The sequence below is a fragment of the Emys orbicularis genome, chromosome 6 (genome assembly GCF_028017835.1).
Source record: "Emys orbicularis isolate rEmyOrb1 chromosome 6, rEmyOrb1.hap1, whole genome shotgun sequence".
NCBI classification, from domain to species: domain Eukaryota; kingdom Metazoa; phylum Chordata; order Testudines; family Emydidae; genus Emys; species Emys orbicularis.
In genome coordinates this window covers 83,177,305-83,321,483 of record NC_088688.1, presented here as the reverse complement: position 1 = coordinate 83,321,483, position 144,179 = coordinate 83,177,305, and the positions used below count along the sequence as shown (strand labels likewise).

The following is a 144,179-nucleotide window of genomic DNA, read 5'->3' as shown; positions in this document are numbered from 1 at the left end:
CTATGGGTACTCGCATGGCCCCACAGTATGCCAACGGTTTTATGGCTGACTTAGAACAACGCTTTCTTAGCTCTCCTCCCCTAACACCCCTACTCTACTTGCGCTACATTGATGACATCTTCATCATCTGAACCCCTGGAAAAGAAGCCCTTGAGGAATTCCACCATGATTTCAACAATTTCCATCTTACCATCAACCTCAGCCTAGACCAATCCACACAAGCGGTCCATTTCCTGGACACTACTGTGCTAATAAGTGATGGTCACATAAATACCACCCTATACCGGAAACCTACTGACCGCTATACTTACCTACATGCCTCCAGCTTCCATCCAGGACACACCACACGATCCATTGTCTACAGCCAAGCCCTAAGATACAACCGAATTTGCTCCAATCCCTCAGACAGAGACAAGCATCTATAAGATCTCTATCAAGCATGCTTATAACTACAGTACCCACCTGCTGAAGTGAAAAAACAGATTGCCAGAGCCAGAAGAGTACCCAGAAGTCACCTACTACAGGACAGGACCAACAAAGAAAATAACAGACCACCACTAGCCATCACCTTCAGCCCCCAACTAAAACCTCTCCAGCGTATCCAAGATCTACAACCTATCCTGAAAGATGATCCCTCACTCTCACCGATCTTGGGAGACAGACCTGTCCTCGCTTACAGACAGCCCCCCAACCTGAAGCAAATACTCACCAGCAACCACACACCATACAACAAAAACACTGACCCAGGAACCTATCCTTGCAACAAAGCCCGATGCCAACTCTGTCCACATATCTATTCAAGTGACATCATCATAGGACCTAATCACATCAGCCACGCCATCAGGGGCTCGTTCACCTGCACATCTACCAATGTGATATATACCATCATGTGCCAGCAATGCCCCTCTGCCATGTACATTGGCCAAACCGGACAGTCTCTACGTAAAAGAATAAATGGACACAAATCTGACATCAGGAATCATAACATTCAAAACCCAGTAGGAGAACACTTCAACCTCTCTGGTCACTCAGTTACAGACTTAAAGGTGGCAATTTTGCAACAGAAAAGCGTCAAAACAGACTCCAACGAGAAACTGCTGAACTTGAATTAATATGCAAACTAGATACCATCAATTTAGGCTTGAATACAGACTGGGAATGGCTGAGCCATTACACACATTGAATCTATTTCCCCATGTTAAGTATCCTCACACCTTCTTGTCAAACTGTCTGAAATGGGCCATCTTGATTATCACTATAGAAGTGTTTTTTCTCCTGCTGATAATTGCTCATCTTAATTAATTAGCCTCTTAGAGTTGGTAGGGCAACACCCAACTTTCCATGTTCTCTGTATGTGTATATATACTCCTTACTATATGTTCCAGTCTATGCATCCGATGAAGTGGGCTGTAGCCCACGAAAGCTTATGCTCAAATAAATTTGTTAGTCTCTAAGGTGCCACAAGTACTCCTGTTCAGAGTTCTGTGTAGATCTGAATTATGTCTCACTAAACCACACAATGAAAAATCTGTTTGTCTATTCAACAAACTAGATACTTTTCATTATAATACACTCAAAAATATTTTTCTTGATTATTCCCATTTTACCTGAGTCATACCTTTTTGTACGCTCTCTGAATGGTTCAGAGAATTAGTTGTTTAGCTCTAATTTGAACCATTGTCCTTGTTACAAACTATTTTTGATCTTCCTCTTTGTTAACTTACTGGAAAACTTATTGTACATATTTTTCCCATTATGCAACAGCGATTTATTTATTTGAGCTACTAGTCAGAATCAAGTGACACTTTTCAGAGCAACAGAAATCGTTAATTCTTACAATACAGGTTCAGTAATTGCTTAATTATACTTATGAAATGAAAAAAAATTACTAAAGCCAGCAGGACATTAGACAGTAGCATTTTGCAAGAGGTTATGGTCATCTTTCCATTCTAAATCCATTTTCAGTCACTCAGAATTCATAACAGAGTTCTTTTCTGTTCTGTCCCCTTTAACCAGCTGTAAGCAAACTAAACTAAATCCCGTATCTCTAATCTATAGGCAATCACTAAGCTATATTCATGTAAGGATACAAATGATAAGCGCTCAGAAACCACAAAGAGAGCATTGTAGAAAAACAGCAAGAGGTAAGTTTTCAAAGCAATGCTTGAGGGATTTAATTGTGCAGCTCTTTTTAGCATGAATGTGAGTCAAGAAACTTAATCTTCATGTTCCTCTTTGAAAATATATCTGAGAGTTGGAATGATTTTCCCTTTTTTATGGTTATCCGTATATAATATATCACAACGTGTGAACAACATCAAACGACAAAATGATTGGAAGCTCTCTGAAATATCTACTCGCCGCAAGGCAAATAAGACCAAGTTTCACAAGCACAATCTAACCAGGCAAAAACTACATAAACTTTTCCCTACAGTTTTGACATCCTCGCACCTTAATTCAGATGTGAAACTTCCTTACTATCCCATTTCTGGGCTCTCTAGAGTAGAGCCTTCAATCATATAAATTATAAAAAATATATGGTGGTTCATCAAATATCCTCTAAGAACTAGTTTGAGACCAAAAAACTCATTTTCTTTTATGACTTATAGATGATTTAAATAGAGTGTCTTGACATAACAAGCAAATGCAATAACGCACGGCATCACATAGCTGCTCCAAACTGTACTATTGTAAATTAATTCCTCTGATCTTGCAAATACCTTTCTTTGTTCTCTACTGTAGCAGGAGCTTTTTTCAGTTAAGCTTACTGAACCTGCCTGCAGGGATGTGAATGCTTGTGGAGAATAGAGGATATTCTTTGATTGCGTCAGTCTCTAATCATATGAGGGTCAATCAAGATAGGTAAAACATCAAGGCATCTATGGCTTGTGGTAAAACGATAGCTCTGACAGGTTCCTTGCTACAGTTCCATCATTGCATTAGTGCTCTGAGTGCTGAATCAGTGATAAAGAAGTCCTTCCCTCACAGTCTTTCTTGCCCTCTGATCATTACTAAACCTGCCAGAAGACACACAAAACAAGAAAACGAAAATTACCCCAATTTCCTAAACTAGAACTGTAGATCCATCACTTTTATAAGGGCTTGTCCACACAGAGGAAGTGAAGAAACAGATTGACAGAGCCAGAAGGGTACCAAGAAGTCACCTACTACAAGACAGGCCCAACAAAGAAAGTAACAGAACGCCACTAGCCATCACCTACAGCCCCTAACTAAAACCTCTCCAGCGCATCATCAAGGATCTACAACCTATCCTGAAGGATGATCCCTCACTCTCACAGACTTTGGGAGACAGGCCAGTCCTCACCTACAGACAGCCCCCCAACCTGAAGGAAATACTCACCAGCAACCACACACCACACAACAAAATACCAACCCAGGAACCATCTGCTACCAACTCTGTCCACATATCTATTCAAGGGACACCATCATAGGACCTAACCACATCAGCCACACCATCTGGGGCTCGTTCACCTGCACATCTACCAATGTGATATATGCCATCATGTGCGAGCAATGCCCCACTGCCATGTACATTGGCCAGACTGGACAGTCTATACGCAAAAGAATAAATGGACACAAATCTGACATCAGGAATCATAACATTCAAAACCCAGTAGGAGAACACTTCAATCTCTCTGGTCACTCAATAACAGATCTAAAAGTGGCAATTCTTCAACAAAAAAACTTCAAAAACAGACTCCAATGTGAAGCTGCAGAACTGGAATTAATTTGCAAACTGGACACCATCAGATTAGGCCTGAATAAAGACTGGGAGTGGTTGGGTCATTAAAAAACCTAAACCTAATTTCCCCAATACTAATTTCCCCTACTGTATTTTTCACTTCATGCATGTGATAAAGTGGGTTCTAGCCCACGAAAGCTTATGCCCAAATAAATTTGTTAGTCTCTAAGGTGCCACAAGGACTCCTCGTTGTTTTTACTGCATAAAAGCTATTCTGCACTAGCTCTCCATGTGGGCACTCTTATTCAGGGATGCTGGAACAATTTGTATAGTGGGGGTGCTGAGAGCCATTGAACCAAACTGTAAACCCTGTATATGAAACCACTTCAAGCCAGAGGGTGTGGCAGCTCCCCCAGCACTCCTAGTTCCAGCACCTATGCTCTTATTATGCAATAAGTCTCCATACAGGGAGTTAGTGCAGAATGGCTTTTGCACCTTAAATGTACACCCTAGCTTATCCTTGCATAATTCAAGCCTGGTTTCCAGATTCAAGCCTGCAGTGTAAAATCCCTATATAGCAGGACATCATACAAGTGCTGATGTTCTTTGTGATCCCTTCTCTGCCCACTACCTCTGATACACATCCATATTTCCATCTGTTTTTAGAACCTGAATACCAACCTCGCTGTGCAATATCCCCAAGGTGGAATAAGAATTCTGGTTATTGGTGCAATCCATTCCAAATTGCTTCTAACATTCCCATATCCAGATAATTGTACTGCCAAATACACTGGAACTCCTTATACTGAAGCCGAATTTATCCACTCTGTACTTTACAATTTAACACGTTGAAGGTTTCACTCCAATGTTATCCTTCATATCTGCTATGTTCAAAACAAAAAGTATTTACAGTGCTGAGTTATAGTTTTAAAAAAAGAGGAGCACATCTACACTTACATATTTAGTCACATTTCAACAAGTGTCAATTAACAGGATTGTAAAATTCTAGTGCTGACAGGGTGCAAATCTTGTCTGAATTAGAATTTATTTTGTTTGTACCATGATGAACAATTCAAGCATAGCAGTTCCCTCCAATTTAGTTTTGCTGCTGCTATTCACCTACAGCAAAGTAGTCTGCGCCATGAATCTAAGTTATTTCTCCATTTTGTAAATGCTAAAATATTACAAGTGGACTTGTGCATTAGTTACCAATTCTGCAGTCAAAACTTTCCATTGTGTTACTCTCAATTTATGCTAATGTAACTGAGAGCAGAATTTGATCCTTTGTCTCGCTCTGGAACACTTCCCATTCTTCCCTCATTGACCCAGATCCTCCTCCTCAGATCTCCATGTGGTGAGGACCTCTGGCACCATTTCCCACCTCTATCCCCCTGCTTTAGATGGAGCAGGACAGATCACAGACTGGATAGACCACGTTGAATGCTCCAGTATTGCCACCCTCAAGCATTCAAAGAAGCATGAGTCACACTCCCCCGCCCCAAAAAAATCATCAGATTGACGTAAAAAATCATTATTAAAAGAAAACCAATAGAATTATATTTGCCTTCCGGCTTTTGAGCCTCTATGGTTTACTCAGGTCATATTTTCCAGGTTCTCTCTGCAGCCATGAAGGGCCAGAATTCTTTTAAAAAAGAAAGCTAAAATAGTCATGTCATCACATGACTCCAAGAGCTGGGGCTTTAAGAAAAAATAAAATATCATGGACTATTGTGATAAAATCATGAGAGTTGGTAACACTGCATCCTCTTTTAGCCTAATGAAGATTCCCCTGAAAAGAATAATGCTGTTTGAAGCAAAGTACTGCACAATGGGTTCTGATATTTGCCATGGTCATAGGAGGTCCTTTGTAGCCATGCTTCTAGATCTGAGACATATTATCACCAGTAATAAAGGTTCTGCAGCTCAAATTAGGCATTTGGTAACACCTGTGCAAACTCAGAGTCTTCTGATTATCCATTGCCTTCAGCAGGATTGCAACTGACTGGAACTTGGCAAACAATTATGTTGATGAGGCATAAAAGGAATAAAATCCATTTCCCTCCTTCTCAGCTGTGTTGGCTCTGCAGGATTAATTGGAGTAAAATGTGGTAAGAATTTATTTTGTCACTACAGTGAGCAACCGAGGTGTAGGGAGTAGATACGAGAAGTATAAAAACCTGCCATTTTTCCATAATGACTTTTCAGAGAAGAACTTCACTTTTTCCTTTTTTTCCCTTTCACTCATTGTGAGACACTCCCTCCTCAATATTCCCTTTAATTGCTGTTTTAGAAGCCTTGTTCTGCCTCATATCACCTTCCTGAGCACAAGGTCTGTTGCAGTAGAGGGCATACTTATTAACCTCCCGTGTTAGAGATTCTTGTTAATGTCAGTTTGTATACCCAAGAACCATAATGCATATTTACAAAATGTTTTGTGATTCTTTGACATACTGTTGTAAATGATTTCTTAGAAAAGAGCTTTTTTACAGTTGATGAATAGTTGTTGATTGTCTTACTTTACTGCTTCATTTTAAATTAATTTGAAGTATAATTCACCAACTATAAAGTGTTCCGAGACTACTGAGAAATGAGTCACATTAAATGAACTTCATTATAAATCATCTTCTTTACATGATATTCAAATGTGTGTTAGGAGAAAAGTGGAAGGTAGAAATTAATGCATCAAAGCACGATTCCCAATGTTTCACTTAAACAGAAAATTTGTTTCCGAATTAATTAAAATGAACAGCACTAGGTGAGTATTTAAGTTGTTTGTGGGAAGTTGCTATCCCAGAGTTGGGAAACTAAGCTTGCATCTAGTAATTATTGATAAATCTGTAAACTTTTGGTGATTACTACTAAGGGGAAAATTTTCTGCTACATTTTACACTCACTAACCAGCAGATTTTTCAACTGTTTCACGTCATTCAGAAAGCAAAAGATTCAAAACTACTATACAGGATCTGAAGAAGAAACAATGGCCAATGGAATTACACCAGGGATGAGTTTGGCCTTGTATATTTAAGAACAATAAAATCTATTACAACAATAAGGAGAATATAAAATCCTTGTACTATATTTTCAAAATAAATCCAAGATATCCTTATATCAACATTCAAATAAAGGCTTCAAACTATTAATAAGATCAACTATTTACAAAGTAATTCAAAGAGAGTCACTGAGAGAGATAGTCCTGGATGAATAATGATCCAAATGCTGGAACCTGCATTTTTGTAAGAGCACAGATTGTTCCATTGTCTCAACATTGGTCCCTTGGTGACACTTGCTTGTTTGGAACAAGAAAGGAAAACACAGAGGTAGACTGAACCAGTTTGAAAATTACCATGTAATTCTACACATGTGTGTGTTTGAAGGCCTAAAGTGCATGCACATAGGCAACTAGATCAGATACTCAAACAATTAGTCTGAACTAGCCATAAAAGATATTTACAATGGAACAAAACACTTCTCTGATGAAGAAAACATAGCACTGAACATTGCAAATGGATTTAAAAAGTTTTTTTTAATCATTTACGTAAGAGGGATTTGAATTCTTATAGGAAGTTAATTGTGTGTGTTTGTGCACTGCCTAATGACATGCCAGTTTGATGCATTGTATTTAACCTTTTAATGGCACACTACACAGTTAACAACCACCAGCTGGCTACCAAGACCACTGTTATGGTTAATTTATGAATACACATCAGCTTTGACTCCCATTTCTTGTTCCAAGACCAAGCATGTGGAAAAATTCAGCCTGAATGGTTAAAGTTTGGCAAAATCATGAGCAACTGCTGAGAATGGGAAGCGTAGGGACCTTACATTTAGGTGTTGCTACCCACTCCACCTGTAATTATAAGGATTTTTTTTTTTAAGGCAGACACTTGAATCTGCATAGTGAAAGTTGAGTTTGTAGCCATAATATTGAATTTCTTGATTTTTGAATGCTTGATATTTTAATATACATTACATTCTCCTCTCCAGTGGCAACACATGGAGGGGCATGCAGGGTCATGTGCCCCCCTCCCCCGATTTGCTGCTTGGCTTGGCAGGCACAGGTCATCTCCGCGCCTCTCTACTGCTATCTAAAATAGATACATAAAATATTGAAAGAAGAGAAAAGAGGAAATGAGAATTAGAACATTGGAGCCACAGTAGGAAGTTTATCAGAGATTCAAACTTGATACAGAGGCCTTTTCAAAATTGCAAACTAGCTCTTAAGCTTGGATGGAATACGAGTGAAGAGTTTAAAACCATGCAACTGGTCCAACAAATTCCAGGAAAATTTCAAGCAGAGTTGCTGCAATCATAAACTAATGACTACTCCAAATGGAATCATGGAGTCATAACCTCACTCTAGCTAGCATTCCACTTTTTTAGTCTATGTATGAGCAGACACTTGAGTATCAAAAACTGAGAGCCAGAGGGAATACGGACAGAATCCAGACAGAACACTTTTAAATGGCCTATTTTTCTTACCCATTTTATGGTGACTAGGCAAAGGTCTACAAATCAAACTCTTTATAATCATAGGACAAACCCCCCTAAAAATTGTGGCACAGGGAGGAAGGGATGCGTGTGTGTGTGTGTGTGTGTGTGCGCGCGCACGCGCGTGTGGTGTGTGTGTGCGCGCGCGCGAGTGAGAGCAACACAAGAGATCTATTTTACTTGTTTTTAAGTATCTGATGCCAATGGGCAAGGGAAAGAGAAACTAGGTTAAGGGAGCCTAAAACAAAACTAAACTAGTGTGTTAAGTGCTTAAATATGTTCTTCCTTGGAGATTTTTCTTGGTTTAAAATCAGAGGTCAGCCATGGAGAATGGAAAAATTAAAAGCTTTGTGAATGTATGCATGAAAAATAGTATCTTGTAAAAACTACAGTAACTAGTGATGAGCAAACCTCCAAAGATTTGAAAACTGAGTATATTATGAGAAATGCAGGTCTTCTCCCAAATCTGAATCTTTGGAAGTTAACTCTCCTACCTCCATGTTTTCCCACCTGCAACTGGCTCCCGGAACTCTGCACCCCTATGTAGGAGTGAAACTCTGTACTGAAAACTAAAAGATACAAAAGTCATTCTGGAGCATTGGGAAAATTCTTCTCAGTTCAATACTGATCATTAGATACATTCCATACATACCATTCACATTTAAATAAAATGTACATTGGAAACATTCAAGAATAATACAGAATTGTTAGTGACTTTTTTCTTAAACTGAAATGGGCATGAATGTGATGGACCAAATTCACTAGCACACTCCACATGTTCTATCTACTGGTGAGTCTGACCCTATAATTACAAATGTGTGTTGTAATTTGTAGTTACTGGACATTATAACGGTGTCGTGTGTGTATATAGGTATCCCTTTTTCTGTTTCCTCTTTGGATTTGGTTTGCTTTTCCTCAATTATATTTGCCATTTTGTTAAATCTAAAAAAAACCCCAACTTTTTTTGTATTTAAATGAATAGTCCTTTGTATCAGCTGAAAAAGTCACTACTGCACAGTGTGTGTGTGTGTGTGTGTGTGCGTGCACGCATGCACACGCGCGCACACACACAAAACCTCTCTTCCTCAATAAATCAAAAGCAGTAGGAGGTAATGGTGGAGAAGCCACACCTTACATAATACACCTGCAGGGTGTACAAAAAAATCTGCAAATGTCAAATGCACAAAAAAGTAACAGAATTCAGAAGGAAACATGGAATAATTGTAAGATAAACCCAGGGGGGAATAACACAAAGGCAGAAAAACCTATGATCCTAAGGTGTCATCTGCAGTAGAAGCAGCACTACACTAACATATGAGAGAGGATGCAAAGGAGAAAACTCAGGAGACTACTATATCAGTAATGAAGTGACTGCCAGGACAATGTATTACCCAAGCAAAGAGTTCTGTTTTAAGGGAGACTTACTAGACAGCTAACTACCCGCACAATTATCCAGTTTCCCATAAGATTGTCAATGCCAAGATATTTTTCTGCATAACAAAGCATTCAAATAAATTAATGGCTATAGCAGTATCCTGGGGAACACATCTTGATCATATTTTGCTACTGAAATGCTGCATTCATACAATACTTTAACCAAATCAATAAAAAGCTTCGAGAAAGCATGAACAAACATTCATAATACTATCATAGGACTAAAACTGCCTGCATGTCACGCCACTCTGGGTTATTCCAAAAAGCATCCGACTCATTCAATAGCCATGACTTTAAAAAACACACTCCACTTTGTGCCTCTAGGTTTAACCAAGTTTGCAGAACTTATCAGTCAATACTTGCATGTCTTTCTCCAGGTTTAATATCACTGAGAACAGAGTCAGTATTGTAAGAACAATGTAAAATTTCACATATGCCACATTCTACACAAAGTCTGGATATACTTTCTGGGGTGCATGATTTCCTAACAGTGACCATCTAATATAACTGAACATGTTCTGACAGACCTTTGTAGTTCTCAATTCTGTGGATGCAGATCTGTGGCTGTTCTCAAAATATCTCATCTATATTTCTGTGGAAAAGCATTTTCTGTGAAGTGACAATTATTTTTACCTACAACCTCATGTTCTAGGAAGGTCCATTTAAATAGACACACATTGATTTGATTTGATAGGGAAAATGCAATTTTCCAAACACACGTATTCAAGTTCCACTTCGGAAAGTAAAAATCTGGTTCACGTTCCACTGGAGAGATCCCAAAACAAAGGTGAAATGTTGGTAATATGGAAAGTTCTGATTAAACATTTTTGTATCTAGTCTGCTTATGTGACTAATGCCAATATAGGGTCTGATGGAAGCCACTGGAGTTTGGCCATTAGCTTTAAAGACCCATATTTTCTGCCACTGACAGTAATAATAAGCAGTAAAGAAGGTGGGTTCAATGTGGGTAATAGGTTAAGAAAGAAAATAAATCACAAACATGAATCTGATGACATCCTTGTGTCACATGACAACCCATTCGATTATTTAGGCCTTGATTCAGCAAAACATTTAAATACGTGCTTAAAATTAAGCACATGAGAAGTCCCACAGAAGTTAATGGGATTATTTTTGTACTTAATGTCAAGCACATACTTAGATGCTTTACTAGATCAGGTCTTACACAGAGACTGAATAGCAAAGAGTCAGTGTCAAACTCCTAAAAGGTATCCCTTTCCTCCACACTCATGCAAAATAAAAAATACACTATACAGTCATGTCCACTTAATATCTATTCATTTAATGGAAAATCCCACTCACTGGAAACATTTCTCCATACATCAAACCTTTTAGCTTTAGTATAGCCCTTATGTGCTCATATAATACCAATTGCTATCAAATTATTTCCTGTTTAATGTCAATTGAAAGTCACTGGCTTCCTGATCCAAACAGCACTTGTATGTGAGGGCACCAAATGCAAAATGTCTTAAGACTTACTTAAAAGCTTATGATCGTATTTAAAGATCTGAAGCTCATTTTTATTAAAGTTTTTTCTATTAACTATGATTATTGAAAATGAGCAATGAGAGCTCACCAAATTCAGAAACTGACAGTGCACCAGTTATGGCGATTTGATTTTCAGCTGGAGGAAGATTAGATAGTTTATTGGAACATAAATTACAGTAAAGTGAAGTTAGTTAAGTATGCTTGTCTGCACTTTGTTCTAGTGCAGCAGCAGTCAAAAAAGCTAACGGAATGTTAGGAACCATTAGGAAAGAGGTAGATAAGACAGAAAATATCATATTGACTCTGTGTAAATCCATGGTATGCCCACATCTTGAATACTGTGTTCAGATTTGGTCGCACCATCTCAAAAAAGATATATTGGAGTTGGAAAAGGTGCAGAGAAGAGCAACAAAAATGATTAGGGGTATGGAACAGCTTATATTGAGGAGAGAATAAAAAGACTGGGACTCTTCAGCTTGGAAAAGAGATGACTAAGGAGGGATATGATAGAGGTCTATAAAATCATGAGTGGTGTGGAGAAAGTGAATAAGGAAAAGTTATTTACTTCTTCTCATAATACAAGAACTAGGGGTCACCAAATGAAGTTAATAGGCAAAAAAAAAAATTAAAACTAACAAAAGGAAGTACTTCTTCAAACAACACAGAGTCAATCTGTGGAAATCTTTGCCAGGGGATGTTGTGAAGGCCAAAATTATAACAGGGTTCAAAAAGAACTAGATACGTTCATGGAGGATAGGCCCATCAATGGCTATTAGTCAGGATGAGCAGGGATGCAACACCATGCTCTGAGTGTCCCTAGCCTCTGTTTGCCAGAAGCTGGGAGTGGACAACAGGGTATGGATCACTTGATGATTGCCTGTTCTGTTCATTCCCTTGAAGCACCTGGCATTGGCCACTATTGGAAGACAGGATACTGGGCTAGATGGATCATTAGTCTGACCCACTATGGCCATTCTTATGTTCTAGTTAGGATGACCAGATAGCAAGTATGAAAAATTGGGATGGGGGGTGTGGGGGGGTAATAGGTACTTATATAAGAAAAAGCCCCCAAAATTGGGACTGTCCCTATAAAATCGGGACATCTGGTCACCCTAGTTCTAGTCTAAGGGAAAGACAGTTGTGAGTAGAGGAAAACTTTTAAATTATGTCTACAACAGGCAAATAGTGTAATATAGTGTGGGGTAACTTCATAAGGGCTGATCCTGCAATGAGCTCTGTAGGGGCAGATGCCTATGCCCACATTAAGCCCCACTGAAATCAACAGGGATTCAGCCATATGGAGCTAATTCTAAAGGATGGGCACTATTCTGCAAAGGGTTGCAGGATACAGCACACAGAAACAAGAGACCAAGCTCTCCCTTTATAACTTGTATACCCTGCTCCTACAGAATGCAAGGTTGATACTCACACTAATTCCCAAGATATATGAAATTCCTTTTCATTGGCTTACCGCATCCCAACCTTTGAAGCAGTGATACGTTATCACTCACTTTTCTTGGACTGGTTTCAAGATCTAGTACTTTAAGTTTATTCCTAAGAGCCTTAGATTTTTTTTTCCATTTTAAATTCCTATTGACTTTAAATGACCTTTCCCCAGACTTCTGCAAATGTTTTAAAAAGCAATCTCACCATTGCTGCCTTTTCTCCAGTTTTACCTACACAAAACTACCTCCGATTGCACTAGATAAATGGCTTAAACTAAGATTTTTATACACAGAGAAATAATGGCCCAGTCCCATCAGTGGGACAACTCCCATGTGTAAAGTTAAGCACATACATGTTTGAAGGACCTGAACCTAATAAATAAAATTCTGTTACTGTGTGGAATCCAGTTAGAACCCAAACCTGAAAGCATTCTGCAAGAGAAACTGCTACTAGCTTCAGTGGGAATTCTGAGAGAGAAGAACTTGAAGAGTCAGGCCCATCATTTCCTCAGAGGAATGATCACTAAAAATTTTCATATGACAATATCAGACCATAATTACTTTAATATTGCAGTACAATTTTTCATAAAAAAAAGTTTTACTTTCTTTCAACGCCAAGCCTGAAAAGTAATTTAATGTGTGCAGCCCTACATTCACAGGAAAATGATTCAAGGAGAAATACAGGAAACAAAAAATAAAATAAGAATGTAGGAAAATACTGATTACAAAGACTTGAAGAATGCCAAATTAATGCAAAGCAAATATGTAAAAATGTGATATATACACTGTTAACACTTAATGCATCTATTTGGTATCACAATAAAACCTAAGTATTAAATCTCTATGAAGGATGGGCAAAATTTCTCTTTAAAAAAGAGCTTAATCTAAAACATGAACTAGAGCTGAATGCAATTTTTTCTGATATTCGAAACAGTTTCTCCTTAATTATATTTTCATGCATCTCCACATTTTTGGGGGTCCAGACAAAACTGGAAGTGCTGAAATAGCACAGGACAGGATGCTGTATTTCTACCCTAAGTAGAAGTAAGTAGTACTGGAAATCTTGTTTGAAAGTCTGTTTTCCACTCCACTTTTGCTGACACAGGAAGCTCTGACAAGGTTGAGATAAATATCTAATTCTAGGTGCTTATTCTGAACTGCAAGTATTTTAACTTCTCCTTTTCACTAATATTAGTTGGAAGTTTAAAACAAACTCTGAACCCAACACTATGCAACTCTTGTTTGCTTAATGCTTATTATTATTATTTGTATCACAGTAGTCCTCAGAAGCCACAATTAGGATTGGGGCCTTCCTGTGCTCAGAGCTGTACAGCTGAACAAAAGACAACTCCTGCCCCAAAGATTAAGCTCATGGAGAAAAAAAAAATCAGCGACAATGCAAATGGACAGTTATAGAAACAAAAATCCCATCAGGATGAGCACTAAAGTATTCTGCGTATTCTACCCTAGGGCTTAAGGTGGCATGGAGAGAACATACACAGCATGACCGCCAGCATGGCTATAAATAGTGTAGACAGTGTGACACTGCTTAGGCTAGTAGATTACAGATATGCCAGAACCCTAAGGTATGTATCCTACAGATCTCTCTACACACCCAAGCAGTGCCTCCCATAGCTACACTGCCATTTGTAGCAATGTCGTGTCCCTGCTGCCAGAGCCTTTCATTGCTGCATGTAGCTACACACTGCAGTGTGGACGCAGACTGACTTTCACATGGCTGCTACTCTGAAACCTTTCACTGTGGTCTGAGCTACCTATATTCTACATGCCAACGCCAGTGTAGGCAATGCCTGAGATACAGTCTTAATTGGCCACAACTTTAAGACTGTGCCTTAGATCCCGGTCTTTAGTACTATGCCCCAGCACTATGCCTCATGGCATGGTGATGGCAAACCTGGCAGCTGCAAGGAGAGTCTGGTGCAATAGTGCTAGAAGGGCCAAGCAGAAGGGACTGTATGGAGACTCTTTTCAGCCAGTCAAGCCAGAAGGCTGCAATGGCTCCATCCTGTACAAGTAGGATTTGGGGTGTGCTCATGTGTGGAACCTGCCCCAGGGGCTGGCCCCTTGGTGGTTGTGGGGGAGCTGCAGGAGGATGGGTGCACATGTGTTGGTGGGTTCTCTCTGCCCTAAGGGATGCGTAGACTAGAGTTTGGTGTCCATTAACGAGTTAATTGATTGCCAAATAACCAGCGTTAACCAAGCAACCTTAGATCAGGGTTAGATAATGTCACAGCCACGGGGCCCTCTCTGAGTCCTTAAGTACAGACCAGACCACTTTGGTAGGGTGACCAGATGTCCCGATTTTATAGGGACAGTCCCGATATTTGGGGCTTTGTCTTACGTAGGCGCCTATTACTCTCCATCCCCGTCTCGATTTTTCACACTTGCTGTGTGATCACCCTACACTTCGGTCTCCTTCATCACCACCATGTTTTAGTATATTCTTTCAATAGGCCTCTGCCTGTAGTGCTATTTGCATATATTTACAAATGCCAGTGAGCTCCCGCACATGCTTCAGGCTGTCTACCTCTGCCTTCCTTCAGGCTCCCACTTCTCCCTCCTTCCAGGGCTTCCCCCTCTAGTTACCCCCTCAGCTGTAGCGCCACTTGTTAATTGAACTTCCAGTTAGTCCCAGTTAAACTATATTGGTGGGAATTTAAGTGACAGGGTGCTGAGTCAACTCCTGCCTCAACACACCCTATTACATTCACCTTGCCAGGACTGCTTCCAAGTCCCCCTTCTGCCCTTCCCTATACAGTTCATTATTAGGATTTTAATCTCTACTACTGGACAGATTTTCACTTGTACTGCATTTCTGCTGTTGTGAGCAGACTTCATTGGCCCACCCAAGTGACCCTCAGAACATTCTCTCACACTGGCCCAATGACTATTTAAATATTTTTGTAAAATAAGTGAAACAGCTTCAACAGGAGAGACAGCAGTTCCTCAGAGCCCCATAGCAAAGTGGTCCAGGCTCCCATCTGGAAGATCGGAGACCTGTGTTCAAGTCCCTGCTCTGAGTCAGGCAGGTGAGTGCTCTAACCATTAGGCTATGGGGTAAAGGGGGGCACCACCACCTTCTTGTTTTTTGGTGAGAAAGGGCTGGCCTGGCTTAGTCCAGGTAACTCCAGGAGAGTCACAGTGGCTGTGAATCCTAAGCAGAGGAAAACACCACCTTCAAGCCCAGAATTCGGTGCCTAACTTCCTTTAAAAGACAGGGCTTAAGCCACCTCGCTCTCCTCAACATTTCCTACTGGCTAGTTTAGGTGGCTCCTTGCTCAGAGTGCTGGCTTTCATAAATCCCATTCCTAGCTCTCCCCGTGCGTTGTATAAGGAGCCTGGATGCCTAAGTCAGGGCCAATGATTCCAATGGGTGGCCGGGCACCTAAAGATAGTTCTTGCAATACCGAGTTTAAGTCCCTTCTGTGGATCTAACCCTGACTGACTTCACTAGAGGACTGAGACAGCCAGTTCCAGTGTAGGATACCAGTATGATCCTTTGGACCATATTTGTAAATCATTGCCTCTTGTTTATCCCAACCCTTTAGCAACTCTGGAACCTGTATACGAGCACTGAGTGCCTCAGGCTCCTTGTTTTGTGTAAGTACCTGTGACACTTGATCAAATAACACTAACTCTGTGGTTGGTTGCTTTCAAAATACCGCACTGAAAAAACAAAGTTTTGCTCCCACCTGTTATTGTCGCTCTGTCCTCTTGGCTCAGGATCAAACACTGGTACGTCATCCGAAAGGAGTAGTGAGACCTTTTTCAGGGCACTTTGGTGTAACCACAAATGCCTTTAACAAAAACATAGCCAATCTCATCAAATATGTGATCAGTTTTAGACTATATATATTCAACAATTTCCAGAACCAGGAAGTTATAAATCTTTGTAAGAATATAATGTTTCACTCACAATTAAATTTATAACTGTATTTTCAAAATAAATGTATTAACTGCTGTTTATTAAAAGCAGACCCTTGCTAATATATGCATGCTAGTTTCCATGCACAAACCAAGAGATTAGGTTTTCCTGCTAGGTTATTTTGGCAAAAATCATGCTCATGGGCATAATCAAGTTAATGAAAGCCATTAAAGAAAATACAGTATGTTCTATGAATATATATGGTATCCACAGAACAAATTAAGGTGTTAGTATGGCACATTACCACGTAAAATAAACGTTTGGAAGTGCTTTCTGGAGAAAGGAAATGTAACATTTGGTTTATGTTAATAGCATATATGCTGGAAACTATTTTAAGAAACCAGAATTCTACACCATAATTTTAATAGTACAATGATTACAACATAGTGAGAACTTATCTAACAAAACAAAAATGGTGGTTCATTATGGCCTTGATCCAAAGTCCATTGAAGTCTATGGAAATCTTTTCATTGACTTCAGAGGGCTTTGGTTCATGCCCCATAAGAACATTTGTCTTTATAAGATGCATCTTTTTACTTCAGACCATTTTTCAGAAGTAAAGTGCCCTTTGTCCATTCAATGGTGTCTATGTAGGTGGGTGCTTGCACATCATAGTAGTAACTAAAAGTACCTCATAGCCAACTTAAACTATAAGCATCTGGAGGCAGGGATTGGCTTTGTTATGTGCTTATACAGTGCCTAGCATGATGGGGGTCTATAACTGGGGTTAGTAGGTGCTATATATAAAAATGATTAATGAATTTACCCCCATGATACCCATGTAAGTTAGGGAAATATTACCTCCATTTTACAGATGGGGAAATGAGACCAATTGTAAGTGACTACCCAGAGTCACACAAGACAACTGTGGCTATACTGAAAATTGAAAGCAGCACCCACGTCCCAATCCAGTCTCTTGTATAATGTATTTTAATTTTTGATGGGAATTATGTGCATATTAGGAAAAGTCTAGATGTCCCCAAGACTACCAGGGGGGAATAAGAAGTTAAAAGGACAATCTCCATTTTGTGCATAATTTTGTCCATGCAGACAGTTAAATGGACAGTTTGAACACTCACTTATGTATGCAACTGAGAGCATTTACCCAGACCAAATCATCACTTAGGAGGAGAACTATGCACATGGAACTATGAGAGAAGGTGCAGGGGGACCCCACTACATCTCTTGTACAGAGCAGCCTCTCTGGCTGAAATGGAGCTATCGGTACGGGAAATGTAGGTGTTGTTTTCATTAGGACACATGACCCAGCTGTCGTGCCATCACCCAGGAAAGAGTGTGCCTGAGAGGCCTGTGATGCTTCTACAAAAATGCATCCACAAATACATTGCTAGTCACATTAGCATTGTTACAGATTCCAGCATATTGTTGGATTCGACATGTGACAATTCATGGTTCACATTACACATTTGATCCTGGAGTTATAAAACAAAAACGTTGCTAAGAGCTGAAGAAAAGACAGCATTCATGTTTTACAAGGTTTACATGTAGAGGCCATAACAAGATTAGAGATGAGCTCAAACTGCAAAATAAGGATCTGGGTTTCAGATAGACACCCTAAGGTTGTTTGGATGTGGGTAGGATCCATCAATAAACCACAAAATGAAAGACATTTATTTTGTGCTTTTGTTATTGTTGGTGCGTGTTTTTCAGCATTCAGAGATCTTTTATATCTGTAAGTATATATTTGAAATAGAAAGAGTCTTGTAGGTTGTCTCTAGTGAACACTATTCCAAGTTGTAGAAAATACATTAATGAATGCTGTTGCTCTCCTTTGAGAAATGTGTCAGGGAGTAAAGGTCAGGAATAGGTTATAGGATGGGGAAATAGAGGGAGGAAAGGTAGAATGCAAGTTACCTACTCCACAACAAGAAATGAACTTGTAGTCCCAAGTATTAAACAGTTAATTGTGAGGAGTCTAAATTATTCCACCATTACTTTATAGAGAAATAATCATTCAGCTGTGGTGGGACTTAAGCAAGGCGAGCAGAGATACATGAAGGAGAGGCATACCCTGGCTGGGGAAATGAGACACATTGTGGGAACAGACACAATGTGCGAAGCCTGTAGCCAAATCTACTTTACAAGCCTTTTCTCTAACCTTTTCAGGTGGCATCTCAAATACATATTTAATTAAAATTTGATATGACAGTAATGGAATGGTAAACAGACAATATCAGATTCATAACTATGTCTTTCATAGTATTAACAGTTTTGTAAGATATTTATCTTTATCATAATTGTAAAACCTCAGAATATGTTTGGGAATAACCAGACCCTATTTAATGTAAGTCATATTAAAACTAAATTAAATTCACGTCTGACACTGAAAGTCTTACCATTTTTAAGGCCCCGGAGACTACCTCAGCTTAGTCAGCTGCTGCTCTAGCCTGCGATCAAGTTTCTTAGATATGCTCCATAAATTAGTAAAACAGTTTGTGATTCTGAAAGGAATTCATTTAATTTGTTAATGATAGTTCATGTCCAGTTCACACAAAGTGGTAAGTAACAGGGTTAAAAATTCCTATAATTTTACAAACCTAGTTTCATTCCAGTAACCTCCCAATAAACAGCCAGGAGAGATTTTGGCAGCTGTTATTGCTTGAAAATTAATTTTGATTCTGGACAGTCAATAGTTCCAGTCTCATAAAGTACTTCAAAACTACTTCCCTGGACTATTTTAGAAGTAATTGTTTTCAAATTTAATTTGAAATTAGACTATGAGGCAGAGCGTCTAACTGAGCAAATATATCTTTCAGCCACAGAAACACAGTATGCAGCAACCAAAGCACATTTATATCATCAAACCCTCTGGTGATTAATGCTTATTCAGTGCACAGGGACAAACATATGATTTCATTAAAAGGTGGTAAATTCAATCCTTAAGTCTTTCCTAATTATTCTGTATTTAGAGTTAACAAAAAACCCAGTGAGCAGATGTATTATTTCCCATTTTAGTCTCAGGTCTTAAAAAGGACAGTTAAACCATCAGGTCCGCTGTATTTGAGATAAAGTAAAGTTCCTCTTTCAGATCAATGGAAATGAGAAGTAACTATATCTGACCACGAGTTCCTTTAATATTGTATTATTTTAAATTCTGACTCTCCTGGAGATTTATAACCTGTGAACTCCATACAAGTTCCAGTTCCTGCCATAACCTCAGTTATATTACTTCCCTCTGCTTGTGCAATGTGCCACTGCTCTGCTAAGATTTAAAGTTATGTTTTCAATGTGTTCCATTTAAAGAAAAAGTGACTTAGTTCTTCTTCTCTAGTTAATGTTTTGCATATACCCTGTTCTACCTCACATGCGTATCTTGTGTTAGGACAAAAAGTTAAAGTTAAGTTGCTTGTGTATTGAAGAAATGACGGGGGGGGGGGGGAAGCATGAGGGAGATACTAACATACATAGAATCATCTACAAGGATTTACTCACAAATAAAACAAAGACTAAAATAGTCTATGCCAGTTGCAGCAGATATTAGGTGAATGAGAGTCACAATTACTTAGGCCTAGAGTTTGACAGATGCTTATACAGATCTGCACAAGAAAGGCCTTTCACAGGGAGTTAGATTGTAAACTCTTCAGGGCAGAGACCATTTCTTTTTATGCTTTTGCAGCACCTAGCACAATGGGGCCCTTATTAGAGCATCTTGGTGCTACTGTAATAGAAATATCATAAAAATAATAATTGGCCTTCATTATCTCAAAGATTGGATGTTTTTCTAAAAGATCCACTCTAGGAATTATTTTGGGGGTAGCTCTCTGACCTGTGTTATACAGGAGATCAGATGAGATGATCACAATGGTCACTTCTGGCCTTGGAATCTATGAATCTCCTTGTGTCTCACATGAAAGGGCCCTCAGAATTGAAGTGCCTGCACTATGAGTTGCACAGGAATTGCTTCCTCAGTGTACCCTAAAGTTGGTTGGGGCCATAGTCCACCCCCTCCCACTCAGCACTAGCCCACATAGAGGCAATATGCTGTACCCCATGACTGCATGAGGGATGATCTAGAAGAAATTCTGCCACCTTGTGCCAGAATCCCCCCTGGAGCTTATTGTGAAGTGGTGTAGCTGTTCCCAAAGTGCACCTAAATCATTAAAGGAAATAGAAGTTTGCTTACTACTGCTAGCAGAAACTCTTTGGTTTCAGACTTGCAAAATGTCTCACCTGACACTCATGCCTAGAATCAGACCTGGTGCCCCCTTGGCTTGTTCACATAAGACATCACTGTGGAGTTGTCAGTGAGTAGCTGGACAATCCTGCCCTGAATGTGAGGCAGGAACTGCTGAGCTAGTGTGCGCAACTTGAGTATGTTTATGTGAAGCCCAGCCTCGTTGACAGTCCACAAACCCTGAGCCTGAAGGGTGCCCAGATGTTCCCTCCCAGTCCCACCCCATGGCTAAGACATCCCTTATCCGAATCATGGGTGGGGATGTGGGGAGAGACAGGAACTCCCTACAAGTCTTGGCTCTTCCATCAGTCCAGCAAGGACAATATCCTGTCTGGGATACATACCAGCCTGTCTAGATGGTGAAACTGAGGATGATAGACTGCCTTGAGCCATGCCTGTAGAGCCCCAAGATGCATCCTGACATAAGAGATCAAATATGTACATGCAGCCATGTGACTTAAAACTTGAGGCAATTGCTGACAGTGGTCTGAGGATGGCCTTGAGGAGGGACGCAAAGAGATCCCATTGAGTTTGAAACCTGGAAAGAGGCAGGAATGCTTTGGCAGATATTGAATCCAAAACCGCACCAATGAATTCTATTCTTTGCAGAGTGATCTCAACTTCTCTTTGCTTATTTTCAGGCCCAGGATGTTGAACAGACACATTGTTTGATGGACTGTGGCCTGTACATTTCTGTATTGAGAAGCAGAGCTCAAAAATCAGATCACTAGTGAGAATGGGAGTGACTGCTACAGTGAAGCAAATTTTCCTTAGAGTATTAGAACTATAATGTGCCCAACCCTTGCAGATCCAGGAAGCTCAGTACAAATGTTCTCAGGGAGGGGTGTACATGTGACCACTTAGAATTGTGGGTCAGGCTTTATGCCCATTATTAGTGTCAAATATTAAACAGTGTGATTTAAGTGATGCTCAAAGCTCAGAAAAATAGGATACATCTGTATTTATAAATTTGTGTTATTTATGAAATTGTATCTCTGCTTTCAAATTAGTTGTTTTTCCCCACATGAGTCACAGCCTGCAATGCTCTGGGAGTGGTATGGTAGAGTGACTTTTGAGGGACTGTTTTAAATCCACATGAACTGAGGCACTGAATTCATTGGCTGGGAAACTCTTACCTCTTACAGATGTATCACAGAATCATAGAAGGGCTGGAAGGGACCTTGAGAGATTATCAAGTCCAGCCCCCGATGCTGAGGCAGGACCAAGTAAACCTAGACCATCCCTGACAGGTGTTTGGCTAACCTGTTCTTAAAAACTTCCAATGACAGGGATTCCACAACCTCCCTTGGAAGCCTATTCCAGAGTTTAACCACACTTATAGTTAGAAAGCTTTTCCTAATATCTAACCTAAATCTACCAGATTAAGCGCATTACTTCTTGTCCACTGGAGATGGTACATGAAGAACAACTGATCAGTCCTCTTTATAACAGCTCTTAACATATTTGAAGACTTGTCAGTTTTCCTTCCATCTTCTTTTTCCAAGGCTAAACATGCCCAGTTTTTTAACCTTTCTTCATAACTCAGGTTTTCTAGACCTTTTATCATTTTTGTTGCTCTCCTCTGCACTCTCCCCAATTTGTCCACATCTTTCCTAAAGACTGGCAGCTGTAATTTGACACAGTACTACAGCTGAGGCCTCACCAGTGCCAAGTAAAGCCAGACAATGACCTCCCATGTCTTACATACTACACTCCTCGTACTACACTAGAGTGATATTAGCTTTTTGCAACTGCATCACGTTGTTGTTGTATTCAATTTGTGATCCACTATAGCCCCCAGATCTTTTTCAGCAGTACTACCACTTAGCCAGTTACTTCCATTTTGTAGTTGTGCTTTTGATTTTTCCTTCCTAAGTGCAGTACTTTGCACTTGTCTTTATTGAATTTTATCATGGTGATTTCAGACTAATGCTCCAATTTGTCAAGGTCATTTTGAATTCTAATCGTGTCCTCCAAAGTGCATGCAACCCCTCCCTGCTTGGTGTCATCTGCAAATTTTATAAGCATGCTCTCCACTCCATTACCCAAGTCAATAACGAAAATATTGAATATTACCGGATCCACGACTGACCTTACGTACAGTTTTTCAACAAGTTGAGCACCCCTTATTTACAGAATCTTCATCTAGACAACATTTCCCTGGCTTGTTTATGATTATCATGGTTTCTCAAAAGCCCAGGGGTATATTTTGTACTACCCTCTTTCTTCTGCTCCGTAGTAAAAGCAACTAAAGTAGCTGGAAAAACTTGAAGCAACATCCCACCACTATGTAATGGGAACTCTGATTTTATATGCTTCCTTTAGTTGAGAGCAGCATTTTGCAATTCAGATAATTGAAGTATTTATATTTTTCCATGTCTCACCTGATTTTACAATGTTTAGAATATTCAAAGGCCTGGAAATTAGCAGAGCACAAATGGGATAAATGGGGAAACAAATGCCTAAAAAATTCCCTTACATTTGCCCTCTTCCACCATCAGTTGGGTCAAGAGATCATTTAGGCTTCATATAAGGAGCAAACGAAAACTGATAATAAAACGCTGGATTTTTTTTCTCATTGTACTGATACACTAAATTTATGAGGCGTGAGGATGCAGATTAGGAAAATTTATAAAACCAAAAATTGTAAAGATGTTGGACTGTATTAACTGCGGTAAACATTAGGATATATTGTTCAGAAGTGGTTCCACTGTGCATCAATAATTAATATTTGATTTCTCTTACTGGAGAATTTTGGACATCACTTGGCCAGTCTTGCCTCTAATTCTTTGTCAGTAAATAAAAAAGTAAGCAAAAGAGCACATGACAAGTGGAATATGCTGTTACATGTCAAAGCCAAAATAATTTAAAAAAAGACAAAAGTAGTAACTTCAAAAATATTTATAATGTTTTATTAATAGCATCCAAAGCCGCCTTACATTAACAAAAAGCAATAGAGCTTTTTCATTGTTTTCCTACCAGTGCATTTCCAAGTCCAGGTGAAAAGCGAGAAACCAGTAAAGCTGCCACACCAGTGACATAGGCTATCGGTTACAATGATGCACACCTTGTAAGTAAATCCAAATTGAGTATAATAGTAGTTCATAATTAAGTGTAGTAGTTCATACAAAAGCTGTAACCATGAGGAACTTTGGCCATTTCCACTTCTACAGTGTACTTCATTTCACAAAGTGTTATAACAAAAATAACTTCTGTAGGAACTGTAATGATAACTTACTTAATCAAACGTTTTGCATCACTTTATTGGATATTCCATGTTGAATTTACAATTTATTACTATACTGTGTGTTGGCTATTACAATACTACAGTGTGTGTGTGTGTGTGTGTGTGTGTGTGTGTGTATTACAGAAACAGTCATGAAATGTATGGACCTGCTTATATATTTTACAAAATGAACAAAAAAAAAAATACAATAAAACTGCATCCCAAGTGGATAATGTAAACGATTAAATTATAAAGCCTTTTCTTCAAAGATCAAAATACTTAAATGAAAAAGGTATATAAAATGTAATAAAACATAAATTACATTTAAAGATCTGTACATGATTCATCTTGCAAGAAGAAGCACAAAAACAGCATCCTGTACAATACTGCTTATTTTGGTCTTCTAAAATTCAAAAATCCATTTTCACTAAGAAGGCAGGAAACTAACAAGGTTTTACATGCAATCTAGCACTATCCTCACTAAAATCAGGTGAGTTCATAACCCTGCAAAAAACTTTTTAAATGTAGAAATGTGTATCTTAAGCCCTTTTCTGTACTTGACAACCAACATGCAACATAAGTTGGATTGTTAAGTTAGTGCACAGCCTCCCATGTGTCTGCTTTTGGTTAACAATGTATTACGGCTAGTTGCTGCTAAAAATATGCAGCAGTGAAGGAACTCATTCACAGAGGAAATCAACTGATCTCATTGGAAGTTTCTGCCATAGTCATGGGAGTAATGTAAGAAAGACATTCTCTCTTTTCTCACGTTATGTCCCGTTTCCCTAATTTTCTGCCTATTGTAATACAAACATGGAACAATATTCTTAACTTTTTTTTCCGATTTAAAAAATAAACATACAATCTCTTGTTCATTATATCAAAGAGATAAATACTATATGCTCAGCTGTCCATCACATCCAGGGCACTTCTTCACACTCAGAGCAATCCTGCGTGCTACTGCAGTTTGATTCCTTTTTCTGTTATTGACTTAAGCATAATTCACTAAAATTACAATCACAGATCATGATATACATGATGTGCAATGCTACTCCGCAATATGTTGCACAGCAACAGTACATTATAGTAAAGCAGCCTCCCTCAAGAACGGTAGTCAATAAAAAAATTAGAAACAGCAATTCTATACCATCATGTTTGTTGCCATCAGATTTTTGCAACCATCAATAAACTTGGTATATCATTACTGCTGCATTTTATTTTATTTTTAAGTTTGGTCAATTGTGGCTAAAAAGTCAGATCAAAATGACTGATCTTAAGTCAAAGGGACTACAGTCTCCAACTGCACTGAAGTGATGTGAAACTTTCTCTTAGTAGTGAGTCCAATTTCATTAGGCTTCTGATTGAATCTCTGCTTCATCCATCTGAAGAGTGTCATTATCCCCCAGTAATTCTGTTTCTGGTACAGAACCCTCCTCCTCCTCTTCTTCCTGGACAGGTTTCTGGGCTATATCTTCTGCTCCATTATGTGTATCATCTGTACCCTCTGAGAGCAGAGCAGCCCTGTCTGCCACAGATGCATTGGAGGGTGCTGTTGTTACATAGCCTGTGCTGGTAGAACCACTCCCACTGTGATGGGAGCCCGGTTTTGGAATCATCTGTGGAGGCATTTGCTGTGGAGCCATTTGCATTGGGATTTGGACCGGGTAAAAATTTGGCAAGTAGGCGCCATACGCTGGCATTGGTTGATAACCATTGACAGGAATGTAGAGCTGAGGAGGTGGGACCATTGGTCTGATCTGCCCTTTCATTGGTATGAACTGTGGTTGAGGGAACGCTTGAGTTTTCTGCTTTGGTCCAATGTACCTAGCATTGCTGATATTACTAACGGGACTTGTGCTGAGAGAACTTGTTTGTGTGGTGTTGCTTGCCCCAGAGGTTTGTGCTGAGCTGTTGTAATTAGAAATGTTTCCCCATGTTCTTAGTCTATTGTGAATATCTTTAAATCTTGGTCTTCTGTTGGGGAATTCATTCCAACATTCCAACATCAAAGTGTATATCCATGTGGGGCAGTCGTCTGGACATGGCAAAACCTGTCGATTCCTTATCATTTCAATGACATCCTGGTTAGAATAACCACAGTAAGGCTGCAGGCCATAGCTGAAAATTTCCCACAGCACAACTCCATAGGACCAAATATCTGAATCAACAGAAAATTTGCCATACATGATAGCCTCAGGGGACATCCATCGGATAGGAAGAAGGGAATTTCCCATGAGTTTATAGTAATCAGCAGAGTAAACTTCCCTGAAAAGGCCTAAATCAGATATTTTCACATTAAGCTTATCAAATACCAATATATTTCTGGTGGCTAAGTCCTTGTGAACGATATGATGACTTGAGAGGTATTCCATTCCCGCAGCTACCTGAGTCACAATGTGAAAAAAATCTGCTGGTTCCAGAGCTGATTTTACTGTCTTGTCATCATCAGTGCTGCCAACATCAGAATGGGGAGATCTCATAACTAAAAACTCATGGAGATCACTGTGGGAACAATAACTAAAAATCATGCTGATGGGCTGTTCTTTTGTCACTATTCCCAGCAAGCAGACAATATTTGGGTGCTGTAAACGTGATCTCATCATTGCTTCATGTTTGAATTCTTCCCGAAGAGCCAATTCTGCTTTGTCTTTGAGTGTTTTGATGGCAATAGCTTGTGTCTGTTCACCGGGCGTTGTACCAAAGAGATGCCCCTTGTAGACTTTTCCAAACCTCTCTTCCCCTAGCTCTTCCATAAACCTCACAGTAGACAGATTGATCTCTTTAAGTTTAGTCTGGAAAAAAAAAATCAAGGTAATTCCTAGTGTTTTATAACACTACAATTCTCTATTAAAAGACAAAACTAATGATTACATGCTACCACAGGATGATGGTTTTGTCAAAATTAATTTTCCATTTATATCGTTGTATATTCAACTAGATCTTAATTTTACTCATAGCCCTGAAATGGATGATACCATTATCAGAAGTCCAAATTTAATTGTGTTGGAAGGTAAGCATGATTATTTCAATCGATAGATACAAAAGAGCAACCATATTTCTGCAAGTTGAAAAGATTATCAATTCTGGGCAAAATTGGCAGCTTTAGAAACAAGGGAGTACTTGTTTAACCATAGGACAATCAGACACTGTGTAGACTCCCCATACAGCTCTGCCATTAAACCTCATTCATTAATGGATTCATAAAATTAATACACAGTTTGGTTCAACTGGCAATGTCTATTCTTTCAGCTGACAGTTTTCTGAACAGGTGTTGCCAACTGTACCAAATTGTGTATTGTCTTTTTGAACTAACATCAAGTAAATACTAGGATAAAAATTCTACTTTAGATCTGAACAGAATTCTAACATGGAGACCTTTTAATTAGCCAGAAAATCATTCATATTCTGGAGGTTAAACTATAGACATTTATCAAAAATTTTAAAAAGTCATTTTGATTGTACTGTCTTCTGAGTTACCCAGGCTTAGAAGAATATTGTACATAGACTCTTCCATATCCTCTTCCCCCAGTCCAATGAAGACTTCAGCATATTGGAAACCAAAGTAGAGTAATTTGGAAGGAAAATTGTTGCATGTACTGCTTAAAACAAGCAAAACTACAAGCCATTACCAGGGCAAAATTAAGAATGAATCAGAAATATCAAGATTTCTAGTCACCGAAGTAAGAAGTCAAAGCAAAGAATGACTAGGAGTACCAGTTACACACACAAATACAAATTACATAGAAATATTTTGGTATTGAAAGCTGTATTGACTGTTGATTTGGGTGCTCAACTTTGAGAGATACCCCAAAGGACCTGATTTTCATAAGTTGGGTGCTTTGTAAACACTCTGAAAATCAGGCCTTTTACAGATGCCTCAATTTGGCCAAAATGTGAGGCATTCAAAACCATGACATTTTTCACAATCTTGGCCTTTAAAAAGTCTGCAAAAAATACCTGTTTGTGCTGATTAATAAGTGGCATTTCCATGTCCTGGCTAGGAGATGCCATCAACTGGCGACGTTGGGGTGTAGCAGCAGATGCCTTTTGTTTGTTCCTACACATGCAGACCAAGAAGAAAAGGCAGGCAATAACCAAAGGAATGGCTATGCTGGGAACCAGAATGTAGAGGATCCCCATTTTGCTGTTGTCACGTGGACCTGTCGGGATTTAAATATTTATTGTTTTCAGGTGATGTTTTTTAAAGTATTCAAAAACAAAGTAAATTAAAAACACTAGTGTGAATATTGAGACTAATCTTTAAACAAAAGAAGCAAATCACATGATTTTAAAACAGAAGTTACATTCTAAGTACAGGCTTTTAATTCCATCAGCCACAAACTAATTTTCTGTCAAATATTTCTGAGAATTAATGTTGAGTGGACATGGCAACTAGTGGGTTCAAGGATACGTTATGAAACCACTGGATCAATTTCATTTATAGTTTATTTTACATCTGAAACACTATTATTGAACTTTCCCAGTACAGAAACTGCAGAATACAGACTGTTGTGCAATTGCATTAACTTGCTTACTGGATGAAGTACAGTGATTAGTCTTCATCATTATACATGCAGGCATGCACGCACGAGTGATCTGAATGTGATAAACTGCAGAGCCATATGACAAACAGTCCTTATCATCCAACTTTAACCCTTTCATCAGCACTTTGCCCACTAATTTAACTCTGCCAACACTACTGTGTTGGCCCATAAAATGTGGAATTCTCTCCTCACCTCCAAATTATTTAGATACCATTGAACATTTTGGTATCAAGGCAGTCTCATTTCTCAGGCAGACGAAGATGAAAAATAGTGTCAATATATTTAATAAAGGCTCTCTAAAGCATTTCTAAAATATTTTTCTGTAAGATGTGTGGCATATACAGAGTACAGGACAGCATGGTATGGTACAAAAGGTTTTATTGGCACTCCTTTGGGATGCCTTATGAAATTTGTGACTATGCCATTTCTGAGTGCTTCCCTCCCAAACTCATACCAATAAAATCTTGATAACACATCATGTAATATACATTTTTTTCTTTTTAAGTCAAATCAAGAAAAAGTATTAAAGTGAGGTAAACCAGAATTTTTACATTTTACTGTTTTAATTTTTTAAGTACTGCCTGTCTGTACTGAAGCAACGTTTGTAAGGCTTATACTTCACACCTGTTGCAGCAGGGATTGCGCCTTTCTCCTTGTTCTGCACAGTACTGAGCTCACCTTTGGCACTCAAACGAACAGTAATGGCTCTAGACTGAATTCTATGCTAATGCGGTGAAGCTAAAGGGACTGTACTAATGTGTCATAGGCAGGACTCCATTGGGTTAACTAGGATGGCTTCTTGCTAATACTAATGCAATACTGATTCATGAGCATTTTCACTACTTGGTATTTAGTCTAGATGATTTATTTTAAAATCATGATCTGTATGGTGCCTTTGATTCTATGCTTTTGATTTTGTTTCCTATAACCAAGTATAATGCTTTATCTCCCTCTACAGGATATGTGAATTATCATCTCTATTTTCCAATGCCAAAGTTGGGTAAAGCCGACTTTTGTTGGTTTCTTGGCTTAGTACATAGATTGCCATCCACCTCAAGACCAGATTGAGAATCTATGTTCTCCAAACTAAGATGCCTTAGATAGAAACAGTGGCATAATGCTGAATGGTGTTACATAAAACCAAAATATTTCTTAATGTATATTCAGAGCAATCTCAACTATATTAACCAAATCAGAAACCAAACTGTATACGGAAATATGATATACTAAATGCATGTAATATCGTTAATTGTCTCTGTTTTTTGCTCCAGAAATACAATAAATAGACAGTACAGGGGTCCAGGCAACAAACTTTGGTCTGAAAACAACATTACAAACGTGTAACAAGAAACAATGGTGCCACACTAGAAGCAATGAAAACCTTAGAATTGTAATTTTCTCAATGAGTAATACTCTAACAATAAGCAATATTTAAAACTGTTAAACCTTTAGGACAGTAGTAAGGGGGAAAAAAGAGAATACATACTACAAGACGGTACTTCACACAGTTCCATGCGTACGTTTTTATTCTGTGTAAAACACCAGGGACCATCCATCTGACTTCCAGGATTTCGGCAATATGCATGTCCACCTCCTAGCTCTGGAAACTGTGTGCTTGTCAGATCATGGTTATGAGGATGCTGGGAATTCCAATGCTGACAGTTGTGGCCTGATTTGGTGACACTAATGGTCCCTCTATAATCAGCTCCAGAGCCATTGTAACACTGGTGATCTGTAACAAGGGATTTCACATAAAATTAAAATAAATGAAGAGAACACTTTATTGCTGCTGCTCTCACATGCAGAACTTCACCCATTAGAGGGAGTGCCATGGACCCTAAGAAGCATGGGAAATTATGCTTGCTATTAGCCCCTGGAGCCAGATTTGATTGGCTGACTTCTTCCCTTGCTTGGTTACTCTCTTTCCCCTGATCCCAGTTGCTTTTGTTTTCTCCATGCCCTCTGGCTGGTATCTTTTCCAACTCCCTGGCTGATTTTGTCTCCCTCTTCCCCCACAAACACACCTCTTTGACTGATTCTGCTTCTCAGCTCCCTTGGACTAATCAGCTCCTAAGTACCTCTGTATTGCAATTCAAATGGTTACATTTCATCCTAATTGACCCCAACCAGCTCTACTCCACTGCCCCTGCTGCTCAATTCTGCTGATTGCTAGAAGAGGAGGCTGTACTGAGAGGATGGGAATTCAGAGTAAGCTTAGCCGACTGTGAATCTTGCCAGCTATCTACATATAGTCATGTTAGTCTAATGTAGCTGAGAGGTAAAACAGCATGTGAGTATGGTGATCAGTTACAGAGGAATGGAGTAGGTAGAGAAAAATAGCAGTATATAATAATAACAACGAATCTAACCCTTGGATGCAAATATAACACCCACAGATGCATGCATCCAGTATAGCAAGGATAATTACACTCCCAGCTTGATTTGCAGGATTAATAGTCCATATAAAAAGAATGAAAGTAAATTATCCTCAAATGTATCATTTCTTAACAGCCATTTCAAGTGAAGCTTTTGTGACCTACTTAAAGATTACTGAAATTCAAACAAAACCTACACATAGATGGATACAGAGTCTCAGCCAAGAGGCCGAGGACTGAACAGGACAGGTGAGTGAACTCCACTCTCCCGACACAGGGATCCTACAGAACAGAGTTGTGGTATACTGACAGTGGAGTGGGGAAACTTTCACTTGTTTCTGGTGTACTTCTTGTGTGGATACAGGCCTTTAGCTTCCAGAGTTGTAATTCAGCAGCTTTCATGATCATTCAATTCCTCTAAGCTTCCCATCTAGCTCTATATTTTGCAACACTGCAGGTTATGATCAATATTATGTATTACAAAAGGCAATCAGTTCTCCTTATGAAAACATTCAGTATGACAATAAGTTTATGTAGCTAGAGTCACTGAAGACCATCTCATTTCAAAATATTGTCAGTGACAAGAGAAATAAAAAAAGCTCAAAGCTTGAAAGATTAAACCTTACATCTGTTGAGCCGTTCTATAGGGATCCCAATTCTTATACAGTTGGCAGCCTCCAGAGTTTCAGGCAGTGGCAGGTCCTCACACTTGGGCAGTTGTAGTTGCATCAGAATGAGGGGATTGGACCTAGCAATGTTATATTCCTGCCTACAGAGGTCATTCTCCAGAACTTCACATTCATCCCGACACAGCTCCCTTGGCTTGGGGGTCCGAGAGCGCTCATCACACAGTGGAAACACAAAGTGGCAGAATGATGGGATGGCAAACTGCGAGCACTGATCAGATAAATGGGTAGAAGTGCCAATCATGGTAAATGCGGCTGGAAATAAACAAAAATTACTGGATGAGCACTAGTACATAATAAACTAAACAAAACAAATAAAATAGTTTTTATGTTAAGACAGCACCTTGTGTCTTGAAGGATCTCAAAGCCTATCTACATTCAGTATCGGTGAGGTGGAGTGTGGGAGCTGGGCAGACAAACAATGCACAGAACAATAGTGGAAACGAAATATTGGCTAGACTTAATGGGGCAAACCCAAGTGCTGTTGTATCTTTAATGTCCATGCAGAGTGCACAGGACCTCAGTTTCTATGGTGTGAGTCAAGACACCCTTACAGAGTAAACAGAGTACTTTATTTATTTGTCTTAGAAGACTGAAGGACTGAGCCAACCCTGTCAGGACTTGAATCTGTAGCGTCAAGGTTTCTAGTTAGGTCAAACCTGAGTTTAGATCACTAAGTCTCCTGCTTTCTCCAGACATTTTCATCAATAAACCAGACAATATCTATTTTCAATCCTTGCTAGACAAAAGGAAGGACTTTGTTAACATTTGATGAGATTTTGCAATGAGAAGCCCGATTGCAGGTGCTGAGGAGAACTGCATATTGATAATCCCAAAGCACCAATCCTATTAAGACACGTTTCATAACTCACTAAGGACTTGATCCTCCCCTCAGGCACTGAACGCCTACACACTGCTATTTATCTGGGAGTTTTCTTCAACATTTTAAAGAAGAGATAAATAATGATGTGCATCATGTATCCGAGGGATGAATCAAGCCCTAAATATAGAAATATTCCCCCACAAAAAAATTAACTTTGAGTTAGGGTTGTCAGACTGCTTATTCCACCAACGCAAGCCATAAAAAGCAAGGAAATAAGCCGTTAAATCATTCAACGCCCCGTCTATGATCCACTTATTAGTTCCTCTCTTCAGCTTCACTACCATCCTTCCACCACCTATGCCAACATATCTCTTCCTGAACAGACAATGTGCTGCTGCTTCAACGTGAACCCTGTTTACTGGTTACATGTTCAGGTGCTTTGATTATTAACATAGGCTTTCATCAGTTCTATTGTAAGTAGTTCTGTAAGTGTCTTTGTACTGGAGTGTGCAAGTAAGCGAGGTATTGTTTTCAGACTGCAAAACAGCTGTAAGATTGTCTGTAAATTTTAGAAGAAAATGTCAATGTAAATGGGTGATCTAACTGTTAGTGACTGTTCAAAATTTGGTAGAGACAAGGTGGGAGAAGGAATATCTTTTACTGCACAACTTCAGTAACAGGTATTACCTCAGTCACCTTGTCTCTCTAATATCCTGGGACGAACACAGCTAAAATTCTGCGAACAACTACATTTGGTAGTCATTTTTATGTAGATATTACAGATTTCAGCTCTGCATACATGAGTGATAGGTGTATTATGATCAGGACTTGGTATTGTTGGGGTGCTTGAAGAGAACAGGGTTGGGGGTGGAGACAGCAGGGGGTGAAGTATACCTCACAGATGTGCAGGAACATCAGGAACGTGAGGGAGGCATGTGCTTAATGGTGCACCAGAGAGCCAAGGCAGCAGTGCTGGGGAGCAGAGTATCTGCACAGAGGTCTTGGCTCTTGAAGGACTTTCTTATCAGCACTGCTGCCTTGGTGAACTGGGGCAACCTTCCAGGCCTAATGCCTTGGCACAGAGACACTGGTGCTCCTCCACTCCAGGCCTACTGCACAAAAAGGCTCTTCCCTCTATCCTAGTGGTTTTCAAACTGTGGGTCGCGACCCAGTACTGGGACACAGAATGTAAGGCGCTGGGTCACGGCGCCTCTGGTCAGCATCACTGAGTGGGCCGTTAAAAGTCCCGTCAGCGCTGCTGGCTGGCTAAGGCAGGCTAGTCCCTACCTGTCCCGGCTCCGTGCTGCGCCCCGGAAGCAGCCAGCAGCAGGTCCGGCTCCTAAGTGGGGGGCCACAGAGCTCTGCGTGCTACCCCCAACCCGAGCACTGGCTCCGCACTTCCATTGGCCAGGAACCAGCCAATGGGAGCTGGGGGATAGGGGCGCGGTGACTGTGGGTGAGAGCAGCGCACCTCCGCCTAGGAGCCAGACCTGCTGCTGGCCGCTTCCGGGGCACAGCACGGTCCGCAGTGCCAGGAGAGGCAGGAAGCCTGTCTTAGCACCCCTGCTGTGCCACTAACCGGGAGCCACCTGAAGTAAGCCCAGGCCCCAATCCCCTGCCCCAGCCCTGAGCCCTCCCCCCCAAACTGGAGCCCTCTCCTGCACCCCAAACCCCTCATCCCCAGCCCCACTCCAGAGCCCGCACCCCTAGCTCAGATCCCTGGCCCCCTACCGCACCCCAACCTCCTGCCCAGAGCCTCCTCCCACACTCCAAACCACTCATCCCCAGCTCCATTGGGTCGTGGACATCCATTTTCTTCAACTGAGTCGCCAGAAAAAAAGTTTGAAAACCACTGATCTATCCCCTGCACATCCCTGATAAACCCTCATCTCCCCAAAGACCCACTCAACCCTTCATGTTTCTCAATCTGCCTACTCCCACAAAGTCTCCCTAAAAGCCATCCTCATATCCCCTAGCCTCTAGCCTACTTCCCTTATTCACCAGGTATACTTATCTAATTCTTTTTTGAACCCAGTTATACTTTTGGCCTTCACAACATCCCCTGGCAACGAGTTCCACAGCTTGACTATGTGTTGTGTGAAGTACTTCCTTATGTTTATTTTACACCAGCTGCCTATTAATTTCATTGGGCCATCCCCAGTTCTTGTGTTATGTGAAGGGATAAATAACACTTCCCTATTCACTTTCTGCACACCATTCATGATTTTATAGACTATTATATCCCCTCCTTCATCGTCTCTCTTTTCTACAATGAGCCAGTCTTTGTAATCTCACCTCATATAGAAGCTGGCCCAAACCCCAAATCATTTCTGTTGCCCTTCTCCGTACTTTTTCCAATTCTAATATATCTTTTTGAAATGGGGTGACCAGAACTGCATGCAGTATTCAAGGTGAGGGCATACCATTGTGACATTATGATATTTTCTATCTGATTATCTATCCCTTTCCTAATGGCTGCTAACATTCTGTTAGCTTTTTTGGCTGTTGCTGCATATTGAGCAGATGTTTGCAGAGAATTATCTAAGAAGACTCCAAGATCTCTTTCTTGAGTGGTAACAGCTAATTTAGACTCCCATCATTTTGTATGTATCATGGCATTATGTTTTCCAATGTGCATTACTTTGCATTTAACAACACTGAATTTTCATTGGCCATTTTTTTGCCCAGTCACCCAGTTTAGTGAGACCACATTGTGACTCTTCACAGTCAGCTTTGGACTTAATTAACTGGAGTAATTTTGTATGATCAGCAAATTTCGCCACCTCACTGTTTACCCTCTTTTCTAGATCATTTATGAAAATATGTTGAACAGCACTGGTCCCAGTACAGATCCCTGGTGGGCTACCTCTCTCCATTGTGAAACTGACCATTTATTCCTACTCTTTGTTGCCTATTTTTTAACTATTTAGTGATCCAGGAGAGGTCTTTCCCTCTTATCCCATGACTGCCTACTATGCTTAAGAGACTTTGGTTAGGGATCTTGTCAAAGGCTTTCTGAAAGTTCAAGTGCACTGTATCGACTGGATCACCCTTGTCCACCTACTTGCAGACCCCCCTGCCAAAGAATTCTAATAGATTGGTGAGGCATGATTTCCCTTTACAAAAGCTCTTCCCCAACATATTGTGTTTCTCTAGATGTCTGATAATTCTGTTCTTTACTATAGTTGCAACCAATTTGCCTGGTACTGAAGTTAGGCTTACCAGCCTGTAACTGCCAGGATCGCCTCTGGAGGCTTTAAAAAAAATTGGTGTTACCTGAGCTACCCTCCAGTCATCTGGTACAGAGGGTGATTTACTGTGACAGAGAGCTGAGGCCTAGCTCTTGAGACAGCACTCTGGTCACCGTTAGTACTAATTACTATGGCTGTCGATTAATCGCAGTTAACTCACACGATTAACTCAAAGAAATTAATCGTGATTAATCACAGCTTTAATTGCGCTGTTAAACAATAGAATACCAATTGAAATTTATTAACTATTTTGGATGTTTTTCTACATTTTCATATATATTGTATTCTGTGTTGCTATTGAAATCAAAGTCTATATTATTTTTTATGATAGATATTTGCACTGTAAAAATGATAAAAAGAAACTGTATTTTTCAGTTCACCTCAGACAAGAACTGTAGTGCAATCTCTTTGTCGTGAAAGTGCAACTTACAAATGTAGATTTCTTTTTGTTATATAACTGCACTCAAAAACAGTGTAAAACTTCAGAGCCTACAAGTCTAGTATGGGACTAGATCTGGGGAGAAGGATTGGAACACCTACAGCCAGAAAGGGCCCCAAGAAGATGAAGGAGGAGCCCGACAGAACTCTGGCAGGAGCTTGGGCCACAGTGTATTTCCAATGTGGATGTGACAGACATATACATGGACTGTGGGTTTTCATGGTTTTGTGGGTAGGCTGAGACCCCCAGGCAGGGAAGAAAAAAGAAAGTACTGTGCCTACCATCTTAGTAATGGTAAGAAGGAGGCACCAAGATAGAAAGGAGGCGCCAAATGGATCTAGTGGACATGGCTTCATTCCTTTTGCTAATAAGGTGGGAGTTAATGAAACCACAGAGGATACTTCCTGGAGGTAGGGTCAAAACTGAATGTGTACATGGAGACATGAAATTCTGCCCTATGGCACAGTTGTCCCTGGAAGTCAAGGGGACATGAAGGTGGAAACATATAGAGGTAGTAGATGGATTGCCCCACTACCTTGTAGTGGGCTCAGAGGCCCAGGAGGGAAGAAATACAACCCGCAGAGCAAGGAAAAAATGTAGAGGAAATAAATGAAATTATAAGCCACAGACAAGGTGCGAACAGAGAAGTCCCCCCATTGAGGTCAAACAGTTATCAGACTCCTTATCCCCAGAATTTTGGGAGGAGGCATCCCTAAAACACTTTGAAGGGATGTGGGAAACAGAGGCCCAGGATAACCAGGAGACTGAGGAGCAAGAATGGACCCCACCAGTGTTCCCTCTAATTTTTCCCACACAAGTGCAGAATGAATTTTGTTATGTGCACCAATATGGAGGTGATTGGTGACATCACCTTCATATTGCTGCACATAACAAAATTCATGGGGTGGGGGCAGGGCCAAGAGGTTCAGAGTGTGGGAGGGGGCTCAGGGCTGGGGCAGAGAGTTGGAGTGCAGGGATATGAGGGCTCTGGCTGGGGGTGCGGGCTCCGGGCCAGCGATGAGGGGCTCAGGGCTGGGGCAGAGGGTTGGGGTGCAGGGGGAGAGGGCTCTGTATGGGGGTGCAGGCTCTGGGTTGGGGCCAGGGATGAGGGGTTGGGGTGCAGGCTGCCTCGGGACTACGGCAGGGAGAGAGGACTCCCCCCAGCAGCACCTGGGCAGGGGGGAGAGAGGTTCCTCTCCCCGCTGTGGCAGCTCCAGGGCTGGGGCCATGGGATAGGACCGCTACCCCAGGGCTGGGCCAGGGCTGGGTTTGGGCTCCCCATCCCCTGGCTGCGGCAGTGCCAGGGCTGGTTGGGGCCAGGGGAAGGGCGCCCCGGCCACAGCAGGTCTGGGCCGGGGCTGGGCTGCCCCTCCCCGGGCCGTGGCAGGTTGGGGGCCGGGCTGGGTTGGGGCCAGGGAAGGGACGCAGGTTCCCTGAGCGTCTGTGTGGCACTTAATAGGCTGCTGCACGGCCGCGCAGTTTACATGGAACTTAGGACCCCCCCTCCATTAACAAAGAGGGCACAGGTAGGGAGAACAGCTCAACAGGCTGCCCTTGGTATGATGACAGATGGGCAGAGACATAATTATGAGGACAACCTTCATCCACCAAATGCAATTTTTGTGGGTGGAGAATGGATGGACCCTATAATAGGACCCAAAATGAACAACCTGAGGGCTAGGAGGGGCAGAAGCCTGATAGATCCTCCTGTAAAAGAGGAAGAGTATGGGGGAAGAAACTCCTAAGAACATAAGAACAGCCATACTGGGTCAGACCAAAGGTCCATCTAGCCCAGTATCCTGTCTTCTGACAGTGGTCAATATGAGCTGCTTCAGAGGGAATGAATGGAACAGGTAAACTCCATTCTGTTGGGAAAGGGGAGGAGGTACGTGGCAGAGTACTGAGGGCTAGCACTTGAGCAATCACTCTAGTCACTATTAGTACTAATTAGGTTTCCCCAGGGAAGGTTTCACTGGACAGTGGTGTGTATCTGGTTACCATGCTAGATTGGCACTAGTGAGCTAATGAGCTGATTAACAGGGAAGCTGTATAAAAGGGCACAAGAAGGCGTGCTCAAGGGGAAGAGAAGAAGAGAAACAAAAAGCTAGGATAACCTGACAAACGGAATCCTCTGAGTAGAGACGCCTTATCCTCCACCCCCTCCTTTTGGAGAAGGGGTTAGAAAGTTGAGCTACTGTGTAAAAGCGTGGAAAGGATTAAAACACTGTAAATAAAATACATGATGGAGTTTACAAGCCAGAAGGTCTCAGAACACTCTGTGTTCATGGAAGAGGCGGGAGAGCAGCACGCCACCCCATCATCACACTGCATACCACGGTTAGTAGTTCTGCAGTTTGGTATTTGAGTTCCTTTGGAACTCTTGGGCAAATATCATCTGGTCCTGAGGACTTATTACTGTTTAATGTATTAATTTGTTCCAAAAGATCCTCTGTTGACACCTCAATCTGGGACAGTTCCTCAGATTTGTCACCTAAAAAGAATGAGCAAGAATGCATGTGAATGCACACGCACAAAAGAAGTTTGGAGTTCTTGGGGACTGGAGTTGTTTAGCTAGAGAAACCCAAAGAAAGGTGAAGAAAATGGCAACTGTCAAGAAGGGTAAATTAAAAAAAAAAAAAAAAAAAAAAGCACAGCACATCAGCTGTATTTTCTTTAAATTACAAGAGTTGGCAACACTGTGAATAACTGAATACTTCACACCACCACAAAATGTCAGACCACCACAGGTAAAATTTGCTCTTCAGTCCCTGAACAAGAGTATTTTATTCTTCAGTGAAGTAAAAATGCCTGCAAAGACCACATTGTTTACTTCAGTGAAAAAACAAAAACTTATTTTTCAGTGTTAAATGATACAACAATATTGCTAATCCTGAGCATTCAAAAATCATGAGTCAGATCTCCAAAAATCATGAGATTGGCATAAAATCATAAAAATTATAAATTTGGGGCTCTGTTTATTTGCCTTCTGACTTTTGAGTCTCTAGAGGTCATGTTTACAAGCTTTTCTCCAGAGCCATAAAGGCTGGAAAAAATTTTTTTTAATGAAAGCTGAGATTCTCAGATAATCACATGACTTTAGGAGATAAGATTTTAATTAAAAATACCAAATATCAGCTGGCTTTTGTTTAAAGTACAAGAGTTGGCAACCCTGAGCTAAATACTTCACAACACCACAAAATGTCAGACCACCATAGGTAAATTTTACTCTTCAGTCCCTGAACAAAAATTTCATGTAGGTATGGTTTTAATTGTCAGTTTTAGCTTTTGACAGTAGGTGTCCCTACTACCCACTCACAAAGGGCCACAGTCTTCGCTATACACTATACACCTCTATGCAAGTACAAATGGAGAGGTTTGGTTTTTTTTAAAAAAGAGATTGCTTATTAGTTGAGAAACAGCTAACTAGCTCAATCCCCAAAATACTAAGATATTTGCTTAAAGGCTTTCCATATACACTGAATCTTCACAACAACTGAGCACATTGCAAAATCTATAGCAATTAGTCCACAGGGCATTTGGTAAACGTTTCTCAAAATTCATATACTTTAAAAATACTATTTGGTCATGCCTTCTCATTACCACCTATATATGCACTAAGGCCCCAATCCTGCAGTTGTCTCTGCACGGTGGATCCCTGCTCCTGCACACAGCCACATGGAAATCAGTGGCACTCCGGGCAGGCACAGGGCTAACGCCTGCACTGATCTATTTGCAGGATCTGGGTGTAAGTGCTGTATCAAACTTACTAATAAATAAAACTGACATCAACTCCCCAAAAAACATAATTCCAACCCCAGGCCTGCATACAAAACACTCTCCCCCCACCCCCTCCAACACCAATATTACTCAATCAGCATGCGGAAGGCTACATATATATGGGAACAAATTTAACTTGATCAAAAAGTAATTTTCTGGAAAACCTCACTGCAGCAAACATGTTAATCCTTTTCTTAAGAGATCAAATATACAGTGATGATGGTGAGCTAAATGGTAATAACTAGAATTATGTCTGGTTTGCTTTGCTCCTTAGAGATGTATGGATTTATCTGACTGCTCTAGCAAAGGGGCATTAGAATTAACTGCTGCTAATATCACTGATCACTCTGGTGTGGTTCTGTGAAGAAACTGAATGTTCATCTACTGTGCCGGAAAAGTAATTAAACTTTTGAACACCAAATGTTGCTGAGCGTGTACCAAAATGGTGTTCAGAGAAAGAATTAGCAGGGGCAGAGCATGGAAATTACTTAATTTATATAAATCAATGTTAAATCAGAACTCTACTGGGATTTTGCAGTAAAAGGGAGGAAGCCCAAGGACAAAGTCACCACAACAGTTTTTCATTACATTAGAATGCACTTGGACTTTTAAAAATGTACTTCCATTTCAATCTATCATTTAAAACGCTCCAATATAAATTACAAGCTGTTAAAGAGTCAAGCCTTTGACACTTCACTTAAGGTGAAAAATGTTTTTAACATGATAGCAGATTTTTGGCCTGTAAAACAATGTTTTCTGAATACAAGAGAGAGAAAAGGGATTGCTTGTTCAAACCTTATTATAAGGGTAACTTGGCCATTACACTTATCAATTATGTGGTAATAAAACTAGTACTGTTGGCACTTGAAAGGGATACTGGAACAAATTATTATTGTCCTACTAGAGGCATATAATCCTACCAGTAATTCGGTTTTCAATTTCTCCTTGCATCTGGAGGGAGTCCACGTAAATGGTCCTGTTTCCAATGATTCGTGCACATGCAATTCCCCTGTAAGGCTGACAGAACCCGTCTTCATGGTAATCTTCTCTGCAAAAGACAAGGGGATTCTATAAGTGCATCTGCAGATGTCCAGCTGTCCCCAATGAATTTTTAAGAAATATATTCTTAAAATGACTTAAATCTGAAACTCTTCAATACTCCAGGTGCTACTGCCTCCACTCTGCCTACCTTCACACCACTTTGAAAGTATTTATGGGGGCACCACTGCAAACATCTAATTCAAGAAAGAAAGTAAAAACCAAGAATAATCTCAAAGTTATATGCTAATGGTAATAGGATTTGACATATGAACCTATTAAAAAGCTGTTAGACTGAGACAGTAATATAGATCATGTTACACATCCTCATGCATTTCTGGCATCTGACTGCACTGAATACAATTAGGCAAGCAGTTGGTTCTCGTCTCCCACCTCCTTCTACAATTCTTTATTTCCTTAAGCAAATAGCAAAATAGGACTTGCTCAAAATTCATTTAAAATACGGCATAATTCTGAACCAAGAGTTGGATAAACAGAATGAAAAGTAATCAGTGGTTAACTTCTTTTCTCCTCCCTTTGTTTACATTCAGTGTTAAATTCCCCCCTCCACTCTTCAGCCAAATTCTGATCTTCCTTACACTAATATATCATTATTATTAATTATTTGTATTATTGTAGCACCTAGACTAAATATATTAACTTGAATGTAGTTGCTCTAGATTAACACTGGTATAATCAAAAGCATAAATTGGTTCTTTTAACTAAGAACACTTTAAAAACATGGGATACACCTATATTTCCCCTGTTCCCCCATTTTTTAAAAGTGATACTTCAAAGCTCTCCACAATTTAGCCCTGCCCTGTCAATCTGTCTCATTTATTATCTTATTGTGAGGTCACCAGCTGTTTTTGCTCTGCCAGTAATGCCAGCCTAGATCACCCACCTGTTTGCTTCTTCCACAAACATCTTCCCTCTTTTTCCCATGCCGCCTTCTTATAGGTGGAAGAAATTCCCAGTCAAAATATGTAATGCCACAAACTTATCTTCCTTAAAACTCATTCCTGTCATAATATGTTCAGAAAGCTGCCATCTAATAATGGCTAGGTGTGGTGAGCTGTGACCATTACTCTGATTGGCTAAGAACTGCACACAGAGCTACTCTGTGCCAAAAACAGTCCATTGTTTTTGTTACCCAATCCTACAGATAATGAGTCAGGAGGGGAGGTGAGAGCTACCTGAGAACAGAGGAGAGGCAGAAAGCTCAGCAGAGACTTCCCTGAGCTCCTCACGTTCCTCATCACAGTCCACAGATTCCTCATGGTAAAAACAGTACATCTCAAAACCCCAAAGTCAAACAGTGTCACAACAGAGCAGATATTCAGTCCCTTAGGAATGAGGGGAAGAACCAGTATGATAAGTATAAGTTAGGCTCAGAAGCAAGGGCTTGACTAGAGGGAGGTAGCCATGAGCTAGGGTAGGACTCTGAGGGAAGCAGGCCTGGTTGAATGATATTCTGCAGAGAGCCCTTTTGTGGGAGACCTGACTTGGGGCTATGGAAGAAGACTCATGGGAGATAAGCAGATATCTTGGAACTCTCAGGCAGATGGCCTGGAAAGTGGGAACCTGGAACAGAGACTAATGGTACTGGGACAGAGTGGTTAATGAGAGTTGGTAACCTGTGAACGGTGACATGTGAATGGGACTGAAGAGCTTCTTCATTGTAAACTTGTTTTACTTTAGGGTTTTGAGACTAGTAGAAAAAATTCCAATGGCCTGGGATGGGGCACTAGATGGGGAGGGCTCTGACTTGCTACAGAAAATTCTTTCCCAGATGTCTGGCTAGTGGATCTTGCCAACATGCTCAGAGTTCAAACTCATTGCCATATGGGGTTGGAAGGAATTTTCTCCCAGGTCAGACTGGCAGAGACTCTGGATTTTATTTTTATTTTGCCTTCCTCTGCAACATGGGGTATGGGTCACTTGCTGTCTCAAACTAGAGTAAATGATGGATTCTCTATAACTTTTAAGTTTTTAAATCTTTTAGTTTTTAAATCATGATTTGAGGACTTCAGTAACCCTGCCAAAGGTTATGGGTCTTTTACAGGAGTGGGTGGGTGAGGTTCTGTGGCCTGCGATGTGCAGGAAGTCAGATTAGATTATCACAATGGTCCCTTTTGGCCTTAAAGTCTCTGAGTTTAACTGTTTTTACCATATGGAATCTGTGGACTGTGGTACCTTATGTGAATAAAAGGATTTGAACTTGCTCCTGAGACAGACACTCCTTTGCATGGGTGAATAAAGGGGAAATTTAGGGAAGCAAACCTGTCGCACTGTGGTCTCCCACAGGAGGGGCCACCTTATTATAGGCTGCCATTTATTACATATTTGCCAAGTGCCTAACATAATGGAGCTCTGACCTGGTTGAAGCTGCTAAGCCCTACCACAGTATACATGTTAAACATTAATAAAATAATAATTCATCCACAAATGCTGAATGAAGATTAACTACCACAAAGACATTTTACTTTTCTCCAATGGGAACAAACGACAGGTGGAGTCAGAAGCTTTCAGGACAAGTTAATTGCTACAATGAACAGCTTTCAGCTGTACACTCATTATCGTATTAAAACCTCATTTTCTAACAATTCCTAAATATTCCGAGAGTCCAAAAAAATCAAAGTGTTGCACAAGCTGCACAGTCAGTCAGCCCAGACCACCCCAATAGGAAGTCAATGATCTCCATAATGAGCTGCATGAATATGAAACACCTGTTTGACCTCTTTCACTCAGGCAAAGTTCAAACACTGATCATGAGGAACAAAGTCAGTTAAAAGAGCTATGTGTAACCATATCTCACCCTCCTGCTCTACCTCTCTGCCAGCATAAAGAATCTGAAAAAATAAGTAATCTAATTAACAAGGTTTTGGTGACAAGAGCAGTATGATCACTCAGGTTCAGTTTATTTATTTCTGTCAGAACTTGCAAATACAGTTCAGATATGGTGTATATACACATGCTAATACAGATTTTCTCTGTGGAATGTTATAGTCAACTACTGATTAAACTGAAATATGGTCATTATCTTGGATGGGCACAAAAATTAACAGCAATCTGATGTCAGAGGTTCTGACAGAAGCAAGACTCTTGTTATTCAAATGCCATGTTCCACATGAATCCTTTATAACTCGCTAATATAGTCCAGGCAGAGCACTAAAATGAGTCTGGCTAGTCTGGCTGACAACTTCAAAGAAAACGATCTCAAATGCTTATGGGTCAATATACTAAGAGATAAAGTGCAAGATGGACTATTAGCTGGTGTCTGCTACACACCACCAAATAAAACTAGGGAAAAGGATGACCGGCTCCTTACGCACCTACCTATAAGGTGTAGGGGAAAAAGCTGCATGATCACAGGGGACTTCAGTTTGAGTGACACATGCTTGAGGTATCATGTTGCCAGTGCTAAAATATTATTGGAATTTCTATATATTATACCTGACATTTTCCTAACTCAAAACATGTTGCAATCAACACAGGAGAATTGTATATTAGACCTAATCTTGACATATAAAGAGGTACTGATCACAGAATTAAAAATTAGTGGTAGATTAGGTACAAGTGCTCATGACTTGATATTTATAATATGCAAACAGAATAAAGTCCAAACCAGTAATATTAATATATATATATATATATATATATATATATACATATATATATATATATATATATATAAAATACACACACACACACACACACACACACACACACACAGTGCTTTAAAAAGGCCAATTTCACAAAGCTGAAAACAATTCTGAGCCAAATCAGCTGCAAGGAAGAATTTAATCAGAAAAATGTGGAAGATAATTGGGAATAGTTTAAGAACATTTTACTACTCTCTCTCACATATACACACACAAAATAAATAAAAGAATGGGGAAGTTGAATGTAATGAATATAAATCAGAAGCTAGGAATTATAGAAAATTGATAAGGCAAGCAAAGAGACGCAAGGAGAACTCTATGGCCAGCAGAGTTAAGGACAATAAAAAAGCATTTTTAAAAGTATATTGGGAACAAAAAGAATCCTAACAATGGTATTGGTCCATTGCTAGACGGAAAAGATAGAATTATCAATAATAATGCAGAAAAGAAAGAATTGTTCAATAAATATTTATGTTCTGTACTTGGGAAAAACAGATGATATAGTCTTATCATATGATGATGATAACAATTTCCGTTTCACTGGTGTCTCAGGAGGATGTTAAACAGCAGCTACTAAAGTTCGACATTTTTAAATCATCAGGTCCAGATAACTTGCATCCAACAGTTTTAAAAGAGCTGGCTGAGGAGCTTACTTGACTGCTAACATTGACTTTCAATAAGCCTTGGAACAATGGGAAGTTCCAGAAGACTGGAAGCAAGCTAATATGTGCCCATATTTAAAAAGGATAAAAACAGGATGACCTGGGTAATTATAGGCCTGTCATCTAGCACTGATCCAGGGCAAGACAATGAGGTGGCTGATATGGGACTTGATTAATAAAGAATTAAAGGAGGTGTAATATAATTAATACCAATCAATGTGGATTTATGGAAAATAGATCCTGTTAAACTAGTTTATCTTTGGTAGACGAGATTACTAGTATAGTTCATAAAGGTAACAGTGTTGATGTATATACTTAGATTTCTGTAAGACATTCTGTAAGACTTGATACTGCACAACTTTTTGACTAAAAAACTACGATATAGAAATTAACATGGCACATTAAATGGACTAAAAGCTGGCTGACATCAAATGGGTGTGTTTCTAGTACAGTTCTGGCAGGAATTGGTCCTTGTCCCTATAGTATTTAACGTTTTTATCAATGCCCTGAAAGAAAATATAAAATCTTCACTGATAAAGTTTGCAGACGACACAAAAATTGGGGGAGTGGTAAATAATGAAGACAAGTCACAGAGTGATCTGGATTGCTTAGTAAACTGGGCACAAGCAAACAATATGCGTTTTAATACATTTAAACATAAATGTATATTCATCTAGGAACAAAGAATGTAGGCCACACTTATAGGACGGGGACTCTGGGAAGCAGTGATTCTGAAAAAAGATTTGGAGCTCATGCGGGATAATCAGCTGAACATGAGCTTCCACTGTGATGCTGTAGCCAGAGAGCTAATGCAATCCTGGGAGGCATAAACAGGGGAATCTTGAGCAGCAGAAGTTATTTTACCTCTGATTTTGACACTGGTTTGACTGGTGCTGGAGTACAGTGTCCAGTTCAGGTGTCCACAATTCAAGAAGGATGTTGATACATTGGAGAGGGTTTAGAGAAGAGCCAAAAGAATGATTAAAGGATTAGAAAACATGCCTTATAGACTCAAGCAAAATCTATTTAGCTTAACAAAGAGAAGGTTAAGGGTGATTTGATCAGTCTATAAGTACATACACAGAGAAAATCTACATTAATAATGAGCTTTTCAGTCTAGCAGAGAAAGCTGTAACATGATCAAATGGCTGGAAGTTGAAGCTAGACAAATTCAGACTGGATATAAGACATACATTTTTAATAGTGAGTAATTAACCACTGGAACAATTTATCAAGGGTTGTGGTGGATTTTCCATCACTGACAATCTTTAAATCAAAACTGGATGTTTTTTCTAAAAGATCTGCGCTAGGAATTATTTTGGGGAAGTTCTCTGGCCTGTGTTACACCGGAAGTCAGAGTTGATCATCACAATGGTCCTTTCTGGCCTTGGAATCTATGAATCTATGTAGTAGTGACTTCAAGTACTATGCTACATTTAATCCTTTTGACAAAGGTAGTCATGTTCAACAAAGTTACAGAAATGGCAGCACAAATAGCCTCCTCCATGACTAATATTCAATTAATTTCACCCATCTGCGCATATACGCAGCATGAGGCATAACACATGGAGCAAAAGTACAGGGGGAATTGTTGAAAGAAAACAAGAGGGGCTTCATTCTCCATTCAAGCAGAAAGAACAGGAATACTTGTGGCACCTTACAGACTAACAAATTTATTTGAGCATAAGCTTTCGTGGGCTACAGCCCACTTCATCGGATGCATGCAGTGGAAAATACAGTAGGAAGATAGATATATACACAGAGAACATGAAACAATGGGTGTTACCATACACACTATAACGAGAGTGATCAGTTAAGGTGAGCTATTATCAGCAGGAGAGAAAAAGAACTGTTTGTAGTGGTAATGAAAATGGCCCATTTCCAGCAATTGACAAGCAGAGTTCTTTGGAGTCGCATGAAGCTTTTGATATTTGTCCCAAACCAGTTGCCAGTAACTGAATTTCTGAATGAAGCAGAAGTTAGAGTGGCTGAAAATAGGCAGAAACACAGCCTTTTCAATTTTCTGCTGCTTGAGCTGAAAAGGTTGCTCTGATCAGTGTTACAAGAGCAAATCTTAAACTTAACTCAACAGTACATGACAGCTCAGTTTGTCCCAGGCTACTGAGGTCCTAAAGATGAACTGCAAACAAAAAACTTTTTTGCTTTTGTCTTTTACTAATTCTTTATGTATGTTTAAAGATTACCTCACTTTTCCCAGGTTGTTACTGTTGGGGTTATGTTATTGTTGCTCTTTTTTGCTTTCTACTTGTTTTTAACAGAGAGGTATCAAGAAGACTAAAAGTCTTTACTTCCTGCTTTGTATGACTTTTTTGCTTAAAAAACTCTCTCAAAGTCTGCAGACCTGGAGCAGGAATTTCTTAGTCCTGGTCTACACTACACTGTTAGGTCGACATATGCTGCCTTGCATTGACCTAGCTGTGGAAGAGTTTTCATTTGTATTTGGTTCCCATCGACATTAAGTGCCTCTCTACACCAATTTAGTAATGCCACTGCCATGAGGTACATAGAGTCATGGTCGATGTAATAAGATCATCGTGCTGTCAGTGTAGATGCTGCTTTGCTTACGTCGACTCCTGAATGCCAGCAACAGTCATCCCACAATGCCTGACACTGACAATACAATTGATACAAGCGCTCCTGGTGAAGACACGCACTGCCAACACAAGGAGCCAAGTGTGCACACATACAAGCAATTTAATAACTGCAGTGGCTGTACGCCAACATAAGTTCAGTCGACACAGTTTTGTAGTGCAGACATGGCCTTAGTGTTTCATCAAAGTGGAGATGCAATGCAATTTTTCTTCAAAGAGAATTATTCTCCCAAGTGTTTGTCACTAGTTTTAAACAAACAATCTGACTGAACATTCCCATTTCTCTTAACACCCAATTTCAGTCTCTGGTGATGAGGGAGGACAACCTTTTGTGGGGAAAAGGTGGGGGGTGGGAAATAAAAACCAAGAAACACCAAGGTTTGTCTTTATGCATCGTAAGAAAAGAAAATGGCCTTTTTAACTTTTTCAGCTGATGTTCAACTCATGCCAGGCTCACAGGGCCTGTCAGAGAGTAAAGAGGGCTCAGCACTGATAAGGGAGTGCGGGGGGTGGAGTTAGCTCCTTATCACACATACATTACAACCTGGTTAAACACAATCTCTCTTCCAACTGCTATCCTACAACTTTGAATCTGTGAAAGGAAGGAAACATATATGCAATATGGGGAAAGCAAAACAATAAACAAAGCCCTAGATTCCTTTTCTCTATAATGCAAAACACACTAGAGTGCCATCTTCCCACTGGGGTGGCATGTCAGGCCCCAAAAAACCTTTTGTGTTCTATGGAAACAGGAATTTTATAAGAGATCTTTTGAAATAATTTGTTATCCAGAACTGAAAATATCCTCAATTACTGTTGTTTTGTTAAACATTTATTACTTCCATATAAATAATCACATTGCAATCACGTAATATCAACTGTACTTAAAAGGTTATAGAACCATATAGCTTCATGCAAACATACACCTAATTTGAAATATTTACAATATATAAAATCCTGTATGTACTACAGGCATTGCATAAATATATTGAACCCACTATTACATACTATTTCCACTATTATTAATATTAATCATGTTTATTATGTAGTGCCTAAGGATCAAATCAAGAACAGGGCCTATTGCGCTAGGGACTGTACAAACACAGAGTAGCAGAGCCCTGATGAGCTCACAATCTAACTAGACAAGACAGGCAGGGCGGAGGAAGGGGAATAACACACTGTGATGGCAACAAGCAGCAGGTTAGTGCCACAATTCCTTTTTTGGGAGGGAGAAAGGGGTTTAGTAAAGAGGGGATCAGCTAAACAGGCAGAAAAGGGAAGGGAGAGGGGACACTGAAGGGAAGGGGAGTGAGGGAACAGGGCAGGGGAGAAGGGAGCCTGAGCAACAGGTGTGGAGTGAAGAGACTGCGAGAAGGGGAAGGAGAAGGTTGCAGCAAACAGCCAATCAGCATAGTGCGGTGGCGGTGTTTTCCTCATGGTGGCCCCCTGCAAAGCTCAATTCTGGGGCCCCTACCAGTGTTGCTGCCAGACATGCTGGGTGGGGTGTGTGTCCCTGCATCATCATGCTGGGCAGTGTTTGTGATTCACTTTGGCTTTCATTTTGTCACCAGGGACAAGTAACTGAGTCACCTTAGCGGGAGCCAACTCACTGCCTCAGACCCCCTGCGATTCCATGGGTTGCAGGTGCCTAATGCTGCCACTGAGCATAGAGCAGAGACAATCCAGTCAAAACTGCAGCAAGTTCTCTGAATGTCCAAAGATCCCTGCTTTGGCTGCAGCTGCTCCTCTGGGCTGGAGTCTCTGGCTGGCTCCTCTTCAGTTTTTCTGAAGCCAGGAGCAGGAGAGGCAGCAGGAGAGGGGAGGCAACACCTGGGTTCTAGTGCCCCCAAAGTGCTGCACTGTTCTGGAGCCAGAGGTGCTGAGGGGAGGGGTAGCGCCACCTGGGCCCCATTTTACCCTCTTCCCCCAGTGCAGCAGTCCCTGCTTCTAGAACTGTTCTTACCGTCTAGAGTCTCTAAATATTACTTTAACTGTATAGATGATATACCACCACTAGACAAAGACATCAAAGAAAAGACCTACAAAACAAAGGGGCCTTTCTTAATGGAAAAGCTGAAATGGTGACAAGAATAAATATGGACAGAATGCAACACATGATAACTGTAACACAATCTATTGTACACAACTGTCACAGCTGAACAGGCTGGAGGGCATATTAGAGGAAAATGTCCTAACAACTGAAGAGTGACTCATGGAAACCTCATTCTACATTAAATTCCTTTCCTGGAGGTAAATAGGAATAGAGAAACCAATTAGAGCCTAAAGTAGGCATGCACTTGGTGTTCCTGACAATAAAGAGGATCAGACTCAGTGGCTGTTGTTGAAAAATGTAGAATATTCCTGGTTTAAATTTGGATGTTAAAGACATTTCATATGTTAATACATGTTACAAAATCCCAGCCAGAACTTCAGGCAACAGGAACACACATAATGGCAAACAGGTTTTACATAGATGTTTCACAGAATCATGATGATTTAGAGATTTTTAACTATCAAACAGAAGGGTTCATTGAACGCATTTTGAAAGCAGGCACTGCTAAGTGGGACCTAATATTTGCTAATGAGAGCTTTTCTTCTTTCTGTCTTGGTCCCACAAACTCAAGCTAGAATAGAAGGAAAACTTATACGTTAAAATTACTTTCTTTAAGAAAGATACCATACTCTTTCCTGCAAAGCTGTGTGTCAGCAATAAACAGGAATTCTCCTATCTTGAACATTTATCAATTGACTAACAAATTGTTAGCTAAGGCAAACTAAGAATATGAATTGTTATCCATTAGGTATGTATCCAGAACTCCTGTTTATATCCTGTTCAACTGCTATCAGTAACTCATGTCATTTATGTATTGTTCATGAATAATCTAGTATTTTACTTTAAATCAAAGATGTCTGTGACAGTAGGAGAGAGAGAATCTTCATTGTTATAGGAGCAGAGAAATGAATCAACATTATTACTAAGAACACGTAACAGATTGAACTTTAAGTAACTAGGAGCCCAATCCTGCCAGAGGAGTGAACTGGAGTTAAGGGAACTCAGCAACTTGCAGGATCTTAAACCTTAATGGAAAAAAGCATTTAAGAATGTGCGTAAATCCATGCCGATTTAGGAAAACACAGAGGCACAAGCTCATGTGTTTTCCTGAATCAGAGCCTAAGAGATTAAATAGTAAAGAGCCTGATGGAGTTTGCATTTCTCCTGATTTATACACAAAATAAAAATGTAATTGTACAAATATTTGGTCTACAGGATTGTTAGATCGGGTCTGGTTTAAGTTTTAAAAATAAATATCCCATTAACCTATTGTACCATATGTAAGTAACACAAAAGGATTATTTAAAATAATTTGAGGGGGATTTCTCTTATAATGTAATAAATGGATAAATAGATTCAGGGCCCCATATGATTATCAAATTAGTAGAAAGAACCCTCAAATTATCTAACAATCATTTAAAGCAACCTATAGAACATAATAGATATCTATAGTTAGTTTAAAAATTCTGTAGAAAGGATATCATTAAAGAAACTGGTCAGTGCCTTTAAAGATTTCCATCCATATGTCCACAATAAGTATGTCTACCTCAACTTCTGACTCTCTCCCTACCTTACTGACCTCACCTACTCCCAGATAAGAAATATTATTTAATTAAAAAATATTTAATGTGGGAAGAGGAGATTTAAGCCATCCCTAAGGACAAGTAGGAGTGGAGTTGCAAAGATATTGAGAAGACTAGAGTTGGCTAGTGCAACAGGCTCAGTAGAGTGCCTAAACCTAAACAGATGGGACCAGATCTTCAACTTGTATAAACAGTCACAGTTCAAGCAAAGTCAATGGTGCTATGACAATTTATATAAGCTGAGGATATGGCCCATGAATTTTGGCAGCACACACTCATTCAGTATTGGAGCACCCCAGAATATAGTTGTTACAATATTTAATATTTCAGTCCTTTAATCTAAATAAAGTGAAATGGGATGTTATCAGGCTTTCACTGGCATTTTATTGGTTGACGATTAACATTTATTTAATTTTGTTAAGAAAAAATTAATTAGAAAGAATTCCCTGAAAAAAAAAAGGGACTTCAACTAATAAAATGCCCCTTGCTTGAAGCTCCAGAATCAATGTCTAAAAATATCTAAAAAAACAAAGACTGTCCTTTACCCCTCCAAAACAGCATCAGGCATGTTTAATTTGTTACTGTTAATTAGATCATGTGATGTAATGTATTAAACCAAGTATTCAGTATGCATCCAAACATGCTCATGGTATTCCTATTTGTTGAAATGGTCATACTGAAATTTTATTGGCTCAGCTTGCGAAGGCCTTACGCTTAATTCGACCGCATTTCTCTGTTTCTACGTCTGTAACATGATAACGTGCTGCATCCAATCAATTCTGAAATTTCAGGGAATGTTCTACAGAAGGTGGGTGAGGTATTATCTTTTATTGGACCAACTTTGGTTAGTGAGAGAGACAAGCTTTCAAGCTTACCCAGAGCTCCTCAGGTACACAGCCGCTGGGAGATGTGATTCCCTCCTAGGGTAGACATTTACAGGCTAGCTCTGCTCGACCTAGTGCCTAAAAATAGCAGCGTGGCTGTGGTGGCTGGACAGCTGGGGATTGTACTTGGGCATCTAGTCCTAGCGACCACCTCTGCTGCTGCAGCCACACTGCTACTTTTAGGTGCTAGCTTGATGAGAGCTAGCATGCATCTGTGCTTAAATTTCCCTTAAATTTTCTCTTTGCCTTAAGATGATGATTTTTTTGAAAGTTTCAGCAACGGTGGCTCAGTCATTTCTAAGAACGAGGTTAGGATAAAATACATGTTTTGCTCATGATAAAAAAAATTACAACCATTTTATTGAGAAGCTTTGGCACCTTCGTCCTTCATGAAATTAGCCGGGGAATCAGCTTGGTGTCAGGAACGTGCCTTTTGCTGTTCCCATGAAAAACTGCCCAAATTTGGCCAAATTATAAGCCTTTTTAAAATCTCAGTTCACACACAGAGTAGAGACTTGACAGAATTTGCCAGTCAGTTCTCCAAAGAGTCTTCCTGCAGCTACTGCTTCTGGCTACTGCAAGCTGCTGGGGTGCTGGGACCTAGAATTGAGGGCAGGGAGACTCTCTCCTGCACTCTCAATGACTGCCCCTGCCGGCACCCAGGGAGTATGGAGGAGAAAGCCACCTGACAGAAATTCAGAAGGGACAAGAACCGGACTTGTGTGGTGGTGGAAGGAGCAGACTGGGACAAGGAACCTGGCTGCGGGAGGAGTAGGAGAGACTAGGACTGAGAATAGATGAGGAACCTTGGACAGGGAGCCTGGGAGTGATGGGGAAGCAGGGCCGGCTCTAGGCACCAGCTAAACAAGCTGGTGCTTGGGGCGGCACATTTTTAGGGGCGGCATGGCCGGCGCCAGAATGCCGCCCCTAAAAATGTGCCCTGGCCGCCCTAGCTCACCTCCGCTGCTGCTGCCGCTCGCGCACCGCTGCTCCCCCTCCCTCCCAGACTTGAGAGCCTGGGAGGGAGGGAGGGGGAGAAGCGGCGCCCGCGCCGTGGCCACTCGGAGTCTCCCCCTCCCTCCCAGGCTCTCAAACCTGGGAGGGAGGGGGAGATCCCGAGCGGCCGTTTCGCGTGCCGCTGCTCTCCCTCCCAGGCTTGAGAGCCTGGGGGGAGGAGGCAGGGCTGGGGATTTGGGGAAGGGGCGGAGTTGAGGCGGGGCCGGGGGTGGGGGTAATTAAAAAACGGGGGGGCGGCCAAAATTGTTTTTGCCTTGGGCGGCAAAAATCCTAGAGTCGGCCCTGGGGGGAAGACTGAGACTGCAACAAGGAGTTTGGTGGGAGTGGAAAAGGACAGACTGGGACAAGAAGCTGGAGGATGGGGAAGAGATACGGTACTTGGACAGAGGTAGAAGGATCTAACTACTAGAGAACACTCCCCTCCAGAGCCTGGAATGGAAACCAAGTTCCTGAATCTCACCATTCCTCTTCTGTCAGCAAATATCTGTGACAGATTGGCAAATTGCATCTCTCATCCCCTCTAGTGCTGGTCCACACAGAGGATGAAAACCTGCTATGGCTATCAGTTACTCAGTTAAGTTCAAGAGGCAGAGATCTGTGTAGTGGAGCTAAAGTTTCCAACCCTGATGAGCCATGCAGATGTCAATATAATTCCACATGTTTGCTATTTTTTCAGTTTGCTATTTTAAAAAGCTCAGAATGACACACCAATCTCAACCAATGCCTCTGGAATTCAAGGGAAGTTTAGATCAAACAGCTCCCAACTACTACATTTACTGAAAGGGTGCAATATGCGTAATCCTAAATGATCATTTTCTTCTAGTTTTTGTTCCTTTCGATTCAAAACCAATTTCTGGGCATCAATTATCATTTATTTCTAAAGCATTCTGTTTTTTTCCAACCTCCTTAGAATTCATACTTCAATGCAACATCTATTCATATCAACTCCGCTACTATATTATAAAAATTAGTGGAAACTATCGTACAAAGCTCTGGTAAAGCAAAATGGCTTATGTTCAAAAGTTGCTAACTTATTGGTTATAAGCAATGGTACATGGCAGCTGCATAAATTCAACTAATCATATGTAAAGTTAATAATCAATCAATAAAAATACTTAGAAATTCAATTAAGAAAACAAATATTGTTCCTAAACTTAGTACGGAAGCACTTAGCTCTTCATGCCTCACACTAATGTCCTGCGTGCATTGAGATTTCTGTCAGCTTGGGTAATGGAGATATGAATGTACAATGACCATTGTTTTGCTCCCTTCCCCCCCAAAAAACAACAACAACAACTAATAATGGAAGAAAAACACATTATTTTAATAGCAGCACCTGGTAACCTCCTAAAGCTTTTACACACTAATATCAAACATGCTGCTGACAGCAATCGGCGAGATTGTGAGAGGGTGAGAGCCACTGGGCTGTAAACGGTCAACTGAGCATACCACAACCACTTCAGACTATCTCGGATCATATTTAAAAAGCAGCTACAGTATTTCAACCCTGCAAGAACAGAATACAACCTCCAAAGAATGTTTTCTTCTCTAATTTCAGATTTCTGTTTAATTTAACAGATTTGGCAGTTATAATTATGCTTTAGTGTAACATGTAATAAACCGTAGTACGTTGCAACAGGGGAGAGAATGGAAAGATAGACTCTGATCTTAAAAAAAACCCAGGAGTTACCTTCATATTAAACAATTTCCTAATACCATTGACAGCTCAGCCAGGTTTTTCCCACTTGCTGGGAAACCTGCTGTAGTAACATTACACACACTTCATGCACTTCTTTTAGCCTTTTGAGTATTGCAAAACAATGAGCCATTCTATTGACACTTAGGGTATGTCTACACTACGAAATTAGGTCGAATTTATAGAAGCCGGTTTTATAGATATCGGTTTTATACAGTCGATTGTGTGTGTCCCCACATAAAATGCTCTAAGTGCATTAAGTCGGCGGATCGCATCCACAGTACCGAGGCTAGCGTCGACTTCCGGAGCGTTGCACTGTGGGTAGCTATCCCACAGTTCCCGCAGTCTCCGCCGCCCATTGGAATTCTGGGTTGAGATCCCAATGCCTGATGAAGCAAAAACAGTGTCGCGGGGGGTTCTGGGTACATGTCGTCAGGCCCCTCCCCCTCCGTCAGAGCAACGGCAGACAATCGATTCGCGCCTTTTTACCTGGGTTACCTGTGCAGACGATGTACCATGGCAAGCTTGGAGCCCGCTCAGCTCAGCTCACCGTCACCATATGTCATCTGGGTGCCGGCAGACATGGTACTGCATTGCTACACAGCAGCAGCTAATTGCCTTTTGGCAGTAGACGGTGCAGTATGACTGGTAGCCGTCATCGGCTATCTGGGTGCTGGCAGATGTGGGGCTGCGTTGCTATACAGCAGCAGCTCCTTGCCTTTTGGCAGTAGATGGTGTATTACGATTGGTATCCATCGTCGTCGTACTCCTTTGTGAGTTCGGTCAGAGGCACCTGGGCAGACATGTTTTGTCTCCTGGAGACTCAGTCCTGCCGGCAGTCCTATTGAACCATTTTGACGATGATGGCTAGCAATCGTAATGCAGCATCTTCTGCCAAGCACCCAGAAGATGCCGATGGCTATCAGTCATGCTGCACCGTCTGCTGCCAGCCTAAGATGTACAAGATAGATGGACCAGATTTGTTCTGTATTCATGTGCTTCCCCCTCCCTCCGTGAAATCAACGGCCTGCTAAACCCAGGGTTTTGAGTTCAATCTCTGGGGGCGCCATTCTGTGTGACAGTTGTTTGTGTTTCTCCCTGATGCACAGCCACCTTTGTTGATTTTAATTCCCTGGAAGCCATGTCGTCACTCGCCCCTCCCTCCCTCCGTCAGACAATAGTTTCGCACCTTTTTTCAGCCCAGACGCCATAGCACTGGGATCATGGAGCCCGCTCAGATCACCGCGGCAATTATGAGCACTATGAACACCACGCGCATCGTTCTGGAGTATATGCAGAGCCAGAACATGCCAAAGCAAAACCAGGCGAGGAGGCGATTGCAGCGCGGCGACGAGTGATGAAGAAATTGACATGGACATAGACCTCTCACTAAGTATGGGTCCCAGCAATGTGCAAATCATGGTGTTACTGGGGCAGGTTCATGCCGTGGAACACCGATTCTGGGCCCAGGAAACAAGCCCAGACTGGTGGGACCGCATCGTGTTGCAGGTGTGGGACGATTCCCAGTGGCTGCGAAACTTTCGCATGCGTAAGGGCACTTTCATGAAACTTTGTGAATGCTTTCCCCTGCCCTGAAGCGCCAGAATACCAGGATGAGAGCAGCCCTCACAGTTGAGAAGCGAGTGGCGATACCCCTGTGGAAGCTTGCAACGCCAGACAGCTACCGGTCAGTCGGGAATCAATTTGGAGTGGGCAAATCTACTGTGGGGGCTGCTGTGATCCAAGTAGCCAACGCAACCAAAGACCTGCTGATATCAAGGGTAGTGACTCTGGGAAACGTGCAGGTCATACTGGATGGCTTTGCTGCAATGGGATTCCCAAACTGTGGTGGGGTGATAGACGGAACCCATATCCCTATCTTGTCACCGGAGCACCAAGCCACCGAGTACATAAACCGCAAGGGGTACTTTTCAATGCTGCTGCAAGCCCTGGTGGATCACAAGAGATGTTTTACTAACATCAACGTGGGATGGCCGGGAAAGGTACATGATGCTCGTGTCTTCAGGAACTCTGGTCTGTTTCAAAAGCTGGAGGAAGGGACTTTCTTCCCGGACCAGAATATAACCATTGGGGATGTTGAAATGCCTATAGTTATCCTTGGGGACCCAGCCTACCCCTTAATGCCATGGCTCATGAAGCCATACACAGGTAGCCTGGACAGTAGTCAGGACCTGTTCAACTATAGGCTAAGCAAGTGCAGAATGGTGGTAGAATGTGCATTTGGACGTTTAAAAGCGCGCTGGCGCAGTTTACTGACTCGGATAGACCTCAGCGAAACCAATGCTTGCTGTGCGCTCCACAATATCTGTGAGAGTAAGGGGGAGACATTTATGGCCGGGTGGGAGGTTGAGGCAAATCGCCTGGCCGCTGATTACGCGCAGCCAGACACCAGGGAGGTTAGAAGAGTACAGCAGGGCGCGGTGCGCATCAGAGAAGCTTTGAAAACCAGTTTTGTGACTGGCCAGGCTACGGTGTGAAACTTCTGTTTGTTTCTCCTTGATGAACCCCCCCACCCCCCGGTTCACTCTATTTCCCTGTAAGCTAACCACCCTCCCCTCCCCCCTTCAAGCACTGCTTGCAGAGGCAATAAAGTCATTGTTACTTCACATTCAAGCATTCTTTATTAATTCATCACACAACTAGGGGGATAACTGCCAAGGTAGCCCGGGAGGGGTGGGGGAGGAGTGAAGGACAAGGACACACTGCAGTTTAAAACTTTGAAACTTTAACTCTTATTGAAGGCCAGCCTTCTGATGCTTGGGCAATCATCTGGGGTGGAGTGGCTGGGTGGCCGGAGGCCACCCCATCACGTTCTTGGGCGTCTGGGTGAGGAGACTATAGAACTTGGGGAGGAGGACTGTTGGTTACACAGGGGCTGTAGCGGCAGTCTCTGCTCCTGCTGCCTTTCCTGCAGCTCAGCCATATGCTGGAGCATATCAGTTTGATGCTCCAGCAGCCGGAGCATCGACTCTTGCCTTCTGTCAGCAAGCTGACGCCACCTATCCTCTTCAGCCCGCCACTTGCTCTCTTCAGCCCACGATTCAGCCCGCCACCTCTCCTCTCGTTCATATTGTGCTTTTCTGCACTCTGACACTGACTGCCTCCATGCATTATGCTGTGCTCTGTCAGCGTGGGAGGACATCTGGAGCTCCGAGAACATATCATCCCGAGTCCGCCATTTTCTCCTTCTAATCTTCACTAGCCTCTGCGAAGGAGAAACATTTGCAGCTGGTGGAGGAGAAGGGAGAGGTGGTTAAAAAAGACACTTTTTAGAGAACAATGGGTACATGCTTTCACGTTAAATTTTGTTGTTCACATTACACAGCACATGTGCTTTCGTTACAAGGTCGCATTTTTCCTCTTATATTGAGGGCCTGCCGGTTTGGTGTGAGAGATCACTCATGCAGTGCCAGGCAACAGAATTCGGCTTGCAGGCAGCCATGGTAAGCCACAGTCTTTTGGCTTTTTTAACCTTCATAACATGTGGGAATGGTTTCAAACAGCAGCACCCTCATTTCCCATACCAAGCACCCGTTGGGTTGGCCATTTAAAATGGGTTTTCAATGTAAAAGGAGGGCCTGCGGTTTCCGGGTTAACATGCAGCACAAACCCAACTAACCCTCCTCCCCCTCCCACACCCAATTCCCTGGGATGATCACTTCACCCCTCCCCCCCACCGTGTGGCTAACAGTGGGGAATATTTCTGTTCAGCCGAGTAGGAACGGGCACCTCTGAATGTCCCCTTAATAAAATCACCCCATTTCAACCAGGTGACCGTGAATGATATCACTCTCCTGAGGATAACAAAGAGAGATAAGGAATGGATGTTGTCTGCATGCCAGCAAACACCGGGACCATACGCTGCCATGCTTTGTTATGCAATGATTCCAGACTACGTGCTACTGGCCTGGCATGGCCAAGTGTCCTACCATGGCAGACGGGATAAGGCAGCCCTCCCCAGAAACCTTTTGCAAAGGCTTTGGGAGTACATCAAGGAGAGCTTTCTGGAGATGTCCCTGGAGGATTTCCGCTCCATCCCCATACATGTTAACAGACTTTTCCAGTAGCTGTACTGGCCGCGATTGCCAGGGCAAATTAATCATTAATCATTCAACACGCTTGCTTTTAAATCATGTATAATATTTACAAAGGTACACTCACCAGAGGTCCCTTGTGTGCCCTCAGGGTCTGGGAGCACGCCTTGGGTGAGTTCGGGGGTTACTGGTTCCAGGTCCAGGGTGATATCCTGGCTGTTGGGGAAACCGGTTTCTCCGTTTCCTTGCTGTGAGTTATCTTCATTGTCTTCATCATCATCTTCCTCGTACCCCGAACCTGCTTCCCTGTTGCGTGATTCTCCATTGATGGAGTCAAAGCACAGGGTTGGGGTAGTGGTGGCTGCACCCCCTAACATGGCATGCAGCTCTGCGTAGAAGCGGCATGTCTGTGGCTTTGCCCCGGACCTTCCGTTTGCCTCTCTGGCTTTGTGGTAGGCTTGCCTTAGCTCCTTAATTTTCACGCGGCGCTGCTGTGCGTCCCTGTCATGGCCTTTGAGACCTTTTCTAATATTTTGCCATTTCGTTTACTGCTACGGAGTTCAGCTAGCACTGATTCGTCTCCCCACATGGTGAGCAGATCCCGTACCTCCCGTTCGGTCCATGCTGGAGCTCTTTTGCGATCCTGGGACTCCACCATGGTTACCTGTGCTGATGAGCTCTGCGTGGTCACCTGAGCTCTCCACGCTGGGCAAACAGGAAATGAAATTCAAAAGTTCGCGGGGCTTTTCCTGTCTACCTGGTCAGTGCATCTGAGTTGAGAGTGCTGTCCAGAGCGGTCACAATGAAGCACTCTGGGATAGCTCCCGGAGGCCAATACCGTCAAATTCTGACCACACTACCCCAAATCCGACCCGGAAAGGCCGATTTCAGCGCTAATCCCCTCATCGGAGGTGGAGTAAAGAAATCGGTTTAAAGGGCCCTTTAAGTCGAAAAAAAGGGCTTCGTCGTGTGGACGTGTCCAGGCTTAATTCGATTTAACACTGCTAAATTCGACCTAAACTCGTAGTGTAGACCAGGCCTCAGTGTGTCAAAAGGGGAACTTTTCAAAGCTGATTTTGTAGAATAATGTAGGCTGAAAGTGTCAAAATTTCGGTAGTTCAACATATCGAGAGAACAGTTTCACAAATATACAGAAGGGCTGTGAATGCAGCAGGAGAAAGTTTACCTCCCATTCTGAATTTGGAAGATACTGATTTTCCAACTCTAAAGTGGGGGAGATATATCTCAGGCTTGTGAATTTCACTTGTAAACCAAAAATTTAACCAAAACGAAGTTTGAAACTACTTCTTTGATGCTTGCAGCTATATAAACCAAAACTGACAAAAATGTGGCTCTGAAATAACTAACCCTTTGTTTCATATTTCTATCAGACGTAATAAAATGTCAAAAAAGACACTGGTTAGTAATCTTTTTTTTGGGGGGCTGATAAATGTTTTACATTATTTAATTTTTAGAGATATATTTCCTATGTCACCTCATATTTTAGACTTAAGAGAGAATTAGAAACTTTAAAAAAAAAATCACACTTCTGTTGGAATTTTTAACCTATTTTTGTTACAAACACCAACTAAGATAATTTAGTTTAATTAAAAAGTAAATAGTCGTCTTTTTTCAGTTTGTTTACTTTGTACTGTCTTTCACTTTTTCTCAAATAACAGTCAATTAGATGAGTGTCACATATTGTTTGTGTGGTTCTATCCAAGAGCAAAAGGGGAGAAAAAAGCGTTTAAAAATAGGAAAGCGTGATTATGAAACCATAAAAATTGGCACGATGCCTTACGGGCAGATGCAATACCTGAAATTACTTTTAACTCATTTTTTTTAAATTGACTAGATTTTATAACAGTGTCCCCTCTATCTTCTTGCCTTCCCCCACCCATGCATACCTTTCACCCACTTTAAGGCCAGTATGCATCCTAAGGCACTCTAATTAAACTCAATGTGGCATAAAAAGCTGCACAGGAAGTCACAGGAACAAACAACTACCCTTTTGTAGGGGACACAATAAATACTTTTAAAGCCATTTAAGTTACTGAACAGTTGGGGTTAAAAGTAAATTCAAAACAAACTAAAGATCACCAGGGATGTCCAACAGCTGCGGTAGTGGAATAAGCCCAAGAGCTGTCACTAATTCGCATATCAATTTACATATACACATTGTTTAAAAATAACAAATGCACAAACAAGCTCTACTTGTAACTTCTTTGACAGAATAATTCAAATTGTTTCTTTGATCTTACCAAAAATAAGTACCTGCTGCTGATCAGCTCTCTTACCAGCCTGTGTTCACTGGGAGAGGGCATCTGGGAGTCAAATTTTATGAGGTCAGAGCTGCATTTGGCCTTTAGCTGTATGCTGTGCACCCTGAGTTACTGCTTCCCACTTGACCAATGTGATAGCATGCTGACTGTACTAAAAAACTGCAGCTCTCTAACCAAAAAGATACATTCTGACCTCTACTGCATATGAGGGAGGCGCCTGTGGAACACTCATACAAGTTGTGTGTCAAACCTCCCACATGGTGACATTAGACAGTGCGTTTATATCTGTTGGCAAGTTACATTTTAAACTTTAAATATGGGATTTATAGGAAAACAAACATTTATCACATTTTTATACTTTTATCTTTCATCGAATATGTTACAGGACTGTATGCTGTAGCCTATGTGAAGCAGGGTTGCAAGTAATACGTCCAAACCCTTCAGACAATCTTAAATATTCTGAAGTATTTTCTAGAAACAGATGGCAGTTTTCCCACTTAGCTATGCTTATAGCAATAAAAACAGATACATACTTCACAAGATGTGACAAAAGAGATTAAACTTTTAAGGATAAATAAACTAGAGACAGATGCTCTATCTCCTGACCAAAGTCAACAAATAGATTTAGAAGAGTCATGTTACAGGAAAGAACAATGGCCCAGATCTTCAGTTGTGGACAATGAGAACACAGCACAATTAAGGAAGAGGAGGAGAGGCACCCTTTGCATTTCCCCCAACCCTGGATTAGCTATGTGTCAGCTATATCCACCATAACATGAATTTAGTACAGCTTGAAGTATGCTTTAAATTATGCCAGCTACCCATGTCCAGTAGGGGCCAATCTGACAGCTGGAGCTCTGCAGAGCATAGGGAAGCTCTGACCACAGACCCTTCTTTCTATGTCAACAGCAGGGTGCAGGAGCATAGGAGCCCCGATGTTACTGTAAGATTTGTCTCACAATAAATGACCCTCCTATAGCTGATATTCCTGTTTTGGGGCCAGGATCTGCCAGTGGTGCAATGCAAAGCAGCTGCACTGTACCCAAGATCTGGGGTATCATGTTTAGACAATGGTATGGAAGAAGGTAAAGTCCCATTATACGACTTCATTTTTATATTTGGGTATTTGTTTTAAGAATCCAAACCGCGTGTATTAATAGCAACAACCTCTATTAGCCTATTTTTCAACTTTTCCCATCCAACCCTTTCTTTATGAAGTCCAAGGCCATTTTTTATAGGAAGGGAAAAATCCAGCCAGTTACAGTCCTGCTACCAATGCCACTCATATGATCAAATTGTATGCGTAGTAACTAACATTTATTGAAACTAGTATATGTAGCATTAACTCTGAGCATTTTTTAAAAGGAACTCTGAATGAAACCAGAAAGGATCAGACACCCCAAAGAACCTAAAATTGTTACTGCCTATGACCCTGTCTCCTTGGCCTTGACCTCCCCATTCCCCAAACAAGGGGCGAGGGACATGGTGGAAGAATCTGTTCTGGGGGACAAATGGGTCATCTCCTGAGCAGGGTTTGGGGGCCAGACACATGCTGGTCTTCAGGCACAGACTCAGGCTCATTGTTCCCCTCCTGCATGGTCACAGGGCTCCCCAGGAGGGATTTTGGGTGCCAGTCCATGATGTCGTGCAAGAAGTCCTGTGGCTACTCCACCGTCATGGGGTAGGTGGTTGGGTCCTATGTCTCAGTATTGATACTTTTCAGCATTTCAGGAATGCAATTGTTCAGCATCCTTCAGTATCACAGACAATTTCTGCACACACACACCCCCACTCCCACAAGGGAGTTGAAAATGGAAGGGAGCATGAACTAATGGTTTTAAAATTGTAATGTATTGATGTGTATGTATTTCTTCTTTGAAGGCTGGTCATCGATTGGAGAATATAGCAATTTTGAAAGTACCAGACTGGAAAAGGGCATGATGTGGGGATCCGGCAGTCTATGCCAGAGAGATGTTTGTGCTACTTGTCACCCCTCTACATATTGCTGAATGGAGGGGTCTGGAGAGCTATGAAGGTGGACCAAGCAAATTGGCACTGCCGTTGAACCTTAAGAACCAGCTTGAGTTTCTGCTGTACCAGAAATTTGCTGACATGTGCTTACAGGACTGGCAGGCAATTTGCATGGAAAGAGACTGTATTCCAAGCTAGCAGATGGAGCCTGCATGGAGAGGGAGATGCAAACCACTGCAAATGCCCACCCATCCCCAAGCCTCCCCCTGCAGCGTCAGGAAACCCGGTCCCTTCATCCAGCAAAGACTGGAGAAAGGAACAGGGGGGAATAAAGAGTTGCATTCCGTGAACTTTCCAATCAAGACCGCAAACCGCTCGCCTCCCCATTGCAAAGAGACACCGCAGGGTGTCTGTGCAGCTGCGGGAGCGGATCCCTCACCCACCCTCCTTTCTCCTGACTTGTGCGGCCTGGCTCCAAGCGGGGAGATGCTGGACACTAGGGACTGGCAATGCTTGAGAACATTCATACTGTGACAGAGGGCCGCTGTCACATTCCTCTGAGAAACAAAGGTTCCCCTTCTCTGTCCCGACCCTGATACTAAACCGACCCTTCCTTTTGCATAGCTCCCATTTGTAGAGCTGTGGGGGGATTACTGTACTGAAAGTCTGTGATCTTGAAAGGAGCAGAAAACAGCTGTAACTTTGGAGAACCATTAATCACATACAAATGTCCTGTCCCCGAACCTGACCTTTCCCCCCCTTCCCTCTCCTGCTGTCAGACTGTTGGCCAACAAATGCACAGACCCATGAGCAACATGGTAGTTCGCTGATAATCTGTTCTATAACTTCTGCCAAAAGCTTCATAGTGGTTCATGGTAATTCAATAAAATGTTGAATTTAAGTTGTGTCTTGGTTGGGGACCATTGTATGTGTTGACAGAAGGGGTGGATGGCCTTCCAGTCCTTCATGCAGACCCGGAGAATGAGGGAGGGGATGGTGGTGGGGAGAGTAGAGTTTTAGCTTACTTGTCTTGGGTTCTGGTTCTTGCGGAGTCTCAGGGCCTCCCTCCTTGTCAGAAGGGAGACAAGGGTCTGTTTGCAGAACCAGCTCCTCCAAGCAGAGGTGCAGGATAACATGCTCCTCTTCCTCTGGGTCTTCTGGGGCCTCCTCCTCCCCAGTCCCTCCTGCTTCCACACCCTGGTCTTCTTCAGCACCCTGTCAGACAATTAGGCTGGCGGGTTTGAGGAGAGGGGTCATGTGTCCCTCAGGCTCAGTACTGGGAGCACTGGAGAGTACCCAGTCCAGCTCCTTGAGAATGGTCATGTTGGAGGCCCCTCCCAGAGCAACTGCTGGAGTCCTTTTAACCTGCGGAACTGGAACCTTAGGTGCTTTATCTGTCCCTGGCACTGGGCTGGAGTACAGTGAATGAGACCGGCGCCAGCCTCTCCCAAACTTCCCAGTACAAGTGTAAGTTCCTTGTGCTGCGGGAGAAGTCGTGGAGTACAGTGAACTCAGACCACACACTGATGAGCACCCAGGTGTGCTCAGCTGATCAGATGGCTGCTCTCGGAGCATGTTCATGTGTGCTGGTGCAGTGAAAACTGTTGTGAAGTGGTCAGTGCAGCTTGCTATTATGGGTGAGAATGATGGGACAGGGACCTTTATAGGTTTCGGTAAGGGTCAAACAGGAAAGGGTTTGGCGCATTGTGAGAACAGGGCTGGAGGACTTTTGAACGTGGGACTCAGGACATGCCCCTTGCCCCTGTCCACACTACAAACTGGCACTAGTAGAGGGCTATGTCATTGCCCAAGGCATGTTCATACCCACACCGCTCAGGTGTGCTAGTGCTCTTGCCCTACATATGCCTTGAAACCCATATTTCTGGATGGGTATGTCTACACTGAAGCTGGAGATATAATTTCCAGATTGGGTAGACATACCCAGTGCCAGCTCTGATCCAGCTGTCACACTAAAAATAGAATGTAGCCACGGTGATGTGAGCAGCAGAACATGCTAGCCACTCCAAGTACAATCCCACCCAGAACCCTACGTATTCTCAGCCTGTCCCACCACTTGGGCTGTTGCAACTACACTTCTATTTTTAGTGCACAGCTATGTCTACCCAAGCTGAAAATTACACTTCCAGCAACAGTGTAGACATATCTTAAGTCTGGTGCTTCTGCATGGGAGCTCAGGAAGGAACCTTTTGTGTCCTGAAGTCCCTGGGGGATGGGATCAATGTCCTTTACAAATAAGTAAGGTCCGACTAGTGGATCATTGCCTATTCTCCCAGGCTACACTTTGTAATGGCTTAATTTACCATCTACATGTCCCTCCTGGCACTAGCTGCTGTGCCCTCCCCCCACTTTCTACTCACTATCGAGGCCCTAACAACTTTCCACAAGCCCCAGAGCCAGCAGACATCTGGAAAAATACCCTCCACCCCAAGTCCCTACTAGCTGCAGCATTGATGTGAGGTTGAGAGAAATGCTCCTTTCCCACAAAAGCAAGTCCTGTTAGAGAACTCTGGCCACTGCCTCAATCAGAAACCCGAGCCATAGGCTGGGATTTCAAATTTCCATCTAAATAATTAACTTTAAAAAAAATTAAATGAACCCCCCCCCCCACACACACACACAATTTTGATTAAAGAATATGTAGTCTTTAAAACAATTATTTTTTGCATGAACCACATTTTAAAAAGGGGAAGAGAGCAGTTTTCAGCCATCACTTTAGGACTGAGAGACTGAAATCTATCATTTTATAAGTACCTAAATGGGAACAAATATTTAATAAATGGGCTCCTCATTCTAGCAGAGAAAGGTTTAACATGATCCAATGGCTGGAAGCTGAAGCTAGACAAATTCAGACCGGAAATAAGCTGCACGTTTTTAACAGTGAGAGTAATTAACCATTGGAACAATTTACCAAGGGTCATGGCGGATTATCCATCATTGACAATTTTTAAATCAAAATTGGATGTTTCTTCTAAAAGATCTGCTCTACGAATTATTCTCAGGAAGTTCTATGTCGTATGCTATACAGGAGGTCAGAGTTGAGGATCACAATGGTCACTTCTGGCCTTGGAATCTATTAATTTGACTTTAAGTTTTGCTAAAATTGCATTTTCTAAGGTTTGTCTGATATTTGCTTCCTGTCTACTTTAAAACATAAATAGTAACTAACAAACCTGTGTTTTTCTGAATGGCAGAAATATCGCCTCTTCTGAGAGAAGGGCAAATTGCAATTCCTTTTCAGAAGTGGGTAACATTTATTGTACAAGATAACAAGCTTACACAGTAAAACAGAAAGGAATGAGTTTGTGTCAAACCATTCCTCTACTGCTGTATTATGAAATGGAAAATGTGACAACCTTCATACGACAGCGAAGGATGGTCAGACACTTTTTAAAACAAACAAACAAAAAACCAACGTTCCATTACAGATCTGAAAGTGTGCTTTTACCGTGGCCATCAGCCAGGGAATTAAAAGGTAATGGTTGGATAAGACAAATCACCAAACTAGAATTGATTTACAAACCAAATGTGGTAATTTTGATAAATCTGTATTTTTACACCTTTCTAGAAACATCCTCCAGAATTTTACAGATAATGAATAAACCTTTATGGAAAATTTTTAGACCAGCCTCTCTAGAAACAACTTTAAAGGAAAATTAAAATCTGTATGTCTACAGTGTAATTGTTATACAACCTTACTTAGGTTTTTATGAAACCCTATTGACTTAATCCTTATTGAAGTCTAGAGTCCTTTTTTATATGGCAAATCTGACTCTTAATGTGTATGACAATCCTTGATTGTTACACAGTCTTCTAGAAGCCCCGTTTAGCACATGGCCTCAACATAAGCATATGGATTAAATGAAAATGTACATGATAGATGATATCAAACAGATAAAGGTTGATATTCTTTAAGAATTAGGCATTGTTTTAAACTGAGGTACAATTGACTTCAGTGTTCTCACTGAAGTGTACCTTTTTGAAAAACATTAATGCCAAGAGGCACGGAACTTTGTGCTTCAGAGGGAAACTGGACTGGATGGCTAATGAATAAAATGAGCCCTTTGTTCCACACCAATTCCTTCTGTACTCTATAGTCCTGCTGGCAGTTCAGAAGGCCATCTCTCTCCTCCTCTTCCCTCGTTCTCCGCTCCCTCCCGCCCACCCATGCATACATGCTTGGTTGCATAATTTTTTTTAAAAAAATCACTGGCAGCGAAAACAAAAATAAATTCTTGACAAAATACAAGACCCCAAAATACAATGAAAAAGACATGCGTACTGACTGGATATACCTGGAAAAAACAGATATTTTCAACCAGAAGACAAGCAAATAAGGAGCACCAAGATTCTGGGCTGTGTCAAAGTTACATTCAGCAAGCCTCAGAGAGGGGCAAAAGTGGTGAAATGCAACTGGATTCTCCAGCTAGCAAGGCTACTTTAACCTACGCCTAGCAGCTTATGTCCTTGATGGACTGTTCTGACTGCTAGGAATAGTTGGATCACCCCAGTCGCATCCCATTTTTCCCAGCCATGTCCACTATGCAAAGCTTCTGGAATGGGAGCCTGAATCTGGCTCAAATACTTCTTAAATACACATATTAATTCCTGAAAACAAAAAATTAATTCGAAGCCATTTAAAGATTGCTAAAGTGATAATACTACCACCAAACATAAAAAGCCAAGAAATCATTAAAGTGCTCACCCAACCATTGCAACTTCTTCCTCCATATCCACCAGCCAAAGCGCACAAGTCTTCCCATTTTCACACAAAATGTGCAGTCTTCAGTTCGGACACTAGAGTCATCAGGGATGGATGCTTTCTAATTGTTTGGGATGACAATCTTATATTGTGTTGAAGGAGAAGGCTAGTGTGTATAGTCAGGTGAGGATTGAGTTGATGGTGACATTTAAGACTGGTGTGCTAGATTATTTTTCATGGAATGTTTAGCACTTTGGGAAGTTATTGTTTGTAACATTCCCAGGAATGTTATTTAGGTGATGTAATGAGGATGTACAATGCTGTGCACTGTTTTTCAATAGTTGATATTTGGTAATGAAGTTAAAGTTCCTCCTTTTGTGTGAAGATGAAGAGAGGAGGCGTGTGGCTCTGGGTGGTGGATGTAGTCAAGTTACAGTAATGCTGAGAAACCAAAATCATAGTTGTAAGTTGCAACTGTGGTGATTTCCTTGCTCTTTTATGCTTATTTTCGTGGTATATGCACTTGAACGAGCACCTATGTAGAAGGAATTTCTGAGCTTTCTAATGAAGTCTGTATCAGTGGAGTTTAGTCTAATAGTTATCAACATTGTTAGCTATCAGTGGTGACATGTATTCTCCTCCCTATGTCTCCCCATATCCCCACTCCTCAACATCTCTCTCCATACCCACATCCATTATTCCCTACCCACATCCCAGGTCCCCCTATTTCCCTACCACATTCAGATTTTAAACATTGACTGTAGGTGGTATATGCAAAGAAATCTGTATTTCAAGTTGCCCAATAATTTCCATGATAAGATCCTGTTGCCAACTGCTAAATTTAAACCATTCATGCTGAAATTTTCCATGTTAGGTGTCTGCCAATGGCCACTTTTTTGTGTAGAACATTTCAGGTCAAATGATTCAGCCATTTCCAGAAATAAGGTTAGGGGAAAATATGTTGTTTTGCCCATGTTAAAAAAAAAAAAATCTTACAACTGTTTCTCTGAAAAGCTCTAGTGCCTCCATGCTTTGGAGAAAGGACTTAAATTTGGCAAGGGACTGGAGGGGGAGGAGCTGGGGCAAGTCATCCTGGTGTCAGGGCTTTTGCCATACCTGTGAAAATGTGCCTAAACTGGCCCAGTTATAAGACTCTGAACAATCTAAGTTTGCGCAAATTCAGTAGAAACTTGTTAGACTTTGGCAGACAAATTCTCTGAGTATTTCATCTGCACTGAACATGCCCCATGCTTTCAGTTCCTATCAGCTGATTGGACTGCACATATACCATTTCCACACAGTGACTAAATGTGCTCCAAACAGAGGCTGCACCGGCTGAGCAGTTGCTCCTACTGACTGCCCAGAGCCGCTGTGGTATGTGCAGGTGGAGAAACAAACCACCTAACAGGAATACAGAGGAGTGGGGGAGTGGGGAAAGATATGCAGGGCATGGGTACAGGGGCAGAAACCTGGGAGGAGGAAGGATAAGAGTCTTGGGGGAAATGGGCTAGGAGCAGGGGGGTGATAAGGGCAGGAGCAGAGGAATGAGGGAGGATAAGAGCAACGGGGGGGGGGTCATGTGGGCAGGAGCGAGGGGTGGGACATGGGCCAGAGGCAAAAGCTAGGGAGGTAGGGAAGGACAGAAGATGGGAGGGGACAGGCAGGAGCTAGGTAGGAATGGGGAACAGGGGCAGAAGAATCACTAGAATTCCTGGATTGCACTTGCAGGGTCCCAGAACACTCCCCTACTGAACCTAGAATTGAACCTATTATTCCTGAGTCTCAGCATTCCTCTGCAGTCCAGCAAATAGCTGTGATACCCACTGGCAAAGTGTGTCTCATCCCCCCTGCAGTGGCGGGTCCGCATAGAAGACAGCCTCTACTGCTATTAGATATTCCATTAGCTCAAGTGGTAGAGGACTTTGCCATGGATCTAAATATCCCTGCTCTGCTGACAATCTACATGGGAGGAGGTCACTATGGTTCTACAATGATGGAATTATTTTTAAATTTTTAATTTTTTTTAATTTAGGAAATTATAGTAAAAATATACATTAAAATAAAGTTAAGGTTGCAACATCAAGAACTCAAAAGTTAGGAAATACCAGGTTTAAGGTTGCTTGTGTAACCTTAATTTGGCCCTCTGTATATATGTATTATGATACAGTATTTAGTATGTGACCACAATTATTTTTTCCCACTTACAACACTTAGAATTTTTCACTTTCCAAACATCAATTTAACTAATCATTACAAGGCCCTTATGAGATTGGGAAATATTACAGAATGAGGGAGAGAGAGACTGAATGACTTGCTCACCATTATAAAGGGAATCAGTGTAAAAATGGAATTGGAAGTTCCTGGCTCTTTGTTCTGTGCTCAGATCAAACCCACATCTATGTAAGTCATAAGAATGTATGCTTTGAAATCAAATCAGTGCTTCACTGTTCATTTCTTAATTTCCTGTCTCCCATGCTATTCCCTCCCAGAACTCTATTCTGACCTCCTTTGCTAGTTAGAAATTCATATCCTTCAGAAACCTGCATATTATTGAATTGGCAGAACAGATTCATAGTGTTCTTCTGATGTAAAATGAAGTACACACAGCATGTATGTAGGGTTCAGAATGGTTACTAAAATGCACATTTCTTCATATACAGTCCTGTGAACATCCATGTGTCACCCTTAATGGACATAGCCCAATTTTATTTAGGAGAGATATACTTATGAAATTTAAACTGGTTTAACAACAAAGTACCCTTTGAAGGCTCAAGTCTCATCTTTCAGTTTGTAAAATTATGAAAATCCTTTCCTTCATGTACATGTTCTGAGCATATAAAAAGAAGAGAATTGGAGTGTCTCTTCTGCTACTCTTTTTTCCTAGGGATTTTATATTTGTATGCATATAAGTAACAGTATCAGGATTGCTGTGTGAAAGAACATACAAGGAGGATGCAGGACTTGTGGTTAGTGCATTTCCGTTATTTAAAATGTTCAAAGTTTTAATACAAGTGTAAAATTACTGGGTGGGATTTTCAAAATCACTCAGCATTGGTCTAATTCTACTCCCATTGAAGTTAATGAGAGTTTTAGCACTGACTTCAATGGAAGCAGATTTAGGCCAAGGCTTGTGAATACTTTTGAAAATCCCACCCTGTGTATACAAGTTTGTCCTTGGTAGACTATGACATTTGTCCTCCCACCACACACCCTTATTATCTTAATATATGAGAACACACACGTCCCAAAATGTACTAATTCCACTACTGAACACCAGCGTCACAGAATTTACATGAACAAATGATACAATAAAGCTTACTTAAATTTATGCAAACAAATGCAACAGTAATGGCAAAACAAAGCCAATCTTCTTTCTTTCTTTTTTTGTAATTTGGTTAGCCCACCAACTCCAGGCAGCTGACAGAAATAAGGAAGCCATCATGAAACATTCATGTCTAAATTACATTACATTACAGAACAGAGGTTTCCTAATTGCTCAGAGACAAATACCTGAACTAATTTTACTTGATTTTTCAAGTTACAGTAATATAACATGCATAAAGTTACAACCGCAGTGACCTAAAATTTGACCTGTTCATTTCTGACCACCAGTGTTGCTCATACTTGTCCTGTAAATGATTACTGTCCAAACATCACAGTTTTGCGGTATTTTGCTTCTCTAAAATATGAAATATGCACGCAGAAGTTGCTTAAGAAAATTCTGTCAAACCAAAACTAACTGTAATACAATGCTATCGTTGTTTGAAAAGACTTAAGCCATTCTGAGGGTTTTCAATCAAGCTAAATATTTTTAGCAAAGACATGTGGTGACTGCCAACAGTGTTTGCAGGATTTATGACCCAAATTCTTTCACAGCAAAATCATTAAGGATGCAGTAAATTATTTCCAAAAAATACTTACTGAAAATTGTGATTCGGGCTGTTTGTTGGGCCTATAAACATAAAACAAATAAAAATTATTGACAAATTCAGCTCATGACTGTAGCATTAAAAAGCTAGTAGCAGGCTAAATAGAACTCCATAGATTTCTTTAAGGAAGGCTTGCAAAGCATCAAACAAAAGGCTTTGCGTTCTTGCACATAAATACGGTTATTTTCAAAACCACAAATAAAAATCACATGAATCTTCTGTCTACTCAGGCAGAAACCTGAGCGGACTTCATTTTTGTTAGAATGCATCTCATGATATAGAAACATACAACCTCAAAAATACAAAGCATTATCTTGGCACATCACTTATCTCTTACTAAGCCCAATTAAATTCATTTGAGGCTTAATATCAGAGCTGTTAGGATGTGTCAGAGGCATGCCTGTAACCTGTGTCACAATAGGAACAGGATATGAAACCCTAGTATTTAATACATCTCTCCAAGGCAAATAGTGGAGTTAGACATTACCATAACAATATTAAACAGTATCTAGGAAATGGAGTGTCCCTAGAATTTTGTGCCACCACCTCAGGGACTTTTAAAAACCACCCAAATAAAAGTTCTGGTTGCAGACTAAGTGACAAATCCCTCAAAAGGGATGAGCACCTCCTGCCAGGTGCTGTGTGCCCTCAACTTCCATTAATTTCACCCATTTAAGGGCATTCGGTATCTCACAAGGATTGGGCTCCAAACTATGAACACCAGTGAACACTATGAACTGTTATTCATTCCCCTTTTCCTTTCAAAAGCTCTTTTTTACAGAATGAGTTCAGCAATATTGTGATAATTTGACGCAATTAAACTTACCATTTTTGTACCTTGCACTGGGCCTTATTTAACATTTGTGATTTTCTTTGAGATGTATATTTACAGACCATTCCATCTGTATTTGCTTTCTTTTATTACAAATAAATGGGTATCAGGTTTCGCTAAGAGCTCTTGTGCGAAAAGAGAGGCCTCAGGCAACAACTTTTATTTATTTCTTTTAATGTTTGGGGGGGAGGGGTTAAACAGCAAATTAATTTCTCATTTTGCTATTGTGAAAACTAAGAACTAGTCTATAAACCAATTAAAGTAGTCATAAAAGCCACATTTTAACGCAAAATGACTCACCAAGCCTTACAAAAAGAACTCCTGTCGCAGTTATTGTCTTCATTCCATTAGTAGCTACACACTGATAGTACCCAGTGTCAGTAGTGTCGAGATCTTGGATTCTTAACCGTGAACCATAATCTGTTTTTCTTATGATGATCCTTCTTGGCTCCTGAACCACTGGTGCATCGTTTTTTAACCATCTGACGTTGGGGGAAGGATTTCCTGCTACCTTGCAATGGAGAATTGCTGTCTGGCCCTGGACGATGGTGATATTGTTGACTGGTTCCAGAAAGGTCAGAAAGTAACCTGTAAAGGTGGAAGTTCAGAAAAGATCAAACTTCAGTGGGATTTGGATAAGAGACTGCCCAAGGGCACATTTTTATTAACAGCTCTTTAAAATGGTTTCAGTTTTCTTTCAAATATATGCTATGCAGAAACACAATTCTCAGCACCCTGGATTTGGAACAGTATCATCCTTCCAATTTCTGTCTCATGAAGCAGGGCTTACCTACACAGCAAGTTACACAGAGATAAGGCAAGATGTAAATTTATACAGCTATAACTGCCTGTGTGGAATTCTGGAATAAGATTTCCCCCCCTCTATTTAGCTTGTTTCATAAGAATGGCCATACTGGGTCAGACCAATGGTCCATTTAGCCAAGTATCCTGTCTGCCAGTGATGGCCAATGCCAGATACTTCAGAGGGAATGAACAGAACCGGACAATTTTTAAGTGATCCATCTCCAATTTTTGACAATCAGAGGTTTAAGGACACCCAGAGCATGGGGTTGCATCCCTGACCTTCTTGGATAATAGCCACTAGTGGACCTATCCTCTTTGAATGTATCTAATTATTTTGTGAACACAGTTATATTTTTGGCTTTCACAACATCCCCTGGCAACGAGTTCCACACCTTGACTGTGCATTGTGTGAAAAGCTTCCTTATGTTTGTTTTAAACCTGCTGCCTATTAATTTCATTGGGTGACCCCAGGTTCTTGTGTTATGTGGAAGAGTAAAGAACATTTCCTTATTCACTTTCTCCACACCATTCATAATTTCATAGATGTCTACCATGTCCTCCCTTAGTAATCTCTTTTCCAAGCTGAGCAGTTCCAGGCTTTTTATTCTCTCCTCACAGGGAAGCTGTTCCATATGCCTAATCATTTCTGTTGCCATTTCTGTATTTTTTCCAATTCTAAAATACCAGTGAGACCTACTCTCTTCTAGGGAAGTTGTGGAAGCCTCATGACTTGGGACTAGAGTGGACAAAAGCACTAGAAAATGTACTGTATTTGTAGAAAGATGGACCAATTTATTTATTTTAATACTAACTTCTGATTAGTGAGTCACTACTATATTATTTAGAAGTCTACACACTTGGATGGCACAAGCCTCTTCAAATGGTTTGCAAAATGGAGTGAATATGTATTCAATGTGTTGTTGAAAAGCATCTCACCAATGAAGCAAGGTATAACTTAGATGAGTTGGTGTTATCACTGAACTAAACAGTATTTAATAAATAAAGACAAGCTGTTTAACATTCATGTCAGTATCAGCAGTTTTGGGCTGAAGAATGGCTGTTGTATATGTAGAAGCAGCAGCACCAGTAGGACCTGAAGTAAGGTCAGAGATCTGGGAGAACCTTAGGGGAATGAAAAGAAACCAAGTGGGAAGAGGAGGAGGAGAAATACAGGTGGGGACAGAAGGAGAAGGAAAACAAGGGGAAGAAAATGAAAGAAGAAAAGAGAAAAACTTAAGGGAAAGATGAAGGGAGGAGATAAAAGAGAAATGTAAAAGACAAACTAAGACAAAGGAGAGAAGACTGACAAAACATGGATATGGGAGAAGCTATGCTGTTGGCTCACTGGCAGTTTTGTCGCTAGGCCACAAAGGGTAGAAGCACTGCACAAATAGGATATTCAGCCATGGTTTTGGTCAGGTGGGCAGAGATAGGGAAGACAGAGAAAACAGGCTACGAGAAATCAATGAGGCACTCTCCTGGAAGGAGGAGCATTAAGAAGGAAACATGTCCAGACTCTTCAAAAGAAGTGGAAGTATCACCTTGATGTGGGGCCTTTTTGAGGGAAGCAGTCAAAGATGGTAAATAAGAGATCCTGAAAAACCTCTTCAAAAATTAAATTTTTCAAAAAATAAGAGAGGAAGGGAAAGGAGGGAAGCAAAGAGCAATACAAAAGGGAAAGAGCATAGAAATGAGGGAGACAATGAGAAAATGGAGCATGGGAGAATAACAAAAAATACAAGCAAAAACAAAACAAAACAAAAAAAATTAGGAGTCCTTGTGGCACCTTAGAGACTAACAAATTTATTTGGGCATAAACTTTCGTGGGCTAGAACTCACCTCATCAGATGTATGAAGTAAAAAATACAGGAGCAGGTATAAATACATGAAAGGATGGGGGTTGCTTTACCAAGTGTTAGGTCAGTCTAATGAGATAAATCAATTAACAGCAGGATACCAAGGGAGGAAAAATAACTTCTGAAGTGCTAAGAAAGTGGCCCATTACAGACAGTTAAATAATAATATATGGAGATATACCTATCTCATAGAACTGGAAGGGACCCTGAGAGGTCATTGAGTCTAGCCCCCTGCCTTCATTAGCAGAACCAAGTACTGATTTTGCCCCAGATCCCTAAGTGGACCCCCTCAAGGATTGAACTCATAACCCTAGGTTTAGCAAGCCAATACTCAAACCTCTGAGCTATCCCTCCCCTCCCAAGAAGAGGTGTGAGTAATAGTATGGAGAAATTAGTATTGGGAAAATTAAGTTTAGGTTTTGTAATGACCCAACCACTCCCAGTCTCTATTCAGGCCTAATCTGATGGTATCTAGTTTGCAAATTAATTCCAGTTCTGCAGCTTCACGTTGGAGTCTGTTTTTGAAGTTTTTTTGTTGAAGAATTGCCACTTTGAGGTCTGTTATTGAGTGACCAGAGAGATTGAAGTGTTCTCCTACTGGTTTTTGAACGTTAGGATTCCTGATGTCAGATTTGTGTCCATTCGTTCTTTTGCGTAGAGACTGTCCGGTTTGGCCAATGTACGTGGCAGAGGGGCATTGCTGGCACATGATGGCATATATCACATTGGTAGATGTGCAGGTGAACGAGCCCCGGATGGTGTGGCTGATGTGGTTAGGTCCTATGATGGCATCCCTTAAATAGATATGCGGACCGAGTTGGCACCGGGGTTTGTAACAGGGTTTGGTTCCTGGGTTGGTGTTTTTGTTGTGTGGTGTGTAGTTGCTGGTGAGTATTTGCTTCAGGTTGGGGGGCTGTCTGTAAGCGAGGACTGGCCTGTCTCCCAAGGTCTGTGAGAGTGAGGGATCATCCTTCAGGATAAGTTGTAGATCCTTGATGATGCGCTGGAGAGGTTTTAGTTGGAAGCTGTAGGTGACGGCTAGTGGCGTTCTGTTACTTTCTTTGTTGGGCCTGTCTTGTAGCAGGTGACTTCTCGGTACCCTTCTGGCTCTGTCAATCTGTTTCTTCACTTCCCCAGGTGGGTATTGCAGTTTTAAGAACGCTTGACAGAGATTCTGTCGGTGTTTGTCTCTGTCTGAAGGATCGGAACCAAACCCTGCTACAAACCCCGGTGCCAACTCTGTCTGTATATCTATTCAATGGAGGATTTGATCATTAGAAATATATACAATTGGGTTTGTGATGACCAGGAGAACCTCATGGAGAATTGCGTGTCAGATGCAAAGGTTGCAGACCTCTCGAGTCACCTAGACAGACTTATGTGCAGTACTGGGGAGGCATTGGTGGTCGTGGTACATGTAGGTACCAATGACATAGGGAAAGATAGGAGAGAATCCTGGAGGCCAAATTTAGGCTGCTAGGTCAAAGATTAAACTCTAGGACCTCCATGATAACATTCTCTGAAATGCTTCCAGTTCCATGTGCAGGGCCATTTAGGCAGGCAGAACTGCAAGGCCTCAAGGTGTAGATGAGCCTATCGTGTTTGAAGGAGGGATTTTGGTTTATTAGGAACTGGGGAACCTTGTGGGAAAGGAGCAAGCTATACAGGAAGGATGGGCTGCACCTAAACCAAAATGGAACCAGACTGCTTGCATGTAAAATTGAAAAGGTTGAAGAGGAGTTTTTAAACTAAGGGAAAGCTGACAAGTGCAGAGGAGCACAAGGTTCAGACACAGACATCCTTTAGGGAAGGATTTATTAAAAGGGATACCCCATATCCTAATAAAGAGGAGAGGATAGAAGTTGAAAAGTACAGGTAGGAACTAAAGAAAAACAATCAAATGAAAAAGAGGCCCATTCAGTTACATTACATGAAGACAGACAAATATTGACAACTTTTATAAGTACTTCTATATAAATTCTAGGTCTAAATGCTAAGATGGGTTAACTTGAGTACCTGGTATTAAACGAGGATACTGATATAATAGGCATCATAGAAACTTGGTGGAATGATGATAATTGATGGGGCATGGTAATAAGAGTACAAAATACATAGGAATGGCAGAGTAGGTCACAGTGGTGGTGAAGTGGCACTGTATGTGAAAGAAACCATACAGTGAAATATAGTAAAAATCTTAAATGAATCAAACTGTACCATAGAATAGCTATGGATAGAATTCCATGCTTGAATAATAACAATATACCAGTAGGAACATACTACTGACCACCTCACCAGGATGGTGGCAGGGATTGTACAATACTCAGATTGAGATTAGAGAGGCTACAAAAATAGAACACCCAATAACAATGGGAGATTTCAACTATCCCCGTATTGACTGGGAACATGTCACCTCAGAACAGGACACAGAGGTAAAATTTCTAGACACCATTAATGCCTGCTTCTTGAAGCAGCTAGTTCTGTAACCTACGAGGGGAGAGGCAATTCTTGATTTAGTGCTAAATTGCGCACAGGATCTGGTCCAAGAGATTAATATAGCTGAACCACTCGGTAACAGCAACCACAATGTAATTAAATTTAACATCCTGGTGTGTGTGTGTGTGTGTGTGTGGGAGAATACTAAAAAAACCCACCACAATAGCATTTAACTTCAAAAAGGGGAATTACACAAAAATGAGGAGGCTATTTAACCAGAAATTAAAAGGAACAATCACAAGAGTGAAATGCCAGCAAGTTGCATGGAATCTTCTAAAAACCACCAAAATATAAGCTCAAATTAAATGTATAACCCAAATTAAAAAAACAAAACAAAAAACCAATTAAGAGGATGAAAAAAATAACACCATGGCTAAATAGAGTAAAAGAGGTGGTTAGAGACAAAAAGACATCATTTAAAAATTGGAAGTCAAATCCTGCTTAGGAAAATAGAAAGGAGCATAAACTCTGGCAAGTCAAGTGTAAAAGTATAGTTAAGCAGGCCAAAAAAGATTTTGAAGAGCACGTAGCAAAAGGCAAAAACTAACAGCAAAAAAAATTTTTTAAGTACATCAGAAGCCCTGGACAATAGTGGTGCTAAAGGAGCACTCAAGGAAAACAAGGCTATTGTGGAGAAGCTAAATTAATTCTTTGCATTAGTCTTCACTGCAGAGGATTTGAGGGTGATTCCCACACCTGAGCTATTCTTTTTAGGTGACAAATCTGAGGGACTGTACCTGACTGAGGTGTCAACAGAGAAAATTTGGGAACAAACTGATAAATTAAACAGTAATAAGTCACCAGATGGTATTCACTCAAGTTCTGAAGGAACTCAGATATGAAATTAAAGAATTTCTAACTGTGGTACGTAATCTATCACTTAAATCACATTCTGTAACAGATGACTGGAGGATAGCTAATGTGATGCCAATTTTTTTTAAAAGGTTCCAGAGGTGATCCTGGCAATTACAGGCTGGTAAGCCTAACTTCAGTACTAGGCAAATTGGTTGCAACTATAGTAAAGAACAGAGTTATCAGACACACAGATGAAGATGATATGTTGGGGAAGAGTCAACACAACTTTTGTAAAGGGAAATCATACCTATCAATGTATTAGAATTTTTTGGAGGGGTCAACAAACATGTGGACATGGGTGATCCTGTTGATTAGGGTGACCAGATGAGAGGAAGAAAATATCGGGACACATTTGGGGGGGGGGGGGTGTCTGCCGGCGGAGGGGGGTGGGGGGAAAGCCAAGTGCTGCCGGCGGAGCGAAATATCGGGACAAACACCTAAATATCGGGACAGTCCTGATTTTATCAGGACGTCTGGTCACCCTAATGTTGATACAGTGTACCTGGACTTTTGGACAGGGTCCCTTAAAAAAGGCTCCTAAGCAAAGTAGGCACACATGGGATAAGGTGGAAGGTCTTATCATGTATCAGTAACTGGTTAAAAGATAGGAAACACAGGGTAGAAATCAATGTTCAGTTGTCCCAGTGGAGAGAGATAAATAGCAGGATCCCCCAAAGATCGGTACAAGGATCTGTGCTATTCAGCATAGTCAAAGATCTGGAAAAAGGGGTAAACAGTGAGGTGGGAAAGTTTGGAGAGGATACAAAATTACTCAATAAATTAATAGGCAGCAAGTTTAAAACAAACATAAGGAAGTACTTCTTCACACAACGTACAGTGAAGCTGTGGAACTAATTGCCAGGGGAAGTTGTGAAGGCCCAAATTATAATTGGTTCAAAAAAGAATTAGATAAGTTCTTGGAGAATAGGTCCATCAATGGTCAGGGATGCAACCCCATGCTCTGGGTGTCCCTAAACTTCTGTCAGAAGTTGGGACAGGAGGACAGGGGATAGATCACTCGATAAATTACCCTGTTCTGTTTATGGCCTCTGAATCATCTGGCACTGGACACTTTTGGAAGACAAGATACTGGGCTAGATGGACCACTGGTCTGACGCAGTATGCCCATTGTTATATTCTTAAGTTCTTAGAAAATCACCAATTGACTTTTCTGTATCTTTTGATACCTTCTTTATTGGAAGGGGTACAAGTAACTAATTTCTAACTATTATTTGAATTTAACATTTCTGAAGAACACACACACACACACACCAGTATTTCAATTAGCAACAGAGAACACACATTCATCCCACCACAAATTAGAATAGCAATTTCCAAGATGAACATCCTTAACTTAGTATTTAAAAATTCCAAAACTGGTATTGCCACTTTTGCAGAGACAGTAATAACAACGTAGTTTACTTTCACTTTGGGTTGTCAAGACAGAGATGGGAGGAGGAAGATGAATAGATTGCAATAATTCAATATATTTGTCAAAGTATGGGTTTCCAATGATACACCTTATGTCAGAAAAAATATTTCATGAAAAGAAACAAAAATAAAGTTCTGCTCTCCAATTCTGACAAAATCATCAAGCCCTAACTTTTTGAGGCCCAGTGTAAAGACATACAGTAGACAGCTGTAGTGTGGTAGCTATCTAAATGGAAGAGGAGTGGAACCATAATTCTTGTGACTACTCGTGGGGGCACAAGTTTAAACAGGCAGTTTAGCACTGATTGGGCCAGGCTTAATACGTTAATCACAGGAGATGGGGCAGGAAGGTTTGGCAGAAAAGATGTGGATGAGATTGAGGTCTATATCATCGTGTGTGTTTGTGTGGGGGGTGGTTTTGGCCGCCAGAGAATGTTTTGCACACAAGAGGGAGAGAAACTAGGATGCAGCAGCACCTTGTGTATTTTGCCAGTTTTACCCCACAATGGGATCCTCAAAAGCAGAGGCGCTTGCAAACGGGGTGAGCAATGGAGGCAGTAAGGGAACAGCTGAGTCTCTGTTAAAGGGCACCTGATACAAAACTATTAAAAGTTTGGAACTCAGTTTCAGAGACTGCTCACATTATTTATTCATCCTTAATGTCATCAGTGAGAATGCTCTTTGAATTTGTTGCTGTTTCATGGCAGCGTCTTTACCTGAGGACAGTGAAAGCCTGGGAGTGATAATTACAGCACATAGTTCTATCACGTACATAGGGCAGGCTCTAACATAGTGGTACCCAACCTTTTCAATCCCAGGACCCAACTTTATTCCAAAAGGGTTAAGGGGCAACAATTGATAGCTTGGGTCATTTCTTCTCATTTCCTCCACTACAGTTGTGCCACCCAAACAGCAATCAGGGAGAAGAAGCCACCCACAAGTCCCTTGTCTGGATTCCTCAGGAATAGGGGATTTTCGAGGGGCCAGCATATTTGGCTATTATATTCTCTCTCTGCTACCTCTGGCTGTTCCCAGGCTGTTATGACCTGAACCAGGTCAGAGAGTCAGGGAGCTGTAACTGGTTGCTGGTGCTTTTCCCTTTCCCTCCTCTCCTGGGCATTGTGCATGGCTGTATGGAGGAGAGGAGCTATCCTTTACTAGGTCCTTCCGTAGGCTCAGGCAGAACCAGTTGAATTCCCATCCTTGAACTACCCAGAGTTACTCTCTTCTCTCTTTCCTGTGATATAGCAGATGGCCAGATGAGAAGCTACTCCACAGCTGTAGCCGGGAAACAACAGCTGCTACTCAGAGCATTCCCAGGTCATATCAGAACTTTTTCTGGTTCTGCCAGGCAAGTGGCAGAAGGCAATTGGGATCACTGTGCTCCATACCACCTCTCTGCAGTGAAGGGGCTGCTTTAAGCACTTCTGTTTGAAAACCACAGGGTGCAGTCAGGAAGCACTCTTTCAATTCATAATTAAAAACTTTTTCTTCTTAATATGGTTACCCTTGAGAGCCGTAAATTGGCCTCCAGCTCACAGGCTGTACACCACCTGCTTCAATACTTTTTACTATTGGCTATTTAAAATCTTGACTTGGAGTGAATTTGGCTAAATCAGCCCAGTCACAGACATTCCCTTGTAAATTAAAATTTATTCAACTGCAGAATGGTATTTAATTCAGCAAGATAGGATGCATGAGAGGTAATTATTACAGATCAAAACCTCAACCACAAAGGATTACCAGACAAATTGGCTCAAATTCATTTCTGCTGTAATCTCAGTGAAACCAGTTACTCTAAGAATGAATTTGCTCCACAGCTTTTAAGTGATCCAGAATATGTGATCTGAACTTAAGACCAGATACCAAAAGTGACAGGAACAAAACTGCTATCAGAGAAAGAAACACCAATATTCTATGGCCAAATTCAGATATGGTGTGACCAGATGCCATTTCCCTGAAGTCAATGAAATGGAATCCACTTTCAGAAACTCTGACTTTGGCTCAAGTTCATTTTTTTCTCCTGCCATTTTTACAAACATGTTGAATAATATTTTAAGTTACTTTGTTACTACAAATCAAGTAATAACTACCCTGGCACCAATGTTTTCCTACCAACATCCTACAGAAAAAGTTAGAATCATAAGCGCAATGCACTACAGCTACCCCATTTCTGTATCACCCCTGAAGCACTCATTCTTTATTTGGTAGTTTCATTTCTTCTGAGAAATGATACATAGAATTATAGAATCATAGAATAACAGGGTTGGAAGGGACCTCAGAAGGTCATCTAGTCCAACCCCCTGCTCAAAGCAGGACCAATCCCCAACTAAATCATCCCAGCCAGGGCTTTGTCAAGCCTGACCTTAAAAACCTCTAAGGAAGGAGATTCCACCACCTCCCTAGGTAACCCATTCCAGTGCTTCACCACCCTCCTAGTGAAAAAGTTCTTCTCCAATATCCAACCTAAACCTCCCCCACTGCAACTTGAGATCATTACTCCGTGTTCTGTCATCTGGTACCACTGGGAACAGTCTAGATCCATCTTATTTGGAACCCCCTTTCAGGTAGTTGAAAGCAGCTATCAAATCCCCCCTCATTCTTCTCTTCTGGAGACTAAACAATCCCAGTTCCCTCAGCCTCTCCTCATAAGTCATGTGCTCCAGCCCCCTAATCATTTTTGTTGCCCTCCGCTGGACTCTTTCCAATTTTTCCACATCCTTCTTGTAGTGTGGGGCCCAAAACTGGACACAGTACTCCAGATGAGGCCTCACCAATGTCAAATAGAGGGGGAAGCCTGCTGTTTACAGAACTTACTAAATCTGAAGTAATTGTATGACAGTGCAGCCAGCCATTTGTTATGCTGCCCTGTTATTTGAAGTTCTTTTCAGATAACCTATAATTGCAAATCTTCCAAACAAAGTGGAAAATTTAACCAGCTATATTGTTAAGAATGTTTTCTTTATTTAATTTCTGTGGTGATAATGAACAGTTACTTTTTATGGTGCATGGTATGCCACAAATATTGTGTGGATTCCACTTAGATGCAATGATTTGGGGTAAGAAACTGCTCTCTTTCATTAATTGTGCATCTCATGATTCCCCAAAAATGTGGTGCTCTCTCCTTACAAATATTCTATTTCCCATAAATGTATGAAAAAGTGAAATGCAATGTAACAGAACTTGAATTATGTTTATGTATTTAAATTGTGTTTTGTGAGCAATACTTCAAATACTGTGCCTGCCAACTGAGACTTTGTTAACTCAAACAGATTTAGTAATCTGGTATAGCAGTGGCATATTTTATGAAACAAGGAAAGAAAACCCCCTACAAAAATGGCTAAGGTTCACTATGTTCAAATAGTATTACTGCAGTTATAAATATATGTTATGTTCCGACAATTACATTTGCTTTGGGATACATATATTCAAATAGAAAACTTTTATTTTTAAAAGTCCTGTTATATTGCAAACTAATTTGCTCCATTATATACAAGTTATTGTTAGGGAATCTTTGCTTTACTCTGACTTTGATCCAAAGCCCATTGAAATCAAAGATAAAACTCCCATTGCCTTCAATAGGCTTTGGATCTGCTGTCTGAATGCCAAGGATTCAGACAGAAAAATCTATCTGCTAGATATTTCTGTATTTGCCATAGGCACAGTAGTTTTAAATTAAACTTCTCACTTGTTATGATTTATAAAATGTCTTACAATCAATTCTAATATTCCATCTTGCCTGGACAAATGCAAAACTGTTCTGTCAAGAGTTTAGAGGTTAGCAAAATTTAGTCTACATATCAAATTATGATGGCCCTGGCATCCCACATATACACTAGGCTACAGAAACAACTAACACTGCAATATAGTCAGAACTCTTTTGTATATTGAATTGCCTCTGTTGGATTGCCAGTTCCTCATCTTTTAAGATGGAATGAAAATAATATAAAATATAGCAAAGAGAATCTCACAGTAAACAGATTAAGATGGAGCAGTGATTCTTGTGAGTGTTGGAAAGATGGTAGAAATAAGGAAACTTCTTTCACGGATTATGGGAATATCAACTGCTACCAAATTCTCAAGAACAGTTATTAAACAGGTTAAAAAACAAAGGATACAACTACTACTAGATTGATAATACTTTTGGGCTTCCCAATGAAGAAAACATGTATTGTTTAAATAATATCCATCTTGGAATACTGACTGCAGCAAGGAGTGAAATCACTGCTACATGCAAAACTTAACCTAAAATGTCTTCCTTTGTGAGTGAAGATCTCAAAACAACATTTTGGAAAGAGGCCCTACCCAGGTCAATGATAAAAAATGCATGTGCAATGCCATAGCCTGAATGTGTGCATGTAATCACCATGAAAGCATATTTGTATACACACATAGGGTAGTTGCTTCATGTAAGTGTAGGCACACAATTGTGGGAGCATTTGTCAGGTTAGATGTTCAGGCACACACATAGGCCTGGTCCACACTAACCCCCCACTTCGAACTAAGGTACGCAAATTCAGCTACGTTAATAACGTAGCTGAATTCGAAGTACCTTAGTTCGAACTTACCGCGGGTCCAGACGCTGCAGGCAGGCTCCCCCGTCGATGCCGCATACTCCTCTCGCTGAGCTGGAGTACCGGCGTCGACGGCAAGCACTTCCGGGATCGATCCGGGATCGATTTATCGCGTCTAGACAAGACGCGATAAATCGATCCCAGAAGATCGATCGCTTACATCCGGACCAGGAAGTAAGTATAGACGTACCCTTTGATGGCCCAATTTTCAAAAGCACTGAGCTCCCAGAAACTCATGGGTGCTAGTTGGCCAGAAATTTCAAAGGCATCTAAGAGAGTTACTTCAAATTCCAAAGAATTTCATTGGGTCTTGGACAACTAACTCCCTTAGGGTGGAATTTTCAGAAGAACCCAAGTGTCTAAATATTTATTTGGAGCCAAACTTTAGGCTTCTATTTTTTTTAAATCTTGGCTGTCATTCTTCCATTTTTTCCAGCTTTTCTGTTTGCTGAATATTTCCCAAAAATTTGTTTTTAGTTTGACCTGAAATGAATTATATTTTCCAATTTTTCAGAGTTGCCAGCAAACCAAAATATAAAACAGTTACTAACCTTTCATAACTCTTGTTCTTCGAGATGTGTTGCTCATGTCCATTCCATGATAGATGTGTGCACGCCGCATGCATAGTTACTGGAAATTTTTCCCTCAGTGGTATCAGTAGGGCCGACTCTAGCACCCTCTGGAGTCACACACGTATGTGCCTGTATAAGGGTGCCACCGTCCCCATACACACTGAGTTCCTTCTTGCCAGTAACTTCGACAGAGGGGTAGGAGGGTGGGTCATGGAATGGATATGAGCAACACATCTCGAAAAAGAACAGTTATGAAAGGTTAGTAACCGTTTTTGACTTCTTCGAGTGCTTGCTCATGTCCATTTCATGCTAGGTGACTCACAAGCAATAACCCCAGAGGTCAGCTCATGGATGTGGTCTCCCAAAACTGGCATCGTCCTGGGCCTATTGGCTGATGGCATAGTGGGACGCAAAGGTATGAACAGATGACCATGTGGCAGCTCTGCAGATATCCTGGATTAGTACCTGTGTGAGAAAGCCTGCTGATGAAGCCTGGACTCTCATTGAATGTGCAGTCATGATGGCCAGAGGTGGAACCTTCGCCTGCTCGTAGCAAGCTCGGATACAGGCGGTTATCCAGGACGAGATTCTTTGGGATGACACAGGTAGTTCGCTCATCCTTTCCGTTACTGCTACAAAGAGTTGTGTGGACTTGTGGAAGAGCTTGGTACTCTCAATATATAAGGCGAGGGCACGCCTAGCATCCAGTGTACAAAACTGATGTTCCTCCACGGTCTTGTGAGGATTTGGAAAGAAGAAAGGAAGAAAAAGGTCCTAGTTGTTGTGGAACTGCGACACCACCTTTGGTAGGAAGGTCAGATGGGGGCACAGCTAGACCTTGTCCTTGAAGAACACCATATAAGGGGGTTCTGACATCAGGACTTTGATCTCAGAGACCCTCTGGCCAAGGTGATGGCCATCAGGAAGGCGACCTTCCAAGAGAGAAGCAGTATGGGGCATGATGCTAATGGCTCAAAGGGAGACCCAGTGAGCCTCAACAGGACCAAGTTTAAGTCCCATGAGGCGATCGGATCACGAACCTGAGGCTAGAGACTTTTGGAACAGAGCAGAGGCAGGAACAAAGGGGGCCTTGCTACGCTCTGTTACATGAACCAATGCTGGCGTGACCACACAGGAGCTATTGGGGAGGAGGGATAGCTCAGTGGTTTGAGCATTGGCCTGCTAAACCCAGCGTTGTGAGTTCAATCCTTGAGGAGGCCACTTAGGGATCTGGGGCAAAATCAGTACTTGGTCCTGCTAGTGAAGGCAGGGGGCTGGACTTGATGACCTTTCAAGGTCCCTTCCAGTTCTAGGAGATAGGATATCTCCATTAATTTAATTTTTTAATTTTAATTTTTGATAACCTTCGCATTGTCCCGTTTGATCTTTAGGAAAACCTTGTGAACCAAGGGAATAGGTGGGAAGGCATATAGTAGGCAATCTGGCCACAAGAGCAGGAAGACATTGGAGGGGGAGCCCATGCTGTACCTATGCAGTGAACAGAACTGATGGCATCTCCTGTTCTGTCTGGTGATGAACAGGTCCACCTGGGGGATCCCCACTTCTCGAAGATGACACTGACTAGCACTGGGTAAAGACACCATTCGTGGTGAGAGGAAAAGGATCTGCTGAGGCTATCCGCCAGCATGTTTCAGACTCCTGGGAGATGTGACGCCTCAAGATAAATAGCGTGTTTCACAATGAAGCCCCACAGCCTGAGGGCCTCCTTGCACAGGGCTGAAGATTGAGTCCCTCCCTGCTTGTTGATGTAAAACAGCGGTCTCCAACCTTTTTATGCACAAGATCACTTTTTGAAGCCCCGCCCTGCTCACTCCATTCCCCCTCTCCCTCTGTCGCTCACTCTCCCTCACTCACTTTCACCGGGTTGAGGGTGTGGGCTCTGGGCTGGGGCCAAGGGGTTTGGCGTGTGGGAGGGGGCTCTGGACTGATCCTGGGGCAGGGGGTTGGGATGCAGGAGGGGATGAGGGGTGCAAGCTCTGGGAGGGAGTTTGGATGCAGGAGGGGGCTCCGGGCTGGGGCAGAGTGTTGGGGTGCAGGAGGGGATATGGGGCTCAGGGCTGGAGATTGGGGTGCGGGCTCCCACCGGGCGGCACTTACCTCAAGTGGCTCCCGGTGGCAGCGCAGCAAGGCTAAGGCAGGCTCCCTGCCTGCCCCAGCCCCATGCCGCTCCTGGAAGGGGCCAACGCACCCCTGCAGCCCCGGGGGTGCATTTCCCTGTTCCTGGCCAATGGGAGCTGCAGGAGTGGTGCTTGCAGGCAGGAGCAGCATTTGGCGACCATTGATGTAAAACATTGATGCCGTGTTGTCTGTCAAGACCTGCACCACTTTGCCTGAGATCTGGGGAAAGAACACCTGCCAAGCCAAACGTACCGCAGAGTTCCCTGACATTTAGATGCAGGGAGAGTTCTTCCTGGGACTAGAGGCCCTGGGTCCTGAGACTGCCAAGGTGGGCTCCACACCCCAGATCTGACGCATCTGAGACCAAGGTTACTGATGGATGAGAGGCAGCAAAAGGCACCCTTTCATTACAGATCCTGAGTCTCTCCACCAGGTCAGTGAAGCGAGGACCGGAGGTGAAATCATAAGTATCGAGTCCAGAAGGTGTCTGCTAGGGGAGTAAACTGACGCCAGCCACATCTGAAGGTGTCCGAGGCACAGCCTTGCGTGCTGCACCATGTAGGTGCATGCCGCCATGTGACCCAACAGCTTGAGGCAGACCCGAGTTGTCGTTAGTGGGTGGATCATGACTTTGGAAATCTGGTCCAACATAGCTTGGAAATGGGCAGCTGGTAGGGAGGCTATGGCCTGGGTTGAATCGAGCACTGCCCCGATGAACACTATTCTCTGAACCGGGACCAGGGTTGACTTCTGCTCATTTATCAATAGACTCAGTTCCTGCAAGGTGACCCGTACTGTGCTGATGCTGTGCCGCAGCTGAGCCAGTGACCGACCTATGATCAACCTGTCATCAAGGTATGGGTAGACTTGCATGCCTCGATGCCTGAGGAACGCTGCCATCACCACCAGACACTTCATCAAAACCCATGGGGCTGCCGACAGACAGAAGGGAAGGGCAGTGTATTGGTAGTGGCGTTATCCCACTATGAACCTGAGGAATCTTCTGTGGCTGCAGAAGATAGAGATGTGGAAATAGGCATCCTTTAAGTCAAGGATGGTGTATCAGTCTCCTGGATCCAGTGAGGGAATGATGGAGGCCAGAGAGACCATGAAGAACCTCAGTTTCTTGAGATATTTGTTGAGGCCATTCAGGTCCACGATAGGCCGTAGACCACTTTGGGCCTTCGGGATCAGGTCTCAGGCCTTGAGGAACCTCCTCCACCGCCCCCATGCATCGGAGGGCTTGCACCTCCTAGATGAGAAGCTGCTCGTGAGGGGTGGATGAAAACTGAAGAGTGTAACCAACTGTTACTGTACTCAATATCCAACCGTCTGATGTTATATAGGACCACGCTGGGCTGAAGGGTGACAGGTGGTCCAAAAACAAAAGAGGAGGTGGATCCAGAGCTGAGACTGGTATAATGCCCTTGGGCATACCTTCAAAAGGCCTGCTGGCCCCACCGGAGTATCTGTGAGAGCCTGACTGGGAGGCAGAGGTATAAGGGAAGGGTTGTCGTTGTTTATAACCCTTCCCCTTTCTTCTGTAGGCCTCCAGCCTGGAAGGTGCACGAACCTGGAAGGCTACTGGGGCCTAAAGAGCTTCCTGGAGGCTGGTAGCTTATAAAGGCCTAAGGAACGAAGTGTAGTTCTTGAGTCCTTGAGGCTGTGGAGCTTCAAGTCTGGCTGCTCAGAAACCAGGGAGGAGCCTTCAAAGGGGAAGTCCTGGACAGTCTGCTAAACCCCATGAGGAAGGCCAGAGAACTGAAGCCACGAACAGTGCCTCATGGCGACAGTTGAAGCCACAGTCCTGGCTGCTGAGTCGGCCACATCCAGAGCCGCCTAAAGGGAAGTTCTGGCCACAGTCTTGCCCTCCTCCAAGATGGCCACAAATTCCTGCCTCGATTCCTGTCGGAGGGAGTCTTTACATTTGGACAGCGAGTCCCACAGATTAAAATTGTACCTCTCCAGTAGAGCCTACTGGTTGGAGATACATAGTTGGAAACTGCCCATTGAATAAACCTTCTGTCCAAAGAAGTCAAGTCTCTTAGCATCTTTATTTTTGGGAGTAGCACTTGACTGCCCCTGTCTATCCTAAAAAGCGACAAAGAGTCATGTGGCACCTTATAGACTAACAGATGTATTGGAGCATAAGCTTTCGTGGGTGAATACCCACTTCGTCAGATGCATGTGGTGTCTATCCTGTTCATTCACCGCTGACACTACCAGGGATCCCGGGGGAAGTGAGAGTAAAGGAAGTCAAACCTGCTTGCTGGGAGGTAGTATTTCTTCTCTGCCTTCTTTGAGGTGGGGGGCAGAGAAGAAGAGGTCTGCCACAGTGTCTTAACGGGCCCCAACACTACCTCATTTACGGCTAAGGCCATGCTGGAGGGAGGAGAGGCAGCCAGTATGTCCATCAGGCTTTGGGCGAACTCCTTAAGCTCTTCCACCTCCAGACCCAAGGTCTCCACAAACCTTTTCAGGAGGTCCTGGTGGGCCCTTAAGTTGTCTTGACGAGCAGGGTACTAGGGCCTGAAAATGCCTCATCCGGGGATGAGGAGGAGGAGGCCTGTGCTGGAGGAGAGGCTCCCTCCTCTTCCTCTGCTTCCACTACATCCATTGCAACCACCTACTAAACATCGGCACCGGGATCGATGTTGGAGTCCGATGCCGGGTGGATGAGGTAGTGGCACGCCTTTCTGACACCACCAAATCTGAGAGGTGGGAAGGGGGCCCTGGTATCAGGGGAACCCCCCAGAGTTCCAGTACTGCCAGTGCATCGGCCAGTAGTGGCCTGGTGGCTAGATGCCGGCACCGAAATCTGGAGGCTGGGTATCGATAGGTCTTGGACGGAGCGAAGGAGTCCCCTTCAGACTCCTAAGAGGATTCTTCCCTTGTAGACCATGGCGGTGCAGTACCTGCTTTCACCACTGGGCAGTGCTGACAGACTGGGGACCGGTGTCAGGACGGTGACCAATGCATTGGTACCATGGAGGGCTTGCCTCTGGACAGTGCCTCGTACTGAGACGGAGCTTGACGGACTTCTTCCCTTCTGACCCTGGTTGCCCTAGCTGGCAGGGGTCCTCAGGAGTCAGTGGGATCAGGAGGGACAGCAGATCCTTCACCGCCTGAAAAACCTCCGGTGCCAAGGAGGCCAGGAACCATCTGGCTCCATGCCTGCTCCTGGGATTCTGTGGTGAGCACTCTAGGTGGAGTCTGGAGCCATCAGTGGCTCGGGGGAGGACAAGTGGCCCGATGCAGGTCTCACTATGCCAGCTCCTCCCCGCTTGTCTCTCTTCAGCACCGGGGATGGAGAATGGTGCTGGAGGAGTGCTTGGTGCCGATTCGGAGAGGCTTGGTTCTCAGGCTGGTCTGAGGGCCGTCTCCATAAGAATGGCTTTCATTTGAATGTCCCTGTCTTTTCTGGTATGGGGTTTGAAGTCCCTACAGATCTAGCCCTTCTCTTTGACATGAGACTCCCCAGCCACTTTAGACAGCTAGTGTACGGCATCAGCTTGCTGCAAGAGGCACATGGCTTGAAGCCTGGGGAACAGGGCATGTCCAGCCCCTGGGGCGAACAGTCCCTTGATGACAGAGACAACTACTATATACACTAAGTCTAAGAACTATGTACACTAACTATGACAACTATACAGAATATGACCAAGAAAATCCAACCATTGGGAAAGAAAACCTTGCCACAGCAAGTAGGAGGGGGAGAGGGGAGAGAGAGAGAGAGAGAGAGGGTATTGTTGCACAAAAAGAAAATTAACTCAACACACAATATGAAATAAGACTCTCCCCCAACAAGAGAAAAAAAGAAGAGATAAATAGCAGCTTTGCTGAAAAATATGCTTGTTAGTCCCCAAGATGCAATAATTTCAAAAGGGCCATATGATTCTGTCCCCATCTCCTCCTCAAATTCTTGCTCTGTAATATTGTCAGTAGTATGGTGTTTAATGATACTACATCTTGACCATTATTCTAGTCAATTAATAGTATTTTGCTTGTTTATAGCATTCTTTATATAGTGGTAGTTCTGGGGTTTTTTCACTATATTCCTTTCCCCACTGTGACCTTGCTTTAGTATTGTATGTGGTAAGGGAGCTGGCAGGAAGACATTATCAAAAACAGTCATGTCAAAATACAGGTAAGTAATGCAAACATGCATTTCCTGAGATTGTATCCAAACTGGAATGTAGCATCTCATAGGTATGTCACTTTTTATGCTGTCTATTGAGAAACGTAATGATATGGTTTTACTGAGTACGTAACAGAAACTACTTTTTTGTTTTTGTTTTTTTGTGGTTCAGTCATCAAATTACCCAGCACATTTCTGAAGGAAAGTTTAAACAAAAATTAATCATGAGACTCCTGGAATCTAGATGAGATCACTGGTGAGGGTATTTTCCATACCAATATTAAGTCACATTTGGGACACAACAGGGGCATGTCTACGCAAGCCCTGTGATACAGCAGTATATCTATGCACACTACGGAACTTTTAGTGCACATCAGTAGGGTCCACACAGACAGTTAGCGCACAGCATGCTGGCGTGCTGTAGATTTACACCCCGGCTTGTCAGGCAGTAAGTGTTTGTGTAGGCATGCCCTATCTTTCTCACAACATATTGATGCCTGGGTAAATAAAGGAAGTACATAACAAAAATGACTCCTTTGCACAGTACATTTAAAAATACACTTTTACTCAAAAAAAAAGAAAAAGAAAATAATTGAAATCATTCTTATTTTTACCTTTAGGTGTTGGAATTTGCCTGTCATGTCCATCCACTTGACTCAGAGGATCATTGGAATCTGGTATCTCCATTTCACCTAAGTGAAAAATAAACCATTAAAATTTTAAGCCAGTTGAGATTGAGTTGATCTTTCTCTTCTTAAGCAGAATTAAGATGTTGGGTATTTAAATTCACTTGGGGCCAAAACCTGGTCCCACTGAAGCCTGTGGCAAAATTCTCTTTGACTTCAAGGGGATCAGGAATTAGCCCTTATTGACTAAAAAATTTATCCAGCACAACAAATTGAAGGTATTGTGCTTTACACAGAGACAGCATTAAAAAGTGTGTTACAGTTCTATCCACACAAAAAATAAAATTCAAATACTTTCTGCAAACCTCCTTTGTCATATCAGATTAATCAGTAGTGGAACTCTGACATTCTCAAGCAAAACATGGCATAAGATTTACTTTTGAGAATATATTACATTGATTTAAATTCTATTTTCACAGGTCAAACCCACCCCTGATGCCTTATGCTTCCCAACCCCAACACCACCGTTTGAATGATGATCTAACTACCGACCAAGGCACTGAAAGACAGCAAAAGAAGTAAAATCAGAGTGTTTTATAATTACACATTATTTGCTATTTGTAAAAGTCTCTTAGAACTGGGGGCTTGAAAATCTAATATTTTCTCCAGCCAGTTCTATCATTTTACCGTTAGTGCACACTCATAGACTTTAAGGCCAGAAGGGACCATCATGATCATCTAGTCTGACCTCCTGCACATCACAGGCCACAAACCCGCCCACTTCTGAAATAAACCCATAACCTCTGGCTTAGTTACTGAAGTCCTCAAATCTTGATTTAAAGACTTCAAGTTACAGAGAATCCACCATTTACTCTAGGTCAAACCAGCACACTGAACTCTCTTCCCCCCATCCCAGTATTCCTAATGGTGTTGAAATTAATATCTTTTTGTTCAACTTTTTGTTTACGCACCAGTATACAATATCACAGCACAGCACTGGAAACTGTTAGTTGGCTGCTCCTGAAGAGCAGTAGGGACAGCATCCACAGGCTTTTATTTTTATGGTTTTTGCAAAAATTATGACTACTGTTGCAGGTTTTTGACAGCTTTTTTGTTTTAGAACATTCTTTCAGCAACAGGGAGGGGGTGGATTTATAAGAGATACAGTTATAGGGCTGCTTTCACTAAAACTACTTCTCGCAAGAAATGGCTCAGCCACTAACTCCACCAGAGGGGTTCCCAGCTCAAGCAGAGATAGGTGCCTCCCTGCAGCTCAGATGTTGGGCATTGAACTCCGTGAGGGGGTGCGGCTTGGGAATACCCCTCACTGGCATCTCCCATTGGCTAGCGTGCTGGTTGTTATGGCTCCCATTCTCAAGCACCTCTCTCTCCCCACACATTGTATTGGGAGCCTAGGCACCTAACTCAGGCTTTGAGGATTCCATTGTCTTTCACTGTGCCCAAGTCCCTTTGTGGATCCAAGCCAAAGTACTTCATAAACCTATACTCTCTCCTGTGGTTCACTTCACCTAGCTACTTAGGTAAAATTACACTGTCTTATCTCCACTAGGATTTTTTCAGTGGGACAGCTAATGTATGCTAATTATTCTGCTGTAAAAATACACGCCCCCCCCTTTTTTTTTTTGGCGCAGTGAAGCCAAAGCCAAGGTCTCATACCAAGAGTTGGAGGGGAAGGCAGAGTGTAACAATCCTGATGAGGCGGTCTTTGAGTCACATGTGCATAAACCCAGCCTACTCTCAACGTTATGCTCTCAACTGATGACTTCAAGTGATCGGAGTACACTGGGAATTACAAAAGAACAGGACAAAATGTTATTTATAAAACTGCACAGGCTCAGTTATGATACATGATTACCTACACTCACACTCCTCTATGTAATTTTCAATGCTCATGCAATGATTTAAGTGTCCTTGACTATTTTCTTTTATGTTAATGATCTATGCTCAACTTTATTTCCTGTGTTTTCCATCTGTTTATCAGTTAAGTGAGATTCTCAAAAGGGACAAACATGAGAAGCCTATAGAGAGAGAGAGAGAGCACAGCAGTCTCTCTCTTCCCACACCCACATCCCTAGTTGGTGTTTTTTAACTCTTACATTAGAATGAAACAAGACAAAAGCATCTGCTGATTTTAAAACGCTTTAATAATAGTTTTATGTAATTCCTCCTTGTGCTTGGTATGTTTATGTCTGGCAAAAACATTTGTCTCCAGATGTGCCTTATCAGAATATAATTACAAACTACAGACAGTCTATACCAGCAAAGTCTCCATGACTAAGCAATGTTAAAACTGAAAAATCCTGTGTGGGCTGTAAATTATAAGTCCAAAACAGATCTGCCGTTTTCAACTGTCGCTTTAATGAAAGAAACATTTTATCTTTTAAATATTCTAATCTGAAAGTTTTCTTTTTTAAACCACATTTATTATGAACGCTTAATTTTAACTAGGGCTGTCAAGCGATTAAAACAATCACAATTAATCGCAAGATAAAAATAGTCACAATTAATCACTGTTTTAATCACACTGCTAATAACAGAATACCAATTTAAATTTATTATAAATAGTTTTGGATGTTTTTCTACATTTTCAAATATGTTGATTTCAATTACAACATAGAATACAAAGTGTACAGTGCCTCACAGTGGAAGGGAGGACAGTGTAGAGGATGGGAGGGAGAAATTATTATGCTTTATTACAAATATTTACACTGTAAAAAACAAAAATAGTATTTTTCAGTTCACCTCATAAAAGCACTGCAGTGCAACCTCTATCATGAAAGTGCAACTTACAAATGTAGACTTTTTTTTAACACAACTGCACTCAAAAAACAAAACAATGTAAAACTTTAGAGTCTAGAAGTCGAAGCATGAAGAGGCATATGAATGTCTAACATATCTGGTACGTGAATACCTTGCAAGGCCAGCTACAACAGTGCCTGCGAACACCTGTTCTCACTTTCAGGTAACATTGTAAATCAGAAATGGGCAGTATTATCTCTTGTAAATGTAAACAAACTTGTTTGTCTTAGCTACTGGCTGAACAAGTAGGACTGAGTGGACTTGTAGGCTCTAAAGTTTTACATTGTTTTGTTTTTTAGTGCAGTTATGTAAAAAAATAATTCTACATTTGTAAGTTGCTTTTTCACGATAAAGAGATTTCACTACAGTACTCACATGAGGTGAGATGAAAAATACTATTTCTTTTGTTTTTTTACAGTGCAAATATTTTAATCAAAAATAATAATATAAAGTGAGCACTGTACACTTTGTATTCTGTTGTAATTGAAAGCAATATATTTGAAAATATAGAAAAACATCCAAAATATTTATAATAAATTTAAATTGGTATTCTACTATTGTTTAAGAGTATGTTAATTGACAGCCCTAATTCTAACCCTGACATTTCTGAACTAAGAGTTAAAGCAACGCAGAGCTGTGTTCAACATGAAATATTCCAAAGATTTTACATTGTACATGCCTCTGGATCAGACCTGCCAATAAGTCATTTTGCACATGGAAAGCTTTTTCCCTTTAAATTAAACAATATGAGAGAACCACAGATTCAAAAGTGCCGAGAGCCTCTCAGAGGAAGAGTTCATGCACCCGCTTCTCCATTCCTGTTGACTGCTTCTCTCAATTCTTCATAATTTTACATTCCTGTTGTCTTAATACATTCTCTTCTGCTAGAACTGGATTCACAGTGCTGAGCTAAAACAGATAATGATCCTTATGTATCCCCCACCCATTCACTCTCTGGATTGCTATGGCAGAGGGAGCCAGCTTCCTGGTGATCTCTGCATCAAGTCTACACTGCTGGTAGTCCTTTCGAGACCTCACACATCTCTTCTTCAGCCTACATCTCAGACCTTGAGTGTCATTGCATACCTTCCCCACTCTGCTGTGTCAAAATCCCAGCTCCAATGTCCCATTTGCCCCTTCCTCTTTGCTACTCTTCCATTTTTCCCTTTCTTCCCATGCATTTTTCACACCATCATTCACACATGAACTGAACAAAAAGCCTCCAGTTTACTTCCTTCCAGGGCCTTCTGTTTGACCATTCTAGACCGTAAATTCCTTGAGGCAGCTAAGATCTTCACTGATTTCTTGCAGAGTGCACAGTGTATTTATTACTAAGCATATGAACAATAATTACAAATAAAAATAAAAGTAACAGTGATAATGATATATCGTATCTGTGTTCCTAAACATTAATTTGCTTGGGAGTCTGGAAAATAAAAGGTTTTAAAACTTAAAGGATCAAGCTGTTCCTCATATTGTAAAGAGAATTTAAAATATTATGCATTTAAGGCCATGGTTTAGATATTCCTGCTATTACAACTGGGGGGAGAATCTGTGAACTGGGTGGCTGCCACGCTACTGAATACTTTAATTGGTAGCGATAGAGGAGCAGACCTACTGGATCTTTTCAGATGCATGACTTTGTGCTACAGTGTCTTTACAAGTAGATAACTGTTGGTAGATAAGACCTAACTGCATATTATTACATTCATTTCAGATGTGACAAAAACACCAGACTTCATGAAGTGTAGAGTTCCAGCAGTGTTGCTCAACCTTACCAAAAAATGCCACTCATTCACTTCAATGGGTGGAAGACTCGATGGGGCTGGCACGGAAGAGGGAAAAGTCCCCAACAGCAAGGAAGGAAGATACTCACTGAGGGATACCAGGTAGCTCCTCCCTCCCCTACGGAAGTCTTGATCCCCCATTAGCCAGCTGGGGGGACAAGGGTGCTGATTAGCCAGCATGCTCCAGCTCCTAGGATTTAACCTAGTACAGGGGCCATGTGGAGCCGCTTTCAGATCCATTCCAGCAGCCCTACTCTACCCATACTGACCTAGGAATGGGAAGCCAACCTGACAGATGCTGCGGTCTAGCCCATTGCCCATTTGGGGGTCAGGAAGGAATTTGACAGAGGACCATGGAGTTTTTTGCCTTTCTCACAGTATCTACAAGCCACAGAGGGTTAAGCAGGAATGCATTTAGTACCTAGCTGAGGTATTCAGGTTGAGTTATTAATTCATCACAACTTGCAGTTGGTTTCCAGTGCATTAAAAGAAAAATGAATGGTTCCCAGAGGTAAAATATTTTGGTGATGGGCCTGGGGCTCATGGGATAAAGTAAGACCTTATGGCTCTCGTGGGCCAAGGTCCCCCTCGCAGGGAGGAGGATGCCAGAACTCAGAGTGAGTTAAATCCTGGTAGGTAGGCTGAGGAGAACCAACCCCGAGTTACGGGTTATATGGTAAGGCGCATGTAACCGCCTCACTGTAACCTATTTAAATAGTTGCTATAAAAAAGTATGGGTGATGGACAGGTAGTGCCCCTCCACTGTGTTAAAATATATTAAAAGTTGTGACCTGCTGTTTATTCCATGAATGTGTCTGTCCTCGTTTTGCCACTGTGTCCGCATCAAAACTTAAGTACGTCAACTAGCAAAGGATGGATACGCAAATGAGCAACCAGGATTACAGATATGAAAGAACAGATGGAGGATGAACTGCCCTCACGTTAACTGTATGCAAACAGCTATTATTAAATAATTTACTTGGAGAGAAATGCTCATGATATGAAGCCTAGCTGTGATAGTATCAACTCCCATTGCTAAAATGTTAGCTGAGTAGCATGCTGGTATGTAAATATGTAGTTAACTGAAGTCAGACAAACCACCATGGCTACTGTGGAGCACTCAGTAACCAGAGTGTCAATAGTCCCCTTTGAAAATGCTGACCGACAGAAAAAAGGAGCCATTAATCTCTCAGGCCAAGAGAACAGATCCTCAGGAAACCACAAACAGAAGAAAGAGACTGACATAATTTCATCTTTAATGCTTTATCTGAAAGATAGCACCATCGGATAGTACTGCTCTCTCTTTGGATTGGTTGAATTATACATTGGTCATAAAGTGTAAGACTACAGAGACAGGTGTGTGAACTGAACTCCTAACCTTTTGGTACTAAGCAATTAAAGTATACTGATAAAATCTGAAAGAGCAGTAAGTCTCATCACTAGATTCTAGCGGTTTGGTTAGTTCATTGTGTGTGCTACATTTGTTGGTTGCATAGATAAGAAATCTCTTCGTTCCATAAGAGCTTGTATGCCTTAAGCTAGTTAGGAAGATTTTATTTAAAAAAAAATCTATTCATTATTCAATAAAAGGAAACATAAGAGAACAGCCTGTGTTTTTGCACATACTTTGCAAGAATGTAGCAATCATTGCAAATTTCAGAAAGAAAAACAGTAGTGTAAAAATCACTGTCCTTGCCCAATTTGGATACAAAAACCAACCCTCTACACTAAGAATGGTATTATCCCTTCCTCTGTCAATTCCATCCCTTTCAGAATGTACTCTTTTGTCATAGAACATGAGGAAAAGTGGCCAACTTGATAGGGATTTGGGAAGTAGACAGTTTAGGCCGCCTTTTATAAAAATTCTTGGGACTCCTTCTCATGAACTGGCACAGAAATAAACATCCTGTAAGGCAGAGGCAAGATTGCCCTAGCACAAGTACCAACACAGAATTGGTGATTTCTCAGTTGAATAAAAAGTCTAATCACATGGCATATGCTACTGGTAAAGTAATAGCTAAATAATGATTTCAGAATTTAACTATTTCTTTAGTTCAGGGATCTCAGTATATGCAAATAAGTTGTAATAAATAGAGTTGATAATGTTTAATGATGTAATCCTATTAAAATATTACATGGCATGTTTATCAGCCATACCAAAAAAAACCCAACCCAAACAGATTACATGTAAACTCCCACTGCTTAAATACTAACCATTTTTATATTTAAAAAGAATTATTTTTAAATTATAGTTGAGGAGCAAACCTTAGATCTTAGTTCTGTCCAGTCCTTCCACTTATCAATATATACTAATCCAGGAGCTGAAATTATTTTCTAGATTTAAAACAGTAACACACCCCCTTTACCACTCACTATGTCAACCTTTGACTTAGGTTCTAACTTTATTTCAATAATATAAAACTCCCAAAAGAATAAAAACCCTTCCGTTTAATACCCCCTAATATTCTGTTCTTTTCTTCATAAAACTTTGTTGACCTTCTGTCAATCACTAACCTCTAGAACTCTCCAAACAAAGGACCCACTGTTGGCTTTGATTTAGCTGCCAATCTGATTACTTTGGATTTGGGAAGCAGGCTATTTAGGTTGCTGAATCAGGGCCTTTCATTGAAATTCCTTTTCCAACATCTTCAGCCCCTGGCAACCAATTGCAAACTGGGCTTGGCAAACCTGTAAAGGGCGGTGAACAGTCCACAAAAGATGCAGTTAGTACTACATGATCAGTACACTGCTTTTATAGTTACAGAAGATTAGGAGCTCTACTTTTTCTGTGACAGTTGTCATTTCACATAAAAATACAAAAGAGGGAAAATGTCTTTTTGTTTCAGTTGTTTGGTGCCAGATGCATTACATACAGTTCTTAGAACACACACACAACACACTGTGAAGTTATCTAAACAATTATTTCATTGTAAACGTTGATTTTTTGACTCCTTAGGGAAAGTATATTTTTACGTGATCTCAAGCTAAATTGACAGCAATAGGAGCTTTCACTATTAAAATGTTAGAATTTGAGACAGCCTTTCTACATCTGCTCTAACTTCAACAAGAGGTAACCAGCAAATTCACATGATAAAGGAATGTTGAACCTAAGGCCTGGTCTACACTATGACTTTAATTCGGATTTAGCAGCATTAAATCGAATTAACCCTGCACCCGTCCACACAACGGAGCCATTTATTTCGAAATAAAGGGCTCTTAAAATCGATTTCTGTACTCCACCCCGACGAGCGGAGTAGCGCCAAAATCGATTTTGTCATTTTGAATTAGGGTTAGTGTGGCCGCAATTCGATGGTATTGGCCTCCGGGAGCTGTCCCAGAGTGCACCATTGTGACCGCTCTGGACAGCAATCTGAACTCGCATGCACTGGCCAGGTAGACAGGAAAAGCCCCAGGAAAATTTGAATTTCATTTCCTGTTTGCCCAGCGTGGAGAGCACAGGTGACCACAGATAGCTCAGCTCATCAGCACAGGTAACCATGCAGGCCGATAATCGAAAAAGAGCACCAGCATGGACCGTACGGGAGGTACTGGATCTGATCGCTATATGGGGAGAGGATTCAGTGCTAGCAGAACTTCGTTCGAAAAGACGAAATGCCAAAACTTTTGAAAAAATCTCCAAGGGCATGATGGAGAGAGGCCACAATAGGGACTCAGATCAGTGCCGCGTGAAAGTCAAGGAGCTCAGACAAGCCTATCAAAAAACAAAGGAGGCAAACGGTCGCTCCGGGTCAGAGCCGCGGACATGCCGCTTCTACGCCGAGCTGCATGCAATTCTAGGGGGGGCCGCCACCACTACCCCACCTGTGACCGTGGATTCCGGGTCGGGGATAGTCTCATCAGCTACAGCTGAGGATTCTGCGGATGGGGAAGAGGAGGAGGAGGAGGAGGAGGACGAGCTTGCAGAGAGCACCCAGCACTCCGTTCTCCCCAACAGCCAGGATCTTTTTCTCAGCCTGACTGAAGTACCCTCCCAACCCTCCCAAGCCAGTATCCAAGACCATGACCCCATGGAAGGGACCTCAGGTGAGTTTACCTTTTAAAATACAAAACTTGTTTTAAAAGCAAGCGTTTTTTAATGATTACTTTGCCCTGAGGACTTGGGATGCATTCGCGGCCAGTACAGCTACTGGAAAAGTCTGTTAACGTGTCTGGGGATGGAGCGGAAATCCTCCAGGGACATCTCCATGAAGCTCTCCTGGAGGTACTCCAAAAGCCTTGCCACAAGGTTTCTGGGCAGTGCAGCCTTATTCCGTCCTCCATGGTAGGACACTTGACCACGCCATGCTTGCAGCAAGTAATCTGGTATCATTGCCTGACAAAGCCTGGCAACGTATGGTCCCGGTGTTTGCTGGCATTCAAGCAACATCCGTTCTTTATCTTGCTGTGTAATCCTCAGGAGAGTGATATCGCTCATGGTAACCTGGTTGAAATACGGGAATTTAATTAAGGGGACAGAGGTGGCCGTTCCTACTGGGCTGTTTGCCTGTGGCTGAAAAGAAATCCTTCCCTGCAGTTAGCCAAGCGCAGGCGGGGGAATTGGCCCTGAGCTTTTCGCGTTTGGCTAGCAGGGATGTTCCCTGTTACCAGCCACGCGGTCGGGGGAGGGGTACATTGATCATCCCAGGGAATTCATGGCGGGAGGAGGGGGGTGGGGGGGTTAGTTTGGTTTCTGCAGGGATCTTCCCTGATACCTGCCACGCGGTGGGGGGAGGGATAAAGCGATCATCCCAGAGAATTGGATGGGGGGGGTTAGTTTGTTTTCTGCTGCTGAAGGTTAACAGGAAAACCGCAGCAGTCAACAGGCTTTGCTTGGTATGTGGGAAAGGAGGGCGCAGAAGCCGAAAGACAATGGCTTACCATGGCTGCCTGCAAGGTGAATTCTGTTGCCCGGACCTGCGTCTGTGATCTCTAACACCAAAGCCACAGGCACTCAATATTAAGATGGAAAATGCGACCTTGTACTGAAATCACATGTGCTATGTAATGTGAATAGTGTTTTTCACTATGAAAGAGTGTAAGCATTGTTCTGTAAAATGTATCAGTTTAAAAACTTCTCTCCTTTTTTTCAACCCTCCCTCCAGCAGCTGCAAATTTTTCAAGCCTCCCTCCTCCATCCCGAAGGCTATCTCAGATAAGGCGGCATAGAAAGAGGACGTGAGACGACATGTTCACGGAAATAATGGAATGCACCCGCAATGAAAGATCTCATTTGAATGAGTGGAAGGACACTGTATCTAAATTTAGGAAAGATGCCAGTGAACGTTAGGTCATGAGGGACGCTCGAGATGAGAGGTGGCAGGCTGCAACGCTGGGGCTGCTGCGTGAGCAAACGGACATGCTCCGGCGTCTGGTGGAGCTTCAGGAACGGCAGCAGGATGACAGAGTGCCGCTGCAGCTGCTGTATAACCTCCCTCCCCCCTCACCATGTTCCATATCCTCCTCACCCAGACGTGTAAGAACACGGGAGGGAGGCTCCGTGCACCCTCCCCCTCCACCCCAGTGGACAGCCCAACCAAAAGGCTGTCGTTATATTGAATTTGTTCAGTGGCCTTTTACTTCCCTCCTATCCTCCTCCCAAACCTCACCCAGATTACCTTGTTGGTTCTCTCCCTATGTTTATAATCACTTAATAAAGAATACATGATTTTTAAACGATAGTGACTTTATTTCCTTTGAAAGAAAGCTGGGGGAACGGGGAGGGTGAGTTCCTTACAGAGAATGAATGAGTCAATAAAGGGGGCGGGTTTTCATGAAGGAGAAACAAACAGAAATTTCACACTGTAGCCTGGCCAGTCATGAAACTGGTTTTCAAAGCTTCTCTGATGCACAGCGCTTCCTGGTGTGCTCTTCTAATCGCCCTGGTGTCTGGCTGCGCGTAATCAGCAGCCAGGCGATTTGCCTTAGCCTCCCACCCTGCCATAAAGGTCTCCCCCTTACTTTCACAGAGATTGTGGAGCACACAGCAAGCAGAAATAACAATGGGGAGATTTCTTTGGCTGAGGTCAGAGCGAGTCAGTAGCGATCGCCAGCGACCTTTTAAACGGCCAAATGCACATTCTACCACCATTCTGCACTTGCTCAGCCTGTAGTTAAACAGCTCCTGACTCCTGTCCAGGCTGCCTGTGTATGGCTTCATGAGCCATGGCATTAAGGGGTAGGCTGGGTCCCCAAGAATAACTATTGGCATTTCAACATCCCCAATGGTTATTTTCTGGTCCGGGAAGTAAGTCCCTTGCTGCAGTCCTTTAAACAGAGTAGTGTTCCTGAAGACGCGAGCATCATGAACCCTTCCCGGCCAGCCCACGTTGATGTTGGTGAAACGTCCCTTGTGATCCACAAGTGCTTGCAGCACCATTGAAAAGTACCCCTTGCGGTTTATGTACTGGGTACCCTGGTGCTCCGGTGCCAAGATAGGGATGTGGGTTCCATCTATCGCCCCACCACAGTTAGGGAATCCCATTGCAGCAAAGCCATCCACTATGACCTGCACATCTCCCAGAGTCACTAGCTTTCGTAGCAGCACCTCAGTGATTGCTTTGGCTACTTGCATCACAGCAGCCCCCACAGTAGATTTGCCCACTCCAAATTGATTCCCGACTGACCGGTAGCTGTCTGGCGTTGCAAGCTTCCACAGGGCTATTGCCACTCGCTTCTCAACTGTGAGGGCTGCTCTCATCTTGGTATTCTGGTGCTTCAGGGCAGGGGAAAGCAAGTCACAAAGTTCCAAGAAAGTGCCCTTACGCATGCGAAAGTTTCGCAGCCACTGGGAATCGTCCCACACCTGCAACACTATGCGGTCCCACCAGTCTGTGCTTGTTTCCCGGGCCCAGAATTGGCGTTCCACGGCTATAACCTGCCCCATTAACAGCATGATCTCCAAAGCACTGGGTCCCGCGGTTCGATAGAATTCCATGTCCATATCCTCATCACTCTCGCTGCCGCGCTGCCGTAGCCTGCTCCTTGCCGCCTGGTTTTCCAGGTTCTTGTTCAGCATAAACTGCACGATAAGGCGCGAGGTATTTACAATGTTCATGACTGCTGTCTTGAGCTGAGCGGGCTCCATGTTTGCCGTGGTATGGCATCTGCACTGTTCACCCAGGAAAAAGGCGCGAAACGGTTGTCTGCCGATGCTTCCTGGAGAGGGGGGAGGATATACCCAGAACCACCCGCGACAATGTTTTTGGCCCCATCAGGCATTGGGATCTCAACCCAGAATTCCAATGGGCGGAGGAGACTGCGGGAACTATGGGATAGCTACCCACAGTGCAACGCTCCAGAAATCGACGGTAGCCCCGGTACATGGACGCACACCGCCGAATTACTGTGCTTAGTGTGGTTGCATACATTCGACTTTATACAATCTGTTTTACAAATTCAAATTATATAAATTCCGATTAATCCCGTAGTGTAGACATACCCTAAGAGAAATGCCAACCTTACAACTAACTAAACCTCAAGTTGGCACAACACACATCTAAATAAGAAGCCATTTTACAAGGGTCAGGGCTCAGATATATATATATATAAAGTTGTTCTCATTATTTATAAGCATCTCTCTTGGAATCATGAAACTTATTTCCTTAACATAAGTCTTCCTTCACTAAATTTGTTCTGTTTTTCATGACTGCTGGACTGAAATGGTTCATTTTTAGAAAAATAAGAAAAAAACATTGAAGTAAAAACTAGAGGGCTAGCTTACATTTGGGGCCAATCAACCTTGACAGTGGCTAATTCATTCACTTTTTTGGTCAGAAATTTTTGCATAAAATTAAAATAAGTTTTCAAGCAATGCATGCTATATCACCTTCATGCAACCCTCTCCTGTATTATCTACAAACAAGATTTCCAGGGTGGATTTCTGTATGGGGTGCCCAATTTTCAAATGAGTGCATTTTAATAGGATTTCAAAATCCCATAAACTGACACTCAGTTGACACTTAGGCACTCAAAAAAGGAATTTGCACACATATACTAATCTGAATGTTTGTGCTCATATGCTTATTACGATATATTAATTTTCCTAAGTTTGAAAACTGATCCTCAAATATCAAATGCATGTCCCCAAAAAGAGATAAAACATGTTATTCAGTGTAGCATCAGTTTTTTAAAAAAGCTGAATCTACGTAAAGCTGGAATGATCTTGATCTCCACAGGAAACCCTATCCCACTTCCAAAAAGAAAAACCTTACAATGAAGATTTGTAGTATATCTACTTTTTACACATCTTCCAGGTGCCTCTACATGTACCATCAGGTCAATGTTAAATGCAGAACCAATCCAGCCATCTAAAATAATACTACTAGAGATTCATACACAGAGTTCAGCAAATCATCTGATTCATTCAGACTCCTCATATCATTTATGCATGTTCTATACCATACAGCATTTCCAACTCCCTATTAAACTTTTGCCCTTCCATTTACACAGCTCACATTTTGTGAGTTAAGCTATTAAATGACTTACATTCTTCTCTCTGTATATCATATTTGCATCTTAAAAATGAAAGGTCAAATGAGAGAGACACACGGAATAAATATTTATTCAGATCTCCTTCAGAGTAAAAACCTCATTGAGAAACTATTATAACATTATTGTAGCAACAGTGTAGTTATGGTTTCATTTTTAAGATAAGACAGCGGAAAGATCCAGGCATGAAAATAGGGGAGTGTTCAGCAGTTAACATAATTTTCACAGTTTTAACTGTAAAACAAGTCCTGATTTGCCAGGGACTTACTCCTCAATGAAACATTTAAAGGAGTTTGGTTTAGAAATAATGAAGCTATAAAAGCAAAGAGAAGGACATGAATTAAGGTGAAAGCACACTTGCTAGAGCAAAGGACAGCAGGGGACTCCATCAGGAGTCCATAAACTTTGTCTACTAATAGAGGACATATTTTTCTATACTAAATGGAGAAACTATATTGTCTATATACCCATAATAGAAAGGGGCAAGGAAAACAGTCTTTGTGATTATTAATAAAGAGATGGCCAGGGCCAAATAAAACCATTTTCAAATAGTTAATAATAAAACTCTGGTATTTATGGCATAAAACACTTGAGTCCTTTAAGCCATGAAGACACTTCAAAGTCATATGAACCACTAAATTGACTAGGTATCACAAATACACACCATTTCATACGTAGAAACTATATCTATGTTAAACAGTTCTGAAGCAAAAACACACACCACTAAGTCAATACATTCAGGAACATGTAAAAACCCTTAAACTATTTTTTTTTTTTAAGAGAGAGAAAGACATGGAACTCAAGCTGGCTTTCATAACAGACAGTAATTATTGGTTAAGTGTTATACTAAAAAAATCCTTTTGGAAAACACGGACACATTCCAAAGCTCTTCTCCACCTCAGCTGTAAAATCTTAACTTAAAAAGCACTCAACAACAGCACTGAACACACCTGCAGCTCAAAGAACATCAAGTTAACATGACAATCATTCATGACATTATTACATGATTGATTATTTTACTGCTTCTGGCTGTGAAAATAAAACAGTCTCAACCAAAAGACTAAAAATAATCATGATTTATGAGTATAACACTCCACCAATTAGGAGAAAACAATTTTCATAGTGCTCGTTTCTAAAAAATCATTTAAAATCCAAAAATACCAGTCCTGTGTGCAGCCTTGGGCTGAAATCTTTAAAGGCCCCAGTTGAGAAAAACATCCCTATTCAAGGAAGACACTTAAGCATGTGCTTAAGTACTTTCTTGTATTATGACCAAAGTAATAACATTAGACCCTCTGTTATAGGAAGTAGGCTAAAAACAATATAGGTCACAGTTGAGTCTGACAAAGAAAAAATATTTTATCCTAAAAGTCATTTTCACATTTTGATGGTTGATTACCATAAATTATGATGCTACAATAATGTTAAACCTTTGGAATATCAACTAGGTCTGTTGACTAATCGCAGTTAACTCATGCGATTAACTCAAAAAAATTAATCGTGATTAATTGCACTGTTAAACAATAGAATACCAATTGAATTTTATTAAGTATTTTTATATGTTTTTCTACATTTTCAAATATATTGACTTCAATTACAACACAGAATACAAAGTGTACAGTGCTCACTTTATATTATTTTGACTACAAATATTTGCACTGTAAAAATGATAAACAAAAGAAATAGTATTTTTCAATTCACCTCATACAAGTACTGTTGTGCAATCTCTTTATCATGAAAGTGCAACTTACAAATGTAGGTGTTTTTGTTACGTAACTGCACTCAAAAATAAAACAATATAAAACTTTAGAGCCTACCAGTCCACTCAGACAAACAAGTTTGTTTACATTTGCAGAAGATAATGCTGCCTGCTTCTTGTTTACAATGTCACCTGAAAGTGAGAACAGGCATACGCATGGCACTTTTGTAGCTGACGTCGCAAGATATTTACATGCCGGATGCACTAAAGATTCATATGCCTCTTTATGCTTTGACCATCGTTCCAGAGGACATGCTTCCATGCTGATGACACTCGTTAAAAAAATAATGCATTAATTAAATTTGTGACTGAACTCGTTGGGGGAGAATTGTATGTCTCCTGCTCTGTTTTACCTGCATTCTGCCATATATTTCATGTTATAGCAGTCTCGGATGATGACCCAGCACATGTTGTTCGTTTTAAGAACACTTTCACTGCAAATTTGACAAAATGCAAAGAAGGTACCAATGTGAGATTTCTAAAGATAGCTACAGCACTCAACCCAAGATTTAAGAATCTGAAGTGCCTTCCAAAATCTGAGAGGGATGAGGAATGGAGCATGCTTTCAAAAGTCTTAAAAGAGCAACACACTGATGCAGAAACTACAGAACCGAACCACCAAAAAAGAAAAATTAACCTTCTGCTGGTGGCATCTGACTCAGATGATGAAAATGAATATACTCTGCTTTGGATCGTTGTCGAGCAGAACCTGTCATCAGCACGGACGCATGTCCTCTAGAATGGTGGTTGAAACATCAAGGGACATTGAATCTTTAGTGCATCAGGAACCGGCCATGGACAATATCCCATCCTCAGAGTCCACGGTCAGTGGTGGGGTAGTGGTGGCGGCCGCACCAAGGATGGAATGCAGTGCCTCGTAGAAATGGGATCTGTGGGGCTGGGATCCGGAGCGTCCGTTTGCCTCTTTGGTCTTCTGGTAGCCTTGTCTCAGCTCCTTGATTTTCACGCGGCACTGCGTTGCATCCCGGCTGTATCCTCTCTCTGCCATGGCTTTAGAGATCTTCTCATAGATCTTTGCGTTCCGTCTTTTGGAGCGCAGCTCGGAAAGCACGGACTCATCGCCCCACACAGCGATGAGATCCAAGACTTCCCGATCAGTCCATGCTGGGGCCCTCTTTCTATTCTGGGATTGCACGGCCATCTCTGCTGGAGAGCTCTGCATCGTTGCCAGTGCTGCTGAGCTCGCCACGCTGTCCAAACAGGAAATGAGATTCAAACTGCCCAGACAGGAAAAGGAATTCAAATTTTCCCGGGGCTTTTCCTGTGTGGCTGGTCAGAGCATCCGAGCTCGGACTGCTGTCCAGAGCGTCAACAGAGTGGTGCACTGTGGGATAGCTCCCGGAGCTATTAGCGTCGATTTCCATCCACACCAAGCCTAATTCGATATGGCCATGTCGAATTTAGCGCTACTCCCCTCGTTGGGGAGGAGTACAGAAGTCGAATTTAAGAGACCTCTATGTCGAACTAAATAGCTTCGTGGTGTGGACGGGTGCAGGGTTAATTCGATGTAACGGCGCTAAATTCGACATAAACGCCTAGTGTAGACCAGGCCTTAGTGCACATACCACAATCCTGCACATACATATTGGGGCACCAGGGCTAGTGGTATTATCTTGAGAAATTAAAAACAAGGACCTTGCAGCTTCACTCCCTGTTCAGGCATAGTCAGTGCTGCATTTCCTATTTGCCAATCTTTGAGTGCTGCTTTGTAGACTGCCACACGGCACCTCTCTCAAGCAACCAAACCACCTCTATGTTTTCTGGGGAGCTATAGGGGGATGAGTTTTTAACTCAACACAGCACAGCCTACTTTCAGCACTGAGCTTAGGTTCACATGCTGTTTAACTGTTCTAGGCAGGACAAGAGCTTCCTTCTCTCACTGAAGAGCCTGTCTGAGCTCTCTGATTAAAACTGAGAAAGGATAAACAATCCCCAAAAGAGAAATTCTTGTTTCTCCTCCTCCTCTCCTTCATAAGCCTCCCTTAAAAGCAACAGGAATGATTCATAGCTCAGCAGCCTAAAACGGAGCTGCTGCCAGTTACTCTTAATATATTTATTTTAATTAGTAAAGCTATAACAAAAACCCTTTTTACACTACAAAAAGACAAAATTTACTGAGCTTTATTCTTTCCTCAAAATAAAACACTGAAGCAAGTAACTGAATGGTGGGAGTGCACCCAGCTGGAAACACTTGCAGCTTTCAGTGGGTGGACAGCATGCAACCAAAACTAAAATCTGGTCACAGTTCCACAGATACTAGCCAACAAGCTCATTTTCAACAACATACTGATGTACAGAAAATGCCTTCTGCTGAGCTTGCCTGAATGCAAAGGGCACGGTTTCCTAAATCAGCATGTGGGCACGTGCATGCACACGCACTTGTGGGTGGGATTTTAAAAGAGTTGGCAGTTTGAGCTGAACTGCTACATTTTTCCTAAATCAGGCAGGGATTTCCTCAACCCCTATAATCATTCATTATCCAGTTACACGACTGCAACTCATGTTAATCACAAGCAGTTCAACTGTAATCACATTATGATGATCTAGTGTTAATAGCATCATTTAAGGAAGTCACCACACTGTCACATTAATGAATTGGCAAAGTAAATGGCTATCCAGAAAGTGACAGCTACTGAAAGTGCAGTTCAACTCAGAAAATGATTGTAAAACCGGCACCTTCTTATTCAAGAGGTCTGTTTCCTGTGCATACTTATATCTGTTTCCTTTACTGTGTAAAACACTATTTACTATTTTAAATTCCTATTACCACTGTAGAGGCAACACAACTTTAGAACAGTGAGCTTCATAAAATAATTTATGAAGTTTTGATCACAGAATTTCCATTGTTGGTGAAACATAAGCCAGAAAGAACACATCTTGACCTTTAGATTCCAAGGTGAGGACTGAAAATCGGGGGTGGGAGAGGGGGGGTTGGGAATCTAATAAACTGAGTAAATTTGATCTTGAAGTCAATCACATTCAAAAATGGAACATCATATTCATGTTTTAACACTCATTTCCATTGTATTACTATAGTTTAATTAAGGCCACTTAATTTCAACAAATGCAACGAAAACTGATGTCCATGGAAAAAAGTGTTCTAAACATATTCATATGCAGAAGTGGAACAAGCTGTGCTCTATTATAACCCAGCAGTATTTACTCATGTAAAATTGATTGGTTCCACCCTTAAATTATGAAGTCCACAAAAGTAGACAGCTAGGCCAAGCAACTGCCAGATACATCCAACAGTACTCCTAACAGTTCTGAAATATGACGCAGTTTCACTCATCTTTGGCATTTGAATGGGATTTTGTTTTCAAGACATTTGTGAAACAGAATATTATCCACAGTGAGAATACAAAATGAGCAAAGATATGCATTTCATCTTAATGCATTTAAATAAAATGTCTACATTTCAAAATATAGATATCATGTATATTACAGGCGCTTTACAGTCCCACAGGTATTCATGTGCACATATTAATTGTCACTTTTAGATTTGATCCATTTACTCACAACCACTGTTTACCTAATCAAAAAGGACAGGTGTGGTTTTCATTATCCTTAAGCAAATATTTGCACAAGTAATACTTATTTCTGTGATACATTACAATAAAGTTATGCAAGTAAGAGTCAGAAAACGCCAACCCATCTCTCTTGCAAACGAATATTTTATAACAGCTATAGGCAACTGCCAAAGGAATTGTTCCAAGTATGTAAGCAATCGAGTTCCTTTACATTAGTTATAGTTAACTTTTAAAATCCTGGATATAGAAAAGGGTACAGATTGGTAGACCTAATATTCAGGAAAGCATACGAGAACCAGTAGCACTTCTTTATATCCAGGCACTAAACCGACCATATTATGTGACTGTAGGTCCTTAGAGGAGATGCTAATACCTCTGCTGGTAATGAGGCTTCACGTGGATTGGCCCACTCCATGTATCTGATATTTGTAGAAGCAGCATGGTTATCTTATGCAATGGAAAGTGAGAAAGCTTAGGGGATTAGGATGCAGCAAAGGTTTCAACAGCAAATTATCTCAGGTGTTATAAAACACCTAGGAATATGAATCCAGTCAGGTTACTCAATTAACTAAACATTTCAAATCCTTTCTTGGGAGAGTGATGTCAAGGGAGGAGATTACTGAATGGCTCAGGGTATTAACGAAATACAACAGACTTCTAGTTAGGGTGGCCAGACATCCCAATTCACCAGGGCTGTTCAAGTCAATTCTGTGAAACTGGGGGTTTGTCCTGGTTTGTACATATCACCTGGTCACCTTCTCTGTGCTTCGTGAGTGGTCTCAGGCCCAGCTGTCCTTGTTTCTATCTGACTGTGAATTATGGTGCATCCCCAAGTGAGTTCCATAATCTATAGTGTGGCAGTGCAGCAGAATCAGTGAGGAGTTTGCCGGAAGGCAGAAAGATGACACGTTGGGGTTAGCATACACACACAGAGCTGAGGCTCAGATAAGGAACATGAAGAAGGAGATCATAGCAGCAGCACCCAAACTCCATAAAGGTAGTGGAAAGGGTGGATCATAAGAGAGTGGGAGGATAGCTGGCTGACAAGAGAGGCTAAAAAGCAATGGACTCTTCCTCCCAATGTCAGAAAACTTTGCAACTCACCACCAACACGCCAGTAATACGTTTCTCATTTTAAAAACCTGTTCACTAGCTGAGGTTGGGAATAAAAAGTAGGCAGCTGATGGCTGCTATGGGAGCTCAGGCCACCTCCTGGTAAACAAGAGTTTGCATCACAAAAGACTACCATCAAAACTAGCAATAACTGGCACTCATTAGCAGCCTCGTAGAGATGCCAACAATTTAGCAGTCAGAAATGATCCCTCAGAGAGATGCAAGGTTGAATTATACTGTCAAGGCAGAAGGGGTGAGGGAGCTTTACTATACCTGCCACCCAAAAAATAACTGTTTTATTAACACAAAACTTGTCTCTAAGGCTGTCATATTCCAATTTCTCAGCACCGAAGGGTTTTTTTAAGTGATGTTATTTTTATTCATTTTGTGAACTTGCAAACTATTTCGTTGTCCCTAATTGGGGGATGGACAGATATAAACAATAAACCTTAGCCAAATTATGAAGATCTTTTTGGTGGTAGAGACTGTAATTTGTTGCACTGGGTATTTGCTGGCATTGTAACAAAGATATGAGGGCATTTCTGCCATGTAATTTGTGTACTTTGGGAAAATATTTGAAAAATGCTGTTCAAAGCATTAAACAAAAACATACCATGTTAATCAGTGTTATGTGTTGTGGGACTGACTAAATGCATGTCTGAAAAGATCAGAATGACTATTTGTGTGCACTGCATTTTCTGCCATGAGATAAGACGTTATGATGCACTAGAAAAGCTCCTCTGGACTTTCCATTACACGGAGGTTCTCAGATTTTCTACAAAGCAGCTGACATGAAAGAGACTTTGTGATTTACAATACTGCTGTATGGATGTAGATAAGATCTGGCCAAAGATCTAACTCCAAGAACTCTGTACTACTCCTAGAATGGGTTCTCAAATATTTAAACGACTATGATCTAGAAATCCAAAAGATGGATATATTCCCCTCTGACCTTGTTTTATTCTTTTGCTGGCTCTGTTCTGCTTCTGTGCCCCTTTTGTGTAGATTAATCTGAAATAGCTAACCTGATTTGCTTGACAGAATAAGCATTGTATTTCTAATAAATTAAGAAGTGCTCTGCTCAATTATGTGTTTGTCCATTAGTGTCTCTTGGCTTCATAGCCTGGGTTCGATAAATGAGGCATCTCTTTTGCTCATGTGATGATTCATCTAAGAAAAACATCAGTGGGAGAAGCTATTAAGATACTTAAGAGTCTAATGACAAGTAATACTGCAAACATTTTAAAAAGGGTAGTTAATTTCAGATTATATTAAAATGCAAAAGGTGCTATCTGCACTGACCTCTTGTAAAGCTAAGACTCTCACATAAGTAAAAAGCTGGACACTACATGGCTGTATGCATCAAAATGACTGGAATCGCCATGTTCTAATGAACTTCTTCAATTACCTGCAATAAAGCTGAAGGCGGTCACAATTTTTAGCTTGCTTCCCTCAAGAAATAATTTGATAAAATAAAGGCAAATTCATTCCTTTATATATTTTTTTCTGTATAGGCAGATTATTGATAAAATATAGGCAAAACTTTGTACCAGAAATAAGTAACTGTCACTTTGAACATACAGACACAACTTATACGTTTTACAAAAATGAAAGGAACCCAAACATGTTCACTCATATACAGGTAACAAAAATGACTGCACAATATCATGTAATTATTCAGCATTTATGTTTACTTACACACACACCCACACACACACACACACACACACACAGCTAAGTGAAAAAAATTATCAAATTACCTAAAGTTTACAGCTGCTGTATAAGCCCAAAAAAGATGCTAAAAATAAAATGGCCTGGCCCTGCAATTCCTACACATTCAAAATTTGCATTGATTTGAATAGAAGTTTGAGTACAGAACAATAACAGATTGAGTCCTTGATTGGACTAAATCCCCTTCCAGGAATAGGTATACAAAACGGGCAAAGTAGAATGAAATAATGACAATGAGTTCAATACCATGTAATAGTTGAGTTTGAGACATATCCTATCCCAGCCACACCATCACAACTCAAGTCTTAATGGGCAATAGAAGAGTTGAATTCCTTTATCAGGATCCAATTTTATCTTCTTTACCAATTACCGTTTCATGGGACAAAAGGTCAGAGGAATTGTTCTCCAGTCATATTAACTTATTAAACCACTGCATAAACAAAAGAAGCAATGTATACACGGTCTTATGTTACTGCACCAAGGCCTTTAAGGAGATTACAAATGACCTTATTGATCTGAGTCATGAAAAAGTGATTCTTGGTGCACTCATAATTTATGGTCAAACTTAATTCATTTGAAATGGTTCTTTGTGGCTTTAGTTTAGCACATAAAATTAAATCTCCTTCTACTTTATTAAATTTTAATCTGCATGTTTTTTGTTGATTTAAAGCAAATGGAGCCATGATAGGCTGGCTATTAATAGAGCTCCAGCATGCTATTAATAATCAAGTCACTAATCAAAGTGGAATTAAATGTATGTATGCATTTTGCTACTCATTAAAAGAAACAGACTCAACATCAATACCAAGGCCTAAGCTACACAGTTTTTGCACCAATGTAATTATATTGATATAAAACCTAAAATTGTTAGATCAGTGTAACAACATGTAGAATAAGTTATATTTATTTAAAGTATTAATTATAGGCAGGTTCTGTAGGGTCTAGACCCAAGGATACCCCAAGATCTATGGGATTTCCCCCTGGATAAACAGTTCCTATTTTACATCAAAGAGGAACTACATTGGTGCAGTGAGGTTAAACAAAGCCTGATATTAGCTTTACCTACCTTCCTAAGTCTGATATTTTCTCCCCTTGACTTCATTGAATTTATAGCTACACTAGTATAGAAACACCATAGCGAACATACTGAAAAATATTACATGATACACTGGTGAGGTCCAATATTCAATACAAATACTTTCATCACCAATAAACTTTCTTTTGTAAAGATCCTGGACCAAAAGCATAATGATTTTACTCTTTCTCAAAATGATATTTGGAAGGGGAGATGAAGTTAGAGGCCCAGGCAAGTTATAACAGACCAAAGAGCCAATGATGAAGCAGAGATTTGCATATGCAGCCAGTCTAGCTGCATGAACTCAGGGTGAACTATCATTAAGTGCAGATAACCCAATCAGAATGTAGGCATTTTCACTGAAATAAATTAGGACTGTAAATTTGATTGACAAAAAATTAGGACCTTCTGAGGGGAATACTCATGGAGTAAGGTATTCAATTGGTGCACTTCTCTCTCTCCAATGTTTGCCTGTGGCACATAACAGACTAGTCATCTATGGTTTAATTTTGGTTGTTGGGTTTAGTGCGTTGGTGGCTTGTGATATATAAGCAGTCACACTATATGTTCTGGTGGACTCTTCTGGCTTTTAAGTCTGTGAACATGAATAAAGGTGGCTGAAGCTAGCCCAGAGGTTTTAATCCAGCCCTCGAACTCCTGCCAGGGAGCGGGGCTTGCTCCGCTCCAGTGCTCTAGTTGGGGAGCGGGGTCTGGGTCTTGCCCCACTCCACGTGGCTCCCGGAAGCAGCGGCATGTCCCACTGCTGGCTTCTATGCGTGGGGGCAGTCGGGGGCTCTGCACGCTGCCCCCGCCCCAAGCGCCGCCCCTGCAGCTCCCATTGGCTGCGCAGGCAGCACGCAGAGCCGCCTGGGCACGCCTCCGCGTAGGAGCCAGAGGGGAGACATGCCGCTGCTTCTGGGAGCTGCTTGAGGTAAGCTGCCCGGAGCCTGCACCGCTGACCCCTTCCCGCACCCCAACCTCCTGCCCCAGCCCTGATCCCCCCGGTCCCAGCCTAGAACACCCTCCTGCATCCCCAACCCCTCACCCCCAGCCCTCCAGAGCCCGTACGCCTCCCCCCCCCCGGAGCCCTAACCCCCAATGTTGTGAGCATTCATGGCCCACCATACAATTTCCATACCCAGATGTGGCACTCGGGCCAAAAGGTTTGCTCACCCCTGATCTAGCCCATCATTTTATTTCAGAGTTTTTTATTTTGTACTATTAAAATGTTACAGGTTTTGATCTTGGTTACACATAGGATTTGTGCCTGTGAGAGGTAAAAAAACATTATACTACACACCATACTTAAAAACTAGAGTTCATCAGAACTCAAGAAGAAAAACAAATTAGAGTCCCACTGGAAACTAATGTATTAATTCCTCTGTTCTATGCTGTTGATGGTCTATACAAGTAAGCTTTTAAGACAGGTGGAAAAAAAGCTCTGCATTGATTGTGTGACTGACAAATCTCTTTACACTTTATATTTCATCTAGTTGTTTGAAAATGTGCTTCTTGATATTAAAGCGCAGGTGGTTGTTGCTACAGTTAAGAATGTGCTTATATTTTATGATGATTAAGGCTAAGTTTTTGTCACAGATATTATTAGTAAGTCATGGAGAGGTCACGGACAATAAACAAAAATTCATGGAAGCCCGGGACCTTTCCCTGACTTTCACTAAAAATATCCCTTACAAAATGGGGAGGCGGATTCAGCACCCACTGCTGCTGGGGGTCCTGCCCCCCACCCCCCGCTGCACTGAGTGGTCACTCCAGGGTCCCCCTGTTCATGGGGGCTGGGCTGCTGTGGGGTCCCCTCACCCACCGCTGTGGCTGGGCAGCTGCAGGGTCCTCCCACCAGGGTGATGGCTGAGAGCTGCAGGGAGGGAGTGGGGGCGTGCTGGCTGGGAGCTCCAGCCCTGGGGCAGAAAATGTCAGGGAGATCAATGGAAGTCACAGATTCCATGACTTCTGTGACCTATGTGATATAATCATAGCCTTAATTATGAACACAGTTTTTGCACCCAGAGGTTTAAACCCAGGCCATTTTAACCCACATCAAGCTGAGGCTTGTCAGGAGATCGGGGTGCAATTCCCAGCTTTGCCACTGACTTCCTGTGTGACCATGGACAAGTCAGCAAATCTCTATGTGCCTCATTTCCCCATCTGTAAAATAGAGATAATACTTCCTTACTCCTGCTCTTTGTCTGTCTTGTCTATTTGTATTGTAAGCTCTTAGGAACAGGGAAACCATCTCTTATGATGTGTTTGTATAGTGGCTAACACAGTGAGTCCTAAACTTGGTTGGGGCCCCAAAGTGCACCTAGGATACAAATAATAAATAATCACAATAGTCAAAATATTCCATAAAATGGGCCACTAATTTCCAGTAGGAGTTGTAATACTTCATACTTCATAAACATAAATGTTTTTCAGCAAGGTGGAAGAGTTAGCAGACAAGATTATATAACTGAAGACCAATTTTAGTTCCAATTCCAAAGTGCAGAGAATGTCTCAAAATCCCCCAATGGACACCAAATTAAGAATATACTTAGTAGCAGTGTCAGAAGTTGCTCCAGAATAGCTACCACTAGGGCCGTCCCTAGGGGGATGCGAGGCCCGGGGCAGAAGTGACGGATTCTTCTCTTCTGGGACCGACCGCACCAGCCAATTGCACTGGCCCGCCGGACCCCTCAAGCACGAGGCCCGGAGCAGTTGCCCCAATTCACCCTACCGAAGGGATGGCTCTGGCTACCACAAAGATGTAAATATATCAGACATCAAAGAATAGGTGACTTTTACTTGAAATAAGCAAGAGTGTTCTTTGAAGCATAAATAAAGTACTTAAATACAAAAGGAAGAGAATCTGACAAATAAGATCTATTAGTGCCCTTTGCCAGGTTTCCTGCTCCTGTGAACAGAAGGAAGCCTGGTCTAGCATATGTTGGTGAAACTGATTTAAGACCTGGGATCAGAACTATTGAACAAAGAACAGGACCACCTATGTATCAGTCTGATTTAGCTCCCAAAGACATCAATTGGAATTGGATCAAGTGCTATTTGAGCACAAAGTTTGGCCACAACTCTGCCAGTAGTCCGCCGTGTAAGTCAGATTTATCGTCCTATAAGAGTGGGTAACCATATGACTGACTGAATAAACTGAAGGAAAGTGCCTGGGTTTTGCGACACATCATGATTATTTTTCTTAAAATGGATCCCTAGATACAAATCTAATCCTCTTATCAACATAAGACCCAGATAAGTATTCCATTCAACTAAAGGTTCATATTCATCATTTATACGTTTGTTATTAATGAGGTCCTAGCAAAATCAGAGAGGAGCTTTGCTCTGCCTCTTCTCTCCCTGCCCCCTCCCCCGAGTTAGTTCCAATCATTAGCCCAGGAATAAACAGCCCCTTTCCAGCAAGTCTACGAAGCTGGAAAAATACAAGGACTAAAACCTGAGCTTGGGCATTGTTACACAGATGGAACTTTTGTTCTTGGGTCTGGTCTAAAACAAGTTAGTTCATTTAAAACTGGGTTCTGTTTTGGTTTTTTTTATTTAAAAGATGAGAAAAAAGCTATTATTTTCAAAGCCTTACACCACCTTCTCTCCCTTCATCCCCAATACATACATGCACTCACCCCTACCTACATCACAAATGACTTAATTTAGAAATTAAGGTCCTTAAAGGCCTTTAAGGTTGACCTTTTAATTTTGGCAGTCAGAACTTAAAAGAGAATGTCTTGACATTACTAGGATACTTACATTTAAAAGAAGAAAGATCATAAGAATGATATTTACATAGCTTTTTAAAAAATTACCACAGGAATTAGAACCTGCACCAGAGCCACTCTGGAACAAGGGCCTGCAGCAAAACCAGTCTCAGGGCAATCTAATGCACAATGCTATCCTGTAGTAGGCTGCCTGACTGCCTCCACTGCCTAATTAGTTGGAAGAGTCCGCAGACCAGCTCTTAAGCCCAGCAGTTGTTCAGCAGCTGCTCAATGCATTTGCCCATGGCTCTGCCTGCTCCCTGCCTAGGACCCAGCCTTGCCTCACTGCAGGTAACCCAATCCTGACCCTCAGCTCCGATTCCTGGCTCCTGTGCCTGGCTTCTGACTCCAGCTTTGATTCCGGACTATTGACTCCTGCTCTATCCACTAGGCACAACCACCCATATCCCAGTCACTGACAATTCTTATCAACATACTGCTTTATATTCATAATGAGACCAATCCGTCTCTTAAAATCAATCCCTTTACACCAGGTATTAACTTCAGGTGTTTTTTATATATACGTATTGTCACAAGCTATATCACTACAGCACCTCAGTACCTCCCTCATCCCCAACATCCCTCTCTGGCTGACTCTTTGGAGCAGTCTCCTGGGTGTAAGTCCTAGGGAGGCAATTCCCTCACTTTAAGGCATGACCTCAGTCCAAGATGAAAACAAAGGCAAACAAAATAATCCTGCAGCCCACAAAATGGACCAGGATAGCTGTGCTGTTCCTCACAAGGCAGCATCTGTGAAGGGCATTCCTACCCTCCTTTGTGTCTAATAGGCCCAGGCTGAGCACCCTGGCTCTAATGAAAAGGAAGCAAAACAAAGATAAGATGACCCCTCTACCTCTCCAGTGGAACCAGGTAGCAGAGGCTTGTCAGCAGCTTGCTGGGTAGGCAGCCCTGCTCTAGGGGGCTAGGAAGCTTTGTGCTGTAAATCTGCTTCCCTCTGAGTACTGCCCTCCACTGGGCTTAGACTCTCCCTTTTAAGGCTCTGCCCCTCTCCAGGTGCCACAGACCTCATAGGTGCACCAGGCTGGGGCTCATTATGCCCAGAGGAGCTCTTTAACTCCTTCCTGACCAGGGTGGGAAACCTGTCCCACTACATAAACCTGCCCCTCAAGATGGAACTCTGGTTCCCCTCACCCCATGTTCATTGCCTCACTTCCCACAAAAAGACATCTGTATTGTTGTGTTTTGCTCTATCACAATGTTGCACCCTAAAACTATAGTGCTGAAGAACTAAGTGCCATTGCATAATGCAGGAATATGTTGCTTTCATTGTGTTTAGCCACCGGAATAGGCATGGTCTGTAATGAAGGAAAAGGGTTACCAAGTAAATAATACCTAAGGGACTCTATGGTTCATTTGACTGCAAGTGCCTCCTTTTCAATCACAGAGTAGGCCTTCTCCTTGGGGAAGACCTTCCTATTCAGAAACAAAACTGGATGCTGCTTAGCATTCATCTCCTGCAACAATACCACACCAGGTCTACCTCTGAGGCATCCATCTGTAAAATAACTCCTTTGAGAAATTTGGATTGAAAAGATAACGAGGAGTCCTTGTGGCACCTTAGAGACTAACACATTTATTTGGGCATAAGCTTTTGTGGGATATAACCCACTTCATCAGATGCATGGAGTGGAAAATACAGTAAGCAGGTATAAATATACAGCACATGAAAAGATGGGAGTTGCCTTACCAAGTGTGTGTGTGGGGGAGGGGGGTCAGTGCTAACGAGGCCAATTCAATTAGGATGGAAGTGGCCCATTCCCAACAGTTGACAAGAAGGTGTGAATATACACTGCTCTACAGCCAAAATGCTTCTGAAATAAATGTAGTCGAACTTTACTAATTCTGGGTCACTGAGAACGAAAATGATGCTTAAAATTGTTGATTGGCTCTAGTTTTCAAGATATGCTATTGGGTCAGTATATACGACCCTTGACTTGGGAATGGCGGAGGATAAGTGAGTTATAAAGGGAAGGGATCTCAATTTAAACCAGAAATGACTAAAATACATCTTTGACTGGATCTATGAATAAATCTATGACTGGGTTTGGACAGTACTTGCTTTTTAGGCAAAACAATGAATGATGCAATCTGAAGCTGGTATTGCGTCATACATGATATGAATTGCATCATGTTATTCCTAGAAGTCATGGATGATGCAATCATAACGAAGCTTACATCACTCAGCTGAACAAATTGCCCTATATCAGCTCTAGAAATCATACAGTGTCGTGCTCTCTTATTTGTCAGTGTTTGATTTTGCAAAGGGACACATTTCTGTTTAGCCAAAGTGAGCAGAGATGCCTCGTACTTGTGTGAACAGTGCAGATAACTTCTGCTATGTTTGTGGTGAAGTGACTTTTGCATCACAAAAGCGCAGTATAACCACTATGGTTAAGAAAGCCTATCACCTTTATTTTGGCTGCAAAATTGGAGATCAGGACAAGAGGTGGGCCCCACACATATGCTGCAACACTTGTGCAACAAATCTTCGCCAGTGGTTGAACAGGAAAAGGAAATCTATGCCTTTTGCAGTGCCAATGATTTGGAGAGAGCCAACAGATCATACCAGCAATTGTTACTTCTGCATGGTGCCTCCAGTTGGGAAAGGTGTGTCAAAGAAGAAAAAGTGGACTGTGCATTATTCAAACATTCCATCAGCTATACGCCCAGTACCCCACGGAGAAGGACTGCCGGTTCCTGATGCACCAGAATCATTCTCACTTGAGTCAGACGAGGAAGAGGATGAAACTTCTGGTCCTGAACCATCAATGTCACAGGACCCACATTTTCTCCCATCCTCCTCCTCTGAACCACACCTCATAACACAAGGTGAACTGAATGACCTTGTCAGGGATTTGGAACTACCCAAGAGTAAGGCAGAGCTGTTGGGCTCCAGACTACAGCAGTGGAATCTCCTGGCAGGTGATATTAGGGTTTCCATGTTCCGTGACCGTCAAAAGGATCTTGTCCCATTCTTCTTCATGGAAGGTGATCTTGTAGCCTGCAACAACATTGATGGTGTGATGGCAGCCCTCAACATCGTTCACGATCCAGATGAGTGGAGACTGTTCATTGATTCATCGAAGACGAGTCTTAAAGCTGTTTTACTGCATAATGGCAATGTTTTGCCATCAATTCCAGTTGGTCATGCAGTCCATATGAAGGAAACCTATGACAACATGAAACAATTTTTGAGGTGCATAAACTATGACCAACATCAGTGGCAGCTTTGTGGCGATTTGAAGGTTGTTGCTCTCTTGCTTGGTCTGCAGACTGGATACACAAAGTACTGCTGTTTTCTCTGCGAATGGGATAGTCGTGCAAGAGATTCCCACTACATCAAGAAAGATTGGCCACTCCGACAGTCATTGGAGCCTGGGAGGAAAAATGTTCAGCATCCACCACTTGTTGAATCAAGGAAGATTTTGTTACCACCCTTACACATCAAGCTGGGTCTGATGAAGAACTTTGTCAAGGCCATTGACAAAACACAAGCAGCTTTCAAGTACCTCCATGGAAAATTTCCAAGGTTAAGTGAAGCTAAGATAAAGGAAGGTGTCTTTGTTGGTCCTCAGATTCGTGAACTTCTTCGAGATGATGCATTTGACCATGCACTGCGTGGCAAGGAAAAGACGGCATGGAAAGCCTTCCAGTTAGTGGCAATCAATTTTCTCGGAAACAACAAGGCAGACAACTACAGGTTGTTGGTGGAAAACCTCCTCAAGGCATACAAAAGCCTTGGTTGCAACATGTCACTAAAGATACATTTTTTGCACTCTCATCTAGATTTTTTTCCACCGAACTGCGGAGCAGTGAGCGACGAGCACGGCGAGCAATTTCACCAGGACATTGCAACAATGGAGAAACGCTATCAGGGCAAATGGAGCCCATCAATGCTTGCAGACTATTGCTGGACAGTGACAAGAGATGCTCCATTTAATGAATACAAGAGAAAAGCCAAGAAGCGCCGAGTAGACACTGAATAGGACTAAACTATGTACAGAATAGTTTTTTGCCTTTTGTTTCATAATAAATTTTATTTATATAACCCTTTTGCTGATTTTTAAAGTGTTACATAAACAGGACAGGTGAAATATTATCATGTAAAGCAACCATAAACACATGAAAAGACCTAGGTTTACAATTTATGATTAAAACTCTACTATCTACCCAATATACATAGACATAAAATGTAAAAACTTAAATATCTTAGAAACAGTAGCCAATCAGTTGTTTTAATTGTCATATTTGAATTCAGCACATCAAAATACATAATAAATAGCACATTTTATCTCTGAAGCAGACGACTTCTCAAAAATTGTAGACCAGTGATATCAAAAGGAAAATTACTTTTTGTAGTGACCCACCCACTCCCAGTCTTTATTGAGGCCTAATTTGATGGTGTCAAGTTTGCAAATTAATTCCAGTTCTGCAGTTTCTCGTTGAAGTCTGTTTTTGATTTTTTTGTTGTTGTTGTTGTTGAAGAATGGCAACTCTTAAGTGTGTTATTGAGTGTCCAGGGAGATTGAAGTGCTCTCCTACTGGTTTTTGAAGGTTACAATTCTTGATGCCTGATTTGTGTCCATTTATTCTTTTGCGTAGAGACTGTCCGGTTTGGCCAATGTACATGGCAGAGGGGCATTGCTGGCACATGATGGCATATATCACATTGGTAGATGTGCAGGTGAACAAGATCTTGATGGTGTGGCTAATGTGGTTGGGTCCTATGATGGTGTCCCTTGAATAGATATGCAGAGTTGGCAATGGGGTTTGTTGCAGGGGTTGGTTCCTGGGGTAGTGTTTCTGTGGTGTGATGTGAGGTTGCTGGTGAATATTTGCTTCAGGTCGGCAGGCTGTCTGTAAGCAAGGACTGGCCTATCTCTCAAGGTCTGTGAGAGTGAAGGATCGTCCTTCAGGATAGGTTGTAGATCCTTGATGATGCGCTGGAGAACTTTTAGTTGGGGACTGTAGGTGATGGCTAATGGCGTTCTGTTACTTTCTTTGTTGGGTCTGTCCTGTAGTAGGTGACTTCTGGGTACCCTTCTGGCTCTGTCAATCTGTTTCTTCACTTCCCCAGGTGGTTATTGTAGTTTTAAGAACATCTGATAGAGATCCTGTAAGTGTTTGTCTCTGTCTGAGGGACTGGAGCAAACGCGGTTGTATCTGAGGGCTTGGCTGTAGACAATGGATCGTGTAATGTGTCCTGGATGGAAACTGGATGCATGTAGGTAAGTATAGCGGTCAGTAGGTTTCCGGTATAGGGTGGTGTTTATGTAACCATCACTTATTTGCACTGCAGTGTCCAGGAAGTGAATCTCTTGTATGGACTGATCCAGGCTGAGGTTGATGGTGAGGTAGAAATTGTTGAAATCCAGGTGGAATTCCTCAAGGGCCTCCTTCCCATAGGTCCAGATGATGATGATGTCATCATCAATGTAGCGCAAGTAGAGTAGGGGTGCTAGGGGACGAGAGCTGAGGAAGCGTTGTTCTAAGTCAGCCATAAAAATGTTGGCATACTGTGGGGCCATGGGGGTACCCATACCAGTGCCGCTGACTTGAAGGTATAAATCGTCCCCAAATCTGAAATAGTTGTGGGTGAGGACAAAGTCACAAAGCTCAGCCACCAGGTTTGCCGTCACATTATCAGGGATATGGTTTGTGACTGAAAAGGATTCACTCCTGGCACAACCGGTTCTTCAAGGAGTTATAGGCCTTTTCACAGTGGTCACTCCAATGGATCTTCCTCACACTACAACCCTTTATTAGGTCGCTAGAAGGGTTGCCATGGTGGTGAAACAGGGACAGGTCGCCTGTAATAGGCGGGCAACTGAAGAATGTGTCTTATCTGTTTCTTTTTTTGAAGAACGGGATGTGCCAACAATGCCTGCACTTTGCTAACTAGCAGCCTAAGGTGGCCTCCTCCTACATAAAAACCCAGGTAGGTAACTTATTTGCCAATTTTCATTTGACCAGATTGGCTGAGAGACCCGTTTCAACCAAGCACTGGAGAACAGTTTGTACTTGTTGCATGTGATCACCACAGTTGGCACTATATATAGCTTTATTGTCCAAATATGCGGTGGTGTAGTGCTGAGGAGGCCTGAGCACCATTAAACGTTGAAACATTGTGGCTGCTCAAATGTAAGCCAAAGAGCATTGACCTGAAGTGGAAGAAATCAAAGGTTCAGAAGGCTGTTTTCTCTTGCAATGCGGGTGACAAAGGGATCTGCACTTTTGTAAGATCTGAAGTACTGATATATCTGGCAGCCCCTAGACACTCCAATACGTCATCCATTTGTGGCATTGAGTACACCTCACACTTAGATGTCGTATTAACTTTTTGGAAGCATGCAGGAGCATGTTGAGCCATCAGTTTTGGGTGATATACAGTGGGACTTAGTCATTTCAGGACTCCTCGACTACTCCTTAATCCAGGATAGCCTACAACTCCTCGCAGAGAGTCTTCCACATCTTCCAAGGTAAGGGCTGAGGATTCTCTCCAACCCGCAGTCCTGGGACTGTCTTGAGGTGATAGTATATGAGTTGGCTCTGATCAGCTACAGAGAATACATTGGGGAAGGAGCAATGAGATATAAAACTTGGGCTCTTTGTTCTGGTGGAAGTTCAGCACCCATCTGCACTTGTGCTGACTCTTGGTGAATGGGTGCTTGAGGCACCTTACCTGCCAGAACTGGAGTTAATAATATCCCCTCTCTGGTTTTCGAAGGCTTGAGCAGGTTCACATGGTACAGCCTAGTTTCTTTCCACCTCCCAGACAAATAGATCTCGCTTTCTTTAGGGCAAAACTGATGAATCTGCAAGCAATTTAGATTCTATCCTGGGAAGCAATAATAGTACTAGGTCCCTAGGCTGGAAGGCCCATAGGTGTACACCTTGGTTGTAAGTTTGTTTTTGCACCTGCTGGGCCTTCAACGGGTTTTCATAAGTAAAAACTCCCCAACTTCTTGAGACGCTCCCTGCGTTGGATAATGTTCTACTCTGTACTGGTCACCGTCACCCTGCTCTTCCCAGCCTTCATGTAGAAATTCTAATATTCTTCCGGGCTGTTACCCAAACAACAGTTCAAAGGGAGAGAACCTGATGGAAGCTTGTGATACCTCCCTTATGGCGAACAAAAAGGGGAGTAAATAGTTGACCCCAATGCATAGGATTGGAGGCCACAACCCTTTTTAGCATCTCCTTCAGGGTTTTGTTGAATCCCCCAACTAAGACATCCACTTGAGGATGATAGATGGAAGTTTTTAGTGGCTTGATCTTCAATAGGAAGCATAGCTCCTGCATTACCTGAGATGTAAAGTTGGTCATCCATCAACTGGACTGTGAGCGTTAAAGTCCCTAGGTGGTGCCTCAGTACCCATTCCCATCCCCCACTGGGGATTATTTGTACTATGCTCCATCAGTATTGACTAGGTCACTTGAGTTCCAGTCTGCTCCTCCCGCTGTAACCACTGCTAGCAATAGTCCTTAGTTTTTGTGCTACCACTTATGGCCAGGCTCCCGGGATACATTTCCATCTGGAAGCAGAGGCAGTGGTGTATCTGATATTGAGAAAGTCCAGAATGGCAGCCTTAAGCAGGGCAGAATCATGTACAGACACAGGATCAAGCCCCTGCCTGGACTGGGCCAGTAAAGTAGGGCCAGCACAAGGGATCAATGCTCTGGAAGACATTGCCAGCCACTCAAAAGAAGTCAGAAAGTGGGGTCAGCATTAGGCCCCAGATTAGTCAGCTTCATGGGTACTGGTGGGAGTACAGGCCCTGGGCTCACAGCTCCAGCCACTGGATCCTGGGCTGCCTCGGCCAGATGTAGCCTCATCAGTAACTGCTGTACCTGATTTTGTTGCAGGTCTTTCGGCTGGGTCACCATCTCATGTAGCAGCTGTTGGGTCACTTGCCACTATTCTTGAGTGGCCCACAGTTGCAACAGTTGCTGCTGGCACTGCTCTACTGGGTTGCCTGCTGTCGCTGGCTCTCTCTTAGCTACTTGCACCCTGGATCTATGCTGTTTAGGTTCTTTCATGCATGGGCTTTCAATCTGCCTTTGATATTCTCTTGCATGAGGAATGGGAAGTGAATGCCTGCATTCTCCAACATGTGTCACAGGCTGTCCCTCTCTAGAGAGCCTCTCTCATCCTGTTCTCACTTTCTGGTGAAATTGTAAATAAGAAGTGGGCAGCATTATCTCCCGTAAATGTAAATAAACTTGTTTGTCTTGGCGACTGGCTGAACGAGAAGTAGGACTGAGTGGATTGTAGGCTCTAAAGTTTTGCATTGTTTTGTTTTTGAGTGCAGTTGTGTAACCAAAAAAACCCCTACATTTGTAAGTTGCACTTTCACAATAAAGAGATTGCACTATAGTACTTGTATAAGGTGAATTGAAAATACTTTCTTTAGTTTATCATTTTTACAGTGCAAATATTTGTTATCAAAAATAATATAAAGTGAGCACTGAACACTTTGATCTGTGTTGTAATTGAAGTCAATATATTTGAAAACATAGAAAAACATCCAAAAATATTTAATAGATTTCAATTGGTATTCTATTGTTTAACAATGTGAATAAAACTGCAATTAATCACAATTAATTTTTTTGAGTTAATTGCGTGAGTTAACTGTGATTAATCGACAGCCCTAGTAAATTGCCATAGGTATGTTTGGGTGGGGGAGAGAAGGGAAAGAACGCCCTGGGGGGTGTAGAGCCCTGCAAATCTGCGGAATCCGCTTTATATCCAAGGATATCCACATCCACGGACTATGTTTGCGGATCATGGATCAGATGCAGATACGGATGCGGATACAGATGTATCCATGCAGGGCTCTAGAGATATGGGCATCCTCTTAGGTCCCTCCTATCCTCTGTCTCTAGAGCCATAATGTCATTATTTATCCACAGAAAGGTTTCTACAAGATTGCTGCAAGAAGAAGAAATGGTTCCACCAAGCTTCTGCTCTCTCATACACATGGGGGCCTGCTGTTGCTGCATTTGGATCTCCTCCTTGTGAAGTAGCAGAGGGGAGTATAGCACCTGCATGTTAAGTATTGAACAGCCAAATGAACTCTGGTTTGGTAGACCCTTAATGTCACTGGAATGTAGTCCATTTAGCATTTAAAATACTTCTACCTGTTTCTTATTTTTCTTGAATTAACTTGGTCTTTTCTTCAAGGTGGAAAAGAATTCTTCCATAAACCTGTGCAGCTCTTAGAGGAGCAACCTCACGCTACAGACTTGAGTTCAGGGTTTATTTTGCACATCAGGTGTTATTGCTTTGAAAAATGTTGCTGTATTATAAATAAAAACAGAACATTAACCAGGCTAATCAAAACAGGGGGGCTAAAAAGAAAGTTAACACATCTGTGAAAAAAATCCTATGAAGTAATTTAACAATCCAAGATCCCCACTATTAATGATTCCGAAACATGCCAGTTAAAACCAATAACTAACTTTAATTCTGTGTCCCCGCTCACTAACGTAATAGCACATGGGCAATTTACGATTACTTGTGTGGTCACAATCTCAGACTAACTGGCGGTACATACTGTGGTGCTTCTGTACATATTCTGGACTTAGGCCATAGAATATGAACCATGCTCTGTTTAACAAAAATTCCCTGAACCAGTGACACATTACACCTTACCCTTTTGTCTGTTAAGGAAAACTCTTAACTTTACCCATGTTGTCATTTTTTACAATCTCATCCAAAAGACTATATTCACCATGGCCAAAATATTCAAACCTGGATGTTTAAAATTAGGCTTTAAAATGTCAGGGACTTAAAGAAAAGAGGCCTGATTTTCTGAAGTCTAGATCAACCCCAGATCCTACTAAAGTGTATTGCAGATGCAAGTGCTTCGTACTTTTGGAAAAATCAGGCTACTTTCACTTTGGTGCTTTAATATGGATTAAAGCATTTATTTTAAGCACCTAGGTTTGAAATTTTGGGCTCCTATTTCTTTAGCCAAAAGAGGATCACACTTTTAAACTTCATGTTCTAATTTCTGAAGCATATTTCTGGATTGAAATAGTTTTTTCAAAATTACCTTTTAATGTTATTTAAATTTTACATATTGGCAAATACTGTATGTAAATAAGTGTAATTTAGTGAATACTTGTTTTCCTGATTCTCTCTCTCTTCTTAATTTCATCCAGTTAGGAAATGTTTTCTAAAAACAGACTTTTCTAAAATGAAGATTTATTACTAATAATGTATTGAAGTGCTATATTCTGTTTACAGCAAGATGTAGCTTAATTCATTTTGTGGAATTCTTTGCTGCCAGATGTTGCCCTATTCAAACCTTGTACCCACCAGAAGAAACATAACGGTGAAATCTTGCCTGTTGGCAAAGTGACAAAATATACATACACTAAATGTCGACTTTCTATAGTTTACATCACTCACACCCTCCGTCTACAAGGACCTACAAATTACAGCTGTTGAAGTTTTTGCATAACCTAAACTTTCAGCTCCAGAGAACTCTTACTTGTCTAAATTTATTTATATTCTCGGTAATGGAGTGGTTCATTATTTATACTAGTTGTTTAAACAGTAACAGGGTTGTTTTAAGGATTGTGCATTTGTGTAGACATGGGGTATAACTTTTTATGCATCTAAAGAAAATCAAGTTTCAGTAATCATAATAAGTTAACCTAAATCTGAATGCTCACCAAAGTAGTAGAAATTTTCCCCTAAATTGTTTAACAATATTTTTTTAGCAAGGAAATTGTATATGGATTAAATCCTTGCTATCTCTGTAGCCCCACTGTTTAGATTTATCATTGTTGAAAATTAAGTAAAAGCTATAAATAAAAAGCACTGCATTTTAGAGTATCCTTTATAATTAACATTACACATTAAAAAATAAAATATGTCAGCAACTACTCTGAGGAAATGTGGTATCAGAGAGTTATTACCTATGCAATAAACAATCCCCTACCTGAACCCAACCCAAATTCAAGTTTGGCACTCTACAAATATTCAAAGATATGGATGGTGAAGCTTGTTGAATTAGAAGAGTTTCAAGGCTCAAACAAGTTTTTGGTGGTGGTGGGGGGGGGGGGTTGCAGCGTTCATTGCAGTAGTTGGAATTCACACATCTTTTAACCGCCAGTGTTTTAAATCCATATTTCTTTTCAAGGCTGATACCATTAAAATATTTAGTCATGATTTGTAGTTAAATAGAAATCTATGCTAAGTATTAACAAAAGATAAATGGTACCTCAAAATGTAGGTTGGCATAAGCAGACATACTGTGTGCATGTATGTGTGCATCCCCTTCCCACCATTTTATTATTATTTTTTCCCTCTGCTGTTTCCCCTCATACACTGCATTTCAAGCAGAGTGGAAACCCAATAATGTAGGAATGAGTGTCTCATATTTGAAACCTATGAAGTTTAGCGGGTTCAATATAGGTAAAAATTAGTTTGCTCATACCCCAAGAAAACTTTCTAAATCTACTCTTCAAGAATTCTAAAACATACCATCAACATATTTTGGATCTCATTTCCCAGACCTTAAATCCACCTAACAAAGATGTTACAGAATTAGTAGTGACCATGTACCAGCACAAAGGTGAGTGTTTATGACCTTAGTGAGATGGGATTTCCATTTCCTTTAATGAGTCAAGACATCAGAGCAGCACTCAACTCACTCTTATACAGAAGCTCCCCCTGGGACAATACATCTGTTTTAGTGGAAGCAAAGCAAAGTAGTAGTGGAGAATGGGGGAGGGGAGCTGCCTAAGAAATATTTGGGCAATGAGGCTCTTTGGGTGGGCAATCTTTTTCAGGACACTTGTTCATAAAAGGTGAAAACACAGAGCATACAGTGATGAAAATTCTCACCTAACTGAGAAGGCCTCCGTGGCTCATAGTACTCCCTGCTCTAGGTAAGCGGTGCCTCATCATCAGTTAACTTTTCGCTCTCAATGTACACTCCAACAATGGCACATATCAATGTTAAATACTTCTTTTTTAACTCTCATTACCCTGATCTAAGTGTCAATTGACTCACTCTGTACATTTCCCACTGCCAGAATGATGACCTGAGCTGATGGAGTGGAGAGTTTTCTCACAGCAGCATGGCCTTTGATATGATGGAGTCTTGTCCTTCATGCCTGGCTTGTTATCATATACCATTTAGTGTTGGCTAGGAAAGACAGAGTGCCAACTAGGCCAGAAGTGGTGCATGGCATTTTGGAGTTTATGGTGTCATTCTGCCGTTCACTCTTTCCTTCCCACTGTAAATGCATGTATCTCCTCCAACTAATACACCTAAACTCTCCATATTTGGCATGTATGGTCAAATATACTTAACCCAAGGCAGTTCAACAAAGCGAAGATTAAAAAACCCAACTACCTTGGAAAGCTCTTTGGAGGTGTAAAATGGGGGGGGGGGGAGGAAGAGAGATGCACTTTAGTAAGCCAAATTAGTTAAGACTTAGGCTAGGTCTACACTACAGCGGGGGTCCGACCTAAGATACGCAACTTCAGCTACGTGAATACCGTAGCTGAAGTTGCGTATTTTAGGTCGGCTTACCTGGCGGTGAGGACGCGGGAAAGTCGACCGCTGCCGCGCTGCTGCCGACTCCGCTGCCGCCTCTTGCCGAGGTGGATTTCCGGAGTCGACGGCAGAGCGATCAGGGATCGATTTTACCGCGTCTTCACTAGACGCGGTAAGTCGATCCCCGATAGACCGATTGCTACCCGCCGGATCGGCGGGTAGTGAAGACATAGCCTTAGATATGCTGGATATATGATGCACAAGTGCTCAAGCAAATTACTAGCAGATGTTTCATACCCTGAAATGCTTTGATTTACTTTTATATCATTTGCAATATTTAAGGAGAAGCTGATACAGCAGACTATATAATCTTGCATGACCAAAAATAATGAGTTTATTTTTAGAAGAAAGCATTATCAAAGTATCTAGTTGGTCTCTGGACAAATATATTTTATAAATATGTCTACTGCTAGGTTTGGAGTTCTTAGAGAATGAAATCGAGAGTTGCTCTTTGATAGTTGTGAGAACTTAGTCTAATTCACAATTTTAACCAAAAGATGAGTTGGTATCTAATCAATATTTCTCAGATTCCTCAAATTTAGGGTTCCACTTGCTGAACTCTTACTTTTTTTGGGGTGCATTTTTGTAACCCACACACTGTGGTTCCTTGAAGTTTATGAGTCTGAAGTCAACTGACCTGGTTCTTTACCTCATGCAGTAGAGACTTACACTTTTAAATCTAGGAGTGTGACTGGTTCCCTCCGGGGTGCCAACTGGAACTGGAGTACCACTGAGCACTCTGACCCACCAACCTGGGCTCCCTCTCACCCTGTGCTGCTGTGACAAGCTGCAGACAGGCTGCCGGTCTTACACTTCCACTAGCATACACACAAGTAGAGACACACCCAGCTGCAGTTACATGCAGGCTCTCTGACCAGTCACTGCATGTGAACCAACAATAGAGAGGCTAAAGCCAAGGTAACTTTCAGCTCCCCAGGCACGCACCCCCTCTGGAGCATAAACCCAAAATTATACTGTCTTGTGCTGCACAGGGAACTGTACAGCATAAGCTCAGAGTTCGCCCTTCCCGCCCCCAATGTGGAGAGGAATATGCAACAGCCTTTCTGAGCTAAGATTCTCATGCACTTCATTCCAAACTCACTGGTTTAGATTAAAACATAAAATAAAATCTATCTTTTGTAATTAAGAAATTTAAGTGATTATAAATGATAGCAAACAGATCAAAGCAAATTACCTAGCAAATAAACAAAAACGCAAACTGAGCTTAATATACTAGATAGACTGGATATGAATTAGCAGATTCTCACCCTAACTGATGGTACAGGAAGACTTGTAGATTCTTAAGGCACAAGCTGCATTAGCTTTACAGCTTGGGTTTCTGAGGTCTTTCATACAAAAGCTAGAAATCCCTTTAGCCTGGGTCCAGCACTTCCCCCAGTTCAGACTTTGTTCCTCAGGTGTTTCCAGGAGTCTTCTTGTGTGGGGAGTGAAGAACAACAGATGATGTCACTCCCTGCCTTATATAGTTTTAGCACATGGCGGGAACCCTTTGTTTCAAAACTTAGTTCCCAGACCAATTTGTGGGGAAAAATACTGACATCCCAAGATGGAGTCCAGAATCATGTGGCTTGGTCACATGTCCTTGCAGTGTTATAGCAGCCATTGCTTACAGGCTGGCCAAAACGCCCACAGGAAGGTTAAGCTATTCCACAGACCATTGTCTTTGCTGATAGGCCATCAGCACTGTCTGGCTTCTTCAGTGTTGTACCAGAAAGGCTAGTTGTGGGTGTCATCCAGAGTAGAGTTACATAGTCAATATTCCTAACTTTATATACAAAAAAGATACATGCATACAAATAGGATAATCATATTCAGCAAATCATAACTTTTTCAATGACATGACTTATCTTATACAAAATTAATCATAATTATGCCATAATCATATCATAATAATATTACTATGACAAATATGGGGTGCAGTGTCACACAGAGGGCCTGAGTTCATTCCCTCTAGAGGACCCAACCAGGGGTGTCATTACACAAACTACAGGGAACACAGAACCTTAGGAGGAGGAACAGGGTAATAAAAAAAAAGTAAGTGTTGGCTAACTTTTTAGCCAATTTTCAAAAAGGCAATGAAGTCCATACATGCAGCTGGTGAAGGGTCTAGTCAAAGAAAGTTTCCATAGAGATTTGCCTCTAATTTCCACCAGGAATAAGATATGACTCACTATCTTATAATTTCCACTTGATTGAATTCTTCCACAAGGGGAATAATGGGGCCCCTGACATATTTCCTGTAGATGAAATGAATAGTGGCTCAGGGCACAAAAGGTGTAAGAGGAGCAACACCGAAAGGTCTACTAGCTGTGAAGGTACAATGATTGTGCAACGGAATGCCAGAAGAGCATGGATGACAACAATGTGTGCGGTAGAGCCCAATGTTAAAGCAGTAATGCAAAACTCTTTTTGGTCCATTTTGCCTAATAGTAGATTGAGGCAGCAAACAGAAGGTCCAATTGTGTGATGGATCTAAGAAATCAAATTATAAATTTAGACATTTAATTTCCTACTTAAAATAGGCCAACCAACATTAAATATCCCATATTACATACACTACTGTATGTGGGTAAATAAGTTATAGACCCATGTCATTTATTATAACAGTATAGTGCAAGTTATTTTCCTCTGAAGAATAGTTTTATAAATAGGCAGTGCATTTTATCTCAGTAGCAATGTATTACAAAGCATTTTCATTTGTTAATATGATTTGTCATTTCAAAAGTGAAACTTTAAGGCAACTGGAATATGACATGAAGCTACAAAGTAGTACTTGAAACAGAACATTAAACGTTTAAGGAAAAATGTGTACATTTTAATACAGAATGAGGTACTAAATCAACTAAAACCTACTTCTGACAGACTAGTGATGAATTATGGGATTTTCACTAATCCTCAGCTAAACAAAGTGAATACTGTTCTTGATGCAGAAATTGCCTGTTAAATCATACACAGCATAGTTCCGGTATTGCTGGAAAATATGACATTACCTTGATTGTCAGACAGCCTTCTAGAACCACTCAATTTTCCAGCTGCCCTCTGTATAAGCATACAGATTAAAAGAAAATTTATGTAATAGAAGGTATAAACACATAAAACACTACCTAGCAATGTAGATGTTTAAAAGAGCTTTCTATACTCATGATCAAGGGAGAAAAACTCCTTTAAAATGTACTAAGAAAGCAGTAAAAGGGAATAGATGTAGTTGGAATTATTTTGTCTAAGAAAATGAAGCCCTGTCATCCCTCACCAACTAAAAGGCTCTGAAGGTACTCAGTGTCTATATCAGTTTGTTACAGACAAGAGGTAAAATACTGCATGTTTGATTTCATGTCTGCACTACAAAGATAATCCACATCTATGTTTGGTGGTGAGACTCTAACATTGCAATTCATGACAAAACTATATTTGTGTGCAATGCATTGGATTATAGAATCACTAATAAAACATATTTGTTTCAAAGAAATACCCAGTGAGTAAATGCAACATATGTAGGGCTCTACATTGCAAACTGAAGATTAGCCAAGGCAGGATTTGCTAATGGAGTCTTTCCAGTTTAAGCATTTTATTTTAATGTTTGTCAAGTACTTTTGGTTAAAAATTTAACAAGTGTAAATGGCAGATCAACAGAATTAGATATCCTCCTCCATCAGTCTTCCTTACTAACAGACAAATAATATTATGTTTTGTTGAATAGGAAAATTTATGCATGCTTTCCTCAAAAATTTCTTTTCTTCAGGTACTCAGGTCCACAGATCCCACAGTGGATATTCAACCAGCCTGAAGTTTGGAAACACAGACCTGTTACAGTCTCTGGAACTGGCTTAGCCCTTCAATATTTCTGCTATTAAAAAACCTGCAGAAATAAACACATTAAGAAAGTTCAAGGAAAAGAAGTAAACAAAGTTTATTTGCAGCTCATCCTTTAAATATCTTCAACCAAGAGTTACGGATGATGCAGCAATGGAGGCAGAGCTAGATTAACCAGTTCCAGAAGTGCCAAATCACTCATGACACTGGCTTGCAGATGATTTAATGGGTTCTGGCTTCTAGTCCTTAAGTCTGTATCTCAAGCAGGCAGCCTCAGTAAATCCACCAATGCTATCAGGTCCTGTAGGTATAGTCCTCTTTCCTTTAAAAGTGGAGATGATGACTTTCCCCCGTGCAGTACACCATAGCGGTGCAACCTCACTGTTCCGGAGCCAAAACACAGCACTAACTCATTTTTTCCGGTTACACAAATAACTTACGTTACCTTTTAAAAAAACTGGTTTCCTTGTCTTCTGTTGCTTCATGCTAAATTCTCATCTGTTTTCCTGTTTTAATGTTTACTGGCATGCATTTAATTTTTTTTCCCCCCAGAGAGTTTAAGGGTGACCTGCACATTGCAGGCCACAGAACCTCACCCACCCATGTCTGTAACAGACCCCTAATCTCTCGCTGAGTTCTGAAGTCCTCAAATCATGATCTATAGACTTCAAGTTACCGAGAATCCACCATTTACACTAGTTTATACCTGCATGTGACCTGTGACCCATGCTGCAAAAGAAGGTGAAAAACCCCAGGGTCTCTGCCAGTCTAACCTGGGGGGAAATTCCTTCCTAACCCAAAATATTGTGATCCATCTGCAATCAGCCTCTGGCTTTAGGTGGTTCACATAAAGTCTCCTCATCTCCAGTGAGCATCTTCAAAACCTTTTGAGATAAGGTTTAATTACCATGCAAATGGAGGAAAGTCCTAATATAGAAAACTAAACATTAACATTACCAAGATTTATATAGTAGATACAGTTCATATTATACAGGCTCATCATTGTCTATGACAGTTACATATGCATTCTTATTATTACTTTATTTAACTTCTGTTTTATTTATCCTGGTGAAACTAAACACTTGTGGTACCCACTGACTTTTCTACTAGGTCCTGGTCTACATACAAAGGGGCATCCTTTTAACAAAAAGTGTGAAGCGGAACTGATTTGGTTAAACTACTGGACCTTTAGGCTGGCTTTTACACAGGTTTTTAGGGTATGTCTACAATGGTAGAGTTACAGCGCCGGCAGTTAAGCACAGCTCACAGCACGCTGAAGGGAAACCGCTGTTGTGTTTTCACACTATCAGCTGACTGCACAATAGCGTGTTCACACTTGCGGCACTTGTAACGCTATTCGGAGCAGTGCACCCTGGGCAGCTGTCCCACAGAGCATCTCTTCCTCTTCTGCCACTAAGAGTTATGGGAAGGTGAAGAGGGTTGCAGGGCATCCTGGGTCCTGTCCCAAAACCCTGTGATGCATTGCTTCGCATCCCAGCAATCCCTGTGCTTCTATCCACATTTGGCGCCCTCTTTCAACGGTTTGTGTACTGCTCACTCTGCCTCTTCGGTTTGCAGGAATGGATCCTGCACTGTTGACCAGTACGCTGCTCGCATGCCACACATAGTAGGTACAACACGAGATTGCTTGTGACATTCATGGAGGTGCTGACCACAGTGGAATGCCACTTTTGCGCTTGGGAAACAAGCACAGTGGTGGGATCACATCGTCATGCATGTCTGGGATGACGAGCAGTGGCTGCAGAACTTTCGGATGAGGAAAGCCACATTCATGGGACTCTGTGATGAGCTCTCCCCAGCCCTGCAGCGCAAGAACACAAGAATGAGAGCTGCCCTGCCATTGGAGAAGCGTGTGGCGATTGCACTGTGGAAGCTGGCTACTCCAGACTGCTACTGATCAGTTGTTAACCAGTTCGGAGTGGGAAAGTCGACCGTTGGATTTGTGTTGACAGAAGTGTGCAGGGCCATTAATTGCATTCTGCTCCGAAAGACCATGACTCTGGGCAACATCCGTGACATTATGGATGTCTTTTCACAAATAGGCTGCCCTAACCGCAGAGGGGCGATAGATGGCACGCATATTCCAATTCTGGCACCAGACCACCTAGCCACCGAGTACGTTAATCGGAAGGGATATTTCTCTATGGTTCTCCAGGTGTTTGTGGATCACTGTGCGTGTTTCACGGACATTAACGCAGGCTGGTCCGGAAAGGTGCATGACGCACACATCTTTCAGAACACTGGCCTGTTCAGGAAGCTGCAAGCAAGGACTTTCTTCCCAGACCACAAGATCACCGACAGGGAAGTCCAAATGCCCATTGTGATCCTGGGAGACCCTGCCTACCCCTTAATGCCGTGGCTTATGAAGCCATACATGGGGCATCTTGACAGCAGGAAGGAGCGGTTCAACAACAGGCTGAGCAAGTGCAGAATGACTGTTGAGTGTGCTTTTGGTCATTTAAAGACTCGCTGGCGCTGCCTATATGGGAGGCTGGACCTGGCCGATGACAATATTCCTGTGCTTATAGCCGCATGCTGTATGCTCTATAATATTTGTGAAGGGAAGGGTGAAAGCTTCACTCAGGGCTGGACCGCTGAGGCGCAGCGCCTGAAGGCTGAATTTGAACAGCCAGAGACCAGGGCTATTAGAGGGGTGCAGCATGGGGCCATAAGGATCAGGGATGCCTTGAGGCAGCAATTTGAAGCTGAAAGCCACTAATATTTGTTGCTATGCTTGGGAGTGTAGGGCTTGTAATGCTAGGAGGTGATTGTTGCAGACGATACACTATGAAGGTTTAAGAAAATTGCCTGTTGCTTTGCAGGGCTCTGTTTGCTTTCAATTAACGGAATAAAGATTGCTTTCAAACCAACACAATTCTTTTATTAAAAAACAACTGGAGGAGAGAGAGAGAAACAAAAAAACCACATCAGCAGTGACGGGGATGGAGGAAGGGAGGGTCCCAGGAGGAGGTGGGGTCCCAGGACAGTTAAAGATTTGTGTATGTCCAGGTATTATATCCAACCTTCTCCTTTGGAGTACAGTGCAGCAGGTACTGTACTTCAGCCGGACTAAACTGCAGAGGGATGGGTGTTGAGTGAAGTGTGTACCGGGAGTCCGCAGTGCTGGACGGTGACAGGGAGGAGTGGATTGCCACGGGTACAGATTGGAGCCAGGAGGTTGATAAGAGTGTGTTGGCAGTGTCTCGGGGGGGGCATGGAAAAGAGTTTTGCGACAGTAGCTGCAGGGGAAGGTGGGCATGGAGCTGCTCGGTTTGCAGTGCTGGTAGGGCCTGGAGCGTGTCTGCGTGGCACTCTATAATGTTTAAGAGCCTCTCCGTGGCTTCATTCTGGCGTGCCACATTCTCCTTTCGGTCCCTCTTCTCACTGTCCCACCTCTCCTTCAATTCTTGTTTTTTGGCCGTGGAGTGCATCATGACCTCACACAGAAAGTCCTCTTCAATTCTTTGGCAAATTTCTAATTCTGCGCAGCCATTCAGACGCCGATAACAAAGAGGGAGGCTGGGCTCCCAAGGTCACATTTGTGAAGCCAAAATGCAACATTTTACAGAAGCCGTATTGTTCGCAACACAGAGACCACTGATTCAGTGATTTAAAACACAGCCACTATTCACATACCTGTCACTAGCTGGCTGACCCCAGGCAAGCACACATGAGACACAAACCCCCGAAAATGGTGAATAACCACAGGGGCAGGGGAAATCAGTGTTCCAGGACCGTACTGTACACTGGGCACATGGCTCTTGGGAAGAGCCAGCACTGTCTGTGTGTGTGTGTGTGTGTGGGGGGGTGATAATCATTCCTGTCCCCACATTTTCCAAAGGCTGTGTTCATTATGGAAGATATCTCGCTGCTAAGGGTGAGCAGGGAATCAAGGGAACGTCTTCTCCAAGACTGCGGCTTCCTCCCTGGCCCCTATGCGGCTCACCTGTGTGCCGCAATGGTCTCCCCCCTGCCCCACGTGACGGCAGAGTGGCGCAGAAAAGTTACCCTTAATGGGGCAAGAAACAAAGCAGCTCTACCAAAGAACCTGCGGCAGTGGATTGCCCAGTATCTCCATGGAGTCAATCAACATCCTGTTCCACCGCTCAGACTAGGCATGTGGTGGTACGCGCATCATACAGACACAAGTCTGCTTTCTGCAACCCTCCTGCCCCCAACAACTCGCTTCAGCGATTCCCCAAATCAGCCATTTTTCAGGGGCCTCCTCTCCTGTTTGTGCTTCGCCAAGCTCCAACAGCTGTGATTTGCTAGCTTCCTCTGGGGCAGAGAAGAGCTCCTGATTGCATGCATCTCTGACCTCCGAGTCATCCTTTGCTGCTGGTTCCCCCTCCCCATCCTCGTCCAAGATTTCCTCCTCCTGGCTCGGTCCACCCTTGACTGGCACGCGAACCACTGAAGTAGCCACAGTTGCCTTCGCAATGGAGGTGGGGTCGCCACCGAGTATCACATCCAGCTTTTTGTAGAACTGGCAGCTCGTGGGCGTAGCACCGGAGTGGTGGTTTACCTCCCGCGCCTTGTGATAGGCATTCCACAGCTCCTTCACTTTGACCCTGAACTGCAGTGTGTCCTGGTCATGGCCCCTTTCTGTCATGCATCATGACATCTGTCCATAGGTATAATTCCTACGGCTGGAGCGCAGCTGGGACTGGACAGCCTCCTCTCCCCAAATGCTGATGAGATCCAGCAGCTCAGCATTGCTCCAAGCGGGGGATCGCCTGGTGCATGGAGCAGGTATGGCCACCTGGAAAGATGTGCTGAGACCACTGCATGCGTCACTGAGCAAACAGGAAGGGGACTTTCAAAATTCCCAAGGAATTTAAGGGGTGGGGATCACGGTTGGTCACCTGAGGGCAGGGCAGTAGAGTTCAAACTGATGACCAGAGAGGCAAGAACAGGCATTGTGGGACACCTCCCGGAGGCCAATCGCAGTGCTGTAATCGACCACGGTGTCTACACTGGCACCGCAGTGCTGTAGCCCTGGCGCAGAAAGCTCTACGCCTCTCATCGGGGTGGGTTTTTTTACAGCGCTGCAACTGCACAGTTTCTGCGCACTAAGCAGCTTAGCAGTGTGTACATCTCGGGAGTTACAACGCAGAAAGCTGCTTTACTGTGCAGAAACTTGCTAGTGTAGACAAGGCCTTAGACCAATTTACCTATATCTGTTCAGCAACTGATTTAGGGCTTGTCTATACTTAAAATGCTACAGCGGTACAACCACAAAACTGCAGCTGCACTGGTGTAGCACTTCAGTGTAGACACTCCCAACGTTGATGGGAGGGATTCTCACATCGACATAGGTAACCCACCTCCCTGAGAGATGGTAGCTAGGTTGACAAAAGAATTCCATCTGTCTACACAGGGATTTAGGTCAGCTTAACTATACTGCTCAGGGGCGTGGCTTTTTCATACCACTGACAGACATAGTTAAACTGATCTAATTTTCTAGTGTAGACCAGGCCTTAGTTAAAGTGATACCAACCCCCTAGTAAGGACACAGTTATGCTAATATAAAGGTGCTTATATTGGGATACACCGCTACCTTGATATAACGCGGCCCGATAGAACACAAATTTGGATATAACGTGGTAAAGCAGTGCTCCGGGGGGGCGGGGCTGCGCAGTCCGGTGGATCAAAGCAAGTTCAATATAACGCGGTTTCACCTATAACACGGTACGATTTTTTGGCTCCCTAGGACAGCATTATATCGAGGTAGAGGTGTAGTTTGTTTCTGTTCCTCTATAGCTTCTGAATTGATGTAGTTAAAGAAATACAAGAACTGGATGTGGGCCAGCCCTTTACGTCTGGATACTCTTACACTGGTTTAAACCAGGCTTACATCAGCTTAATTTACCACAGTTAAATAAAGCCACTTTTATACACGATAGTTGCACCAGTTTAACTTACATTGATTTTCAAACTACTTTGGGGAGGGGAAGTGGTAGTAAAGAAGACATCAGCAATTAATGAAATAAAAAAATATAGACAAAAGCAAGTTAGGGAACAAAGTATAGGTCCAATTTGTTGTTTCATCTCAGCGGAGAATGGAATAGCACTCTGTGACAGACTATACCCATGTTCATACACTACACACTATTGTAATAATGTTCGTACAAGGTTGTGAGGTATCATTTAAAAACTCATCTGCTGATCAATAATATAATGGAAACTGCATGTAGCAGCATTACATGTGACGTTATAAACAAACTGATGATATGACTAAAAATATGTTTTCCAGAGAAGTCTTGGGAGTGGCCAAACAGTTCCTCAGAGAAAAAGGGTAAGCTGAAACCTCAGCTAGGCATAAATAAGGCTGATGTATCATTACATGCTAAGTGGCCATTCTTTGGTAGGAAATGGGGCAGAGGCAAAAAAAATCTGCATCTCAGCAAAGAAACATGGAGTTCCCTTCCACCCAGACCGCCTTGCTCCCAGCTGGAAATGCTTCTCAAAGAGGGGACAGGACTATAAAAAGAAGGGGCAGACCCACCCACTTTCCCCCCCTCCCCCCCACTGCATTCACTGCACCTGAAGCAACAAAGGAAGCATTCGTTGGACTCTGGGGAAGGGGTCCTGACCAACAAGGTTTGGTCTGTAAGGCTGCTGGAAAACTTTTCTTGAATCTGATATAGTTATTAAGTTAGGTATTAGTAAACATCTTATCTTTATTTTTCTTGTAACCATTTCTGACTTTTATGCCTCATTACTTGTACTCACTTAAAATTTCTCGTTGTAGTTAATAAACTTGTTTTACTGTTTTATGTCATCCAGTGTGTTTAAATTGAAGTATCTGAATAACTATCTGAAATAATACACTGGCATATTGTTCCCTTAAAGCAGTGGTTCCCAAACTTTAACAGCCTGTGAACCCCTTTCACTAAAATGTCAAGTTTCGTGAACCCCTTCCTAAAAATGAATATTTCCAGGGATTTTCTCCTTTACCGGAGTATAAATTATAAAAGCAGTGATCTTGGAAATATAAAATTTGTTTTTATGACATGCTTATTACACACTATTTTTTATTATTTATCATTACAGTATTTTTATTACATTATGAAAATGGCAACACTCTTCCAAGATCTCACTTTCATAGCTTGTATCACTTTGAATAAGTCTGTTATAAGACAAGGCTCCTATGTTTCATCAAGGAGTATCAGATGTGAAACAGCATGAAGGTATTTAGGAAGCCAACTCAGAGTTCCTCCTACACAAGCATTCAGGTCTTGAGCAGTCCAGGCAAACAACGCACGTTACAACAAAGCTTACACTGGTTCTTCATAATAATTTTAAATACTAGCTGCCTATTTAATTTTAAAAACAGCAAAAAATATCCACCTCCCTTTCCATTTCTTATAGGGAGTCTTGAAGTTTAAATCTCCTCAGTGTGATAGATATGCTTGCTTTGATCTGCTTAGCTCTTGGAAGTCCAGGGGCTCCAGGCTGCTGGCCACGTGCTGCCCGGAGTCCCTAGGGACAGCTCTGTCCGCCATTAGGGAATTTTTTCTTGAGAACCCCCTGTAACATTTCGCGAACCCCAGTTTGGGAACTACTGCCTTAAAGAAATAATGAACTTAAAATATTTTGAACTTCCCAGGAGAGGGCTGGGCAGCACAGGACATACATTTCTGGGGGAAATCTGTGTGTTGGGTTCTCCCTGCAGTATAACCCAGGCTGGTGAGAGCCAGATTGTAACCTAAGTGCAGCTGGCAGGCTGCAGTTACTCAGGGTGTGGCTTGCATGCTGGCAGGCTGTTTGTGATCAGCCCAGATGGGAGCTACTACAGCAAGGCATTAAGGCACCCACAGTTGCAGGGCAGGGGTGACACAACTGCTCATTAGTCTGTACCCTGATATGTCTCACACTCCAGAAGATCTCAGTACAGGAGTACTATTAAAGTATTCAGAACTGGCCAAAAGACCCCAAACAGGTTTAGTAATTACATTTTTCTAACTTAATAAACAGAGATTCTCTCTCTCTATTTAAATAGTGATTAATCTCAAGAGAAAAATCCCTACAATATCCAGCCAACTGAAGAGTGTTCCAAAATACAGATTAAAAGCTCAAAGCCAGATTTTCAATAGAACTCATCACCCCAGAGCTCCCACTGAGAACAGAAGCAGCTGCTGGGTGCCAAGCACTTTTGAAAGTCTGGTCCTAAGAGTTAGATTTCCATTTCTAAAAACTGCATGCCACTTTGTTAATTCTTTCAATTAAGAAAAATACAGGGAATTAACTCCATTTCAGGCCAAACTCATTTATACATAAAGAGATAAACCTTACTAATAAGGTTTGTTAGGCACTATGAATTTAAATACCACACCTTTTTTTAAAAATAGCCAACAGGAAACTAATTTGTTTGCAGCAAAAAAGTATAAAGTTATGTTTGTGACTGAATTCTAGTGAGCAGAATTACCTGAATTCTGATTAATCATTTCTAAATCTCAAGAAATCCCCATCAGTTAGAATCTGACAGGGTATAACATATTTACCTTCATGTCTAAACAATTTTCAAAAATCTTTCATTAAGATTTTTAAAACAAATATTTAAAATAGGTAATAGGCCTTCTAACAGGTAATTAATCCAAGTGAGAATAGTAATTTAGCCAACAAATTTCATTATTCTCAACTTATTATGTTAATTTACTTTTTTTAAATGTCTACAATTATGGAAACTCATAGAAACTATCTTCAGTCATGGGTTCACACATTTTCCCGTGTTTCTTAAAGGCCTAACAAAACATTGGGAACCTTGTGCTATACCAGCTTTGAAAGTAGGCTGAAGACACATAAACCTGCTAAACTAGCATGCACTTGAGCAAACATTTTCACCCCCCACACCCAGAAGAAATGTCAAAATAGTTCTCTAGAGTCACATGAAGAGAGACAGCCTTACTAGGCACGCTATTAAACCAGCTTTCTTAGTTCCTGTACACTTCACACACCACTGAAGATGCCTCAAAAACAAAGATATAATTAAATTTGCAGTCTCAACCAATTCCTCATGGGGACTGGGAGGGGAAGAAGCTTTAAAGGAACGGAGTTAGAAAAGAATTAATGGAATGCATATCTTCATATCATTATTACGAATTTATTTTCTGTTCCAAAGAGTTACTGTGCATAATTCCATTTGCAATAAAAAGGTGCAAGACAATGGAAAGCAATTACTTAAAACAAGGAAAACCAAAGCAGTAGTTTGTTTTTCCCACCACATTAAAACAGACAGACACTACCTTGCTTACAAAATATCATCTAAACATCCTGAAGAATTCCAATAAATCTTTATAACACG

At 41.9% G+C, this 144,179-nt stretch overlaps 1 protein-coding gene across 1 annotated transcript; it reads right to left on the bottom strand.

The window, feature by feature from the left end:
• Window positions 1-25,292: 25,292 nt before the first annotated feature.
• Window positions 25,293-139,484, bottom strand: ROR2 (receptor tyrosine kinase like orphan receptor 2). Its single transcript, XM_065405900.1, has 9 exons — window positions 139,055-139,484; window positions 92,314-92,391; window positions 73,138-73,425; window positions 71,998-72,028; window positions 40,759-40,886; window positions 31,489-31,803; window positions 29,974-30,219; window positions 27,901-28,103; window positions 25,293-26,735 (listed from the first exon to the last, which is right to left on the bottom strand). The coding sequence occupies exons 1-9, from the start codon at window positions 139,482-139,484 to the stop codon at window positions 25,293-25,295; spliced, it is 3,162 nt and encodes a 1,053-aa protein (XP_065261972.1).
• Between the last annotated feature and the right edge of the window lie 4,695 nt (window positions 139,485-144,179).

What these genes read in the sequence shown, in the direction of transcription:
- ROR2 (XM_065405900.1), bottom strand. Translation starts at nt 139,484, where the DNA reads ATGACAGAAAGGGGCCATGACCAGGACACACTGCAGTTCAGGGTCAAA. An exon ending in AGTTCTTTTTGTAAGGCTTG is followed by an intron (nt 72,029 to 73,137) that starts GTGAGTCATTTT and finishes TTATGTTTATAG; the next exon opens with GCCCAACAAACAGCCCGAAT. An exon ending in TATAGAACGGCTCAACAGAT is followed by an intron (nt 30,220 to 31,488) that starts GTAAGGTTTAAT and finishes CCCTTGTTACAG; the next exon opens with ATCACCAGTGTTACAATGGC.